General features: G+C 43.5%; 1 long non-coding RNA gene across 1 annotated transcript; it reads left to right on the top strand.

Moving 5' to 3' along the window:
• The first annotated feature begins 23,823 nt into the window (after positions 1 to 23,823).
• Positions 23,824 to 96,009, top strand: LOC137517707 (uncharacterized). The gene is made up of 4 exons (XR_011020629.1): positions 23,824 to 23,932; positions 24,480 to 24,536; positions 95,585 to 95,708; positions 95,833 to 96,009. It is a non-coding gene; the product is annotated as an uncharacterized lncRNA (long non-coding RNA).
• The last annotated feature ends 48,170 nt before the right edge of the window (positions 96,010 to 144,179 follow it).

The raw sequence follows: 144,179 nt of genomic DNA, 5'->3' as shown, positions 1-144,179 counted from the left end.
TTAGTTATAGATAAACCCCTTTATCTTGTCTTTTGTGACTCTCTTTCAACTGGCAGAGTCCCAGTGGATTGGCGTTCAGCCCACGTTTCCCCATTATTTAAGAAGGGCAAAAAAATCAGATACAGAAATTATAGACCTGTAAGCTTAACATCAGTTGTATGCAAACTATTTGAGGGGTTACTAAGAGATACTATACATGACTTCATAGTAGAAAATAATCTTATTTCTCAGCATCAACAAGGGTTTACTAAAGACAGGTCCTGTTTGACTAACATGCTCAGCTTTTATGAGGTAGTAGTGAACGCTTATATGGATATTGGGAATGCTGTAGATGTGATATACTTGGACTTTGCAAAGGCCTTCGACACTGTTCCATACAAAAGTCTGGTGCAAAAGTTGAGGATGCAAGGACTGGGGAAGAGTCTGTGTGCTTGGATAGGGAACTGGCTAATGGACAGAAAACAAAGAGTTGTGGTCAATGGATTATACTCAAAATGGGTGACTGTTAGCAGTGGGGTCCCACAGGGGTCTGTACTGTGCCCAGTGCTCTTCAATTTATTTATTAAGGACCTAGTAGATGCAGTAGTAAGCAATGTTGCTGTTTTTACAGATGATAAAAAATTGTGCAGAATCATCAACTCTCAGAAAGATAGGGAGATATTTCAACAGGATCTGGATAGGATAGCTATATGGGCACATAAATGGCAGATGAAATTCAATGTTGAAAAATGTAAAGTCCTGCATTTGGTTGTACCAATGTTCTAGCACCATACAAAATAAATGGGATACAGTTGGGGACATTAAACTTGGAGAAGGACTTAGGAGTACTCATCGACAACAAGTTAAATGGGACCCAAACCAAACATTTTTTTAATTCAAAATATTTAGTTGCACCACTCTGACACATACAAATATAAATAAACACTCCTTCAAGCCTATGAGCATTTCAGCGCATGTTTTTTACCCTTCTCTTTTCATAATTAGGGTTATAGAGGTGGCAGCCATTAGCAATTCCTCCCTGCTGGACACCATCTACTCCATCAGTTTGCCGTATTCTGTCCTGGCAATATGAAAGGAAGGGAGGGGTTCCTCCAATAAATGTAAAATATTTTATATTTGTCATCATGCAGCTGAAAAAAGGCTGCTATTTATTATTATAAGTTAGAAAATAGATTTTATTTCTGAAATCTTGTATTTTTAATTTGGGTCCACTTTAAATAATCGTACTCAATGCAAAGCCGCTGCAGCTAAAGCTAACAAAATTTTGGGATGCATTAAAAGGGAAATAAAAACTTGATATGCTAGCATAATATTGCCCCTGTTTAACTCTCTAGTAAGGCCACATCTGGAATATGGAATTCAGTTCTTTGCACCACATTACAGGAAATATATTGCAGTTTTAGAGCAGGTGCAGAGACAAGCAACAAAATTGATACGCGGGATGGGAGGTCTCACTTACCAAGAAAGGTTAGATAAACTGGGTTTATTTAGTCTACAGAAAAGACACCTTAGAGGGGATCTAATAAACATGTATAAATACATCAGAGGGCAATATAAAAGCTTGGCGGATGAGCTTTTTGTCCCTAGGCCTTCTCAAAGAACTAGAGGACATGATCTGCGCATGGAGGAAAAACGTTTTAGCCATTTATTTAGGAAAGGGTTCTTTACAGTAAGAGTGATTAAGATGTGGAATGCATTGCCACAGGAAGTAGTTATGGCAAATTCTATACCTGCATTTAAAGGGGGTTTCCTTGCATTGAAAGACATCCATGGCTACAATTACTTTGTAATGCCCAATGATGTTGATCCAGGGATTTTACCTGATTGCCATCTAGAGTCGGGAAGGAATTTTTCCCATTTGGGGCTAATTGGGTTTTTCGCCTTCCTCTGGATCAACAGGGATGTGTGAGGGAGCAGGCTGGTGTTGTACTTTGTTTTCTGGTTGAACTCGATGGTATGTCTTTTTTCAACCCAAATAACTATGTAACTATGTAACTATGTTTGTATGGTTAATTCCCCATAGATATATGGTCCTTTACCACAACCTTGTCACGTTGCATACGTTGCCTCCATAAGTTCAACAATGGGGCGTGGTAAGGTTCTTAGAAAAAGGGATAAGCATCAACCATATAAGTGTAATTTTATCATATTGGTCACGCCTATCTACCCTCTGTGATTGGTTATAACCTATAATCTACTGTACCATATTGGGTTCCTCACGGGGATTGGAGTAGGCGTTAACAGTTATCAATCAATGACCATGATGCTATTGTGACAGTTATTAGATAATTGGATAAGTAATATTTATTCTGTCATATTATTCACTATTCTAAGTGAAACTTTTTGCAGTCTTGAACAAGGTAGCACCATGTATTGTATTTACAGTACTTGATAGTGTCAGTAATCTCTGATACTTATTATCACAATGCTGGGTGTATGGTTTCATTATTCCAACAATAAATGTGCAGTTTTTGAGCAGCATATACTGGTTCTTGCTTTCTTTTTCTTTAGTGTATATTGTATTGTTCACCAGTGCTGGTACCTGCACTATAAACCACACACTTAATATTCAATCAAATAATTGTCTAGTCTGATTTAAAGCAAACCTTTACTCAAGCCTGCATAAGAGCTACCATGATGCATCTGTTGTCAACAATTTGAGCAAATTGCATTTTCTTCCATTCTTGTGTCACCTAAGCCTGTGAGCAGAATGAGTCATGGAGAATCAGTTTCTGTTCATTACTTTGTTTATACAAGGTACACAGAAATCTCTCCTGGTCATTACAATGTAAACTTGAATTGATCATAAAAATACATTTGCTCTTTGCATTAGCACAGGAGCTTTACCAGTGAGATAATGTATATCTATTCAGTGCACTGTCTTATTTGAAACCATTTTCTTCTATAACATGGTTTATTCCAATAAAATACATAATGAAAGGGAATTTATACCAGAAGATCAGCAAAAGCTCGGTATACAGAGGCGCCAGAGTAGAGTAAAACGTTTTAAAAAACGTTTTAAAAGCAGAGGGGGATGTTAGGGTGGACTTACCTCCCTCTTACAAAAAAGAAAACTCACTTGAGTCTCGATAAAACAGAATTGACAAATAATTTATTCAACTCCACAAATGCAAAGCGTTTCGCGGGCGTGCCCCCGCTTCCTCAGGCAAAAATGGGAGCACAACTCAGTGGGTCAAGCAGTAGGTTTGAGCGCCTCTGTCAGCTTTTGCTGATCTTCTAGTCCACCCTGGGTAGAGGGGTGCATCCCCATCTACTATCTACAGAGAGCGACTTCTTAATCTGAGTGGGGTCAGGTCCTAATGCTCCCCACCTGCATTTAAAGTGGTTGCCTATGGGTAACCCGTGTTTGTGAGTATATACACATAAAATTGTATTGAACTTCATTTTACCTGACAATACTGCACCATATTGGGCTCTCGATTCTCTTCTTGTTTTGAATTATACCAGAAGAAACATGAACAGTAAACAATGCCAGCTAGTGATGCTTTCTTGAATCAAATAGCTAAAATTATTAGGTATAGTAGAGTGAGACTTTGATCCAGATTGGAAGTTTTACCTTTCTGTCTTTTCTTCCATCTTTCTTCCATCAGGGCAGAGAGATGCTGGAGGGGTTAAACTTTATGCCCTTTTAATGTACACCTGAAGTGAGAGGGATATGGAGGCTGCCATATTTATTTATATTTTTAATAATACAAAATGCCTGGCTGTCCCACTGATCCTCTGCCTCTAATATGTTTTAACCATAGACCCTGAACAAGCATGCAGATGAGATGTGTCTGACTAAAGTCTGACTGGATTAGCTGCAGGTTTCAGGTGAGTAATTCAGACACTACCGATGTCTGAAAGACCACCAGGACAAAAGGAAACTGGTTTTGTCCAAAAGGAAATAAATATGGCAACCTCCATAGACCTCAATATACTGCGAGTATCCTTTAAATCAAGATAACTTTTGCAATGAAACACACAGACAATCTGGGATTATTCCTGTTAGGTTAAGATATCATATCATGATTTTTGTCTGAATAAAAAAAAGTAAAAAAAAAATATAGTAACAACCAGAAGCACACACAAGCGGAATAGGAATAGACAAAATAAATGTAACATATAAGATCATGCTCACAAAGCTAAGAGACTAATCAACATTTAAGTGTAGGACGCATTATTCATTATTCAGACAAGAAAGGAAGAGGAATTGGGATTCAATAGAAACTTGGCTTCCCAAATGCATTTACGTCAATCCAGTGCCAATCATTGAAAAAGGATAGCGGATTAGGAGCACGATAACGGTGACAACAGCACAGCTGTGTAACAGCACAAGTAAATTGCTTTCTTGCTGCTTTATACGAGAATTATTTATGCTGTATTTCTGTCAGCATGATGGCATATTGTTAATAACATGGAGGAAGCAGTAACACAGTATGATACAATAACAGTAGAGGAGTGGTGCAAGTGCCACAGCACAGCAAAATGTTTTCAGGACCCTGAGCTCATATACTTAGTTTATACCACATCGATAGCAAGAACAGGCCACCCTGCTGTGTTGTTGAGGCTCCTGCTATCAAACAATGTAGGTTAATTTGCTTTGGTAGGTTTTATATGCTAAGAAATATTGTGGTTTCTTGAGTTCTGCACATTTTGTTTTTCCTTTTTTTTTTTTTTCTTTTTGTTACAAGGTGACATGGATAGATTTAGACAATAAAGTATGTTACTTGTTCAAACAATTCTGTTGCTTGACTTATTACGACTCATCATTTGGTGGTGAACTGAATATAAGGACCGAAGGAAGCATATTTAAAGAGAATCTGTACTCTAAAATTCTTACAAAAAAAGGCATACCATTCTATTCTTTATGTTCTCCTGGGCCCCTCTATGCTGTTTTTGCCTCTCCCTGCTGCAGTCCTGGTTTGTAATTGCCATTTTATCCAGTGTTTACAAACAAGAAACATAGCTCAGTGTGTGAGGGCCCATTTCCACTATCGCGAATTTGTATTCGCATGCAAATTCGCATAGCAATACAAGTGAATGGGACTGTTTCCACTTGTCAGGATTCCTTTGCGTTTTTCTGTGCAGAAAAAATTCGCATGGCAGAGCCATCAGAATTCGCATACCGCATACCGCTATGCGAATTGCATACAATGCATTTAATAGGAAATTTGCATGCGGTTTGGGTATGCGAATTTTCATGCGAATTCGCATAGAAACAATGGAAAATCACACCAGAACTGCCATGGTTAAATTCGCATACATCGTCATTCATGCGAATTCGCATCAACATTCGTATAGACCCGCATGCGAAATTCGCATCCGCATGCAAATTTTTACCGCGGCGATTCGCACCGCACAAGTGGAAATGCAGCCTGAGTCATACAGAGTGTACAGGGGGCCTGGAGAGGGTGTGTATAGCTTCTATCCAATCACAAGCAGCACAGCACATTCCAGCCTGACTGCCTCAGCCCGACAGAGCCAACAGAGGAGAGAAGATTAGATCATATAACAGAGATAATACAGCCACTGTGCAACCAGAAAAGGCTGCAGTAAGACAGAGCACATTAGAAAAGGTATAGGAACTAATAGGATAGAAGAAATAAGGATGAACATTTTGTTACAGAGTCTCTTTAACTGCAGGATAATTAGGAATGTTCCATTGTGAAGCGAAGTAGCTAAAGAAAAAAATTAAGTATACTTTGGTTAGAGGATTATAATAAAAGTTTCCTTTATAACGTTATACATTTTAGTAACCATGCATCTGGCTGGTGTCGCTCCTTCAAGCGGACCTGAGCTCAAAACTTCCTCTCTGCTCTAAAAGATAAGAAACAGCATAATAACCGTTACAGAAAAATATTTATTTGTTGCAGCCCACACAACTCCTGCAACCAATCTGCAGTGTGTCTATTTCATGATTTCATGACAACATCCTATGTTTACAAATTAGATGAGGCTGTCAAGGCTGCCACAATTTCTGTGATGGCAAAGTTGAGAGTTTAAATTACTTGAAGCTGAGTGGAAATTAGACAGGCTCTTCTCTCTAAACACAAACAGGGAGGATTAGTCTGTGATTTCCTTGTGTCCTGGTGTCCTGTGCATGAGTTGAGGTCCACTTTAAAGCGGTTTTTAACTCTGATAGAATATTCAATAAAAATGTGTTTTCCTACTTTTTATAACTCATACAGTTATCACATCTGCTTTTGTGCACAACTATAATTATTCATTTAGAAATTATAAGTTCCCAAAGTTCAATTTATTTACTTTGAAAGCTGCCTGTGCATTTTATACATAACTGTTTTTATTCATCTTGTATTGAAGGCAGTAATGCTTTCTGAGTGTCTGTCTGTGTTCCGGAGAGTCTGCACAATCAGAGAATGTGTCACATTCTTCACTTGACACTATTAAGTAAATACAAGATAACATTATCTCCAGTTCGGATGCGTCCAGCTTTCTATGCACTGAGCTTGTAACTCCTGCGTTTAACTAATTGAATGCTGTTCTAGTAAAAAAAAAATGGTGGTAGTATATAATATGCGGTAAATAATATTTTAGAGCAAAGAAGAAATGCTGGGTCTCATTCCGCTTTAACACCTCTAGGACCAAACAGCTATGCCCCATTTGGAGCTTTAGCAAAGAACCTTTTGGGGTGAATTAATGACACAATATTTTCCTCAGATTTGCAGGAACATACATAGTCAGAAGGTCATTTTTAACTGTCCCCATAAAAGGGTCAGTTAGGGCATTTTCTCTCTTTTTTGGCACTTTACTTTGTAGTCTCTAGTAACACTCCACTTAACAACTGCTCAGGCCAAGTCAGGGGCGTACCTAGAAATCACTGGGTCCCCCTGAAAAACTTTGGATGGAGCCCTATACACAAGACCCTGCTGAATACTGAATAGGGACTGTCTACAAATCTTTGTTTGCAAAACTTTGTATGATTGGTTATCAGTGGTTTAGCAGATGCAGTCATTAGAACAATTGTGTAGAGAGCAGAAAGTTTTTTCTCTAATTGCCCTTAGTTGCCATTCTCTTAGGATGGTGCCCTCTTTGTCTTCTGGCCCCCCTGCAGCTGTATCCCTTGCAGGGTCTATTGTTATGCCCCTGGGCCAGGTTATAATCCCTTGGACACTTTAAAGTCATTATCACTTGAATTCCTCTCTGTGATTCAACATCCGGTCCAGTTTAGGATTCAGTCGTTAGTTTTAAGAATCATTTTGTAACTTAAGGTGAGAATCCTTATTTTATGAATTGTCTAAGGTAAATTGTTTAGTGAATAGAGATGGCCTGAACGGTTCACCTTGGAACTGTTCCTGGCGAACTTCCGTGGCTCGCGATCGCGGCGAACCGGTAACTTTTCCGAAAGTTCGGTTCGCCCCCATAGTGCATCATGAGGGTCAACGTTGACCCTCTGCATCACAGTCAGCAGGCGCATTGTAGCCAATTAGGCTACACTCCCTCCTGGAGCCCCACCCCCCTTATAAAAGGCAGGCAGCGTTAGGCATTGGATTCACTCGTGTGCCTGCAGTAATGAGTGAAGGGATAGCTGCTGCAGACTCTCACAGGGAAAGTTTAGTTAGGCTCTGGTAGGCTTGTTAGCTTGCTTCTGGCTGATTGTTATTGCTAAAAAGGCAATATTTATTAGAAAGTGAATTTTCCCTTTTAAGTAATCAAACAGTGTTAAGTCATGTATCACCAAAGTGACATTGTAGAAAAATCTGCATATTACATAAACCAAGCTTTCAGTCTCACAGCTGTAGATTGTAACTGGAAGATTAACATTGTGCTTGTACATGATGGGAAATTACTTTTTACCTCAGGAGTTGGCAACGCCTCACTGTGTGACTGCTGACTATCACTCTCCTGTGAAGCCATAAGGGAAGGCTCGCGTTATGCCATTCTATACTGTTGAAACAGACACATGGCCACTCTCTCTGCGGTGTTCATGTTAATCTACTGACATAAGCAATTACTACGTCCATTTTACCTTGAGGAGTTAATAATGAGAAAAGCCATGACCAACATGATCACTGTTCTCTTGCAAATGATTGCAGGTGGGAGGGCTGCTGGTACTCACACACAAGATGATTGACAACCAATCCTGTTTAAACTGGTCGATTCAAGATGCACACAGTTATGTCTATAGGCATCTTTTGGTCTTTGCTTTCCTGCACCAAAAAATAATTGGAGAATGGCTTGTTTAGCAGAGACCTACATATTACAATGCGATATTGGCGCTGTTACATTTTAACTTGTCACATTTAATCATTGCCTTACCTCCGTAGAGCTAATTAGGGCCCTTGGGACACTCTGTGTAGGTTCCTTAGTTGTATTTGACTATTGATAATCATTATTTTGTCTGTTGTGTGTCTTGTATTCATTATTTATTCCTAGATAAGTCCTGAAACCTTCTTTCGGCAGCACAGTCTGGACCGCTGGATGCTGTTGGAGACTCTGTAAAACCTTGTTGTTCTAGAACTATGGTTGGTAATTAGAATATTCCATAGAATAAGTTTGAGATTGCTCTGAGAAAATATTCTATCAAGTTCAAAAACAAATGGAGACTCTCGGTTTTAGCATATTCATTAACAAAAGTGAACATTTTTCTTCCACAAATGCTGCCTGTCAGTAAGTTCAGGAATGCTGGAGTAGAATGCTATGGTAAAATAATAAGTTCATTCATTATCTAAATCTAGCTATAGCTTGACAGCTAATCCGCTGTTTGACCTGCTGTCACACCTGTGAAAGTTAAAGTACGCCTTACAAAGGCAACTAGGTCAGAATTATTAATAATTTCTCAAATGTTTTTCATCTGCCATTACTAAAGATAACATCTAAAATGCAAATTCTGACATTTTTCAAACGGTGTTTAATTCAATTAGGATAATTATTTATTGATGTAGGTTTAGATGTCCAAGTACACATAGGTAGCGAGAGACACAAAGATGGAATATATGACTGCAGCATGCAAGCTCTGTATTTTATAGTACCGTATATGGTTATACGCTTATACTTTACATTAGGGCCAGGTCACTCGTGAGTTTTACAGTGAAAAGGAAATGTTTGGCAACCTCTATCAGTACTGAAGTACAGGACAGTAAACTACAGCATCAAACCTGCACATGCACATGTGGCTGTTTAGAAAAGCACACAATCTTTGATCCCTGTGATTTTTGACTTTTAGAGCAAAAACTAAAAGTGTGTCACCCTGTTTTCTGAATACTTGATTTTAAGAAACAGTCTGCGCTGAAAGATTTGTATATTGGTCTCTAAGATGTATTGGGACATACATCTATGTGGATGACGGGAGTCACACGTAAAAGTGTATGATACAGCAGGGGGCGGGAGCAGGGCTTCCAGGAGACAGTGGCAGTACTGATGGCAGTGTGGGTCTTGCTATACTAAGTATAACAAGCCCCAGAGCATCTTTAAAACTCTCTCCAGTGCTCTGTATTGATCTTTTAACAGACCAATGGGAATCCTTCCTGAGAGGCTTGCCCACTTTCCTCCTGGGCACTGGAGGTGGGGATGAGCACCTTGTCCATGGATTGGACAAGGGTTCTGGGAGAGAAGAGGAGGCGTTGCAACCCCTCTCTTCCCACGTGGTCCTGGCTCCATATTCTGGCTATACCAGCCTGCATGGGTGACAAAGGGTCAAAAAAGCTTTGGAGGGGGGAACCCATATCATTTTTTTATTTAACTGTTAATAGTGCAAACAATAAGTATGTTTGCCGGGGATCCTTATACAGCAATATTGCGGCTGTAAAGCGATCCCTGGCCAAAGCATTGCCAGTTCTACTGGGTTTTGAGGTGCTCATTACACACTGGGTGTGTAACCTGGCAACCTCTGGCGTTTCTGCGGGTGTGTCTTTTCACACGTGCGGGAATGCTGGGTTTTATTGCTGCTCCTGGTCTTTTGGCACGCACAGCATTGTGCGGTGCATGCATGTACGTAAAAGGTTGCATGCATGCACGTAAATAGTTGCATGCACGCGTGGCGCATGTTGCGCACAGCACGCAGGCGCATGCGTTATTGTTGGCACCCAGTACTGTATTTAAACAGCACTGCCCTCAACCACAGTGCTGTTAGTTCTTACAGCTTGCCCATCGGTTAGCGTATCAAGCAACTATCTTGATCCTGATTCCTGGTATTGACCCTTGGCTTGTAACTCTGACCATTCCTGATTGCTGCCCGTCCTGACCTTTGGCTTGTTCCTCATTACGTCTTTCTGCTGCCTGCCCTGACCTTCGGCCTGCCTTCTGACCTTCCTGCTGCTCCGCCTGCCCTGACCTCCAGCTCCATCCACGACTATGAGTTTACTTAGTGTTCCTGGCTCTCCACATCGTGGCGTTTCCTGTTCTCCCTGGTTACCAGTGGGGCAAACCCAGGGGTCATGACCTGGTGGCCACAGGCAGCAAAGTAGTCTCCTGGCTGCCCACTAGGGGTAGGGGCCCATCATCCCTTGTGGGGTGCACTGGTGAAGACCCTGTGGTTCACTTAGACTCCACGCCCTGGGGAAGCCCACACCTACCACCTGTGACTGGGTCAACAAGGTTCTGACCGTGCAAACGCAACACTGGGTACTGACCACATGGAAACCCCGACATGAAATTCACTTATTTTTCTTTTGATATATGCAAATTTACACTACCAATAGGTAGACACGATGTAAATTTAGCTATTATAACCTTAAAATCAAGCATGTTTCTAGCATGTTTGGCGGCATTACTATTAACCTTTAAACTCGCTGTATTGACTTGAATGTTAACAGCAAACGCGAACATTTGCGTAATAAACATTTGAATAACTAACATTTGCGGTAAACAAAAATAGTGAACGTTCACGGCAAACTGTCTGCAGTCATTAACTGCAGGCCACCACTACCGAAGCAAGTTATTTTGGCGCGTAGCGCTGAGCACCGAGACTGGGAGCCCCATAGCAGCAATGTAATGCTGCGTGGTGCGCATAGCGGTAATTTGGGTCCCTGAATTACATCTCCCTCCGAGTTGTGACAACTCGGAGGGGGAATAGTATTTAACACTGCCAGAGAGTTTTGCGGCAGCAGGGAGAGTCATCATTCAGCTCGCCCTATGCCATAACATTATGTACTCCATCGCTACATACAGTCTGTAGAATACCTTTAGAAACGTATGGGAAGGTGAGCATTCCACAATATATTTACAGTAGTTTATCTCATATAAGTGGCATTAATCAGCATGCTCTTCAATGCATGTACAAATTTTCATAACGCAAGTCCATTGCGCCAGAAGTACTGTAAGGGTCCTTTCACACTGTGCTGGTTGCATTACAACACAATATGAATGCAACGGTACCAAAAAGCAGCACTGCATATTACACGTGCGGTGTGATTATACCATGAAGTACATGGAAGAATACTTTACAATGAAAGTATGCTTCACGGCAACTCTAAACTCACACGTTACCTGGTTACCGTACAGCATGGTGTGTGTTACTGTGTTGGAACCCACCGCGCTGCAAACAATGTGAAAGCCCCACATAAATATCATTACAACGTGTTGCAATGATATTGTCTGTTGCAATGCAACACAATGGACTTAGTGGGAAAGATGCCTAAGGAATGTATTCGCAGCAGATGATGGTGAATTTGCATACAATTCAACTTAGAAATAAAGTCCCCACCTGGACAGATTATTCTCCATTGTGATATTAACATTTATTAATAACATTTGAGCCTCGCTCAGCTTATGCTTGGAGCAAACATTGAACACTTACTATCTGATTTATATGTACATTATATAAAACCCTAGAATGCAGTAGTGATTTACAGGATACATTAATCGTCATTAGGAGTAATTTGAAGATTCCTCTTAAAGTTAAATAACGTATCATGATAATTTATAGTTCGCAAAGCACATTTTTTTGTAAATCCAAATTAAAATGTCCTGGTTAGTAATGGACCAATCATGTGAAAGGCTGGGCAATGGTAATATTTCTAAATAAGCACAAAATAAGAAGAAAATGAATGTGCCTTTCCATAGATGTTCTTTTAAGCAAGAAGATAATCTGATTGCTGTTACAATACTGTGTACAGCCTAGGCTATAAGATTTCAGATATCATGTATGTAAGGCAAAAAGGAATAATTCCCCCTATACTGTCTATACTATAATGCCATTCATTCAAACAGTCCATGGTGAGAGATCCCCAAGTAAGCAATGTAGCTCCAAGTGCTGCATCCCTGTATTCTTTGTTGTAAATAAAGGATGCTCATATGTGTGAGAGCTGATTAGCTTCCCATTACAGACTAGGCCTAGTGTTTGGTGCATATATTCAGTCTTGTTTGAGAACTTTTTTTAAAACAAGATTTGTTTCAAACAAATTATTTTAAATAATACTGCACCATGAATCAGGTAATTTGAGCACCTATGGCGCTTTGGAAGTTTGGGCACCTATGACGCTGCGGACTAACTGCAGCTAAAAATATCTGGCGTGGATATCTCTGGGGATTGTGGCAGAGGGAACGTAAGGGTTAGGTATTGTTCGGGGGAGTGGTTAGCGTTATGATGCCCATACACAGTACAATAAAAATGTTTACGTTTATTTGACCGAAACGCTCAAATCAAATGAAAGTCGAAAAGATTATTTTCTTTTCGATCATGAAAAATGAATGATTATACCGATTTTTGTTTGTTTTTTATACAAATACAATTGGACATGTTGGAAAAATCTTTAGATTCGATCTGATGAAATCATCAAACGAAATGATCTAATTGAAAAAAATGAACAACTTGTACCATGTATGGGCACCATTAGGCATTTTGTGGTGGGAATTGCAGTGGGGTGGCCTGTTAGGGCTAGGCATTGGTTGAGGATCAGTTGGAGTTAAGCATTTAGTGATAGGGGATCAGTTAGGGTTAGGCATCAGTAGAGAGTAGGTTAGAGTCAGGCATAAATATCAACAAATTTTATGGCAGAGGTATTGGTTAGGGTCAGGCATCAGTAGAGGTAGGGATCATGAGAGCACAGGGTTAGTAAAATATCAGTATTATTTTGCTATCAAAATTAAGTAGTGGAATATTGGTAATTTTACCGATATTCCACTATCGGCTTTCTCCCCAAATCACCGCGGTAACATTTTTGAATGTGCCTGTAATGATCCGTTCAGCTGTCGGCACAGACAGACAGCTGTTTGACCATTCCTTAAGTCTGAAGGCTGCAGGTCTCTGGAAAAGAGACCTGTCTTTTCTTTGCAAGTTTCAGACCTGCTCTGCTGCTGAGGAATTTGCATACATTTGTTATGCAAATCCCCTAGCTGCCTCCTTTGAAGGCTGGCAGTATAAAAGCCATGTTCTCCCAGAATCCTTTGCTGGTCATCCTTCATGGTTTGTTTCTGATGAACTCTCCTAGAGTATCAGCCCTGTTTGTTTGCTAAAGTTTATCTTAGAGTAATTCAAGGGATTGCACTAGGCAGCTCCTCTAGTGCAGTCAGCTTGCATTATCTGTTTTGCCTGTGTTGTCTCTCTGCTGCGATTGTCCTGTCACCAGCGGTGGTCAACAGGAAATCGTTCTGTCTGTCTGGGGGTGCTAACCAGAGCAGCGGTTGCTACTGGTAGCCCCTTCTGTTCATCTGTCTGGATCGCACTTGCTCTAGTGGTAGTGGCAGTGCCTCCTTCTGTATTCTGCCTCAGGGGTGCTAATCAGAGCAGCAGTTACTACTGGTAGCCCCATCTGTTTGTCTGTCTGGATCGCACTCGCTCTGGCGGTAAGAGCAGTGGATCCTGCTAAGCCTATTCTTGTACTCGGATCACACTTGCTCTGGTGGAAAAGAGCAGTGGATCCTGCTAGTTCTGTTTCTGTACTTGGATCACACTTGCTCTGGTGGAAAAGAGCAGTGGATCCTGCTAGCTCTGTTTCTGCACTTGGATCACACTTGCTCTGGTGGAAAAGAGCAGTGGATCTTGCTAGCTCTGTTTCGGTACTTGGTTCACACTCGCTCTGGCGGAAAGAGAAGTGGATCCTTCCTGTCCTATCCCTGAACCCGTATCGCACTCGCTCTGGCGGAAGAGCGGTGGATCCTATCTACCCTGTTCCTGTTCTCTGTTCGTCTGTCTGTCTTGTACGAACGCTTGCTGTAGGCTCTGTGAGGTAACTGTTTAGCAAGCGTTCGTGTTCTCTATTTCATGTTTGTCTGTCCTTGGTTAGTTAGGGTGGCACGCTTGTCTCTGTTGCGCTTATCGTGCGGAGACCGCGCCGTAAACGCGTTCGCTGAATTAGTGCGGTGTTCGCGTTTAGCTAGCGTTTGTTATTTTCTTTACCTTCTCATTGTTGTTTGCTGTGCCTTTGCTACTCTCGTGTTCTGTTCTGATCAGCCTTGTGTCACTTCTGGCAATCGTCTCTCTCTTGCGATTGCGTTCCCGCTTTGTTTCTGCGAATGTGTGTTCACCGTCGCTGGGTGGCGACTAGTTTGGGGAACACACATTTAGTCTGTCTCTGTGCTCTCTTTCTTGGAGGGCTATCGTGCCCTACTTTGCATTATCCGTACAATTCCCATCTGGCATCTGTAGCCGTGCAGAGGCTGTGCTCGTCTGCACTCCACAGCTCCATCTGCTGGTGGGAATTGCCCTCTGCTGGCGCATTGCACCTAACCTGGGTTCTCCAAATTACACGTTTGTGGAGGATTTCCGCTGTGTCAGCGCGCATCTTGTGCGCTGACCACGGAAACTATTTCGCAAACGTTACAGTACCCTATAGCTGTCATAATGGAGTTCTACAGTATATATTTTCCTCCAGAAAACAATAGCTGTTCTCATTTAATTAATTAAGGAGACTGGGCATTGCTGACCTGACAACTTGCTGTCTTTCTGTGCGCACTGTCGCACGATATGGGCTGTACATGCTAAGGGTCCCTGTTGAAAGGACCGTCGAAGTAAGTTATTGTATACAAATTTGTTTTATGGGTTGGAACAAATTCTGTTGCTTTTAACAAGAGAAGGATTGACTTATATTTGTGCTTTCTGTCTCTGGTGGTGATGGTCACCTGCGTTTGTTTACTCTGAGCACTGTGGTGACCTACAGAGCACTAAGGAGATTGCCAAAGCGCTGTGGTTTTTGTACAAGTTGAATGATACCAGATTGGAAAGTGGTTACCGGAAGCAGCTGGCAAACAGTTTTGACTATTTGAAGAAGCGCTTGTATTATTTTTACTAAAATCACGGGTTACTTCCCTCTTCATCAGGCAGTATATGGAGCTTGTAAAGATCCAGACTAGGTATGAGCACCTCCGTCACCTGGTCTGGATCTTTACAAGCTCCATATACTGCCTGATGAAGTGGGATGTAACCCATGAAATGCATTGCTATCACTCTGGAGAATATTTGAATAAAGATATTTTTTTAGTAAATAACTGATCATGTGTCCACTTGTGGTAGGTAAGTCCACCACTACCTCTCCCCTTTTAAATGTTTTTAAAGGATTTTATCTTTCTCTGGCGCCTCCGTTTGTTTATTCTGAGCATCCATCCTTGGTGGAGGGGTGTTACCCCGTTTTTCTACTTCTACGGAGAGCGACATTTCTAACCTGAGTGGGGTCGGGTCTAATCTCCCCACCTGCCTACTGAATGGTTACCAGAGGTAACCCACCTTTGTGTGTATATTCTCATATATTTGCTCTTTTGACCAATTGGTTTAACATACTGCACTATTGGGGCTCTCAATATACTTTGTTTTTCAAAAACTGTTACTGGCATTTTGCAGTTACATTAACAGAAAGTGCAGGGAGAAAAGACCTAAACCTCGCAGATGAACGTTAAAGGGTCCTGGACACACTTTTGGCTACCTATACTCTGGGCGGCTACCCAGACTGGGGGGGGGGGAGGGCACCTTGGCTACCTATTCTGTAGGGCTAATTATTTTGTAGGTGGGAGCACCTTTAGCTATTATTATGGGAGATGGGATGACTGAAATGGGAGGGGGGGGATTGAAAAAAGGCCACAAATCACCTGCCGCTTGCAAGGCCACAAAAACCTTAGCAGCACCCCAGATGTTGGGAAATGGAAATACTGATTATGTGGTGGGGCTGTGGTAATGGTTGATTCTGTGTTGACGTCTTTCAGTCTTCACATTTTCTAAATTGAAAGGTCATGTATTATAGAACTGATTTTATATATATTATAAAAACAATGTATTATGGGACTGATTTTATACATATATTATGAAAAAATAATGCTGACAGAAGTCACAGCATTACGCTGCACTGACCTTTCCATACTTACAGCTAAGGTAAGTGTTTTGTTTTTTTTGTTCCACATTTTAAATGTTAAACAGCATCTTTTCCTGGAGATTAACATTATTGTAAAACCGAAAGCAAAAACATTACAAAGGGTTGGGATCGCACAGCTGGAAAAAGTCGTACAGCTTTACTGCACAACGGAATCCAAACATATTTTAGTCCTAACATAAAGGTGTATCTTTACAGTGCATGTTCTGTAACCATTCCGAATGGTTGCGTAATGTAAGTGCTAAATGTCTACTCCTGTCACAGACAGTTTGCAGCTTTTTAATAGGTTTTCATTAACAGAATACTAAAGTTGTTAAAAGCCAAAAAGATGTGTAAATTAACCTTGCCCCAAAGGAAAAATATTTGAGAAAATGAATATATTACTTATTCCACGACAGTCAAGTGTGCAGTAAGTTCCAGAATCTGACTACTACCAGCTAATTGGGCCTGCAAAAGTCTTAACTCTGTACTTACCATTGACTTTCTAATGCCCCTGACCGGATTCTACTGCTTTAAAAAAATGCATTCTTTAGTAAGGAAAATAAAATTATTCTTAACTTCTGTATAACAAGTTTGCCAGGATTTTCCACTGATTCTCTTTCTGGGTGAGAACTGGAAATGATGTAAAGCAGGTGGAACAAAGATGCATTACACAAAGATGCACTGTGTATCCTTAGTTGTATCCCTGTACATGTAGGGATTAAGCTAACTGGAATTGTTGAGCATTTTTGGATTAGTGGTCTTCTTAGAATGGATCACAGCATGCTTAAAGTAAATCTGAACTAAACCTACCTTGATCTTATCTTTGCCATGCTCTACATATCTAAATAACATTGTTTTACTAATGCACAGTGTCTCCTCACTTTGCTGACCAGAGCGTCAGAATGCATTTGTCTGTGTGTCATATGGGCTGACATTTTACCCAATTCACATTTTGAAAGTGACAATACCTGCAGTTGATACTTTTTATCTGGCTCTAATTAGTTCATTTCTTCTTCTATGCATCTCTGAGATATCTCTGTTCAGGGCAGTTTCTAGGCTAAATTGCCTAGGAACTGTGAGGGTGTAAAAATAGCTCCCCCATGAAGCCAGTTATAGGTGCCTGCAGTATAGGTAGCCAGGAAAAGGTGCACCCCCAGTATAGGTAGCTAGGCATAGGTGTTTCCAGTATAGGTAGCAAGGAATAGATGCACTCAGTATAGGTAGCAAGGAATAGGTGCTCCCAGTATAGGTAGCCAGGTATAGGTGCTCCCAGTATAGGTAACTAGGCATAGGTGTTCCCAGTATAGGTAGCTAGGCATAGGTGTTTCCAGTATAGGTAGTGAGGAATAGGTCCAGCCAATATAGGTAGGGAGGAATATGTGCTCCCAGTATAGGTAGCTAGGCATAGGTGCACCCAGTATAGCCAGGCATAGTTGCTCCCAGTATAGGTATCTAGTACACTGGTAAAAAGAGTGGCACTCGTAGCTGGGGGAATAGGTATCTAGGCAGCAGCGGGAGAGAGCATGCATAGCGTTTAACAACTCACCTTCAGTGTTTCATGCTTCCTCAATCTTCTTCCTCCCGTCTTGTCGCGATGTTGGTAAAAGCGCCCCCCCCCATCATGACATTTGGGTTACGTTATCACAGGGGCACTGTTATCAACGCGACAGATGCCTGGGAGGAAGGAGATTGAGGAAGCATGGATCGCGATAGGTGAGTTAAATGCTATGCCTGCTCTCCCCTGCCACTGTGCCCCCTGCCCACTCTCCCCCGCCGCTCCGCTACGGTGCCCAGGGTGGTCACCCGGGTTGCCCAGCCCTGGAAAAAGGCCTAGCTCAGTTTATATTAGGCAATGCAGGGAGCTAAATCTACTCTCAAATACGCTGAAATTGACAAGTCAGAAAGTGAGTATATCTCAGGAATGACACATCACTGACATTAAGTAAAAGTATAGTATAATCCTTATTCAATACAGAACATATGGATACCTTTATTTTATTTTATTTTTTTCATTCATCTTTCCATAGAAAAAAACGGCAGACAAATACATAATGGGCCAGATCCAAATCACTTTTTATCCAAAGTTTTCTCCCAGGTGATATTGTCACATTATAAATAAAATGCTTTTAGTACTTGTTCAATTGCAGAGTCAAAAATAATTCTAAGCAGAAGATGAAATATTATTATTATTATTTATTGTATTTATAAAGCGCCAACATATTACGCAGTGCGGATATTATCTACAAGGAGAAAACTTTGCAAATAGTGAATTGGATCAGGCCCAATGTGTCTGTACAGAAAAAAGGCCACCAAAAATTATACGTTTAAGTGATCATTAATGAAGGTGTGTACTGGATCTTAACACTTTCCAATCCAATTACTGGATCACCCATGCCCCCTAGCCCCAGCACTTCCTTTTTTCCAGTGTGCGGGAGGGGAAATGAGGGTGATCCAGAGATGGTACAGCGGCAGGGATCCAGAGGGTCCCTACCTCCTTGCACTAGAGCGAGGAGGCAATTCAGTATCAGGGGGCTCATGTGCTGTTGTTTTGCCCTCCTTGCAGTTGTGCCAGCTTCATTTGTAATTACACACAACACTGAGGTGCTGGAGGCGGATAAAAGTGTCAGACATTGTTTGGCACTGGGATCCACATAGGGTGACAAAGTCTCTTACTAGAGGGATTACTGGAGGCTGCCATATTTATTTCCTTTTAAACAATGCCAATTGCCTGGCAGTCCTGCTGGTCTATTTGGCTGCAGAAGAGTCTGAATCACACCAGAAACAAGCATGCCGCTAATCTTGTCAGGTCTGACGATATTGTCAGAAATACTTGATATGCTTGCTCAGGGTCTATGGCTAAAAGTATTAGAGGTGGGGGATCAGCAGGATAGCCAGTCAAATGGTATTGCTGAAAAGGAAATAAATATAACTGTCTCCATACCCCTCTCACTTCAGTTGTCCTTTAAATGTGTCCACAAATCTGGCACACAAATCAAGAACCCCACACTGAAATCTCCATGGTAACAGCATCCTCAATGTTCTTGGTGAGCACCAGTGCCAAAACCAACCATAAAAAAAACAACCTGTTTCACTGGAGTTGGCTCTGCATGAACTGCATTGCACCACCATTGGAATTTAACAGTTGGTTAGGGTTTATGTATTAATTCTATAAGGTAGGTGTATAAAAAAATGTTTACATTCTTTTAAAACTTGTAGCTTTTTCTTGATGCTATTGGTTTATTTAAGCAAAATAAATACATTAAAGTCAGTACAGCTCTAATATTATAAGAATAAATCATTTTTATATTGTTTTCCTGCTGCCTCTACAAGAAAATAAGATATTTTTGTGTTACTGCGCGGGCTACACTTGTATTATCTTTATATGTTTGGAATTATAGATTTATCTTCTTCATTTTCTTATATGTGGGTTGATTCATTCAGTTGTTAGGTGCTTTTATGACACCTATGTAACTTCAATTTTATTTCTTGCGGTGTATGATATAGACAACATCGGGGAAGAGACGAGAATTCTAAAAGATTACAGCAAAAAGGAAAGACAGAAAGGGAAAATGGTCAATATAGGAAACAAGTTCTTAGCTACCTTTCTTAAATAATTTTGTTACAGTTATCAGAAAATAAATAAGACTATATAGAGAGCAATACTTGTTAGGTACTTATTGAAACTTTCCAAATGTACATTTATTATATATGTTACGGCCAGAACCCGAAGTTTGGCCAGAACTAGAAGTGGCCGGCCACTTCGGGTTCTGGCCGGCCAATGCGCGAACTGGCCGCTGCGCTGCGGCCAATGTGAGAAATGAAACAATTCCTGTAAGGTTAATGTGATGTTGTGGCCGCAGCGCAGCGGGCAAAATGTATCACACATCTTTACTTTATTCAATGGCATTAAGCCGCCCGGCTTTTTCCTCTGCCTCTCTCTCCTCCTCCCCCCGCCTCTCTCTCCTCCCCCCCGCCTCTCTCTCTCCTTCTCTTATGGGCACAGCCGGGCGGGGACACGCGTGTCCCTCCGGAGTCGTTCGTCGCGGCAGGGGAATCCTGCCGTTCTTGCAGAGCGGGTGCTGGCAGAAGCAATGTCTGCAGCCTCCCCGCTCTGCTCTCCTGCCGCAAGGAACGACTCTCCTGGACACGCGTGTCCCCGCCCGGCTGCCCATAAGAGAAGGGGAGAGAGAGGCGGGGGGAGGAGAGAGAGGCAGAGGAAAAAGCCGGGCGGCTTAATGCCATTGAATAAAGTAAAGATGTGTGATACATTTTGCCCGCTGCGCTGCGGCCACAACATCACATTAACCTTACAGGAATTGTTTCATTTCTCACATTGGCCGCAGCGCAGCGGCCAGTTCGCGCATTGGCCGGCCAGAACCCGAAGTGGCCGGCCACTTCTAGTTCTGGCCAAACTTCGGGTTCTGGCCGTAACATATACATTTCCTATTACAGGCTTTAAAGGAATAATTCCAGTTCTGCAATGCACAGTATAATACTATACTAGTATAAAGGTACATGCCAATATTCTTATCCATTAGACCTTCGAATGAGCAGGTACACATGAATGGCCTTTGTCATGTAAATTCCTTGTGCAATGGTAATGCTCCCCCTTGCCTAACAGAGTGCAGAAGCAACTGCTGCAAACCTTCCCCCACCAGGTATATAGAGTGAACAATCCTTGCGAAATGACTATTTTATTGCCATAAGAATTTACAGCTGTAGCCCCGGGTATAGTTTGGTGCATAGTTGTGGTGCCATCTGTGATATGACTAGGTTACTGAGCCCCTGCTCCTCTAAGAGAGAGGACCTTTACCTTTAACTAGGCAGAGTGCTTTGACTGAAACAGGATTTTTTCAAAGCAAAAACATTCTCAAATGAAAATGACATTGTGGGCATGTGATAAAAGGTACTAGCCAAAAACATTACGTCCTGCATAATGTAGACTGTGTAAGAGTCGGTTCACATTTGTTTTAAAAACGTATCCGTGCCTCCGTTTTTTGGCCCGGACCAAAACCAAAGCCATGGATACCAATGTTAAAAATAGCGGCCGTCTTTACACACTTCAAAAATGGATCCCTGGGCGATCCGGGGGATCCGTTTTGAAAAACTGAATGGAGAGTCCACATTTGTGGGGACTTCATGGACCCCCACAGACCCCGGATGCACAGAGGGGTACTGAAAGGCAATGCAAAAACTGATCTCCCTCTACACAGAGAACTTTGCACACAGAAACGGAGGGAGATCCGGGTTGCCTACAGCCCGGAAAGATGTGCGCAGCAGTCGACAAGGAGATCCTTGGGGGGGGGGGGTCCCAGCACTGGAATCCCCCGAGTATCTCCTTGTCAGCCGCTTGTTAGCATGCACACATGCGAAGTACCAGCTCTCTGCTCGGACTCTGGCAGAAATAGCCCAGCCAGATTGGGTCCGCTCTACTGCGCAGGTATGAGCTGTACTTGTACGTGTACAATTGTAAATATTATTGCCACTTTGTGTCTGGGGGAGCCAGCATGGGCTCTAGATGGCTGAGCAGGATGGTGGAAGCTTCTTTAGGATCCAGAGGCTTCCTCCTCCCTAGGTAAGTATCCCCTGGGCTCTTTTTTTTGTTACAGTGTCTCTTTAAAGAGAAACCGTGACCAAAGATTGAACTTCATCCCAGTCAGTAGCTGATACCCCCTTTCCCATGAGAAATATTTTCCTTTTCTCATCAGGGGGCTCTGCATGGCTGATATTGTGTTGAAACCCCTCCCACAGTGTGATGTGAGGACCATGGTGCTGACATCACACTGTGGAAGCCTTCTTGCCTTGTGGAAAATAACAGATGTTTCCATATGTCAAAAAAGCAAGCAACATATCCTTCCACTGACATCACCTGCCAGCAGTAAAAATGTCACCATATGGGAAATGTCAGAATGTTAATATGGGAGAGGAAAGATTTTACAATGGGCAAACACTAACTAAATCATTTATACATAATTATTGTAAAAATTAAGCACTTTTGTCTATTACACTATTTTCACTGGAGATGCTCTTTAACCTCTTGACGACCAGCTAACGCCGATTGGCGTAAACTGGTCGTCTGCGGGTTACCATGGAAACGGCCGCTCGATGTCAGTTCACGGAGGGTGTCTCCGTGAACAGCCGGAGAGCCGCCGCTCGCGGCTCGCCGGCAATATGTAAACAGGCGGGGAAGAAATCCCCGCTGTTTACATCATACGGCGCTGCTGCGCAGCAGCGCCGTAAGGCAGATCGGCGATCCCCGGCCTCTGATTGGCCGGGGATCGCCGCATTCTCATTCGCCGGCATCTGTTGTAGGCGGCGCAGGACGGATCTCCGTCCTGCGCTGCCCATAGGAGGAAGGGAAACGCCGGAGGGGGACGGAGGCGGAAAATATCTGCGGAGGGGGGCTTTGAGGAGCCCCCCCCGTCGAACGAACAGAGCCGGCGGCGATCAGACCCCCCCAGCAGGACATCCCCCTAGTGGGGAAAAAAGGGGGGTAGTCTGATCGCCCTGGCTCACTCCTGATCGGTGCTGCGGGCTGGAGAGCCCAAGCAGCATCGATCATTGCAGGAAGCCCTGGTCGGCAAGTGGTTAAGTTGCTCATGTGTAGCAAAACGAATGGAAAAGAATGTGATCATTTTGATCAGGATATCAATGTGTAAAGCTGGCCATACACTAGGCCGATTCCCCGCCGATCGACAGCAGATTCGATCACTGGGATCGAATCTGCTGTCACATCGTTCACGCTACATGCTAAATGTCGATCTATTTCGTCCCGAAATAGATTGATCCCGTCAATCGATCCGTGCAGGAAATTACCGTCGATCGCCCGCGGGTAGGGAGCACGTTGCTAGCGGCGTTCGAGTGCCCGACGACCGACGCAATACAGTTGCAATACATTACCAGCTCCGCCGGCGCGACTCCCCAGGCCTCCGTTGTCTTCTCTGTTCTGGTCTGGTCTCTGGGTCCGGCATGCTTCACGTCTTCCTGTCCCGGCAGGAAGTTTAAACAGTAGAGGGCGTTCTAGTGTTTAAGTGAAGCATGCCGGACCCGGAGACCAGACCAGAGCGGAGAAGACAGCGGAGACCTGGGGAGTCGCGCCGGCGGAGCAGGTAATGTATGCGGGGGGGGGGGGGGGGAAGCGGTGGCAGCAGCACCACCACCAGAGATTATAAATGGTGTCAGGCTGAAATCGATTCACAATCTGTTTGCAGTAAAGGCAGCCATACGATCCCTCTCTGATCAGATTCGATCAGAGAGGGATCTATCTGTTGGTCGAATCTGATGGCAAATCGACCAGTTTATGGCTACCTTTATTCCCTGATTCGTTATGATTACTCCTATTTTACTCAATACAGGAAACAAAAATGATGTGATCATGAGCCGCAAATCAGAACCTTACAAATGTATCACTTGAAGAAACTGAAAACTTCCCTATGAGTTTTTATACATGTGAGAAATTAATTTCTACATCCCTTCAAAGGAAATCTTCTATCTTTGCAAGCATACAGCAACTTGATGACACCAGTAACCTGCACTAAAAGAGTTGCTATGGTAGCACATACCTCCTGCAACAGCTACATGCCTCCTGCAACAGCCTGCAAGTTATTGCCATACAAAACCACTTCTGATATTTAAAACTCAGGGCCATTCAGTAAAATTTTTTCAGTGACATCTTTGATGGGGCAAAATAGGTAATTTTAGTAACCAAGGTTTTTTTGCTACAGAAACTAGTGCTTGTACATACATCGATTTTCCCATTGGATTCCCTGCAGAGTGGATCACACCTTTAAATGTTCAATCATACAAGGCAAAAAATTGAGGTCAATCACGGATCTATTTGCATAAATCTATTGTGTGTCTGATGCCTACTGCAGCACGTGGCAACATAGCAAAGGAATGTGAACCAAGAATCAAATACTTCCATAGGTGCATCAAACAACAGGAACATCTTGCATTATAACAAAATATGTTCATGGATTCATACATATTAAACACATAACACAATAAAAACATTTTTAAAAATGTTGTTCACGTTGTATTGGTAGAGCCAGTACAGTACCAACAAGAAAACAGTAGTAAGGTCATGACTCATGCCTTTAGAGAACTCGAATATTTTTATATGAATAGATATAGTTTTTGTATTTTTTGCTGTTATGATATTGTATATTCACACCATCACCTTTGAAGGAATTCTGCTTCATACTGCATCTAATGTGTTCCTGTTTGTTCTCTGTTCAGAAAGAAGAGGCAGTCAACAAACGACTTCATCTTCTGTCTGTCATCACCTTATGCACTGTGAGTATAATAAAGGTATGGGAGATCTAATAGCAATGGTTTGGCATTACATAAGAGAGTGAGGAGTCACCGGAGTATGTACCTGTTAAGAGCTTCAATCTGTATCCCTCCTGATTTTTATCTAAAATATGCAAGTGACAGTTAAACGGCAAAGGTGAAATGTGGGCACCTGCTGTTGGAAGAAACTTGGGCGCCGGGAGAGGGACACACAGGGGGCAGAGGAGGTGGACACACAGGGTCCGAGGAGATGGAAACAGAAGACAGAGGAGATGCACACATGGGGGGAGGGGGGCAGAGGGGACAGACACACAGGGGCAGAGGCGACGCAAACAGGGGGGCAGAGGAGATGGACATACAGGGGAGCAGAGGAGATGGACACACAGGGTCAGAGGAGATGGACACAGGAGGCAGAGGAGACAGATACGGGGGACAGAGGAGATGCACACAAGGGGGCAGAGGAGATGGACACACAAGGTCAGAGGAGATGTACACAGGGCGCAGAGGAGACAGACACACGGGGGTCAGAGGAGATGGACACACGGGATCAAAGGAGAGGGACACAGGAGGCAGAGGAGACAGACACACGGGGGTCAGAGGAGATGCACACGGGGGGCAGAGGAGATGCACACGGGGGGCAGGGCCGTATCTCTTAAGAGGCACCCGTGGGCCGGTGCCATGGGCGGCCCCTCAGGGGGGGGCGGCCTCCTATATGGTGTGTTATTTAATGTATTTAAAATTTTTCCTCTGGTCCCCTGGAGTGGACCTCTGGATTATTATTTTTTTTTTAAGGGAGGGGGGGAGGGGGGGGGGGGTTGGGGGCGAGTCTGGTCCAGCCCAGGGTAGCTGCAGCTGGCACCTGCCCTCCCCATCCATGCCTGGCAGTGGTTTAGTCCCGACCTCCTCTTCAGCGGGGCTGAGCCTGTGAGTGTGTGACAGAGCAAACCACTGGCCAATGAACTGCAGGCGGGCAGGGTCGGAAGTGCGACCTGAAGCTGCATAATTCATTTCCTGACAGCTTAGCAGGCAGCTCGTCTAAAATGACTCTGCAAGGGTCCCTGTCTTGCCTGATGTCTGCAGCTTTTCTGCGCAGCGTCAGGTTTTCTCCCTCAATCCCAGCCTCCTGCCTCATCAAGCTCAAGGGAAGAGGGACACTGGCTGCACAAACATCACGGGCACTCTCCATGGTAAGACGACACCTCCTCTCAACTTAATTTGCCTTATCTGCCTGTCACATGTCAGCCCTGATCACACAGTCCAGCATCTCTCTGTCTCTAGTGTGTAACCCTTTCACTGCTGGTGTAAGCTGATTTAGCTAGCTGCAGCACTGATACTACTACCTAAACTGGGGACACCTATATACCTACTATCTAACTGGGGACACCTATATACCTACTATCTAACTGGGGACACCTATATACCTACTATCTAACTGGGGACACCTATATACCTACTATCTAACTGGGGACACCTATATACCTACTATCTAACTGGGGACACCTATATACCTATTACCTAAACTGGGGACACCTATATACCTACTATCTAACTGGGGACACCTATATACCTAGCTACTATCTAACTGGGGACACCTATATACCTACTATCTAACTGGGGACACCTATATACCTACTATCTAACTGGGGACACCTATATACCTACTATCTAACTGGGGACACCTATATACCTACTATCTAACTGGGGACTGCTATATACCTACTATCTAACTGTGGACTGCTATATACCTACTATCTAACTGTGGACTGCTATATACCTACTATCTAACTGGGGACACCTATATACCTACTACCTAAACTGGGGACACCTATATACCTACCTACTATCTAACTGGGGACACCTATATACCTACTACCTAAACTGGGGACACCTATATACCTACCTACTATCTAACTGGGGACACCTATATACCTACTGTCTAACTGGGGACACCTATATACCTACTACCTAAACTGGAGACACCTATATACTACTATCTAACTGGGGACACCTATATACCTAGCTACTATCTAACTGGGGACACCTATATACCTACTACCTATACCTAAACTGGGGACACCTAAATACCTACTGTCTAACTGGGGACACCTATATACCTACTGTCTAACTGGGGACACCTATATACCTACTATCTAACTGGGGACACCTATATACCTACCTACTATCTAACTGGGGACACCTATATACCTACCTACTATCTAACTGGGGACACCTATATACCTACCTACTATCTAACTGGGGACACCTATATACCTACTATCTAACTGGGGACACCTATATACCTACTACCTAAACTGGGGACACCTATATACCTACCTACTATCTAACTGGGGACACCTATATACCTACTATCTAACTGGGGACACCTATGTACCTACTATCTAACTGGGGACACCTATGTACCTACTGTCTAACTGGGGACACCTATGTACCTACTGTCTAACTGGGGACACCTATGTACCTACTGTCTAACTGGGGACACCTATGTACCTACTGTCTAACTGGGGACACCTATGTACCTACTGTCTAACTGGGGACACCTATGTACCTACTGTCTAACTGGGGACACCTATGTACCTACTGTCTAACTGGGGACACCTATGTACCTACTGTCTAACTGGGGACACCTATGTACCTACTGTCTAACTGGGGACACCTATGTACCTACTGTCTAACTGGGGACACCTATGTACCTACTGTCTAACTGGGGACACCTATATACCTACCTACTATCTAACTGGGGACACCTATATACCTACCTACTATCTAACTGGGGACACCTATATACCTACCTACTATCTAACTGGGGACACCTATATACCTACCTACTATCTAACTGGGGACACCTATATACCTACCTACTATCTAACTGGGGACACCTATATACCTACCTACTATCTAACTGGGGACACCTACCTACCTACTATCTAACTGGGGACACCTATATACCTACTATCTAACTGGGGACACCTATATACCTACTACCTAAACTGGGGACACCTATATACCTACCTACTATCTAACTGGGGACACCTATATACCTACTATCTAACTGGGGACACCTATGTACCTACTATCTAACTGGGGACACCTATGTACCTACTATCTAACTGGGGACACCTATGTACCTACTGTCTAACTGGGGACACCTATGTACCTACTGTCTAACTGGGGACACCTATGTACCTACTGTCTAACTGGGGACACCTATGTACCTACTGTCTAACTGGGGACACCTATGTACCTACTGTCTAACTGGGGACACCTATGTACCTACTGTCTAACTGGGGACACCTATGTACCTACTGTCTAACTGGGGACACCTATGTACCTACTGTCTAACTGGGGACACCTATGTACCTACTGTCTAACTGGGGACACCTATGTACCTACTGTCTAACTGGGGACACCTATGTACCTACTATCTAACTGGGGACACCTATATACCTAGCTACTATCTAACTGGGGACACCTATAAACCTACTACCTAAACTGGGGACATTTTCTGCTGAAAAACTGCCCACGTTGTGATTATTCTCTGCTGAAATGTTGCACTCATTGGGATTATTCGCTAGTGAAATGTTGCACTCACTGCGATTATTCTCTGGTGAAATGTTGCCCTCACTGCGATTATTCTCTGGTGAAATGTTGCCCTCATTGCGATTATTCTCTGGTGAAATGTTGCCCTCATTGCGATTATTCTCTGGTGAAATGTTGCCCTCATTGCGATTATTCTCTGGTGAAATGTTGCCCTCATTGCGATTATTCTCTGGTGAAATGTTGCCCTCATTGCGATTATTCTCTGCTGAAATGTTGCCCTCATTGCGATTATTCTCTGCTGAAATGTTGCCCTCATTGCGATTATTCTCTGCTGAAATGTTGCCCTCATTGCGATTATTCTCTGCTGAAATGTTGCCCTCATTGCGATTATTCTCTGCTGAAATGTTGCCCTCATTGCGATTATTCTCTGGTGAAATGTTGCCCTCATTGCGGTTATTCTCTGCTGAAATGTTGCCCACATTGCGATTATTTTATGGTGAAACATTGCCGCATTACGATTATTTTATAGTGAAACGCTGCCCCATTACGATTATTTGGCACCTATGGGGGGGACCCCATCCAAATTTTTGCAAGGGGGCCCAGCAGGGGCGTAACTAGAAGTCACTGGGCCCCCCTGCGAAACTTTGGATGGGGCCCCCCTACCCCCTTCACTTTCTGCACAGGTAACCGGAGAACCAATGTTAATCAATTGGCTAGTGCACACTTGAATGTGTTTTCCCCATGCAGATCAGAACAGACCGCAGCAAACCACTGCACGCATTTTCTCGATCAATTACATTAGCTCCTGTGATAAAAATTGCATGTTTTCACACATACAGACACACATGGTGTGCAGAAAACACGTACAGAAAACGGACATACAGTGTGCTCCCAGCCTCAGCTTATTACACTCACGCTGTCCATCTCTGATGGAGCAGAACTGGCTCTGCAGACTCCTCCAGCATCACTACAGTACAGAACACTTGGGGAGGGGTAGAGGTTGGTGGCTGGGCGCTGTACACAAGAGCCTGCCATATACTGAATAGGGACTGTCTACAAATCCTTGTACGATTCTTTATCAGTATCTGAGCAGATGCAGTCATTAGAACAATTCCCTGGCTACCTATACTGCGGCCACCTATTTCTGGCTACACCTATCCCTGGCTACCTATACTGCGGCCACCTATTTCTGGCTACACCTATCCCTGGCTACCTGTACTGCGGCCACCTATTTCTGGCTAAACCTATCCCTGGCTACCTATACTGTGGCAACCTACTACTGGCTACACCTATCCCTGGCTACCTATACTGCGGCCACCTACTACTGGCTACACCTATCCCTGGCTACCTATACTGTGGCCACCTACTACTGGCTACATCTATCCCTGGCTACCTATGCTGCGGCCACCTACTACTGGCTACACCTATCCCTGGCTACCTATACTGCGGCCACCTACTACTGGCTACACCTATCCCTGGCTACCTATGCTGCGGCCACCTACTACTGGCTACATCTATCCCTGGCTACCTGTACTGCGGCCACCTATTTCTGGCTAAACCTATCCCTGGCTACCTATACTGTGGCAACCTACTACTGGCTACACCTATCCCTGGCTACCTATACTGCGGCCACCTACTACTGGCTACATCTATCCCTGGCTACCTATGCTGCGGCCACCTACTACTGGCTACACCTATCCCTGGCTACCTATACTGCGGCCACCTACTACTGGCTACACCTATCCCTGGCTACCTATACAGCGGCCACCTATTTCTGGCTACACCTATCCCTGGCTACCTATACTGCGACCACCTACTACTGGCTTCATCTATCCCTGGCTACCTATACAGCGGCCACCTACTACTGGCTACACCTATCCCTGGCTACCTATGCTGCGGCCACCTACTACTGGCTACACCTATCCCTGGCTACCTATACAGAGGCCACCTATTTCTGGCTACACCTATCCCTGGCTACCTATACTGCGACCACCTACTACTGGCTTCATCTATCCCTGGCTACCTATACAGCGGCCACCTATTTCTGGCCACACCTATCCCTGGCTACCTATACAGCGGCCACCAACTACTGGCTACATCTATTCCTGGCTACCTATACAGCGGCCACCAACTACTGGCTACATCTATTCCTGGCTACCTATACAGCGGCCACCTATTTCTGGCCACACTTATCCCTGGCTTCACCTATCCCTAGCTACCTATGCTGCGACCACCTATTACTAGCTACACCTATCACGCCATCAGGACTTTTGCAGGAATAGGGTGAGCCTTTTTACAGTTCCCGAGGGAGTGGGGCACCCCACACTGGGGTGGAGGGGCACAAAATGTAATGGAAGGAGGTGGGGCCCTGGTCCAAAAAATTGCATAATACCGTATACCGTCATACTGTGGTATTTTTTTTGACGGTTATCATACCGTGGAATTTCATACCGTTGCAACCCTAGTCACTTTACTCATACCCGGGGAGAAAACATGGCCTTTGACTTTGGGCTGCACTCTTACTAGGAAGTTTTAATTGGTCACACCCACTGTATGTTATGGACACGCCCACTGTATTATGTGACCACGCCCATTTCGCCCTCGGGGGGGGGCGCCATAGGTTTGGGGTGCCTAGGGGAGCCCAAACCCTAAATACAGCCCTGACGGGGGGCAGAGGAGATGGACACAGGAGGAAGAGGAGACAGGTACACTGGGGGCAGAGGAGACGGACACACAGGGTCAGAGGAGATGGACACAGTAGGCAGAGGAGACGCACACAGGGGGGCAGAGGAGGACACAATTGGACAATAAGTCGCACTGACTTTCCCCCCTCCCTTTAGGCCCCTTTTACACTTAATCAGTTGCTCTCAGTAATAACTGAAAGAAAACTGATTTTCAAAGTAATTCCCATGTTTTCCTATGGCACCTTTCACACTTAACGCGTTTTAACTGAAATCTTTTCACTATGCACTGCTATGGAAAAAACTCGAACTAACGTGCACCAATGCGTACTAATGCACACTAATGCGCACTAACGCACACCAACACTGATTAAGTGTAAATGGGCCCTTAGGGGAAGAAAAAGTATGTTTTATAGTCCGCAAAAATACGGTAAACACAAAAAGCCGTTCATTTGTAAGATAATACATTTCAAAGCGATCATTTACGAAATTATAATTCTTAAAACAAATTTCAACATTTTCACACAGTTAAAATGATCATTTCCATTTCAAAACAATTGTCAAAATGTTAAAACAGTCAAAATGATAATTTACAAAAAATTATAATTGTCAAAACAAATCTAAAAATTATATTTAACAAACCACTAATTCTCAAAACAAAAAAATTGCCACTATTTATTAATGGTCGCCGAAATCATCCAGTTTCGCGCCCAATAGCCGATATTTAACATTAGAGAATAGTGCCGTCCGATTTGTCCACTTCTCATATGCGCCTGATTTTCCTGCCTCTGAAACCACTTTCTTGTGCACTGCTCAATGCCCCTTCCATAGCAACTAACACATTGCTAGTCTGCAAGCTAGTAATGCATTTGTATGGAACTCAACCACAGACTGCCGCCCCATGGCTGTCTTGTCAGGTGGCAGAAACTGAAGGTGTATAGTTAGTTTTAGCTGTCTCAGTCTTAACTGGACTAATATATAAATCCTGGACTTATTTTGAGGAAATTCTTACTTAAAATGAGTTTAAATTACATAATGACTACTAAATGAGTAACATTTTAGCACCCTTCACTATGGGCTGCTGTTGCCACCTATGAACCGATCATTCAAAGCCAGTTTTTCAGGATCCCTTACGAACTCTAACTTGAATATCCTCCAATAAATCAGGCTATAGTATGGAACATAGTGGGCCATAAATCTTGTGAGTAGGATGGCACATTATGCTGAATTACTGTACTCCTTGTTTGATGTTATTATTGAACTAAGGAAATGTGATGTATTTCTACAGCCTGCTTGCTATGCTGTTCTTCCAAATGTCCTTGGCTGCATATATTAATAGTAATTATTTTCACTATTTTGATCCTTGCTAACAGATTTTGGCAATCACAGGCCTAGCTATTTTATGTGTAGAAAGCATTTAATGACCCATCTGTCTACAGAATGGCTGATTTGTTTGCAGACCCCCAAGTTACCTTGTAGTTAGCATTATACTTTATGATGGTTTTTCCTTTCTATCTCATTCCATAATCCATTTAGCTTCCTTTCTAATATCTTGACTATGCGAGAACATTTTTCTATGGCAATAAAGTTTTATTGAATTGATTCAAAGGAGCTATTGAGTGCAATGCAAGCTTAAAAAAAAAAGAGTTTTGGAAGATTAAACTACTCCTACATTCAATTTACAACATCACATCATTGGTGTGTGTGTGTGTGTGTGCGTGCGTGCGTGCGTGCGTGCGTGCGTGCGTGCGTGTGTGTGTGTGTGTGTGTGTGAGTGCGTGCGTGCGTGTGTGTGTGTGTGTGTGTGTGTGTGCATTGCATGTGTGCGCGCAGATTTTTTTTTTTTTCAATTTTCTTGCTGTCCTTTTATTACAGATAGTATAGAGCCTAGGTTCTCAACATGCGGTACGTGTACCCCAGGGGGTACTTCTGATGGTTCCAGGGGGTACTCGGGCTTGATATACTTAACCAAGAATAACAAATTTAGAGTTTTAGAAAAAGGTAAAGCTTATTTAAACAACACCAAATTAGTGTTTTAGCTAATTAAAAGCAATAGTAAATGCTTGGAAATTGTTTAGAATTAATTATCATGTAATACTATTAAATATAATTAAATATATATTTATCAAGGGGTACTTGTGATAATGTTTACTATGCTAGGGGGTCCTTGGTGAGTTCAGGGTTTTAAAAGGGGTACTTACCAATAAAATGTTTAGAAACACTGGTATAGAGAGCATTTGCTGCAGTTAATAACGAAAGCCATTTTGATTCACTCGATGGTATTGAGTACAGAGAGAATGATGCTTAGATTTTCATTTCAGAAAATATATGCAGCACTGTGCTGTCTGTTACTTACAGTAACAACATTTTCCTTATATCAAAGGCTCAAATGCAAGCTGCTTAGCAAAGTTGGCAACATCCCAAAATATTTGTGCCCTGTTTTCCTTTGAGCTGAAATCTCAATATTGCTATATGGATTGTACTTTCCTGAGTAAATTCTAAATAGACCAATTGACAGTAGGTATAACTACAGTCCTGCACTCCCAGACTTAAAAAAGAACCTGTGACCAAGAATTGAACTTCCCAATCAGTAGCCGATACCCCCTTTTACATGAGAAATCTATTCCTCATCAGGGGGCTCTGCATGGCTGATATTTTGATGAAACCCCTCCCACAGGAAACTGTGAGGACCATGGTCCTGGCAGTTTCCCGTCTGTGAACTTTGTTGCTTTGTGGGAAATAGCTGTTTACAACTCTTTCTAACTGTTTCCAACTGCCAAAAAAACAAGCAGCAGCTACTTCCTGTGAAATCACCTGCCAGCGGGAAAAATGTCACCATGTGATAAATGTCAGAATGTACATCAGGGAGAGGGAAGGTTTTACAATGGTGAAACACTGACTATTGTAAGACATTTATGCATATGGTCAACCACTCAAATAATTCCCAGGGTTATTGGTGGTTAGTTATCTGGGAAGTATGATGTGAACACAGACAAAAACTTAAATGTGTTCTTTTGGGGTCAAAAGCTGTGTTTCCCAAACTGTTGTCCAGGACCACTGAAGTTGCACAAGCCATCAGATATTCTCCAAATGGTCAAAAATACTCATTAGACGTTCCCAACATATCAGTATTTGATTTACTCTTATCTGAATTACGAGACCATTAATGCTCTGACCACTCGGGTCACACTTTAACCTGGTCTCCAAATTTCGAATGTGCTCCGTTTTCCCAACACTTCCTCCTTCACAGCCTGAAGTACTGCTGTGTCAAAGGAAGTATTGAAAGGATTGGAGAGCAGCATGAAGTGCCGTGGCAGGAGGCAGTCATACAGGTAAATTAACTGGCTTTTTTGCAGCCCTCTCTTCGAACACAAGCAGCTCACTCATCCCTATTTAAGAGTTATAAGTTTGGTGTCTCTGACCAGTTTTGATGCAAACTAAATTATCAGCAGTGGACTCAAAATTGCCAGCCAAGTCCAGACTTTTCCCTTGTGCATAGCCAACTGTGCAAAGCCAGACACCCAATTGAAAATATCTGTGCTTCATGGCGTTGTCACCACACTCAGCTTCTAAATGCCTATAAATAGTCACAGCATCATTGCTCCCCTTCCACAGGAACCATGCTGTCCACCTTCATCCTGGATAAATGCTTTCCTGGCTTTAGGTAAGTGCCTAGATCAGGGGTCTGCAACCTTTAAGAATGAAAGAGCCACTTGGACCCGTTTCCGAAAAGAGAAAAAAAACTGGGAGCCGCAAAACCATTATAAAACAGATATGTCCCCAATATGCACAAATCGTTAGCAGATATGTCCCCAATATGCACAAATCGTTAGCAGATATGACCCCAATATGCACAAATCGTTAGCAGATATGTCCCCAATATGCAGATATAACCCCAATAAGCACAAATCGTTAGCAGATATGTCCCCAATATGCACAAATTGTTATCAGATATGTCCCCAATATGCACAAATCGTTAGCAGATATGTCCCCAATATGCAGATATAACCCCAATAAGCACAAATCGTTAGCAGATATGTCCCCAATATGCACAAATCGTTATCAGATATGTCCCCAATATGCACAAATCGTTAGCAGATATGTCCCCAATATGCAGATATAACCCCAATAAGCACAAATCGTTAGCAGATATGTCCCCAATATGCACAAATCGTTATCAGATATGTCCCCAATATGCACAAATCGTTAGCAGATATGTCCCCAATATGCAGATATAACCCCAATAAGCACAAATCGTTAGCAGATATGTCCCCAATATGCACAAATCGTTAGCAGATATGTCCCCAATATGCACAAATCGTTATCAGATATGTCCCCAATATGCACAAATCGTTAGCAGATATGTCCCCAATATGCAGATATAACCCCAATATGCACAAATCGTTAGCAGATATGTCCCCAATATGCAGATATAACCCCAATAAGCACAAATCGTTAGCAGATATGTCCCCAATATGCACAAATCGTTATCAGATATGTCCCCAATATGCACAAATCGTTAGCAGATATGTCCCCAATATACAGATATAACCCCAATAAGCACAAATCGTTAGCAGATATGTCCCCAATATGCACAAATCGTTATCAGATATGTCCCCAATATGCACAAATCGTTAGCAGATATGTCCCCAATATGCAGATATAACCCCAATATGCACAAATCGTTAGCAGATATGTCCCCAATATGCAGATATAACCCCAATATGCACAAATCGTTAGCAGATATGTCCCCAATATGCAGATATAACCCCAATAAGCACAAATCGTTAGCAGATATGTCCCCAATATGCACAAATCGTTATCAGATATGTCCCCAATATGCACAAATCGTTAGCAGATATGTCCCCAATATACAGATATAACCCCAATAAGCACAAATCGTTAGCAGATATGTCCCCAATATGCACAAATCGTTAGCAGATATGTCCCCAATATGCAGATATGTCCCCAATATGCACAAATCGTTATCAGATATGTCCCCAATATGCACAAATCGTTAGCAGCTATGTCCCCAATATGCAGAAATGACCCCCAATATGCACAAATCGTTATCAGATATGTCCCCAATATGCACAAATCGTTAGCAGATATGTCCCCAATATGCACAAATCGTTATCAGATATGTCCCCAATATGCACAAATCGTTAGCAGATATGTCCCCAATATGCAGAAATGACCCCCAATATGCACAAATCGTTAGCAGATATGACCCCAATATGCACAAATCCTTCAGCAGAAATGACCCCAATATGCACAAATCCTTCAGCAGAAATGACCCCAATATGCACAAATCATTAGCAAATATGACCCCAATATGCACAAATCCTTCAGCAGAAATGACCCCAATATGCACAAATCATTAGCAAATATGACCCCAATATGCACAAATCCTTCAGCAGAAATGACCCCAATATGCACAAATCCTTCAGCAGAAATGACCCCAATATGCACAAATCCTTCAGCAGATCTGAAAAGAAAACCCCATTTACTCACCTAGTAAGAAGACCTCCTGTCACGATCTCCTCCTGTCCCGACCTCCGGTCCCGACCTCCTTGTGGCGCGCAACTCCGTCGGCTCCTCTTCCTTCCCGACGTCACGTCCTGCCTGCACTACACTGCAGGGCTACGGGAAAATGGCCGCCCGAAGCCCTGCACTGGTCTGGCGGCCTCTCTGATAGGCTGCCGGCCAGCGGCAGCACACGTGACGTCACACGCGCAAACGTCACACGCGCGCCGCAACCACTGACACCCTCTACCGGTGTAGTGTCAGAATGGGCAGCCCTGCAGCACCGGAGCCGGGACTGAGCCGCGGCAAAGGGGATAAAGAGCCGCTTGCGGCTCCGGAGCCGCGGGTTGCCGACCCCTGGCCTAGATGGTGTTTTAGTTGGCCCAATGCTTGCTGATATCACCCACAGAAGAAAACACCCCCATTGATTATTTATTACCACAAACATTACTACTCTGACAAAGATATGGTCAAGTCGCCATACCAGGCTCAGTCATTTTTGTACAACCATTTTACTAAGCCACCTGCTAAGCTCATACTAATATACTAATACAACTAACGTTGGCAGTGTTATTATTAACTTTATTTTTTTCCATCTCCAAACAGTTTTGCAAGAAACCTTGTATGTGCCGTTCCATAAATTTGAGCATGTTATAACATAATCGTTCTAGCACAGCGCATCACCTACTGAGATTATACAGCACTGCAGAAGATGTACATAGGTGCTATATAAATCAATAATAACAACTGTAGAAATTGATAACACACAAGCGAAGATTGAAGAAGAGAAGAAATTAGTTTTAGACGGTCTCGGGAAGAGATAATACTGGAGAAAAACAAGACACCATAGTTTAGATAAAGAAACCAGTCACCAATCATGAATACAGAGGTTAGAAAAAGCAGCGCTATTCCTCATGTGCATTCATAACAAGGAAAATAAAATCTATTCAGTTTGTATGAAAGCAAAGTACAAAAAAGTCACAATTTAACATGACGGGCCTGTAACTAATATAAATATATAAAACGACATAAAAACCTTTTATCTCAGCCTTGCCACGCACGCCACTTTGTACTTTCTTCCCGTAATATTTATTTTAAATTCTAAAAAGAGCGTTGTGCTTATTCTTGTGTGACCTTGATCTCGGCTGTTGGTTAGGAAATGCAATCTATGAAGTTGACAAAACAAACTGCACATTTCATTGTACTTAGAAGATAAGGAGAGTGAGTTATTGGTGAAGTGCATATGAGCCATAAGAAAAGGTCACTATCTCTGAAAGAGTCTGTACGATATTTTAGGAAGACTGTTAATCACATCTTTACAGCTCAGTTTTAATAAAGCAACATAAAACAAGTTGTGTTTACCGTATAAAGTGTTTTTTTGCTGGCACCAGGCCAGCGAATGTTCTTATTTTATCGGTATTCAGTGGATATAAAGAAACGGTTGGATAGTGCAGGACGCCAGTGGGGTGCTTGCAGAATCAGACACTGCGGCACCAATGCTAGCCATACTTAGTCATAAGAACATCAAAAGGAATGCTTTAATCTGTTAATGCATGTTAGATTAAGGACAGTTAGCTCTTTATGTAGAATTAGGAAGCTGGAATTCCCATGATGCAGTGCTATACCTACTCTCTTAGAGCTATCCTTACAGGAAACATACACATACACCATTATGGCTTGGCGTATTGTTCCTCCTCTGTTTCGCATCCTGGGGATCAGTTAAGGAACAACTTGGCATGGTTGTTTAGCAATAACTAGCATTTACAATACAGTAAGAGGCAACAGAATCCTACATGATGGTTTCATGAAAGACAGCAGACTGTAGTGGAGCATTAAATGATCATTTGACAGCAGCAGGGGGATGTTAGATACGTTTTGTCACAGAAACATTGCTTTTGTCTTCTCCTATTATGGCATGACAGCAGTCGAGACAGACAGAGAACAATTCCACCAGAATGAAAAGATGTATGTGTTTGCAAGGATCGCTATAGAATACTCTGAAGGGTATGATTTACTATAGGAGATGTACAATTAAGAGCTTGTTTACAGCAAATATCTGGTCATGTACAGAGGCTTCTATCTTTTCCAAATCCCCTACTAGACTAGAGGTTTCAAGTAGACCTGAACTATTGCACAGGACAGAAGGAAAACATAGAAATGCACCCGGTATGTATTTAGAGAGTTTAGCCTGTCTAATTCCCCCCTCATCTGTGTTTAATCGCAAGTTGTAATTTGATCTCTCCCCTGTGGCAGCTGACTGCCACGGCAGATAAGCTCATTTGAAAGCACAGGATGTTAACAATATGCCTGTTTCCATGAAAGCAGGAAGTAGATGCACTGCAGATTTATTGTAGGATTTGTATCAGCTGTAACAAATAATGTTTTTCTTTACAGGTTATTATGTTGTTGCTTGTCTTTTAGAGCAGAGAGGATGTTCTGAGTTCAGGTCTGCTTTAAGGTGGCCATACATCTAGTGATTTGACTGTATGATCAGCCATTCAAGTCTATGATTTTATCGAATCGAGAGAGAATCGAGTGTATTCCATTATACCCACTCAATGAACAATGGCCGATATCTTGTCAAATCAACCAGCTTAGTCGATCGAGCAGGACGGAAGTTATCGGTCGATTGCACAGGAATCGGCTACTGCTCACATGTCATTTGATCAAGTGAACTGATTTTTGCATTCAGACCATAGAGGCACAAAACTGGTCAGATCGATTAGTGAGCGAAGATGAATCGCATAGGATCATGGGTGTAACAATAGGGGATGCAGCCCCTGCTCATGCGGGGGGCTGCTCAGGGCTGTTTTGGGGGCTGGAGGAGTTGCAGCATGAGGGGAGAGCTTGGTAGCACCTCGCCTCAGGCTCTCCCCTCCAGCATAGAATGGTGCATATGCAGGCGGCAGATCAAATTACAACTAGTGATTAGACACAAATGAGGGGGAATTACACAGGCTAAACTCTTTAAAGCAGTAGGATTAAGGTGGTCATACACTGGTCGATTTGCCATCAGATTCGACCAACAGATACATCTCTCTCTGATCGAATCTAGGGAAGTTTTCAGTTTCTTCAAGTGATACATTTGTAAGGTTCTGATTTGCGGCTCATGATCACATCATTTTTGTTTCCTGTATTGAGTAAAATAGGAGTAATCATAACGAATCAGGGAATAAAGGTAGCCATAAACTGGTCGATTTGCCATCAGATTCGACCAACAGATAGATCCCTCTCTGATCGAATCTGATCAGAGAGGGATCGTATGGCCACCTTTACTGCAAACAGATTGTGAATCGATTCCAGCCTGAAACCGATTACAATCTGTGGAGCTGCCGCTGCTGCCGACATTGATTTCAGTGAATGTTATATAGTAAATGAAGAGAATTCTGTTCCTGGTGGGGGCCATGTCTTTTGCCCATAGTTAAGGCTAACTCGTGATGTCATTTCTGCCCTTTACTTTTTTTCTTTTCTCCTCCAATCGCTGAGTCACCTCAGCCTTGCTTGTAAACACAAGTGAGCAGGGATCAGGTTTCAGATAAGCAGCTGGCAGGGAAATAAAGGGAAGAGGAGGAATGTTATAGATAAAAAGACCCCCCAGCATGCAACTGTTTGGCACTGACTACTAAAGGGCCAGGGCTCCTTAAGTATGTGATAACTTCAAATCATAACAGCAGAAAAAGTTTTGAAAGTTCTGAATGCAGGATTAGCATCTTTATCACTTAATACACTCAGACCAGTTGCTGTTGAAATTTAATTTTTATAGTGACACTCCCACTTTAAATACATACATTTCTGTTATGTTTTCCTTGTGTCCTGTGCAAGAGTTCAGGTCCACTTTAAAGTGCACTGAAGTAAGATGAAAAGGGGGGGGGAAGGAGGTTACATATGTGGAGACTCCAGACTCATCGCACTCTCGCCGCCCTTCTCCAACTCTTCTGTAACTGGCCCTAGAAAGTCCACCAGTTTGGGCCAGTCGGCACAGGTGCAGTGTGGCCATGCAAGCTCCACTGTCATGCTCCAATAACCAGGACGCTCACGGGTATGTGAGTGCGACATGGGAGCGTGCGCAGCGGGGCCATGCATGCACAGTACGCCCCAGATCAGAGGATTTTCCAGGGGCCAATTAAAGAAGAAGGTGCCAAGTAAGTTATTCTTTGATGTTTATTGTATGACTGTTATGATGGGTGGAGACAGAGATGAGATGGAAATAATTCTAGCTTGCATGCAAATGTAATGCAAATTGCAGGTCGTTTGAAATTGGGCCAATCAAATCTACTTCCTGTTATTTCAATACAAGTATTTGAATCTTTTTGACCATGTCTAATGAGTAGATCCATGTCTGAGGCTGGACAGGCTCCAGCCCCTGGGTGCACAGCTTCAATGGTGCAGGGAGTGGGACCAAAATCCATTCTCCCTCTCTCTCTCTGGCCCCCCTCCTGCAGTGTATGTCAGCACTTGCTCCCTCCACCCCACCACTGCGCAAGCTCCTCCCACTGCAACATTACAGAGCACAGTGGGGAGAATTACAAAAGCAGCCAGCAGCACACTCACTCATCTCCTCCCAGTTCCTTGCACTGTGGGCCCCATCTATTTTCTCTGTAATGTTGATGAGTAAGTGTACTGCTGCCTGCAATCCTTCCACACTACTCCATAATGCTGGGGGGAAGGGGGGGGGGGTGGACATCTGACTACAATACTGGGGGAGAGGGCGGGGGACACATCTAACTACAATACAGAGGGAGAGGGAGGAGGAAATCTGACTACAATACAAGCGGAGGGTGGGAGGGGAGCACATCTGACTATTATACTGGGGTGGGGGCTGCCTAATACTGTATGGGAGCACATATGGCTATTGTATGGGGGGGGCTGCCTAATGATTTATAGGAGCAGATCTGGCTATTGTACTGGGAAGGGAGAAGGGGCGTAACTAAAAATCACTGCCCCCCACCCGTGAAACTTTGGATGGGACCGCCGCACTTTCTGCACAGGTAAGCTGAGAACCAATGTTATTCAGTGGGCTAGTGCACACTTGAATGTGTTTTCCCCATGCAGATAAAAACAGACAGCAGTGGAGCACTGCAGGCATTTTCTCTACCAATTACATTAGCTTCTGTGATAAAACGTGTATGTTTTTCCACATACAAACAAGCATGGTGTGCAGAAAATGCATACAGAAAACCGCTCGGGAAAAATGCTTAGAAAATCACTTAGCACAAAAACGAATCGCCCACCCAAGTGCCGGGAGTCGAAAAAAAAAAGACGCATCAAAACCACCCAACGGCCACGCAAACGGAACACAATGTGAACAAGGCCTGAGAGTACCTCTTGCTACTTATGCTAAGGTACACCTGCAGCTACCTATGATGGGCAATGGAATAAAGGGAGAGGTGACAGCTGGAACAGCCAGCACACTTGTGTTGCTGTTTGGCGGGAGTTTGTAGGTTCATGGAGGGTGAAGTCTAAAGTGCCAGGACATCTGTGCCTATAGGCTCCTGTGAGGTAAATACGGCCTGAGTACCCTTAGGCTACTTCCACATTAGGACGTTGCAGTTTGATGTGACGTTAAAGTCGCACCACAAACGAACAACGGAACGTGGCCAAAAAGTCGCAACGCAGCGTTACAAAAGCATACAGCATATACAGTAGAAAATACAGGCAATGGAGAGTATGTTACCAAGTCATACTGAGCATGTGCAAACAGTCTGACGCAGCTAAAACCGTGTATAACGCACAGCATCCAGCACTTTCATTTAACGTGCAGCGATAGACTCCAACGCAACATCTGCACTGTGAACAGGCCATTGATTTTCCATTGCTGTGAGTTATTCTGCGTTATGTGTTGTTTTAACGTGCGACTTTAACATCGCACTGTGAAAGAGGCCTTAGTATTACGTGTTTTCTTGTGAAAGCTGTGTTTTCTTGTGAAAGCTCCAGTTCTGTAGCTTTTTTATGTGCATGCAACAGACAGTGGCGTAGCAATAGGGGTTGCAGCGGTCTCAACCGCATCAGGGCCTTTAGGCCAGAGGGCCTCAACTTCAGTATTAGCTCTTTATTGGTCCTGTGCTGGTAATAATCATCTTCTATAGATGCGTTGAATAGTGGTAATCATTAACAAGCTGTTCCCCATCCCCGTCTTGCACCTCTGGCACTGTGGTTGTCCTTGGCAAGTTTTGGTGCACCGTATCAATTGTTATGTGTGAGTGTTTGGGGGGCCCCATGTAAAACTCACACCAGGGCCCATTGCTCCTTAGCTACGCCACCGGCAATAGAATATTATTATCATATCATAACAAGTCTTGTAAAAAGTAAATTATGCTTTTTGAAAATATGTTCAAAGCATTCATATATTTACTAAAAGTACTGTACAGTATTAGATGGCAAGCACTAGGAATGAGATAACTTCATGAAAAATGTATCCAGTATGAGCAGAAAACACTTCTAAAGTTTGCAGGGATTGTACAGTGATCCTCATACAGCCAATTATGAGCTGCACAGCCATTACTTTCCAAACAAGTCAAGACACCGAACATTTATATTGTACTTTTCTCCTGGCGGGCTCAGAGTGCCAGAGCAGCAGCCACTTAAGGTGCCCCCTTGCAGGTGACCAGGGTCATTGCCCAAAGACTCCTTATTGTTTTACACACTGGCTTGAGCTAGAATTTGAACCCTTGTCAAAGGCTCAAATCCCACATCAAAGGCAACAGCCATACCAGTACCCTATCCAGCTGACCACTTAACGATCGCCTAACGCTGATGGCATAGGCAGGTCGAAGTGGTGTTTCCATGGAAACGGCCGCTCGTTCGAGCAGCCGTTCCATGTAAGTTCATGGAGGGTGTCTCCGTGAACAGCCTGCGAGCCTCCGATCACGACTCGCAAGCTAAATGTAAACACGCGGGGAAGAAATCCCCTGTGTTTACATCATACGGCGCTGCTGCGCAGCAGCGCCGTAAAGGAGATCGGCAATCCCTGGCCTCTGATTGGCCGGGGATCGCCGGAATCTGATAGGCTAAAGCCTATCAGGGGAGGTTCAGGATGGACCTCTGTCCTGTGCCGCCCATAGCCAGATGGAGAGGCAGGGAAGGAGAGGGAGGCGGAAAATCGCTGTGGAGGGGGGCTTTGAGGAGCCCCCCCCCCCCCCCCCCCCGCTCGGCCACACAGAGCTGCAGCGATCAGACCCCCCAGCAGGACATCCCCCTAGTGGAGAAAAAAAGGGGGAAGTCTGGTCGCCCTGCAGCAAACCTGATCTGTGCTGTGGGCTGGAGAGCCCACGCAGCACAGATCAGGGAAAAAGAGCCTGGTTCTTAAGTGGGTGTATAAGTCAAATACTAAATGAATACATCTTTTGAAAAAATAACTCACAACAAAACAAATAGAAGTGGTTTGATCAGCATGACGTAGATTTCAAAGTGTTGATTTAGCCTCCAAATTCCACAAGCAGTGAGCATCTGTAGGAAGTGCTAGGAAAACAAGTCCACTCCATGGAGCCTCTACCTTGCAACCTACACAATTTGAAGGTAAAATATGTCAGACGATATCTCTCTGGCATGGATGGATATAGGAGATATTCAATTCTGACATTTATCACTGGTGGCTAAATCTTTAGTTCTGCCAGGAGATCTGTATAGAATGTTCGTTTACTGAGAGTTCTATGCACAGAGGGAGATATTGCTTGCTTGACAGTTGGAAAAAGCCATTATTTCCCACAATGCAACGAGGTTCACAGACAGCAAACTGTCAGGACCATGGTCATAAGATTCCACTGTGGGAAGGTTTTCACTACATTGGCCTCAATTTACTAAGCTTATCTCCTGTCTTTAATAATGTTTCTAGAGCAGGGGTCAGGAACCTTTTTGTCTGATAGAGCCATAAACGCCACATATTTTAAAATGTAATTCCGTGAGAGCCATAAAATATGTTTCAAACTGAGACAGTAGGGCTCACGTCCCTTTTGCCATGGTGATGTGTATACAGTTGATCCGCCAGGCAGCGGAAGTGTCAGACACGTCTTCAGCTTCTGTTGGGTTTCAGCAACATCAGCAATTTCCCCGAGATATATACAGGAGAAATACTGACTAACAACTTGTACAATTAGCTAGCTGACTTGGGGGTTGATTCACTTTGTAGGAAGAGATCCCCACATTTTGGCCCAATAGGCTGCCTGTCAAGTGACAGAGTGGGACAATTGGAGCAGCTGTTCGTTTTGGGGTAGCATGAGTAAGTTAGTAGTGCATGCTACAGCAGTAGCGTGCACTACTTTGAAAATTATACTTGCGCTGCCACACTAAGCTGCGCTGCTTTGAGTTGTGTAGCTTAGTGAATCAACCTCTACTGTTTTGTATGTGAGCCAGATGTAGCCATCAAAAGAGCCACATATGGCTCCCGAGCCATAGGTTCCCTACCCCTGTTCTAGAGTTATCATCATGGTGATAAGGCATGTAGTATTCAGGAAACATTTTACCTCAGGCAAACCTAAAGTTAACGCTTCTGTCTTTAAGTTAAGGTGAGATCTCTAAAGTTAACTCGTCTGTCTTTAAGTTAAGGTGAGATCTCTAAAGTTAACTCTCTTCAATCCCTAAAATAACTTCAGAATTCTGAAAATAACTAGAGAGCAGGTAACTTAACTACAGAGGAGGTAATTTAACTACAGAGGAAGTAACTTAAAGTGAACCTAAAGCCTGGGGAAAAAAAATGAGATTAACTCACATGGGGCTTCCCTCGGCCCCCTGCAGCCGATCGGTGCCCTCGCAGCCCCGCTCTGACGCTCCAGGACCCGCCAGCGAACACTTCCGGTTTGGCCGTCACCGGCCGACAGGCATGGGAACGCGAGTGATTGTTCGCGTTCCCAGCCTGTATATCGCCCCCTCTGCTGCTATTGCGGCCTCCTGGTGAAGATTTCTCATGGGAAAAGGGATATCAGCTACTGATTGTGATGAAGTTCAGTCCTTGGTTAAAGTTCTGAGGACCTCTCCAGTCTCCTGCTGTGGCATCCCCAATTTGTTACAAGTGTCAGCACAGTCAATGACAATCCTACACATCCAAATAGTAACTATTGGAACTTTGCATCTAGATTGTAAGCTCTAGATTTTGAGCTTGCAAGGGCAAGGACTGCCTTCTATTGTTTCTTATTTTGCTGCAATTTTCCATATGATCGTGTAACAATTTTAGTGATATCTCAATCCACACACTATGTATGTATTTGTACTTGTATTACTGAATGTCATGACTGTACAGTGTCTTCTCATGTATATATGTTCCCCAAGATTTATATTCTACTATGTACAGCGCTATGGAAGATGTTGACGCTATAAAAATAAATAATAATAACCTGTCTTGAAGTGAACAGACGTCATTTTCATCAAAGTCTAACTACACATTTGATGGTGGCACCTTGAGGCCACGAGTAGTGAACATCTCATTCATGCTGAGTGGACAATCATGGTCTCCACGCTATCTCCATATTATTGTGATACTGCCTATAGCTTGGCTGAATTGCTGAGCTGGTGTGTCTGTGACTGGGACTGGCTCAGACAGACAATCATTTAAACATGGAAGGGATGCTTCTTTATAACTTGTCTACAATTGTACACTGCAATTGTCATGCTAGTCACAGGTTAGTTTGTGTCCGCACTATCTAGAAATCTGCCTGGATGTCTATATCCAGATGTCAGTCTTATCTGACAACAAGCATAAAGAGAACTGATTTGGAACAGCAACCATTTAAGGGGCTCTTTACTGATACAGACAGAGGACTGCAGCCTCTGTGGGTCCTTGTGCATTGCAGCCTACCTACCAATTCTATTATTGATCGTATGTGTGTATTTATATGTGTGTGTGGGGGGGGGGGGGGGGGGGGGATTGTATTGTTTGACATTTTATGTCAAACAAGTCTGGTCATTTGTATGCATATACTTTCTGCATGTGATTATTTGTACATATGTATATATTGCATGCACCCAATAGCCAATTATTTCCGTTAGTTTTTAATAATATTCACACATTGGCAGAGTTAATGCAATTTGTGTTCATTATACCAATTGATGTATGTTGTAAGGTCAATTCAGACATCAGGTTCCAATAGGAATTTTGTCATTTTAAACGTATTCATAGGCTACGCTCGCAGTGGGGCGTTGCGGCATGAGTTAACAGAAGCATCATACCGTGGAAAATCATTGTGCTACTGTAAAATGGGCATATTAACAGTGAAAATGAAGCATACTTTTCATCTACTGTATGCTTTACTGTATATTGTGCAATGGTTGTACAATGTGCTGTGCGACTTTTCCATTCCAAATCTAATTCTCACGAATGTTCTGCCGTCTTTCCCTATTTTCCAAATCCTCATGCGCAGAGTAAAGACCTTTTAAATCATTTCGTATAATGCGTTGCTCATCCTCCATGTCACCTTAAAATAGCATCTAACTTAGTCTCCAGGGCGTCAGTGCGATTGCCAATATCAGTAATTTCTGCCTTTAATTGCATTCAAAATTAGAGTTTAGACATAGTCATGCATCAACTGGCAGTGTTTTTGCAGAGCTGCATCTAAAACCGCAGCTGTGACAGGCTCAGAGGGAGAGAAAGTACCTGTTGCAGCTGTAAGCCCTGGAGCTGTCTTGAGGGACGATCAGTACCATCTTGAGAGGGCGGAGGGCAGAGGGACCTGTCCATCGCTCTTGCAGTTGTCCCCGACTTGTGTCCAGCCTTGGAAGCCATCTCCCCTGGTGCCCAGCATTAGAGTTTAGACATAGTCATTCATCAACTGGCAGTGTTTTTGCAGAGCTGCATCTAAAACTGCAGCTGTGACAGGCTCAGAGGGAGAGAAAGTACCTGTTGCAGCTGTAAGCCCTGGAGCTGTCTCCAGGAGGGAGATTGGAGGTGAACTATGCTGCAGCTGCTCCTAGATCTTTGTGTGACCCGTGGTAGCGGTAGTGTAGCAGGAGCTCTCGGTTTAGGCGGCCTTCTTGGTGGAGCCCGCGCGTGTGCCTCCCAATAAATCTAATACTAACTATCCCCTTAATAAAGCTTAAACGTAAGCTTTTGACATTTGCTTGTTGGTTCCTTAAAGTGTACCTGAGCCAAAGCTCGGGTACAAAATCCCATAATCCCCTTAAGAAGGGGGAAGCCTCTGGATCCTAATGAGGTTTACCTCGCTGGTGGCCCATTGCCGAGCATAGACTCTCCAAAGATTACCGACAAGGGCTTGTTGGTATTGTGATTGTAGCCGTACTCTTTTTCAAGAACGAGTGTGGCCATACAACACCTGCGTGAGTACGGCCGTGCCTACACAGTAAGCTGGAACCGCTTGTGCATGAGTGGCTCCAGTTTACTGTGCAGGCACAGCCATGCTCAAGTGGCTGCAGCATCGCCGCACTTGTGCAAGAAGAGGAGCACAGCCACAATCAGCTGGTGAGTCTGTGAGCAGCAATGGAGACCAGAGGAGTGGGAGGGAAGCTTTAAAGTAGGGATGGGACGAATCCACAATTTCTTCGAATCCGAATCCGGATCCGAATCTAAAAAGGTTCTCGAATATCTCGAACCTTTCGAATCCCGAATCTAACGAATCCTGCACATAAAAATTGTGCGATCCGTGGTATAGTTGCCCGCAGTATAGGTACCCAGGCATAGGTAGCGAGGTAAAGGTGCCTTCAGTATAGCTAGCTAGGTATGGGTGCCTTCAATATTGGTAGCTTTCAGTATAGGTAGCAAGGTATAGGGGCCTTCAGTATAGGTAGCAGGGTTTATGGGCCTTCAGTATAGGTAGCAGGGTATATGGGCCTTCAGTATAGGTAGCAGGGTATATGGGCCTTCAGTATAGGTAGCAGGGTATATGGGCCTTCAGTATAGGTAGCAGGGTATATGGGCCTTCAGTATCGGTAGCAGGGTACATGTGCCTTCAGTATCGGTAGCAAGGTATAGGGGCCTTCAGTATTGGTAGGTAACTAGGTATAGGGGCCTTCAGTATAGGTAGCAGGGTATATGTGCCTTCAGTATAGGTAGCAGGGTATATGTGCCTTCAGTATAGGTAGGTAGCTAGGTATAGGGGCCTTCAGTATAGGTAGTAAGGTACATGTGCCTTCAGTGTAAGTAGGTAGGTAGGTAGGTAAAGGGACCTTCAGTATAGGTAGCAGGGTATAGGGCCTTAAGTATAGGTAGGTATGTAGGTAGGTAGGTATAGGGGCCTTTAGGTAGGTAGGTAGGTAAAGGGACCTTCAGTATAGGTAGCAGGGTATAGGACCTTAAGTATAGGTAAGTATGTAGGTAGGCAGGTATAGGTGCCTTTAGGTAGGTAGGTACGTATAGGGGGCCTGTAGGTAGGTAGGTAGGTAGGTATTGAGGCCTGTAGGTAGGTATAGTGGCCTGTAGGTAGGTATAGGGGCCATTAGGTAGGTAGGTAGGTACGTATAGGGGGCCTTTAGGTAGGTATAGGGGGCCTTTAGGTAGGTGGGTATAGCGGCCTGTAGGTAGGTAGGTAGGTAGGTATAGCAGCCTGTAGGTAGGTAAGGATAGTGGCCGGTAGGTAGGTAGGTATAGTGGCCTGTAGGTAGGTAGGTAGGTAGGTATAGCAGCCTGTAGGTAGGTAGGTATAGCAGCCTGTAGGTAGGTAAGGATAGTGGCCGGTAGGTAGGTAGGTAGGTATAGTGGCCTGTAGGTAGGTATAGTTGCCTGTAGGTAGGTATAGTGTCCGGTAGGTAGGTAGGTATAGGTGCCTTTAGGTAGGTAGGTATGTATAGGGGGCCTGTAGGTAGGTGGGTAGGTAGGTAGGTAGGTATAGTGGCCTGTAGGTAGGTAGGTATAGGGGCCTTTAGGTAGGTAGGTATAGGGGCCTTTAGGTAGGTATAGGGGCCTTTAGGTAGGTATAGGGGCCTTTAGGTAGGCAGGTAGGTGCGTATAGGGGGCCTTTAGGTAGGTATAGGGGCCTGTAGGTAGGTAGGTATAGCGGCCTGTAGGTAGGTAGGGATAGTGTTAGGTCGGTAGGTAGGTAGGTAGATAGAACCCCCCCACGGCCCCCTCCGTCCCCGTGCCTCCTCCGTCCCCCGTGCCTCCTCCGCTCACCCCTGCATAATCTACTCACCTTTCCTGTGGAGCGCAGAGCGGCAGACCTCTTCGTTACTTCCCTGTTCCCTCTAGTGGCCGGACCGGCTCTTACTAATGACGTCATTGTAAGAGCCGGTCACTAGGGGGAACCAGGAAGTCGGCGAGAGGTCTGCCGCTCTGCGCTCCGCTATGGATAGGTGAGTGGATGCGGGCAGGGGGGGCGAGCGGAGGAGGCGCGGGGGGGTCGAAGGAGGACGAGTGCAAGCGGCGGATGCGCGGCGATGCGGCGTCGGGATTCGGTGGATTCGTATAGTGGAAAATGGCGTCGGGATTCGAATCCACGAATCTCGAATATTTCCTAATATTCGAGGGATTCGTGGATTCGCCGGATTCGTCGTCCCACCCCTACTTTAAAGGCTTCAGCATCACTGATAAGAAACTCAATTCTCAACCCTTATAAGGAGATGGGTGAAGAGGTGGAGGGGATTCAATTTGTCAGCAGCTTTTTAGCAGCATTCTGTATTAACTTCAGGTGTTGCAGGTCTTGTTTAGAGAGCATTGCAATAATCCAGCTGTGATGTGATAAAGGTGTAAACTAGGGTTGGAAGATCATCTGGAGGGATGAGATGCTTAATTTTTGCAATGTTGCTTAGGTCAAAAAAGGAATTAATTTGAGTCCTCAAGTTTATTATCTCCATCAGCTATTTAGGTCTGAGCTTCCTACCCTCATTAGTTCTGCTTGAGACTGGATCTGCTTTGCTGGCAAGTGCTGACTTCTGATAACAAGAACCTCACTTTTGTTAGCATGTAGTTTTAATCAGTTGTCATGCATCCAATCCTGAATACTCCACTAAGCACAGGTTTATTATTTGAGTATAGTCTACCACATAAGGGGCTTGATTCACTAAACCGTGATAACTCATATCACGGCCGCGATCGTGCGCAAACGCAAAAATGCACGTGAAAACGGCCTTGATATGAGTTATCACGGTTTAGTGAATAAAGCCCAAGGTTTGAATGATAAATATAGCTGGGTGTCATCTGCATTGCAATGATAGTTTTCCACATGGTATCTTGTATATTGTCAACAACAAAGGGGGTAGTATCAAACCCCGGGGATCAATGTATTTCAGGGGTACAGGGTTGTTCAGGAAAACCCTAAATATACCCTTTGTGTTCTGCCAGCAGAAGTTGAGGAGTTGAGCCACTAGAGGACTAAACTATCAATGCCAAAGTACACCTGCAGCCTTTTATGATTAGCTGTTTCAAAAGCCACAGATCATGCAGAATCATTCAGGATTGAACACTCCCATCTGTTTGTAGATCTGGAATAAGGCCTGGGATCCACTATGGACTCTTTGTGGGAAATTGATCCCTGATCACAATACTGTAAGTGGAACTGCTCCCTTTGAGTTCCACTGTTGCAGTGCTTTGCCATTCACGAGCAATCAGCAATTGGTTACGGATTGTGAGCCTAAGGCTGTTTTGAAGTGGTGACGCATCTTGGTGGGGAGTCGGGACTAGGGAGTCAAAGATGTATTTTTTCCTGAGAGCCTTGCTTTAAGTTGGCACTTGGCAATAGATAGTTCTTTGAGTAACTCTCTACAGAAAGTGAAGGATGGAGACAGATCTGTAGCTGCTCATAGCACCTAGATCTAGGTGAAGCTGTTAGCACCAGCACAAAATCATCTAGTGTTAAGCTTAATGTATTTTTCAGTTTTATGTCTACAATACCATCCATGATATAAGATTTACGTGTCTGCCAAAATACGAAATAATAAAGAAAAAGCTCATTAGCAAGTTATCGATACTAAAGTTTTTACAGGGAAATGATTATACCCGAAAGAACCATGCAGAATTCTAAAGATATCATTAGACCCATTGCTTGGCACAAGTGCATCCAATGTGCACACAAACTACTGACATTCTTGTAGCTACTGAATTCCTTGAACTGCTTAAAAATGAAGAGGGTAGAGTACACAGCTCCTAAGGAATGATAGCTTGAATAATTAATAAAGCTATTGAATTCATAAGAACACCCACAGTGAACAGTATCCGTTTCAGTAGTGTCCTCTGTTCAGCTATTTAGTGTCCTTGAGCCTTGCAAACAGCATGGTGACATACATTCCCATGTTTAGATAACAAAAAAAAGTCTGAGCATCACTCATATCAAAGATGTAGATAATCTGACAATGACATAATATGTAAAGTGGTATGAAAACTAGGAATCAGCATGGTGTTGGTAATGTTAGCAGAAAAAGCATTTGCCAGCTGGGCATATAACTAAGGACAGTGTAAACAGTTAAATAATTGTAGCTAGCAGCATGTGTGCTCAGTATGGGTCAATTACCATTCAGCAGTTTACAGTCTTCTGAAACACAGCAAGACTTTGGTATACATGAGACACTAACAAAACTTCAGACAGCTCACAAAGAATTCTACCTGGCTTAGGCAGGTATCCAAACAGATGGTGCTACTAATTGAAGGGAAATGCTGGTAATATATTTGAGCATTCCATAAATGGATATAGGTGGATTCATGGTACAAACATGGCTTTCAAAGACTGCAAGTTGTTATAGTGCATTTTTGCTCTGAAAGGTAAGTATTTGTGAAGGATAGCGGTGACTCCACTAGAACAGCAAGAAACAAGTTATAGCAATCTCCTATTAGAGATGGCCCAAAGCTCCAATTTTCGGTTCGCGAACCGAGTTCGCGAACTTCCGCAATAGTTTGGTTTGTGTGAACTTTCGCAAACCGCAATAGACTTCAATGGGGAGGTGAACTTTGAAAACTAGAAAAATTTATGCTGGCCCCAAAAGTGATAGAAAAGATGTTTCAAGGGGTCTAACACCTGGAGGGGGCATGGCGGAGTGGGATACACGCCAAAAGTCCCGGGGAAAAATCTGGATTTGACGCAAAGCAGCGTTTTAAGGGCCGAAATCACATTGGGCTTGATTCATAAAAGCATGATAACTCAGTTATCACGCCTAAAAACTCAGTTATAATGCCTAAAAGCTTTGCACGTGCAAACTAGGGTGCTAAGTAGTTTGCACCCTAGTTTGCATGTGCAAACTAGGTGCAAACTAGGGTGCCAACTACTTAGCACCCTAGTTTGCACATGCAAAGCTTTTAGGCGTGATAACAACCTTATTATCTTGGGTGTGCCCCCCCCGACAGTGCTGCTCAAATCCAGAACCGGAAGACATCCGGATAGTTCTATCCGGATATCTCCCAGTAAACCTGTGCGGGCTGGGCGGTCAATCTTACCTGTCTGATGTCTTCTTCGGTCGTCCCTCGGCACCTCCCACGATGCGCTCCAAGTGTCGGTCACGTGATTACAAACACTTCCTCCTTCCGGGTTGAAGGAAGAAGTGTTTGTAATCACATGACGCGCGTGGAGCGCATCGTGGGAGGCGCCGAGGGACGACCGAAGAAGACGTCAGACAGGTAAAATTGACCCCGCCCAGCCCGCACAAGTTTACTGGGAGATATCCAGATAGTAACTATCCGGGTATCTCCCGGTTCCGGATTTGAGCAACACTACCCCCTGAGACACTCATAAAGCCGGCGGTCATTGCTTCATTGTGATACCCAAGCCCCTTCACCGTGGCGAGGTAATGATCACGAAGGGGAATTGGCACATGTACATGCATTGTTTTGTTGTTGCAGCTGCCGAGCAGCCAGAAAAATTAGGCAGGCATGTACACGGACCAGAAAAATGAGTATAGCCTTAAAAATTCAGTGATCCACCTGGAGTCCTAGACCCTGTTGGTGGTGGCGGAGAAGGCAGTCAAGCAGCCTGCGGGGAGAGGTGCTGTGTGGGAAGCGACTTAGTCTTGGGGCAGGCAGTCACACGGCGTGCAGGCAGAGATGCTGTGTGTGGGGACTGACTTAGTCTTGGGGCGGGCAGTAGGCCTCCGGGATCCATGTCTCATTCATTTTGATAAAGGTCAGATGCTGAACACTTTTGTGACTTAGGCGACTTCTCTTCTCAGTGACAATGCCTCCAGCTGCGCTGAAGGTCCTTTCTGATAGGACGCTTGAGGCAGGGCAAGACAGAAGTTGGATGGCAAATTGGGACAGCTCTGGCCACAGGTCAAGCCTGCACACCCAGTAGTCCAAGGGTTCATCGCTGCTCACAGTGTCTACATCCACACTTAAGGCCAGGTAGTTGGCTACCTGCCTGTCCAGGTGTTGGTGGAGGGTGGATCCGGAAGCGCTAAGGCAAGGCGTTGGACTAAAGAATGTTCGCATGTCCGACATCACCATGAGATCGCTGGAGAATCCTGTCCTTGCCTGCGTGGACATGGGAGAAGGATTACTGGCAGTGGTACCTTTATTCCATTGTGCTGTGACATCACCCTTAAACACACTGTAAAGCATAGTTGCCAGCTTGTTCTGCATGTGCTGCATCCTTTCTGCCTTCAGGTGAGTTGGTAACATGTCCGCCACTTTGTGCCTATACCGAGGGTCTAGTATTGTGGCCACCCAGTACAGCTCATTTCCCTTGAGTTCTTTTATACGGGGGTCCCTCAACAGGCTGGACAGCATGAAAGACGCCATCTGCACAAAGTTGGATGCTGATGTACTATCCATCTCCTCTTGCTCTTCCTCAGTGACGTCAAGTAAGTCCTCCTCCTCCCCACAGCCACGGACAATACCACGGGAACGTTGAGCAGCACAAGCCCCCTGCAGCGCCTGCTGCGGTTGTTCTTCTGCCGCCGCCTACTCCTTCTCCTCCAAAGAAACACCTTCCTCATCATCCGAGTCTGACTCCTCTACCCCACACGACTCTTCCTCCTCCTCTCCCCTCTGTGCTGCCGCAGGTGTTGAGGAAACATCTGGTTCTGCTGAAAATTGCTCCCACAACTGTTCCTTCCATAACTGATCCTCTTCACACTCCTCCACAGCTTGATCCACCACTCTACGCATGGCACGCTCCAGGAAGTAAGCGTACGGAATCATGTCACTGATGGTGCCTTCACTGCAACTCACCAGGTTGGTCACCTCCTCAAACAACCGCATGAGCCTGCATGCATTTCGCATCAGATTCCAGTTGTTGGGCCAAAACATCCCCATCTCCCCAGATTGTGTCCTTTTACTGTAATTGTACAGGTACTGGGTGACGGCTTTCTCCTGTTGTAGCAGGCGAGAGAAGATAAGGAGGGTCAAATTCCAGCGAGTCGGGCTATCGCAAATGAGGCATCTCACCGTCAACTTTTTTCTCAGCTGAATCTCTGCAAAGTGTGCCATGGCCGTGACCGCCTGAAATGCCCACACAACTTCCTGGCCTGCTTCAGGACGTCCTCTAAGCCTGGGTACTTTGACACATATCTTTGAATGACTAGATTCAGCACATGTGCCATGCAGGGTACATGTGTCAGGTTTCCCAAATTCCAAGCCGAAATGAGATTGCAGCCGTTGTCACACACTACGTTGCCGATCTCCAGCTGGTGCGGTGTCAGCCACTGATCCACCTGTTTGTTAAGACTGAGCAGTCAGGAGAGCTGGTCCAGTGTGACTCTCCGCTTTGAGGCAAGACATGTCTAAGATGGCGTGACACCGTCGTACCTGGCATGCAGCATAGGCCCTGGGGAGCTGGGGCTGTGTAGCCAGAGAGGAGATCGCAGCACCAGTAGAGTTAACCTAACACTCAGCCAAAGAGGAGGAGGAGGATGACAGGGAAGAGGATGTAGCAGGAGGAGAGGAGGTGGCAGGAGGCTTGCCTGCAAGCCGTGGAGGTGTCACAAGTTGGTCCGCTGCACAGCCACGTACTCCCTGCTTGCCATTGGTCACCAGGTTGACCCAATGGGCTGTGTAAGTAATGTACCTGCCCTGACCGTGATTGGCAGACCAGGCATCTGTGGTCAGGTGGACCCTTGACCCAACGCTGTGTGCCAGAGATGACACCACTTGCCTCTCAACTTCACGGTACAGTTTGGGTATCGCCTTTTTAGAGAAATAATTGCAGCCTGGCATCTTCCACTGCGGTGTCCCAATGGCCACAAATTTACGGAAGGCCTCAGAGTCCACCAGCTGGCATGGTAACAGCTGGCGAGCTAACAGTTCCGCCAAGCCAGCTGTCAGACGCCGGGCAAGGGGGTGACTGGCAGAAATTGGCTTCTTCCACTCAAAGATTTCCTTCACAGACACCTGGCTGCTGTGGGCAGAAAAGCAAGAACCGCTCAAGGTCAGAGGCGGAGTGGAGGAGGGTGGCTGTAAAGGTGCAAGGGAGAAAGCAGCTGAAGATGATGCACCTAAAGGAGGAAGAGTAGAAGGAGGGTAGCTTTTCTTTTGTGCGCTGCTTTTGCTCAGGTGCTCTTCCCATTGCAGTTTGTGCCTTTTCTCCATGTGCCTTCGTAAGGCACTTGTCCTTATGTGGGTGTTGGCCTTTCCACGGCTCAATTTTTGGAGGCAGAGAGAACAGATGGCATTGCTCCGATCTGAGGCAGACACATTAAAACATTTCCAAACCGCTGAGCCCCCCTGGAGTGATGGCACTATGGTGGCATCAGCAGTTGACGTTGAAGGGCATGTTGGCTGGCTGTACATTGGTGGCGATACATGGCGCCAGACACTGCCACCAGCTGTTTCTGATGACGAGCTCCCCCTGCTTCTTTCAGAAACTCATCTCCTTCTACTCCTCTCTGACTCCCCCTCTGACCTGTCCCCTGTTCATCTCCTCTATTGGGAACATACGTGGCATCTGTATCATCGTCATCATCATGATCATCCTGCCCAGCTCCGCTTGCCTCAGACACCTCCAAAACTGAACCAACAGCAGGTACTTCATCATCCCCCTCCGCACACGTTACGTCCATAGTGCCGCCTAACTCAGACATATAAGGTGGTGTAACTTCCTTAGCACCTTCATCTGGTTGTAACAATAATGGCTGTGCATCAGTGATTTCCCCACCAAATAACTCCTGCGAACTGTCAAATGTAGTGGATGCTGTACTTGGAGTAGCGCTGGTGGCTGCGGAAGATGAGGTGTTATGTGTTAAATAGTCAACCACATCCTGACTCCTGACAATCTTGGGAGTTGATCGGATGTGCCTTCTTCTGAGCATTGTACTTTGGGCCAGGGCCACACGAAATCACATCACCACAACCTCGCACTGACCTGCCGGGTGGCCTTCCTCTGGGTCTGCCTCTACCTCTGCCTCTACCTGTTTTGTTCGTTTTGTCCACATCGGGGAGGGGGATGTAGTAAAAGGTATGCACTGACTTGAGTAATACAATGTGCAGTCACACAGGTGCTGTTAACAGGTATGCACGGAGTGGTATATCACACTGCGAGCACTCACGTAGGTGGGCGGGTGCACTGAAGGGAACAACAGGTAGGTATATGCAGTGATGGGTATTACAATGTGTACCTGTCACACACAGACAGGTACCGGACAGTCACAGTGACACTGCGTGTACTCACATAGGTGGGTGGGTGCACAGTGAACAACAGGTAGGTATATGCAGTGGGTATTACAATGTGCACCTGTCACACACTGACAGGTACCGGACAGGCAGGGTGACACTGCGTGCACTCACATAGGTGGGTGGGTGCACAGTGAACAACAGGTAGGTATATGCAGTGGGTATTACAATGTGCACGTGTCACACACAGACAGGTACTGGACAGGCACAGTGACACTGCGTACACTTATGTAGGTGGGTGAGTGCACAGTGAACAACAGGTAGGTATATGCAGTTGAAATCATAATGTATACCTGTCACACACAGACCAGTACCGGACAGGCACAGTGACACTGCGTGTGCTCACATAGGTGGGTGGGTGCACAGTGAACAACAGGTAGGTATATGCAGTGGGTATTACAATGTGCACCTGTCACACACAGACAGGTGCCGGACAGGCACAGTGACACTGTGTGCACTCACGTAGGTGGGTGAGTGCACAGTGAACAACAGGTAGGTATATGCAGTGGATATTATAATGTACACCTGTCACACACAGACCGGTACCGGACAGGCACAGTGACACTGCGTGTGCTCACGTAGGTGGGTGGGTGCACAGTGAACAACAGGTAGGTATATGCAGTGGGTATTACAATGTGCACCTGTCACACACAGACAAGTGCCGGACAGGCACAGTGACACTGCGTGTGCTCACGTAGGTGGGTGGGTGCACAGTGAACAACAGGTAGGTATATGCAGTGGGTATTACAATGTGCACCTGTCAAACACAGACAGGTACCGGACAGGCACAGTGACAAGGCGTGCACTCACGTAGGTGGGTGGGTGCACAGTGAACAATAGGTAGGTATATGCAGTGGGTATTACGATGTGCACCTGTCACATACACAGGTAGTAGTCACTGAATGTGCTGGGCCTGCCAGTGGCATACACAGTAGGAATTAGCAAGGCTGTCTATGCAACACAAGTGTCAGTGGGACACACAGAAAAAAAAATAGATCACAATAACAAGAATAGCTCTCAAAAGAGCCGTTGTGGGGTACTTTTTTAGCAATAAGAATCAGCAAGGAGCAAGCTAACAAGCCTACAAGAGCCTTACTAAGCTTTCCCTATGTGAGTCTGCACAACAGCTCTCCCTTCTCTAATTAATGCAGGCACACGAGTGAGTGAAAAGCCTGACACTGCCTGCCTTTTATAAGGGAGGTTGGGGCTCCAGGAGGGAGTGTAGCCTAATTGGCTACAATGTGCCTGCTGACTGTGATGTAGAGGGTCAAAGTTGACCCTCATGATGCACTATGGGGCGAACCGAACTTCCGGAAAAGTTCGCGGTTCTCCACAATCACGAACCCCGGAAGTTCGCCGGAAACCGCAACATCTCCAAGATCCGGCCTTTCCTGACCCCAGACACTACCAAACTCCTTGTCCATGCCCTCATCATCTCCCACCTGGACTACTGCAACTCCCTCTTGTCAGGCCTTCCTCAAAACCTCATCGCCCCCCTAAAATCCATCATGAACGCAGCAGCCAGACTCATCTACTCCTCCCACCGCTCTGTCTCCACAACTCCCCTACGCAAATCCCTTCATTGGCTTCCAATTCACTTCAGAATCAGCTTCAAGATCCTATGTTTGGCATACAAATCCTTACACAAGTCCTGCCCAACCTACATCTCTGACCTGGTCAGCAGATATACACCTGGCCGCCCACTTCGCTCCTCCAACGACCTCCTCTTAACCACCCCACGCATCTCGCACTCCCATGCCAGACTGCAGGACTTCACTAGAGCTGCCCCTATCCTGTGGAACTCTCTCCCGCTGCCCATCAGGCTCGCTCCCACCTTCAACACCTTCAAAAAAGCACTCAAAACTCACTTCTTCAAGGAGGCCTACATCAACTCAACACTACCCTAATCCTTTCTGCCAATAACTTCTTGATGCACCCCCTCCTTTTGTGTCACCAGCCCCTCCCTCTAGATTGTAAGCCTTTAGCAGGGCCCTCTTCCCTTGTGTATCATACTTGACTATGTGCACTTTACCCAGAATTTGGAACTGGTAATTTTTTACCACTACCATTCCAGTTTATGATCTGGCATTGTACTATTATCTGCATTGTGTTGCGTATCTTATTGCTATTACCTGTATTGTTGTATCTATGGTCTGTTACCTGTATTGTTCTGTCAACCCTGTTATGATTGTCTGTAATCCTATTTATTGTACAGCGCTGCGTAATATGTTGGCGCTATATAAATCTAATAAATAATAATAATAACCGTTCGCCAGCGAACTATTTGGGCCATCTCTATCACCTATGTAGAGATAAGAGGGCAGACTCAACAATTGATTCTGTGTTGTTACACACGACTTTACCAACACTGAGGTTATATTGGTTCAGCCACTCATTGGCCTGTGTCTTCAGTTTGGACAGCAGTGCAGGTCCAGTATGGCTTGTGGCTTTTTGATTCCAGGCACAACATCTGCAACACAGCATGACACCAGAGTACCTGCATAGTGGATCGCACACTGGGGAGCTTAGGGGGCTCATCGGAAGAGGAGGACTCAGCCGAGGAAGAGACTGCAGAGGAAGGATTGGGAGTAAGAGGAGAAGAAGTGGCTGGCCTGCATGCAAGATGTGGCTGTGTCACAGACTCCACTCGACAGCCACACAGTCCTTCTTTCCTCACTGTCACCACTCTTTTTACCCAGTGGGCAGTGAAGACCAGGGGCCATATGCACTTCACTTTTTCTTCTGGGTTTTCTCCTAGGTGATATTTTAAAATAAAATGCCCTTTAAGCCACCAGAAAGCAAGAAAATACTCAAAATAATTTTGATAGTGCTTTTTCACCTACTTTTTGGTACTATTTTTAGTTGAAAAGTGCTGGAAAGTTATTTTAAATCAAAGATGAAAAATTATCTCCTATGAGAAAACATATGCAATATTCATTACCCTAACAGCGCCGTTTCTGACAAGCATCCTTTTCAGAGGGTAGTGGGTCCTTTGGGCTGAGATCATGGCAGGGTGCAATCACAGGATGATGCACCACCACGACCCCTAGTACCACTATGCTTTGGCCTGCCTCTGCCTGGCCATGTTTGTTATAGTAAGTAACCAGCCAAAATGTAGTGTAAACATCTAATTTTTTGGGACACATGGAGATCACCTACAACACACAGTATGGTCACACAGATGTTGATGTGGCACGGTAACAGTACACATTGATCACACAATAGGCAGTGACCAGCCAAGGGGTATTGTAACAAATTGTTGTTTTTTTTTTGGGGGGGGGGGGGCACACAGTAGCAAAGAGAAGAAAAGAATCCTGCTAAATTGTCTGCACAACCAATATTATCAACAAAAAGCCATATTTTTGGGTATTAAATGGGTCAATTGCATATACAAAAACACAATTTAATATTTAATTACAATTGTTGCGATAAAAAACAAACAAACTATTGGTCTCTCCTCTATTATCTAAGATGTGGGGGGAAACCAGTACCTCTTAGTGCACATGACAGGTGCCACTACTCTGGACCCCCAAACCAGCATGAAACACAATAGGGGAGTGCAGGCAAGCCCTGGAGCTGCCACCACCAGGAACTCGCCCCCACCACTCCCTAAATCTGCCTAATCTCTGCAAGGACAATCAAAATTGGGTCTGTATAATCCAATGATGTAATCCGATTTTGGCCCTATAGTGATATATCAATTCCTAAATTGAAGTGCAAAACACAATAGTGATAAGCAAAAAAGCCAGCGTGCAAAAAGAGTGAGAAATATGAGAGATCACTGCAATGGTATAAATAAAGAAAGTACATCTGACAGGCCAGCATACATATGCCGGACAAATTAGGCTGCACAAAGAAAGTGCAATAGTGGCTCATACCCAGGAAGGAATAGCTGTAGCCCCCTGCAGAGCAGAGTATGGGTTTGGTTGGAGGGAGGCAGGGATGTATTTGCATTGTTGTGTTTTAGCTTGCATGCCTGAGATATTGCAGTTGTGTATTGGGAGCACAGATATGTTAGTATAGTACATAACACACAGTAGGATCACACAGATGCTGATGTGACATGGATGGTAGTAGTACACATTGATCACACAGCAGGCAGTAACCAGTCAAGGGGCATTGTAACAAATGTAATGGTTTTTTTTTGGCACATGGAAATAACCTATAACAGAAAGTACAGTCATGCAGATGTTGATGTGACACGGTAACGGTACATCCTGATCACAGTAGGCAGCGACCAGCGAAGGTACCGTCATACTCACAAATGTCTTTGTCACACTGATTTAAATGTTTTATTTTTGGCACACTGAGGTCACCTATGACACAGTATGGTTGGTCATATGGGTGTTGCTGTGACACTCTATGGGGTTAACACAGCAAGCCTTTTCACAAATGTCAGACACACATGACACTGTATATGTGGGTGTTGTGTTGCTATGCTACAACACACCACACCACAAAAAAAGCAACAAATAAGGGTAGGGTCAATGTCACTGTCAGTCCTCACAAGGACTTTTGTGTCAGGATGAATCCAGAAAAGGATTATTGGGGGGGGGGGGGGTCCCTAGCTGGTGAACTGCAATTAGCAGAGCAGCTAGGAAGCAACTATACAGCACAATATCACACAAACAGCCTATCTCACTGTCCCTCTATCTGCAGCAGCAGCACCTCTCCCTATACTGACTAATGCAAAATGAAAATGGACACCAGGATAAGGCCTTTTATGGCAGGGAGGAGTGGCCCAGGTGGTGATCACAGATACGCAAATTACTCAGAGTTGATGCAAATTTGTATGTAAATATATGGAGCTTGAAAATGGACCAATCAATTTAAACCTGGGTTTAAATTGTTTAAGTAGTACAATTAGCGCTAGGTAAAAGAGTTAGTGAGCTGCACGTTATATGGGGGAATCCCTTCAACCCCCAAAAAATTCTAAAAGACTGTCAATTCAATAATAACATGCGCTAAAAAGAGTACATATAGAAGTACTTCACTATTTATTCAATTGTTAAAATCATAAAATACACACCTTCAATTTCAAATAATCCACCATATATAGTTCAACTCTCATTCAACCACTCACATACAACATAGAGGGCCCCTCTATTCAATCCTTTTTCACCAGTATTAAAGACTTCTCTAAAATCACGAGAAAGGACTAATGTTCCTTTATAGGGCTTTCTTCCCTTAATCCAATCAGAATAGTTTCCTTAGGATTCCTTCTATAACGGGAATCGCACTGTTGCCAATGTTCCTGATTAGTTACAGTTCCGTCAATTTAGACTCACGTGTCCCTTAGGATGGGGCATTAGCAGCCGCTTTTCACAGCGATATGTTCCTGTAGCAGGACTCCCCCGCTCTGACCTCTTTACGTGCTCCCACACTCTGCCCGCTGCCTCTCTGTCTCACCGGCGTCTTCCGGCGGCATACGAAGGTTCAGACTGCAAGACTCAAACCTCGCTCGCCGCACTTCCGCTCAGATGATCAGCTGATCCGGCCAGCGTCTCTTTTTGGGTGACGTCACCACACAGCTTCTGGATCTTTGTTTACAAGTGGCTGCTGCGCGCTTCCACAGCCACCTAAGTCCAGAGCTTTTTAGCAGATGTCTTTATAGCAGAAAAAACAACCTCTACGCGTTTCAGCCAATGCGTTGGCCCTCATCAGGAGGAATTGGTAATGCACAGGAGGCCAGTGAATTCTCTTGTCTTTATAGTCCAGGGTCGCCATTTTACTCTATCTCTTGACTCCGCCCTTATGCAAATACATAATTAGATCCTTTCCTCTTAAAGCAACGTTCTTCAGTATTCCTTCATTTTGACATTGGTGAATATAATGCACAGCACATCTTTGTTACCTCACTCACCAAACAAGATTCTTCCCCACCACATCAATCACCCACCTCCATAAAATTTGTTTATTAAAATTCACTCCTTTAGAATTACTTAAAAAAGGCAAAAAACTCCATTTCACTATTGAGGCCCTTAGGTGCCAATGTGTCCAACTGATAAATCCACATAGATTCTTTTTGTGACATCTTGCTTATATAGTCACCACCCCTTTTAGCTGGGTGGACGACCTCCAAACCATAAAATATAGTCCCCTTTAAAAGGCCTCTATGTTTCTCTTTATAGTGTTTGGACAGTGGGTGTCCCTCATTTTTCTTTTTTATATTATTAAAGTGTTCCCCGATCCTCCTCTGTAGAGATCTTTTTGTCCTCCCCACGTATCTTTTTTGACAGGGACATTGGATACAATAGATCACACCACTAGTTGTGCATGTGATCGAGTCTTTGATCTTATACATCGTTGAGTCTGGTGCCTGAATCTCCACTATCCTCCCTGGATTGCTTGTTCTCCTACAGTTGAGGCAAAAACCACACCTCATAAACCCCCCTCTCTCACGTTCTTGTGCTGTGTTTATCCCATATTTGCATTCATTAGCTGCTGTGGCTATGGATAATCCAATATTTGGTGCTTTCTTAAAAATTAATTTAGGCCTCTCAGGTAGCAACTCCCCCAGGGTTTTGTCTTCCTTCAATACATCCCAGTGCTTACGAATTATCCCCGCTATTTTGTTTGATTGTGTGGTATGCTGAAACAACATACTGAAGTTGTTCGCATCCCACTCTGTTTTATTATGATTTTTATTCATGGATAATAATTCCTCTCGGGGCTTCAATCCCACTACTCTCCTGGATTCCTCCACCTGCCTTAGCGGGTATCCTTTCTCCAAGAAGCAGCCCACGAGCCTATCCGCCTCCATCTCATACTCCTCCACCTCCGTACAGTTACGACGTAGCCTCGTGAACTGCCCCCCCGGGGATATTGTCCAACCATCGAGGAAGATGACAACTGGTATATAAAATATAGCTGTTGACATCAACTGTCTTCTGAAATGTCCTTGTCTTTATAGATTGATCCTCAACATATAGTTCCAGATCCAAAAAATCCACACTGCTAGTACTCACACTTGCAGTGAACTTAATCCCCCAGTCATTCTTACCCATATGCTCAATATATCTTTCCAGAGATGCCGCATCTCCCCTCCAGACTAACAATACGTCGTCAATAAAACGACGCCAGAGGACCAGGTTCGCACCGCCACCTCGCTCCCCAAAAACATATTCCTCTTCCCAATGGGACATAAACAAATTAGCGTAGGCCGGTGCGAACCGGGTCCCCATGGCCGTACCACCTTTCTGCAAGTACCACCTCCCCCCATATTCGAAATAATTATGTTCCAGAATGAATTTAATGGATTTGAGGATGAAGCATCTCTGTTCCTCACTTAACATCTCATCTTTTTCTAGATAAAATCCGACTGCTTCCAGTCCCCTCTCATGTTTGATTATTGTATACAAAGAGGATACATCCATAGTACACAGTACCCAATTCTCTTCCCACTGCAAACCCTCTAGTATATTCAGGATGTGTTTTGTATCTTCTATATAGGCCTTGGTGTTCTTTACATATTTTTGTAGAAAGGAATCCACGTACCTCGAAAGGTTTGCAGTTAGTGATCCCACCCCCGATATGATTGGCCTACCGGGCGGATTTCTTATATCCTTATGAACCTTTGGCAGGTGGTAAAACAGTGGCCGTCTTGGGAATTTTACATCCAAGAACTCGTACTCATTCTGGTTGAGAATCCCTTGTAGTGATCCTTCCTCCAGTAAATTCTTAAGTTCCTCCGCAAATCTAATCGTTGGGTCAATACTCAAGACGTAGTAGGTCTCTGAGTCACCCAACAGGCGTAATGCCTCATTTTGATATGCCAAGGAATCCTGTATCACAATACCACCCCCCTTATCTGCTGGGCGTATTGTTATTTCTGGATCTTTCCGAAGTTCACGTAAGGCTTTCCTCTCACCACAGGATAAATTGTCATATCCAAACCTACTGACCTTCATACGTCTAATATCTTTCTCCACTAAATTTTCAAAAGCAGTCATCGCTTCACTGTATTCAGTCTGTGGGAAGAAGGTTGAGGGATTTCTCAGTGTGGTGTGTATGGAGGATGATTGGATGTTATCCCTTTGTATAGGGTTCTTCAAAAAATATTTCCTTAGACACATCTTTCTCATGAATTTCTTCACACTTATATATGTGTCAAATTTATTAATTCTATTATTGGGAGCAAATTTAAGGCCTTTTGCTAGAAGGCGAGTTTCCTCTTTTTTAAGAGTACGTTTACTCAGATTGAACACCCCACCCCCCGCATTGTCAACCTCTTCATTCCCTATTTCTTCTTTACGTTTCTTCCCACCCCCCCTGCACCCCCTTTTTCGTTTGCCACTCGTGGTGTCCGTAAAAAATATTGACTAATTGAATTCCTTGGTTCTTCCACTATTATATTACTTCTATTTCTATTATTACTCCTCATATTACTAATTCTATTCTTCTGTCCTTGATTGGGTGTTTGGTTCGGTATTGATATGTGTCTCAAATTCCTTCTAAAGGCCTCCTGTCCCTTTAATGGCGGGCCTCTTGGTGTCCTATTTTTAGTGGCTGAACCCCTCTCCAGATTTATGGCTTCCCTTGGATTCCTATCCAATGGGGAGTATCTGTTAAATGTCGGGATATTAAATCTACCGGGACTAGGTGTGGTTCGTTTACCCCTACTGAATCCCCTACTATTTCTTCTAGGACTTCTACTGCCTGATCTAGATCTATTGACTCCACTTACTCTTACATTATTAGCTAGTCCTCCATTCCCCACACCAAGAATTCCCTCGATGTTATCCTTTGGAACCAGAGGGTGGGCCGTGGGTCTAGCTTCTCTTTCATCATCCTCACTGGACTCATCTGTATGCTCTTCCTCACTGATAGTTTCAAAACTCCACAATGTGGAGCATCTAGCACCCTCTTCATCACTCTCTAACCCTTCCCCTATCTCATCTATAGTCTCCAATGTCCCCATCATACTGTCACAGTGAGATTTTTTTTTTTCCACCTCCACACTTTCTTCTACCATCATTCTTAATTGCTCATCTCCTTCCATAGGGACCGAGTCTCTGGCAAATTTCCTTAATTTCTTACCCACTATCTCCTTTTCCAGTGACTCTAGTCTGTTACAAATACTCACCTCCATATTTTGGTACTGCTCCAACAACCTAAAGGGGGCTAATTTTTCTTGTACCTCTTTAATATTTTCCCCTAGATTCTCTGACTGTGCCTTTCTTGCATCAATAATAAATTGCATTGTCTCCATTGAGAATACGTGAAACATGTAGTCCCACTTTGCCAGTGTTTCACCATCTGCCAGATCCTCAGACAGAACCTTAGTCACCGCCAGGCCAACCGGGGCTATTTCCCACTGCAAATACTTTTCCAAGGATGCCACCTCCCATATATTCTTTGTTTCCTTCACCAATAATTTTTCCAACTCCTTTAGATGGTATATTATATCACCTTTACTTTCCTGAGGACTGTTCTGTTCTTTAAAAAATTCCCTAATCCGTTCCCCACGATGATTCCTAAACTTCCACAAATCACCTCCTGCTGCCATATTGTATAGGGAATTAATGTAAACAAATTCTTTAAGTAGTACAATTAGCGCTAGGTAAAAGAGTTAGTGAGCTGCACGTTATATGGGGGAATCCCTTCAACCCCCAAAAAATTCTAAAAGACTGTCAATTCAATAATAACATGCGCTAAAAAGAGTACATATAGAAGTACTTCACTATTTATTCAATTGTTAAAATCATAAAATACACACCTTCAATTTCAAATAATCCACCATATATAGTTCAACTCTCATTCAACCACTCACATACAACATAGAGGGCCCCTCTATTCAATCCTTTTTCACCAGTATTAAAGACTTCTCTAAAATCACGAGAAAGGACTAATGTTCCTTTATAGGGCTTTCTTCCCTTAATCCAATCAGAATAGTTTCCTTAGGATTCCTTCTATAACGGGAATCGCACTGTTGCCAATGTTCCTGATTAGTTACAGTTCCGTCAATTTAGACTCACGTGTCCCTTAGGATGGGGGATTAGCAGCCGCTTTTCACAGCGATATGTTCCTGTAGCAGGACTCCCCCGCTCTGACCTCTTTACGTGCTCCCACACTCTGCCCGCTGCCTCTCTGTCTCACCGGCGTCTTCCGGCGGCATACGAAGGCTCAGACTGCAAGACTCAAACCTCGCTCGCCGCACTTCCGCTCAGATGATCAGCTGATCCGGCCAGCGTCTCTTTTTGGGTGACGTCACCACACAGCTTCTGGATCTTTGTTTACAAGTGGCTGCTGCGCGCTTCCACAGCCACCTAAGTCCAGAGCTTTTTAGCAGATGTCTTTATAGCAGAAAAAACAACCTCTACGCGTTTCAGCCAATGCGTTGGCCCTCATCAGGAGGAATTGGTAATGCACAGGAGGCCAGTGAATTCTCTTGTCTTTATAGTCCAGGGTCGCCATTTTACTCTATCTCTTGACTCCGCCCTAATGCAAATACATAATTAGATCCTTTCCTCTTAAAGCAACGTTCTTCAGTATTCCTTCATTTTGACATTGGTGAATATAATGCACAGCACATCTTTGTTACCTCACTCACCAAACAAGATTCTTCCCCACCACATCAATCACCCACCTCCATAAAATTTGTTTATTAAAATTCACTCCTTTAGAATTACTTAAAAAAGGCAAAAAACTCCATTTCACTATTGAGGCCCTTAGGTGCCAATGTGTCCAACTGATAAATCCACATAGATTCTTTTTGTGACATCTTGCTTATATAGTCACCACCCCTTTTAGCTGGGTGGACGACCTCCAAACCATAAAATATAGTCCCCTTTAAAAGGCCTCTATGTTTCTCTTTATAGTGTTTGGACAGTGGGTGTCCCTCATTTTTCTTTTTTATATTATTAAAGTGTTCCCCGATCCTCCTCTGTAGAGATCTTTTTGTCCTCCCCACGTATCTTTTTTGACAGGGACATTGGATACAATAGATCACACCACTAGTTGTGCATGTGATCGAGTCTTTGATCTTATACATCGTTGAGTCTGGTGCCTGAATCTCCACTATCCTCCCTGGATTGCTTGTTCTCCTACAGTTGAGGCAAAAACCACACCTCATAAACCCCCCTCTCTCACGTTCTTGTGCTGTGTTTATCCCATATTTGCATTCATTAGCTGCTGTGGCTATGGATAATCCAATATTTGGTGCTTTCTTAAAAATTAATTTAGGCCTCTCAGGTAGCAACTCCCCCAGGGTTTTGTCTTCCTTCAATACATCCCAGTGCTTACGAATTATCCCCGCTATTTTGTTTGATTGTGTGGTATGCTGAAACAACATACTGAAGTTGTTCGCATCCCACTCTGTTTTATTATGATTTTTATTCATGGATAATAATTCCTCTCGGGGCTTCAATCCCACTACTCTCCTGGATTCCTCCACCTGCCTTAGCGGGTATCCTTTCTCCAAGAAGCAGCCCACGAGCCTATCCGCCTCCATCTCATACTCCTCCACCTCCGTACAGTTACGACGTAGCCTCGTGAACTGCCCCCCGGGGATATTGTCCAACCATCGAGGAAGATGACAACTGGTATATAAAATATAGCTGTTGACATCAACTGTCTTCTGAAATGTCCTTGTCTTTATAGATTGATCCTCAACATATAGTTCCAGATCCAAAAAATCCACACTGCTAGTACTCACACTTGCAGTGAACTTAATCCCCCAGTCATTCTTACCCATATGCTCAATATATCTTTCCAGAGATGCCGCATCTCCCCTCCAGACTAACAATACGTCGTCAATAAAACGACGCCAGAGGACCAGGTTCGCACCGCCACCTCGCTCCCCAAAAACATATTCCTCTTCCCAATGGGACATAAACAAATTAGCGTAGGCCGGTGCGAACCGGGTCCCCATGGCCGTACCCCCTTTCTGCAAGTACCACCTCCCCCCATATTCGAAATAATTATGTTCCAGAATGAATTTAATGGATTTGAGGATGAAGCATCTCTGTTCCTCACTTAACATCTCATCTTTTTCTAGATAAAATCCGACTGCTTCCAGTCCCCTCTCATGTTTGATTATTGTATACAAAGAGGATACATCCATAGTACACAGTACCCAATTCTCTTCCCACTGCAAACCCTCTAGTATATTCAGGATGTGTTTTGTATCTTCTATATAGGCCTTGGTGTTCTTTACATATTTTTGTAGAAAGTAATCCACGTACCTCGAAAGGTTTGCAGTTAGTGATCCCACCCCCGATATGATTGGCCTACCGGGCGGATTTCTTATATCCTTATGAACCTTTGGCAGGTGGTAAAACAGTGGCCGTCTTGGGAATTTTACATCCAAGAACTCGTACTCATTCTGGTTGAGAATCCCTTGTAGTGATCCTTCCTCCAGTAAATTCTTAAGTTCCTCCGCAAATCTAATCGTTGGGTCAATACTCAAGACGTAGTAGGTCTCTGAGTCACCCAACAGGCGTGTAATATGAGGAGTAATAATAGAAATAGAAGTAATATAATAGTGGAAGAACCAAGGAATTCAATTAGTCAATATTTTTTACGGACACCACGAGTGGCAAACGAAAAAGGGGGTGCAGGGGGGGTGGGAAGAAACGTAAAGAAGAAATAGGGAATGAAGAGGTTGACAATGCGGGGGGTGGGGTGTTCAATCTGAGTAAACGTACTCTTAAAAAAGAGGAAACTCGCCTTCTAGCAAAAGGCCTTAAATTTGCTCCCAATAATAGAATTAATAAATTTGACACATATATAAGTGTGAAGAAATTCATGAGAAAGATGTGTCTAAGGAAATATTTTTTGAAGAACCCTATACAAAGGGATAACATCCAATCATCCTCCATACACACCACACTGAGAAATCCCTCAACCTTCTTCCCACAGACTGAATACAGTGAAGCGATGACTGCTTTTGAAAATTTAGTGGAGAAAGATATTAGACGTATGAAGGTCAGTAGGTTTGGATATGACAATTTATCCTGTGGTGAGAGGAAAGCCTTACGTGAACTTCGGAAAGATCCAGAAATAACAATACGCCCAGCAGATAAGGGGGGTGGTATTGTGATACAGGATTCCTTGGCATATCAAAATGAGGCATTACGCCTGTTGGGTGACTCAGAGACCTACTACGTCTTGAGTATTGACCCAACGATTAGATTTGCGGAGGAACTTAAGAATTTACTGGAGGAAGGATCACTACAAGGGATTCTCAACCAGAATGAGTACGAGTTCTTGGATGTAAAATTCCCAAGACGGCCACTGTTTTACCACCTGCCAAAGGTTCATAAGGATATAAGAAATCCGCCCGGTAGGCCAATCATATCGGGGGTGGGATCACTAACTGCAAACCTTTCGAGGTACGTGGATTCCTTTCTACAAAAATATGTAAAGAACACCAAGGCCTATATAGAAGATACAAAACACATCCTGAATATACTAGAGGGTTTGCAGTGGGAAGAGAATTGGGTACTGTGTACTATGGATGTATCCTCTTTGTATACAATAATCAAACATGAGAGGGGACTGGAAGCAGTCGGATTTTATCTAGAAAAAGATGAGATGTTAAGTGAGGAACAGAGATGCTTCATCCTCAAATCCATTAAATTCATTCTGGAACATAATTATTTCGAATATGGGGGGAGGTGGTACTTGCAGAAAGGGGGTACGGCCATGGGGACCCGGTTCGCACCGGCCTACGCTAATTTGTTTATGTCCCATTGGGAAGAGGAATATGTTTTTGGGGAGCGAGGTGGCGGTGCGAACCTGGTCCTCTGGCGTCGTTTTATTGACGACGTATTGTTAGTCTGGAGGGGAGATGCGGCATCTCTGGAAAGATATATTGAGCATATGGGTAAGAATGACTGGGGGATTAAGTTCACTGCAAGTGTGAGTACTAGCAGTGTGGATTTTTTGGATCTGGAACTATATGTTGAGGATCAATCTATAAAGACAAGGACATTTCAGAAGACAGTTGATGTCAACAGCTATATTTTATATACCAGTTGTCATCTTCCTCGATGGTTGGACAGTATCCCCGGGGGGCAGTTCACGAGGCTACGTCGTAACTGTACGGAGGTGGAGGAGTATGAGATGGAGGCGGATAGGCTCGTGGGCTGCTTCTTGGAGAAAGGATACCCGCTAAGGCAGGTGGAGGAATCCAGGAGAGTAGTGGGATTGAAGCCCCGAGAGGAATTATTATCCATGAATAAAAATCATAATAAAACAGAGTGGGATGCGAACAACTTCAGTATGTTGTTTCAGCATACCACACAATCAAACAAAATAGCGGGGATAATTCGTAAGCACTGGGATGTATTGAAGGAAGACAAAACCCTGGGGGAGTTGCTACCTGAGAGGCCTAAATTAATTTTTAAGAAAGCACCAAATATTGGATTATCCATAGCCACAGCAGCTAATGAATGCAAATATGGGATAAACACAGCACAAGAACGTGAGAGAGGGGGGTTTATGAGGTGTGGTTTTTGCCTCAACTGTAGGAGAACAAGCAATCCAGGGAGGATAGTGGAGATTCAGGCACCAGACTCAACGATGTATAAGATCAAAGACTCGATCACATGCACAACTAGTGGTGTGATCTATTGTATCCAATGTCCCTGTCAAAAAAGATACGTGGGGAGGACAAAAAGATCTCTACAGAGGAGGATCGGGGAACACTTTAATAATATAAAAAAGAAAAATGAGGGACACCCACTGTCCAAACACTATAAAGAGAAACATAGAGGCCTTTTAAAGGGGACTATATTTTATGGTTTGGAGGTCGTCCACCCAGCTAAAAGGGGTGGTGACTATATAAGCAAGATGTCACAAAAAGAATCTATGTGGATTTATCAGTTGGACACATTGGCACCTAAGGGCCTCAATAGTGAAATGGAGTTTTTTGCCTTTTTTAAGTAATTCTAAAGGAGTGAATTTTAATAAACAAATTTTATGGAGGTGGGTGATTGATGTGGTGGGGAAGAATCTTGTTTGGTGAGTGAGGTAACAAAGATGTGCTGTGCATTATATTCACCAATGTCAAAATGAAGGAATACTGAAGAACGTTGCTTTAAGAGGAAAGGATCTAATTATGTATTTGCATAAGGGCGGAGTCAAGAGATAGAGTAAAATGGCGACCCTGGACTATAAAGACAAGAGAATTCACTGGCCTCCTGTGCATTACCAATTCCTCCTGATGAGGGCCAACGCATTGGCTGAAACGCGTAGAGGTTGTTTTTTCTGCTATAAAGACATCTGCTAAAAAGCTCTGGACTTAGGTGGCTGTGGAAGCGCGCAGCAGCCACTTGTAAACAAAGATCCAGAAGCTGTGTGGTGACGTCACCCAAAAAGAGACGCTGGCCGGATCAGCTGATCATCTGAGCGGAAGTGCGGCGAGCGAGGTTTGAGTCTTGCAGTCTGAACCTTCGTATGCCGCCGGAAGACGCCGGTGAGACAGAGAGGCAGCGGGCAGAGTGTGGGAGCACGTAAAGAGGTCAGAGCGGGGGAGTCCTGCTACAGGAACATATCGCTGTGAAAAGCGGCTGCTAATCCCCCATCCTAAGGGACACGTGAGTCTAAATTGACGGAACTGTAACTAATCAGGAACATTGGCAACAGTGCGATTCCCGTTATAGAAGGAATCCTAAGGAAACTATTCTGATTGGATTAAGGGAAGAAAGCCCTATAAAGGAACATTAGTCCTTTCTCGTGATTTTAGAGAAGTCTTTAATACTGGTGAAAAAGGATTGAATAGAGGGGCCCTCTATGTTGTATGTGAGTGGTTGAATGAGAGTTGAACTATATATGGTGGATTATTTGAAATTGAAGGTGTGTATTTTATGATTTTAACAATTGAATAAATAGTGAAGTACTTCTATATGTACTCTTTTTAGCGCATGTTATTATTGAATTGACTGGGTTTAAATTGATTGGTCCATTTTCAAATTGCATACATTTGCATAACAATTTGCATAATTTCATAAGTATTTGCATCTCATTGATCATCCCTACTGAAGAGTCAAAATAATAGCCTTAATAGGTATGTAAAGGCAAGGCCGGCGCTACCATTAAGGCAAAGGAGGCAGCTGCCCCAGGGCCCCAGAGCTTGTAGGGGCCCCCAGTGGCTACAAGAGGAAAAAAAAATTTTTCAAATCGGCCTTATAGTTTTTGAGAAAATCGATTTTAAAGTTTCAAAGGAAAAAAAAACACATTTAAAAACATGTCGACTTTAATGGTTAATAGCAAATCCACCTTAAATGCTAGAAACCCTAAATTTGCAGGATATGTTAAGGAGATCATTAGGAATAAGAGGAAAATTTTTTTTTCAAAAAGACCTTATAGTTTTTGAGAAAATCGATTCTAAAGTTTAGAAGGAAAAAAGTATAGTTTTAAATGCGGTAAATGTAACTTTTAGTAGCAAACCTAACGGTAGTGTAATTTTACATGCACCAAACGAAAGCGCAATAAATTTCCTGACGGGGTTTCCAAGGGGTCTATACGCAGCCGCAGCGCTTTGGCCAGGGATCGCTATACAGCCGCAATATGTCTGTACGAAGATCCCTGGCATTTTTTCCTCTTTTCCCAATTTTTTTTTATGTTTAGAGTGTGGGAATTTTTTTTTTAAAAAAATTATGTGGGGTCCCCCCTCCTGAAACTTTTTAACCCCTTGTCCCCCATGCAGGCTGGGATAGCCAGAATGTGGAGCTCTGACTGATTGGGACTTCACACCCTGACTATACCAGCTGCAAAAAAGGTCCGCTAATGCCGATTTTTGTTCCGGGGTATATGTTGGGGGGCCCCCCAGGTTTATTTTGCCCTGGGGCCCCATTGTTGCTTAAACCGGCCCTGTGTAAAGGCTCACCAATGTAAACCATTAGCTAGAAATATTAGTATGACTTTCACAACAGTGCACAATAAGGGTATAAGAGGCGCCCTGGTGTAATAAAAGCATCTAAAAGCAGTTTAAACATGGGAAATAAATTTGAGGTAGCTTACCTCAGTGACAAAAAAATCTTTGTATTTTACAAAGGTTTTTATTAGTAGCACAGGCAACGCGTTTCGCGGGTCAGAGCCTGCTTCCTCAGGCCAATCACAGTGCCTACATCAGTAAAAAAAGGCTCCTTAGCATACCAGAATCTTACAATATACATATATATACATATATACAACATAACGTTATTATCACGTGAATTGCATATTTACATACATTTTTATAGTTAATATGCAATTCATGTGATAATAATGTTATGTTGTATATATGTATATGTCACTGAGGTAAGCTACCTCAAATTTATTTCCCATTTTTAAACTGCTTTTAGATGCTTTTAGTACACCAGGGCGCCTCTTATACCCTTATTGTGCAATCATACCCCCTTACCTCACCCTTCTGAGGGGTGGGTACAGACCACACGTGGCTTCGACCACGGCAGATATCTGTCCCCTTTCTTTTACCAAGGAGAGCGACTGCATCCAGGTCCCTAGGGACCACCCCGAGTGGAGTCGGGTTTGTTGTCTCCACCTGCTTCCTGTGGTCGGTTGCCCCTCTGCAACCCACCTTTGTGAGTAGTGTCTTACTTTTATTACGTTCCATTGTTTTTGACATACTACACCATTGGGCTCCCACTTTTGTCTCCTGTATCTTTTCAATAGAGGGTGTTTTTGACACCCACATCCCACTACGTTCACAACAGTGCAGAAAATCTATTTGTGAGTAAATTGCCTATTTGAATAAGGCAATGAAGGCATATGTCAATATCATCTTTAAAGCCATGTTAGAAACCTCTTTTGAATATAATATGACATTTTAATTAAAATCTTTTTCACCTAAGGAATCATAATAACGTCTGAGAAGAACTAAAGAAATGGAAGGGTTTTTTTCTTTCCCATGGAAATAAAGACCTTGGATACTGTACATCAATTTTTGTACCTTCATCTGGATAAATGTCCTTTAATTTTAGTGTTAAGCCAGTTTCTGAAAAAAAAAAAATTCCTGATTATCAGCTAAGAATGGATCAAATGAAGTATAATTAAGATCTTTTGTCATTTTATTTCTGTGAGCATGAACCCTTAATATTTATCTTTTATTCCACTCTTACTTCATTAAACTTTTTTTTAAAAGGGGCTCAGAACAAAAAAAGGTTATAAGTTCAGGATAAAACAGTATATTCATAAACTTCTATGTCTAATTGCAAAGAGAAACTCTGAGATATATTTCTTAGTACTGTTCACAAAGTGTTCCATTTATTTTTAGCATTAAACTAAGCACTGAAGAGGGCAAGTGTGTTTCCAACTTTACTCATTAAAACTCTGAATAAAACATCCCTCTATATAATATTCTTTTTAATTACCAGATGGTATTAACTAGCCCACAAAGCATATATTAAGGCATATTTCAAATAAATGTGCCCTCATATGCAACTTGAAGTTGAACAGATATGCTTATCTTATGCTTACATATGTTCTCACTGTAACTTCTTTCTCATAACTGATTTCTGCTGCCTGATTTTTTTTACTTATGTGGCAGCGGCCATCTTGCTGATGATGTCAGAACTAAGCACAGAACAGGGGTATATGCTACATCATGGCGGTATATAACATCATGGAAGCTCAGTGTTCCTGGTGTGACAGAATAAAATATTTTGTATAGCATATGGTCAGCTGAAATTGACAGTTGTCAAATGAGAAATAATATAATACAGGTAGTCCCTGACTTACGAATGCTCAACTTATTCTGTGTTTCCATGGGAACAAGTGAAAAAATAAAATTTCAAATTGGACTTGTAGTTTTTGAGGAAACTGATTTTAAAAAATTCAAAGAAAAAATGGCTTTTAAACTTGTATAACCATGTAGAGAGGGCAGAGGTGACACAGAGGAGGACACATGAGGCACAAGGGGGCACAGAGGAGGTACAGGAGACAGAGATGGCACAGAGTTCCGACTTAAGAACAGATTCAGGTTAAGAACGAACCTACAGTCCCTATCTCGTTCGTTAACCGGGGACTATCTGTACTAGTAAAAAGGCCCGCCCATTAAAAAACAGGCTAGGCCACAGTCGCTCGCCCATCCCTTATCGCTGTCCGAAGTATATGCACACAGGGAGATATTGCTTGCTTGGCAGTTGGAAAAAAGCTGTTATTTCCCACAATGCAATGAGGTTCACAGACAGCAAACTGTCAGGTCTTGAAGCACGGACACTGGGACCTAGGAGGATGCAGGGACACGGGGGTTTTATTATATAGGACTAGCAAACTGGTGGGCACCATGCAGATCAGAGAATAACTGATATTTGGGAAGGGTATATTTATAATCTGAAAAATTAGATGAGGTTTTGATATGATTTTAGTTGAGTTGGAAAGGTTGGGGGAAACAGACTCTGGATACTGCAGGATAGGTAGGCTGATAAAGAATGTGTGTGATGGTGTGTTACAGTGTGCCATGATTGCAGCCATTATACTGTATATTAGGCAATGCTTAGTGCTGGGAGAGCAGGTGGGTGGAATATGTGGTCTTTTAGGGTGTTCAGTTACAGTGAAGTGGGCATGTGTGCAGGGCCAGTTTAAGGGGCCCTGCGGCCTTGGGGCAAACTATAGCTTTGGGGCCCCCAGCGCAAAGCTTCCCCCCCCCCCCCGCTATTACCCCTCTGCTCCCCGGGGCCTTCAAGCAGCCATAAATACCTATTAGTCCCGGCGGGTGAGCGGACGGGCAGCAGCTGTACTCTGAGACACGCTGTTTCCCTCCCACTCTTACCCGGCGCGTCATTTGTAAACTTGCACAGCAGCTGCCCACCCGCTCACCCGCCAATACTTATAGTTAATTATGGCTGCCATTATAGCTGCAGGGCCCCGGGAAGTGGGGGGAGGAGCAGGCAGAATTGAGCAGGGTCGGCGCTGCGGGGGCCTCAACAGAGGACCTCTACGGTAGCGCCGGTAGCGCCGGTAGCGCCGGTCCTGCATGTGTGGGTGGAGTGATGGGTGGAATATCTACTGCAATACTCCAAGGTAAATTGGGCTCTGGCTGATGTAAATAGTTAAAATATTAGTAATGTAATATTACCAATATTGTACTATAGACTTACTAACCTTCCCTCCCATTGCCTAACACTAACCTCTCCTCCTAATGCCTAACACTAACCTACCCTCCTAATGCCCAACACTAACCTACCCTCCCAATACCTAACACTAACCTCTCCTCCTAATGCCTAATACTAACCTACCCTCCTAATGCCCAACACTAACCTACCCTCCAAATGTCTAACATTAACCTCCCCTCCCAATGGCTAATACTAACCTCCCCTCCCAATGCTTAATACTAACCTCCCCTCCCAATGCCTAATATTAACCTCCCCTCCCAATGCTAATACTAACCTCTCCTCCCAATGCTAATACTAACCTCCCTTCCTAATGCCTAACACTAACCTCCCATCCCAATTCCTTACACTAACCTCCCCTCCTAATGCCTTACACTAACCTCCCATCCCAATGCCTTACACTAACCTCCCCTACTAATACCTAACACTAACCTCCCCTCCCAATGCCTAACACTAACCTCCCCTCCTAATGCCTAATACTAACCTCCCCTACCAATGCCTAACACTTACCTCCCCTCCTAATGCCTTACACTAACCTCCCCTCCTAATGCCTTACACTAACCTTAAAAAAACCACCACACTGCCAAAAAAATGCCACCACAACACAAATTGAAATTACTAGCCGTTCAGCCACAATTAGCCTATTGACTATTGTAAGTACTATGATAGCCTATTACTAGCTGATTGGCTAGCTCATAATGGGTGCAATGTGCAACTTACCCCCCTTCCCCAGTGCCTGAATTAGCATCTATTAGACACATGCCAAACCTTTACTCAAATAAGGAGATGGTGTGTGCAAGGGCGTATCTGGGTAACATAGCACCTATGGCAAACACTGAAATTGCGCCCCCCCCCCCCTTCCTCAGTCGGAGCCCCCTTTCCCTCTAAAAACTGTATTCTTTCTCGCATACATGTGTTGTGTGTTTAACCTCAGCAATATCCTGGGCCTACTTTTTTAAAGATAGCTCTCGTTAATCACTCTCTGTCCTCTTTTCTAACACTAAGCCAAGTGCGCCCTACATGCATAAGTTAAGTAGATCAGATTAACTCTTATCTGGGGAACATGGCTGAGATCTGAATGACAGAGAGGCATGTCAGGACAATGCCGCACAGGGGCAGGTATGGCGGCACAGCACAGGGCAGACATGGAGCCCATGGTGCTGTGGCACTCGTGGCACAAGCCATGCCAGCACCCCTCTAGATACGCCTCTGGGTGTGTGTAGGTGCATAGTGTTTTTGTTATGAGTGTGCAGATGATGTGAGTGCGTAGGTGGTGGAGTGTGCTCCAGGGAAATTCCTTCCTTGGATATGCCGTTTCCTTTCTCCAGCCACTGTTAGGTGATGGCCCCTTTTGACATATGCTGTCTCTGACCAGAATCGCAAAGTCCACTTTGGTTTTTAGAAAAGTATCTTAGATATCATAGATAAAACAAATCAAGGCCCAGTTTGATTTCTTCTCTTATTGATAGATTTCTGGTCTGGGCATCAGAGTGCACAATCATAGATAGATATGTAGATATAACACTGTACTCTGAATTAGTGTTTCAGCAGGGTAAACAATGTTAACTAGTCCGTTCTTTGTACAACAAAATGAGCCTTTCACCACTTAAATGATTACATGAATACATGCAGTAGACCCAGTTTGGTAAAAATCCACGTGTCAAATTGTGGCAGTCATAGCCGGCCTTTGACCTGTGCGACCAGAGCGGTCACTCAGGGTGCCGGCTTCAAAGTGGGTGCCTAATAGCTGGTTACCTATGCTGAGAGCACCTACACCTGATTTCCTATACTGGGGGCACCTATAGCTGGTTACCTTTACTGAGGGCACCAACACATGGCTACCTATACTGGAGGCACCTATAGCTGGTTACCTTTACTGAGGGCACCAACACATGGCTACCTATACTGGAGGCACCTACGCCTGGCTACCTATGGGGGAGATGGAGACTATACTGGGGGCACCTATGGTTGGCAGCTATATTGAGGGCACCTACACATGAGATCGGGGGGCTTTTTTTTTTTTGGGGGGGGGGTGCACATTGTCGGTGCTGTGCTATCATTCTAAATGGGGGGGGGGTGGCTAGCTGTCCCACTGATTGTTTTTAATAATATTCCTGAAAGGTTCTAGCATTCATTTTTAAGTGTATTCAGGATAATTCACTCTTTCCATCCATTTGTGGTTGTTAATCGTTTTTTTCCTGTTATACATATGTGATGTGTCACAGAGATCTGAACATTTGGCGTGATGTGTCACGACGTCAAAAAGGTTGCTAACCACTGTCCTAGGAGATATCTCAGGAGAAAAGGTGAATTGCATATGGGCCTGTGTGTGTGAGTGAGTGTTTGTGCGCACGCGGGAAGAGGATGAAGGGGGGGGGGACACACAAAAATCAGGTTTCGCTCAGGGCGCTGTGAAACCTAAGGCCGGCCCTGGTGGCAGTGACCTCCTGCAGAAATGAAATTCAGGGCTCTGGCAACTGCAAACAAAACTACTGAACAACCGGTCATCTGCTTTACCGAAGAGGATATTTTTATTTGTACAATTACAAAAAAAATTAACCTTTTTAACACAAAAAATAATTACTTCATACTATAGCTGTGCTCTGATTAGATTATTTTTTTATTTCAATCGAGGTAATCATGATCTACATGATTTTTTTTTTGTTATTACAGTAGATGTTAATTAAAAATAATTGGCTAAACACTTTCCCATGCAGGGGCGTAGGAATAGGCCCTGCAGCCCCTGCGCCCGCGGGGGGGCCCGGCCCCCCCCTGGGGCCCGCTTGGGGCCGTTTTGTGGGTGCTGGAGGGGTGGCAGCATGAGGGGAAAGCCTTGCCCACAGTCGGCGGGGAGAGGGGTAGTTCCCCCCTCTCCCTCACCTCGGGGCTCTCCCCTCTGTGCTCCCCTCCAGCTCTTTAGTGTGTGGGGCTGTGGGCAGCGGGCAGCGAGCGGCGGGCAGATACATACCTGCTTCCGTGCGTTCCATCGACGACTTCTCCCTCTAGCGGCTGACGTCACTTCCGGAAGTGACGTCAGCCGCTAGAGGGAGAAGTCTCCGATGGAACGCACGGAAGCAGGTATGTATCTGCCCGCCGCTCGCTGCCCGCTGCCCACAGCCCCACACACTAAAGAGCTGGAGGGGAGCACAGAGGGGAGAGCCCCGAGGTGAGGGAGAGGGGGGAACTACCCCTCTCCCCGCCGACTGTGGGCAAGGCTTTCCCCTCATGCTGCCACCCCTCCAGCACCCACAAAACGGCCGCGAGCGGGCCCCGGGGGGGGGGGGCCCGCTCAGAAAATCTGCAGGGGGGCCCGGTGGGGCCTAGTTACGCCCCTGTTCCCATGCCCCATACTGCAGTATGATAACTGGTTCTCATTAACTGAATGTGTTGACTTATTTCTTTACTATTGATATTCAAGCTGAGATGTCAGATTTAATACCAGCTTATAATATTCCCTTCCTCTTCCAGGCACACAAGATCAAAATGTTCTAAACACAGAACTCTGCTCTAAAATATAAGCAACAGCATAATAACCTTTAAAGAAAAAACATTTCTTTGTTATAGCTCATACAAATCGAGTAATACATCTGCAGTGTGTCTACTTTCTGCTGTCATTGAGGCAGACATATAGTTAACATACTGTGTTTACAAACTAGTTGCTCTGCCAATACCAGATACCAGATACATTAGAAGTTATTTAGTTAACACCAGCTAACAGAGGAGCTTTTGTACACATTAAGAGCAGGGTCACACTTTGCAGAATCACATGAGTTTTATAGTGTGTTATATCGGGACAACTCATGTGATTCTGTTGTTACACTGCCCTAAAACAAACTCAAAATCTAAACTAAATGCCTAAACAGTACCAGGAAATTATTTGTGCATGAAGCTTTACATGCATTATGTTAGCTTCTGTGGTAGTTGTATCTTATCTGCACTTTACACTTGGCACAAAGTATGTTAAACCATTCCAGCGGATCTGGAGGTGTGTTTAGCTTCTAAGGGTACAATGGTTAATTTACATATATTCAGCAGTGATGCACTGGGAGACATCTCAGAGCTCACTCCAACCTGAAATATCGCAAATTCTTTCTGTTTTAAGAAAACAAACTTTTGCTTTCCATAGCATTTTAGTAAGGATGCTTTTAGGACCATTGTAGCCCCTTACACACCCCAACGAGTTCTGGTTCACCATGAGCTTGCTGGTTAGTCTGTACAACTAAAGACGGTAGATTGTTTTTACTGTTAATACAGAGTACTTTTTATGTCCCTATCACTGGAATTTCAGGGTTTTGTATTCTTTGTTTTTTATTCTTTTGCCTTCATTCGTTTTACTTGAATTTTATGAACATCTAGGTCAACTTAAAAATACTCTAAACTGATAAAGACTTGCTCAAAGGATTAATATTATATTACTATGTTAAAAAGAACAGTAGTCTAACTTAAAAAATAAAACCACATAATAATACTAATTATTAATAATAATAATAATAATACATTAAACTAATACCACAAATACAGTGTGGTATGAAATGAGCAGCTGTGAAAATCACCATATGCAGCAAATCGCATCTGATCCACATTCATTGCAATGATGAGTGAATAGTTTGGTTTTGCTCACTGAGACTGATTTACTAGGGTTTTAGAGCAGTGGGGAGCCTGTATGATCTAAAGCTAGAGGATATTCATTTAACAACTGCCTGCAATAAAGTAACAAATGTTTGCAAAAGGCATTCATGGCATAACTATGAACAAGGTGACCAATCAGAGACTTTGTTTAACACTGAACACTCACTACTAGTGTTAAAAGCATGTAAAAGTATTCCAAAGGCCAAATGGATATATTATGGCTGGAATCAGGATATTTGCGCTAATGCAAAATATTGGCTACTGGGCACCAAAAGAATCAGCCTGATAAATAGCAAACGTAAGGCTCATCCAAGCAAATTTTGTTTTGAGAAATAGTGTTCGTTTTGACAATTATCATTTTGCAAATTATCAGTTACATTTTTTTATCAGTTTGAAATTCGTTTTGAGAATTATGTTGTAATTTTCAAAATTCGTTTTGAGAATTATCATTTTGTAAATAATAGTTTTGAAATGTATTGTCTTAGAAATGTATTGCTTTTTGTATTTACATTATAGCACCACCGGGGGTCTTAGGGTTAGGCATCGGTAGAGGAAGTGAGTGTAGGGTTGGGTTTAGTTGTAGTAAAATATTGATAATATTTACCAATGTTTTACTGTGCTTATTACGGCTGTAAAATATATTTTCATTTTCATTTTTCTAGACAAAATGTAACCCTTTGTAATAATATTATTTTAGTGTATTTTGTATTCCATGATCTCAGATAAAGATGAAGAAACAATAAAAAAATTATTATAGAAAATAGTTTTACAATTTTGGCTATACCCCCACCCCCCTTTTTCCTGAATCTCTTATTTGATGTATGCATTATGACTACCAGGGGTGCTTGTATACCCCTTTTTAAAATCCGAATTGATTCGGATCCGGATACCCAGATATCCGGATCCGAATCGGATATCTGAATCTGAACTTTTGAGTATCTGAGTAGAATCGGATATCCGAACCTCAATTTCCAGTCGGATTCAGATACCCGGATAGAAAACCGGAACTGGCCTTTAAAATGCCTCCAAAACGTTTTAGAAGGTAAAAAATCTCTCTCTCTCTCCTGAAATTTGCCTTGAAAACCTTTTGCTCGGATACTAGAATGAAAAATCCGACCAAGATTTCGGATTTCAAATAGAAATCAGAAATTAACACGGATAGTGCTATTTGGATTTGCACAGCTATCCGGAAACCAATCCAAAGTTCGGATAGGGCTAAAAAGTTTGGATTATCTAGGTAGTTCGGATACCCGAATATTGGATGAGCACCACTGATGACTACCCTCAAATGGTGCTTTGATGAGGGGACAGTGCTACTGATCTTTGCGAGCATATTTACCCATATAAATTAAATCACTAAAGGATCAGTAGTCATATACAGTGGAAGGAAGACAATGATTCATTACTAAGTATTCAAGTCATTCTAACAAAGAATGCTTAAAGGACATCTGAGCTGAAGGGGGAAGATTAGATTTACTGACCTTGGGATTGTTCCAGCCCCTAGCAGGCTATCAGGTCCCTTGTGGCTCCGCTGCCCACCATGGTGCTTCTTTTTCCCCAAAAGATCATCAATAACTGCTGTGGTCGCAGGATATTACACATGCGCAGGAGGCCTCTCACGATTGCGCTTCTGTGGCTGGGTGTGTTCTGCACTTGCACAGTTTAAGTCTTTGTGAACTGTGCAAGTGCAGAATTCTCCCAGCCATGGAAACATGATCCAGAGAGGCGCGTGAACGCATGTGCAGTAGCCCACGACCACAGTTGTGGTCAGAGACCTTTCCAATGGACTATTTGTATATGTGTCTTATTTAAAATAACCCAATTTGCCAGATCAGCCATTTTGCTTAAATTACACAAGTATTACAAGCAGTATAGTGGTGTAGTAGTTAGCGCTCTCCCCATGCTGCGCTGGGTCCCCGGTTCAAATCTTAACCAGGTCAACATCTGCAAGGAGTTTGTATACTCTTCCCGTGTCTGCGTGGGTTTCCTCTGGACAGTCCTGTTTCCTCCCACATCCCAAAAACAAGCTAATTGGCTTCCCCCTAAATTGGCCCTATACTACACAATACATACATAGACATATGACTATGGTAGGGACGAGATTGTGAGCCCCTCTGAGGGACAGTTACTGACAAGACAATATATACTCTATACAGCGTTGTGCAATATGTCGGCATTGTATAAATACTCAAATAAATAAGTATTTAAAAATAGTATGGGTAATGCCATGCGTCAACTATACCAGAATATAGGATTAGCAATAATTGTTCATTGTCTTTCATGAACATGCAGGGTATTACTGTGTGTTAAGCTGTGTACACATACTAGATATTCCTCAAAGCAGCTAGGACAGCCATACTATCCCAGGAAAAAAAACATATATAAGTAGATAAATACTTGTTCTATTTACATATGTATTGTACTGTTCATGTTTTGATTTCAGTGATTTTTATATAGTAAATAAAGAGGAAACTGTTCCTGGCATTTTTCCCTTTTTGCTTCTTCTGACTGAAGCCAATCCTGATGTCATTTCCTCTCTTACTCTTTTTTTCTACTAGGAACTGCACTGTCATATCTAGCTTGCTTTGTAAACACTAGTGAGCACACCATAGATTATATTTCAGCAGCTTTTCCCTTCTCAGCTTTGTGTCACAATGAACTGCCCTCAGCCAATCAGTGAGGAGCAGAAATGTGGGAGGGCAGATGACAAGCTTCCATCTCATTGGCAATGTACCAAATAGAGCTAGACTGACTGAATGTACCTTTTATTTCACACGTATTCACTACCCTTCACCTCTCCTCGCCATAGAACATTACATACTGCTTGGCTGTATAGGACTTGCTCCCAAAACTGTTGCCCTAATGATCAATGAACACCTCACTCTGTACTACTTCCGGGTCGCTATGACCCGCAGTAGTACGGCTGCGCTTGCCTGGCGGTGCACGTCCTTGATCGTGCGCCTGTTGCCGGGCACTTTCTGCTCATGTGCGTGATGTCATGAGTGACGTCACGCTCATGCGCAGAGAGTACCCGGCAACAGGCGCGCGATCAAGGATGCGCACCGCTGGGCCAGCGCAGCCATACTACTACGGGTCATAGCGATCTGGAAGTAGTACATTTTAAGCTGTATTGCCAAAGACAGCTGAATCAAGCTATGTACACATATTCACTTTCTGTCCCTCCAAAATGATTGACCAGTAAAATGTCTTCAGAACAAGCATTGCTCAGCTTTAGCCAGACAGCCCTATCTTTTCTTTGCAGAGGGAGGAGGCAACAAGCAGCAGATGAGCAAGTGGCGCCCCACATGGGAAGAAAAGTATAAAACAAATTTGTCCATTTGGATAATGATTAATCGCTAAACAGCATTGGGGGACTGCTGTACACATGCTAGATTTTTTATGCAAGATGATCACAAATGATAATCCAAAAGAAATATTTTTGGTTTTTTTCAAGAAAAAAAATTCTATAACAAAACCATGGTCTAAACCCAATTACCTCAGTACTAACACTGTGCAGATAGATTTACTCTTTTTTATACTAAGGGTTTAAACATTTAGGCTGGTTTCACACCAGGACGTTGTGTTTTAGGGGACGTTATGGTCGCATAACGTGCCCCTAACGCAACGCCTGGTGCTCTCTGCTGTGGACGTCAGAGTGAGCCGCGTTGTGCAGCTCAGTCTGGCGTCCGTGATACCGTGATGCGTACTCTTGGACGCATGCGGCATCACGTGGTCCCGCCCGGCCAATCGCCGCACAGAGCGGCCGCTCCAGGAAGTAAACACTGCACGTCACTGAGTGCAGTGAATATTAATTAGCCATGTGCCCGGCCGCTCTCCGCTCCTCTCTAACGTTACTGAGCATGTGCAAGCAGTCTAACGCGGCTCTGCCGCTTATAAAGTACTGCATGCAGTACGTTGTCTTATGGCGCAGCGTTACTAAGTAACGCAACGTGGGCACTGTGAACAGCCCATTAATTTTTCATTGCTGTGCGGTGGGGTGCGTTACAGGCTGCTCTAACGTGCGCCTGTAACGTACCACTGTGAAACCAGCCTTAAAGCACAACTATCTTACAACTATCTCTAGCTATATTAATTAATTTAGAGGACATTGTTTAAATTAACTAAAATTTGATGCAAATAATGTCCACTTCTTTAAATTTAGCTTTACAAGAACAAGCCTTTTAAACATAAGAGAATTTGTGTACAATTTTGCAAATTCACACTCGCCCTACGTCGAATGCAGGTCAATGGCATCACATTTCAGTTGCGTTGTTGTGCGAGTTTTGCATGGAAATTTTTAGCAAAAAAAATATTTATGCTTTTTTTTTGCACAAGACACGCAAATTGCATACAATGCAAGTCAGTGGAATGCCAATTTTCTGCGAGTTAGTTACTTACAAATTTGGAATGCAAAAATTTGCATAAAGACGTTAACTAAAAGAATTGTAGGCAGCAAATCACAAAGAGCAGCATCATAAATATGAAAGAACGCAGAGAAATGAAGGCAAAAGTTGCAAAGTTTATGTGTATTTCCAGAAGGATAAAAAACTTTGCACGCCTTTTTCCATTTGCAAATTTTCACATTATTCTTTTTTAATGCAAATTTTCACATGCTACTAACTTAACTGATAGGCATTGCATGGGAAACGGATGCGGCATCCGAAAAAATGCAGCATGCTGTCCCTTTTTTCCCCGCACTTCAGCACAATCGTAATATTCCATTATATGGAAACTGTTCCATACCCTTGCATTGCTGTGCATTCTTCCAGTTGTGGAAAAACACAAGGATTCTCATGATGTGGAAATACAGCCTCAATTAAACTGTAATCTCCGTTCTGTGCATGATCCAGATATGCTTTTCCTAGTTGGAATAGTTTTTAGTATTTTGCATGGGGAGTACATCTGTAAGGTCATCTGCCTATGAAACCTCTAATCACTTTAACTATAGAAGGTAACAACCAATTTAAGTGCAGAGTGATATATAATGATGTACTCAGTAAGCCCACTGAGACCATTTATGGAGAACAACATTGATGTTTTCTCTATCCATTTTAGTTTTTACTGGTTACTTAATTGGGTACTGAAAACTGCATTTAATGAGAAACAAGGATATCTTTGGGAATAATCCAAAGCTTAGAAGACCTCCACAGTTGCAAGTGGCACTTTATTTTATATCTCCTAAGCATTGCATTGTAAAGATGGAAGATGGACATCACCAGTCAAGGTTGTCCTCACTATTAATGCCGTCAAGGCAACAGAGCTCAATAATGGTTGCTTTCAGCAGTAACCAGCCTCCATCAAGACAAAAGGTTAGGAAAAAAACAACAAAAGCATCTATGATGATGAAGCGGAGAGAAGGGACCATTACTTACTATGGTGCTGTGTCAGAAGATGGTAGCACAGTAAATTATATGTAGAATCAGGGATGAGCAGAAACTACGCCTGTGCGAATTTACGCATTGTAGTTCGCTTCTACGCATCGTAGTTCGTAGGTGAAATTTCAAAACTACACTTACGAATTTACGCATAGCGAAGTACCGCTACGCGTAGCTGACGCCCACTATGCATAGTTAACATGTGTATTGCGTAGTGAACTACGAATGCATTACTCGCGGCTAATTTTCCGCATTCGATTGTGTGCTTACAAATTTACGCATTGGAAAAGGGAATGTACGCATAGAAGAGTTCCCTGTATAAGCATTTAAAAGATAAATTCATGCGTAACATTTTCTGCATACGGGCATAAGCATCCGCATACACTACGCTTCGCACTACGCGTAATTGCGTATTTTAACGTGTAGTCTACGAAATGCATACGAAGTGAATATTTGATTTCGAAGCCGTAGTTTGGTGAAGCTTAATTGCGTAAAACTACGCGTAGTTCCAGCGTAGAGAAGTTGGCTGACTACGACCATACCTGTGTAGAATGAAATTCAAAACGCTGGGGAGGCCCCAAAATGTAAGACAAATGTGTTATGTACACATGTGTATTATTTAGTATTTTAGAGACTTCTAGTATAGTCAGTTGGCAGTTACATTCAAAGAAAATTAAAGTAATTAAGTAAGTTGTTTTTGGTGTCAAAACTCAAATATGTAGAATCTGGTATCCTGTAGTTATTATTATTATTATTATTTAAATAGCAGTGACATCTTCAGCAGTGCTGTACGGAGCATATTGGCCTCAATTCAATAAGATCATGCTGGAGATAATAAGGCAAGAGAAAACTTACCACCACACATCAATCTTGCCTTATTAAGTTTTCACAGTGAGAGAGTTATCTTATCACTTCAATCCTTAAAGAAAACCAGAACTAAAAATTTAAAGTAAAAATAAACATACACGAGTCATACTTACCACCTGTGTAGTCTACTCCTCAATATCTTTCTCCTCTCCTGCGTCCTGTTTGTCCACTGTGATCAAGGGAATTATCTGTCCTCCATTTTGAAAATGGCCATTACCCCATAACAGCTTTCTGGTCAGCACACTGTTAAACTGTAACATTGCCCACTTGAGCCATAGGGAAACATGGACATTACCTAGCACATCAGTTGTCCTCTCAGCTATAACTGACAGCAACTGATACATAACTGACAGCAACTGATATATTTCAGTTCTGACAAAATGTTGTCAGAACTGGAAGGGTGCCCCATGCACGAATTTGAAGAAGTCCCCCCAAACCAGGTGGGCTCTGCTTTCCATAAATTATACCAGCCTCCATAGTTGTGGGTTGTTGCGTGGCAGCAACAGTCATGATTCTGAGAGCTTGTGAATAATAGCTTGCTCCTGCCTTCTACACCTAGCTGGATTTGTGCATGTTTCCGACCAAGAACCACTGTCACCAACAACCTCCCATGTCCTACTCCTATCCTGTGCTCCCCTATCCTGTGTGTTCCCCAGTTCTCTGTTGTGCCCCATTGTTTACCCCTGCAGAAGAATAGTGCTCGCAGAACGGGTCTGTAATCACAGTGGTTCAATTTTGTGGCAGTTTAACTGCCTGAGTGTGCAAGCCCGCCCCTTACTTCCTGGTGCCCTAGGCCATGGCCTTTGTGACCTTGCCTCAAATCTGACCACGCCTCCCCTTGCTACACCAAAGGTGGATTGGATGACATATCCCCCAGCTCCTTTCTGGCTACCAAACGGAGAACCATGGCATGATGAGGTAGCTCAAAAACACCAGAACTTATTTAACAGAATCCTGATGATATTTGGTTTAACCAGAATAAAATCTAAACTGCCAAAGTATAAGTTATATTCCCCTTGGCTTGAATCAGAACAGCAGTACTACTGGAGAGCATTAGTAAATGAAAATGAGTGTGTGTAGAAAGGGGAAATGTATGGGGGCAGGGAGGGGGGATGTGTGTTCCTAATAATTTAATTTATTTAACTGCATGCTTATACATTATAAACATTATGTATGGGCATTTTAAAGCATATTAACAATATCTTAATAGTAGACCTAATGGTTTGAAGCTATGGGATACAATAACCCATTAGAGAGCATTAACATGCCACAGCACAATTAGGCAGTTAATGCACATTCATGGTTTAATAATAGACAACAGATATTCATGCTGCGGTCCCTAGATTGTGAACCACACTTCTACTGAGATTTGAATCTCTTGTTAGCAAAAGGTTTAACCCAGTGTTGACTAGTGCATCATCTAAAATACAGGGATTTCAGATAAAAGACATGTACACAGGGGTTAAAGGATCATTATAGCAAAAACGTTTCCTATCACTCTTACAGTCAGTCATGTAATGGCAACAAAAAAAAAAGAAAAAATCTTTAGCATAAATTGAATTAATAAAATAAAAGTGCTCCAAAATAACACTTTTTGATATCTGACAGTTTTTCATCTGTTAACAAGACTGCTGATCAGAACAGGAATATCTTTGCTTGATCTCTATCACTTAAAAGACCTCTGTCACGAAAAACCTAAAGTTTAACTTACATAGAAAACACATACAAATAAGAAGTATGTTTCTTCCAGAGTAAAATGAGTCATACATTACCTTTCTCCTATGTTGCTGTTACTTACCGTAAGTAATAGAAATCTGACAGGTTTCGGGCTAGTCTACCTCTCCAATGAGGATTCTCAGCATGGCCTTTATTCTTAATAAAGACACTCCTTGAAAAATATTTATACTGGCTAGCCTTCCTGCTCACTGTACACTTTTTGGCAGTTGGACGGAGCAACTGCCATTATCTAAGTGCTTTTGAAAATAAAGAAATCCCTATGAGCCCCCCATGAGGAGATGGGCTAGTCCAAAACCTGTTGGTTCTGTCAGATTTCTACTACCTACTGTACGTTAAAAGCAACATTGGAGAAAAGTAATTCATGGTTCATTTTACTCTGGAAGGCTCATTTTACTCTGATACTTCTTATTTGTATGTGTTTACATATGTTTTAAATTTTAAGATTTTTGTGACAGTAGTCCTTTAAAGGGAAGGTCCAGGCAAAATAAAAAAATGAGTTTCACTTACCTGGATAAGGGTAGGAGGCGCCCAAGGTATAGATAATATCACTATATATAGGTAAGAACTTCTTACCTTATTCCAGTCAGATTTCAAATAATGAACGTTTCTCAAAAAGGTAATTAAATTTTAATATGCACATACATTTTTACGCCTTACTGGTTCAATGCGTAAAAATTTACGCATTAAACCAGTAACGCGTAAAATGTATGGGTTAATGTTCCTGCACTGGCGGGAATGCGTAAAAATGTACGCAATTCGGCCCGCCGACCTCCAAGGTCGGCAAGCTGCCTGCGGGGGACTGGAGCAGCAGTGAGTGACTACGAGGGCACAGGATGGCTGCATGGGGCTGGTAGAAGCCCCAGGTAAGTGAAACTAATTTTTTTATTTTGCTTAGACCTTCCCTTTAAGACTTGGAGCTGCAGTTACATAGTTATATAGTTATTTTGGTTGAAAAAAAGACATACGTCCATCGAGTTCAACCAGTATAAAGTACAACACCAGCCTGCTCCCTCACATATCCCTGTTGATCCAGAGGAAGGCGAAAAAAACCTTACAAAGCATGGTCCAATTAGCCCCTAAAGGGAAAAATTCCTTCCCGACTCCAGATGGCAATCAGATAAAATCCCTGGATCAACATCATTAGGCATTACCTAGTAATTGTAGCCATGGATGTCTTTTAACGCAAGGAAAGCATCTAAGCCCCCTTTAAATGCAGGTTTAGAGTTTGCCATAACGACTTCCTGTGGCAATGCATTCCACATCTTAATCACTCTTACTGTAAAGAACCCTTTCCTAAATAAATGGCTAAAACGTTTTTCCTCCATGCGCAGATCATGTCCTCTAGTCCTTTGAGAAGGCCTAACTGATAGTTCAGAAGCTGCATGCAGAGAAGTAGTCAGTGTTAAATAAAAACCTTACCAAGTGAAAGAGACTTACAGATATATTCTCTAAATAATGGGAAAATAAATTAAAAAAATACGTAAATGTATTAAAAAAAACACACACAAATAAAAAAATAATAAGCAAACAGGGCAGCAGTGATCAGAGGCCACCAACAGAAAGCAAAAGAAAAGGAGGGGGGGGAATCACTTGTGTGCTGAGTTGTTGAGCCCTGCAGCGAGCTCTTAAAGCTGCAGTGGCCGGAATTGTAGAAAAAAAAAATAGTCTGGTCACTAGGGGGGTTTAAGCCTACAGTCTTCAAGAGGTTAAAGGGAATCTGAAGTAAAAATAAACTTATGATATAATGAATTGTATGTATAGTACAGCTAAGAAATAGAACATTAGTAGCAAAGAGCAGAGTCTCATATTATTTCCAGTACAGGAAGAGTTAAGAAACTTCAGTTATCTTTGCTTTTTCTTGCTACAGTGCTATTTTCTGAAGCACTTACACATCAAAGAAACAGTGAAAGACAACTTCAGATAAGATTTTACTGCAGAGTAGTTCAAAAGGTCATTAGCTCTGCTCTGTTTCATAATTTGAAATACAGAATGTGGTTTGTAAACTGCAAATATTAGAGAAGAATATTTGCAACAATGTTCTATTCATTATCCGTACTACACATACAACTCATTAGGTTTTGAATGCTTTTTTTTGCTTCAGTGTCACTTTAAGGAATAAAAGTGGCAGCCTCCATATTCCTTTCAGGCCACTTAACATTTTGCACTTTTAAAGGAATAAGATTTAAAATCGTATTCCTAAATCAGTCCTTATAGTAATAGTAATATAACAAAATAGTAATAGTAATGTAATACTGTATAACAAAAGTAATTTTACTAGGTAATGCTAAATACATGTCAGATTAGATTACAATACATTTAACAGTGGTAGCCACATGCTCTTCTGGTTTGTTGATATATTCAAAATGCAGCATTTTAAAACATTAGGATAAAGTACTTTGACAGTTCTCATATTTTTAGCTTGTCACTGTTTATTAATTTGCCCTAAGGCCATCATGATGATAAGGAATGAAGACTGCAGAGGTGTTAATCACAACTTAATTGAAGAAATGTAATGAGATTTCACAAACACAAACATAAAAATCATCCGATTTATATTTGTTATACATGTCCATGTCCTTCCATAACACAATAAATACTGTTTATTCCCAGAGAACTTTGTCTGCTTTGGGTTGACAACCTAAGAAAACAAATTGTGATGTAGGATTTTTTTTTCATTCATCAGCCTAAAAGCTGTGCATGTGAGGATACAGAAAGCCTAATACTATTTGCCAACCCATTGCATTATTTCTGTGGAACTTTTGTTGACCCTTGTTTTCTTTTTGATGTTATGTTCTAATCTATACCATGGATCCCCAAACCTTTTCGGTCAAGGGCCAGGTCAACATACTTCAGACTGCTGAGGGGCCGGAAGATACATCAAATTATGTTGATAAGGAGAACTCCCAGCGGCAGCCATTGAGTCATGCGACGCCCGAAGAATGCCTTTGTGCACCAGACAGTGAAGCATAATAAGGTGACAACCTGCCGTCCAGTTGGACAGCAGTGTTACCTGATGCAGAATTGGATTGGAAGCCAGCAAATTACTGCTCACTGGCTTCTACAGAATGTGGATGGGTGGTTCCAGCACTGCTATTCTATATGCGGGCCACTGAATTTTAAAGGTGCAGTCGGCCACATCTATAAATTATACATTTGGGGGCCAGTAAAAAAGCCTCAGGGGGCCACCATCAGCCCCCGGGCTGTAGTTTGAGGACCACTGTTCTTTACCTCTAATGATGTAGAACTTCTATGAGGAAGGAGCACTGCATCCTTAGAGGTGGTAACCAATTCAGCAACTGTATTATTTTGTACAGTCATATGTAATAATACAATTATTACGTTGATAAAAAAATTATCTTTTTTTTTACCTTCGGTTGATGGACTTGTGCAGCAGCCACAAGATGTTTTTTTTTTTTTGGGGGGGGGGTTGTGAATGACAACCTATATAATCTGGTGTTTACTGTGAATTATTCTTAGGTTTCCAATATTTATTTTGATTCTTGTTTATTATTTGGCTCTCTCATAGAAAGCTGTAATTTCTACCTGCCCATTTTGAAAGGATTGTGGAGGTGAAACATTGTTAATGGCTTTTAGTTACCCTTTGCATTCAGTTTAAGCAGATCCAGAAGTAGAATAGAGTGTATGTAGATTCTTTGCAACGGGAATTCAACATGGTGTCTAAGAGATTCATTTAAAGGGGATATCCTGGCTAGGCAGGGCTGAGCCTGGCGGAGCAGGCAAAGTGTATAGTAGATGACAGAGAATTCTTAGTGGCAATAATAAGCAGAACAAAATGCCGGCGTGGTCACTTTTGCCACTATATACAGTAGACAATGCAATGAAGTTGCGGTAGCCAAGTACATGCCTTAAAGAGACACTGAAGTGAAAAAAAATGATGATATGATTTGTATGTGAAGTACAGCTAAGAAATAAAACATTAGGAGCAGAGACATAAGTCTAATATTGTTTCCAGTACAGGAAGAGTTAAGAAACTCCAGTTGTTATCGATGTAAAAGAGTCATTGAGCTCCACGAATTTTAAAGTCACAGAGAGCTCTGTCTTCTGAAGCTTGTTATCTCAATTGTCAGTCACTGTATCTTATTTTTCTCTGCAGAGAAGGGGTTCAAAAGTTCAGTAGGCTGCTCTGTAAAATCATTTACAATGCTCAGTACTGTGTAAACTGCAAATATTAGAGAGTGATGCAATGTTATAAAAAAAAAACACTATATAACAGAAAATAAAAATGAGAATATTTTCTTTGCTACTAACGTTCTAGTAAGTATTCGTACTACACAACCAATTCATTATATCATAATTTATTTTATTTTTTTTTTGCTTCATGCTGACAATACAATCTTAATGCTCTTATTCAGGATTGTGGTTTTTTTTTTACTGCTTTCTAATACTAGTAACAGATTTCTTTTTTTCTGGGGGGAGGGGGGCTCATCCATGTTTTTTTTTTGTTGTTGTTTTTTTGCTGTGGGGGGAGGGTTATCCATTTATATCTATCTTCAGTTATTCAAGATTATGGCTCCATTCCATATTTTATGCACTATATATTTCCTTTATATTGCTGGTTGGTGGATTTTGTCATTCTGAAAGTATGTAAACATGTTTGCTATTTATGAGGATGCGGTGCTACGAGTATTGGCCAGTTCAGGGATTGAAACATGTAAACCAGCATTCTTCATTAGATACTTACTTCAGTAAAGTATTTGGAACATTGGAGAGCCTGGTTTGCTGTTGCATGTTCACTAAGATTAGTTATGACCAGAACTGCAAATGGTATTGTGGTGGGGCGTGTGGAGCTGAAGTAGTTAATTTGAGCATCAGAGGTGTCCTGTAATGTGGGTGCCATCATAGGTGCCTATAACCATAATTAGTGCCAGAGAGAGACACCAGATAAAAAATATCCCCACTGGGGCTGCCCGCCAAGCAAACTTTTTTCATTGGTGAAGGCGTCTGGGTTAGGCATTGCCAGGGGGTGTCCTTAGAGATAGTAATTGCCGGGGGTCAGTGTCCTTAACCTATTTTGGTTCCTGGATGTAGAAACTACATCCAGGAATCATGCGCGCTGCCGCGCGCTCCCGCGGTTGATCGCGCGCGTGCACGCGCACTCCCGGCCGCGGATTCGGTAGCCACGGAATCAATGTATCGGGCTATGGTGCCCGATCACTGATTCCTCTCCCCCGCTGAAAAAGTGACAGCTTCTTTCGGAAGCTGTGCTTTTTCTGGCTGTTCCCTCCCCGATGCGTCACTCTAAGCGCGTGTTACGCTTAGAGTGACGTCATGTAAACAAACTCATGGCCGCCATCTTGTGGCCAAAAAGTAATACTACAACTTAAAGTAAACAAAAATACAAATTAACACACATTTACATTATAAATCTATTGTTTACCTCCCACCCTCCCAAAACTACCCAAATAAAATGTTTACTATAAAAAACAAAAACCATTACAATAAAAAAAAACATGTAAATATTTACCTAAGGGTCTAAACTTTTTAAATATCAATGTAAAGATGAAATATTTCTATATTTTTTTTTTTTTTAAACTTGTAAATAGTGATTTTTAACGGTGTAATAACCGGGACATATGGGCAAATACAATACGTGAGTTTTAATTATGGAGGCATGTATTATTTTAAAACTATAATGGCTGAAAACTGAGAAATAATGAATTTTTCCATTTTTTTCTTATTCTTCCTGTTAAAATGCATTTACAGTAAAGTGGCTCTTAGCAAAATGTACCCCCCAAAGAAAGCCTAATTGGTGGCGGAAAAAACAAGATATAGATCAGTTCATTGTAATAAGTAGTGATAAAGTTATAGGCGAATTAATGGGAGGTGAACATTTCTCACGTGAAAACGACGGAACGCGAATGGGTTTAGGCATCGTTGGGTGAACCTGTACGTTGTGGGGCAGTGTATTCTTATGGTATTTTTGACCCGATAATTTACGAAATACTTAGCAATCAAAATAGGGTCTAAGGTAAAGATATAATGGAAGTTTAGATCTGCTTTAACAGCCTTTGTCTCTTCTTTAATTTTTTGGAATCGGTTTGCCTGTTCTAACACTAATAGCTCTACATCCAGAGAAGACTGCTCATTTGAGACTTATGATACATATATTTTTTCTGACATCTTCCCTTTGTAGACTTGTGAAGAAATACAGCAGTCATAACCTTCAATAGGAGTTGCAGTTATGCGCAGCACAGTGTCTCCAGCTCTCAGTGTAGTAATTGAAATACAGAAATATTAGTGATAATACATAATAGAAGGTAGGTATGGCAGTGACAGCTCTAACTCTTAATGGCAGAATGTGTGCAATTTATATATTTATTGTCGCCATAACTATATTATTAGATACATATTTCACAAAAGCATCATTGTGTCTCACCACAGATCTTAAGAATTATAAGTCTGCAGAGCAGCTCTTCTGAGTGACAGAATCAGATTGGGAGGAATTTATTCAGTTCAATGGTAATCCTAGTGACCAGATGCCCACAATAACGCTGTGCTCTATGACCAAAATCATTTATAAAGGTCTGTGACTGACAGCCTGTTCTTGTTCTAATTCCACTTCCCAAACCAAATAAAGAATGGAATCCTCTGTTATTCCTTAAAGAAATATCATTTATATATGTACATAAATGACTACACCCCTGTAATATAACTTATGGATCAATATTGATAAGATATAGAATGTTCTGTTGAAGGCTTTTTAATAAGGTAAAGATTCTAAAAAATATATATACAGTAAATATTCAGAAATGTTTTAATTAAAATACATTACTGTCTTTATTTGTGCTAACTCGTGACTACTCAGCACTGGAGATGAGACTCCGCCTAACTTTTATTTCTTTTGCAGTATTTTGGGCACCGCTAAAATTCCATATAGCATACCTATTAAAGCGGACTCAAACTTTTGCGCAGCACACAATGAAAAGTCTTTACTACCCATAAAGTTGCTGAAGAAATTCATTGCTCTGAGTTCTGTGTTTGTTTAGCCAAATCAAAGTCTCTAACTTGTCCTTATCAGCAGCTGCGAATAGACTGCAGGCAGCTCTCCTCATACAATAAACACAAAGGCTTAACCCTTTTAGTGCTGCCTGAAACGTGAAATCAGGTTAAAATTTCAGGAATGTATTTAAAATTTCCATAAATTGTCATGAAGAAATTTATTTCCCTAAAGGTTATCATGCTGTGGCTAAATTTTCAGAGCAGAGAGTAAGCTCTGAGTTTAGTTACACTTTAAGGAGAGTTGAGCCGCGGTGCAAATCTGAGTGTGGAAAAGAGCAACTTTGTATTTGCACTGCAAAGAAACATTTATCTTTACTCTTGGTAGACATTTATATACAACACAGAATAAGATTGGAAAGTGCTGTGGGGAACATTGATAATTCATTTACCCACTAACTGGTCATAGATGAGGTGGTGTTAGGCTGTTTTGTCAACTTAAAGCAAATCTGTGCTGTAAATATACTGATCAGATAAAGAGTTGTATTTATATAGTACTACTCCTAAATAAAATTCCACCATCTTTTTTTATTTTAAAGCAAAACCTAAAGTGAAAATAAACTTATGGGATAATGAATTGGATGTGTAGTACAGCTAAGAAATAGAACATTAGTAGCAAAGAAAAGAGTCTCATATTGTTTTCCAGTATAGAAAGATTTAAAAGAAAAACTTCAGTTATTGATTCAAAAGAGCTTCTCGGAGCTATTCGACAGTCAAACAGTCCTGTCTTCTGGAGCACTTAAATGCCCAAGAAACAGTGAGAGACAGCTTGAAATAAGGTTTCACTGCAGGAAAGCTCAAAAGGTCATTATTTCTGTTTTGTTTTATAGCTTAAAAGACAGAGTGTTGTTTTAAAACTGCAACTGTGACAGTATGCATTGTTATAAAAAAAAGATATGTAACTGAAAATAAAAATAAGAGACTCTTGTCTTTGCTACTAATGTTCTATTCATTATTCATACTACATATACTATTCATTGCATCATACTTTTTTTGCTTCAGGTTTGCTTTAACCACTTCAGCCTTCAGTCATTTCCACTTTATGCATCCGAGCAATGTTCACCTCCCATTCATTAGCCTATAACTTTATCACTACGTATCACAATGAACTGATCTATATCTTGTTTTTTCCGCCACCAATTAGGCTTTCTTTGGGGGGTACATTTTGCTAAGAGCCACTTTACTGTAAATGCATTTGAACAGGAAGAATAAGAAAAAAATGTCTAAGTTTTCAGCCATTATAGTTTTAAAATAATACATGCCTCCATAATTAAAACTCACGTATTGTATTTGCCCATTTGTCCTGGTTATTACACCATTTAAATTATGTCCCTATAACAATGTATGGCGACAATATTTTATTTGGAAATAAAGGGGCATTTTTTCAGTTTTGCATCCATCACTATTTACAAGCTTATAGTAAAAAAAAAAAAAATAGAAATATTTCATCTTTAAATTGATATTTAAAAAGTTTAGACCCTTAGGTAAATATTTACGTGTTTTTTGTTTTTATTATTTGTTTACCAGCTGTTTGTAACAATTTGTGTCAGGCATCGGGGGAGGGGGAGGCAGAGCTGAACATGTAGCTAGGTTACACTTCTCTGTCGCTATTCACAGAGGAATTATTTACTGTTTGTTTCTGCCCTGCCTGCTTTCTCAGAGATCATATGAGAGCAGCTAAGGGATTTTTATATACAGAGAAGGATCTGAAAAGAAGGACTTGTATTTTTTCCTTACTTGGATGCTTCTGAATGAGATCTCCTTGGCTGTAAACTGTTTACTGAAAGGCCCGTTTCCACTATCGCGAATCGGCATACGTTTTCTGCACGCATAACCAATACAAGTTAATTAGCCTGTTTCCACTTGTCAGGGAAACAGAGCATTTTTCTGTGCAGGAAAAATCTACACAGCAGAGCCATCAGAATTCACACACTGCAAGGTGGTGTGCGATTCGCATACAATGTAATTAATAGGAAATTTGCATGCGTTTTCTCTATGCGAATTTCCCATGCAAATTCACATACATTTTTGCATAAAATCAATGTAAAAGGACACAGGCACTGACATAGTTAAATACTCATACTTACTAACATACGCGAAAACATATGCGAATTTGCGGTAAAATTCGCGTACGGATTATCATCCGCATGCAAATTCATTTTTGCATTTTCCGCAGCGAATTTGCAGCCCACAAGTGGAAACGTGCCCTTAGACTGCAGGAACACACAGAGCTGCAGCTGATGCTTATGTACACACATTCGAAGCTATATTTCTGCTTCCTATCATTCTGAACACATTTTACTCACAGTATTACAGCCAGTGCAGATTGTTTCTGTATGATGGATGTGCTGGACACAGTCCTCCATAGTAATGCCCACAGTGAAAACTGTCCTCTGTAAATGTCATATTTTCTTCACATAAAAATGTAAAGATGAAAAAAATTGCCTTTGTATTGCTATTTGCTAGTTATTACTGGAAACATATGGCATTTAGAATTTTAGTTAAAGCGGTTTAACACCCAGCATTACAACTTTGCTTTAAAAGATTGCTTACAGCTTACAAACTATTATGCCAGATTTTTTTTTAAGCAGAAATTCACTGAATGGGTTAAACATGACATTTTAGTGTTGGATTTAACTAGGAATCCGCATCCGTTCTTATCTGTAGTTACAAAATGTATCTTTATTTGTAATACAAATAGACCTTTGAAAAGCCTGCCGGGGAAGCCCTCTTTGTTCTCTCAGAGCAGTGTTTGTTTGTTACATTGTAGATAGATACATTTGTAACTAAACAAGCAAGCACGAGGAGCATTTCTAGCTAAATGCAGCACTAAAATGTCATGTTTAATCCATTCAGTGAATTTCTGCTAAAAAAAAAATCTGGCATAATAGTTTATAAGCTGTAAGCAATCTTTTAAAGCAAAGTTGAAATGCTGGGTGTTAGACCACTTTAACTTTGATAGTTTAAATGTTAGTTTGTTGTGTAAAATGTTGATTTTGCAGCTAAAAATTCCGATTTGTAAGTCTGATCGCATGACCACCAGAAGCATCTGAGTACAGAAAGTAATGTTCAGACGTGGTGGGCGGGACTGCTGCCAGTGTTTGGATTGCATCATCTGACTTCTAAGACTGCAAAAGGACAGGCACATAGTCAATATCTAATAGGAGATTCCAGTGTATAGCAATGACAGACTGGTGCAGCAATTGCCACTGCCTGGGCTTCTAAACATATGCTTTACAAGTGATTTATTTCACGTCAGTGAATCAGGGACATTCTGCACAAATTAATTCTGCAACCAAGTCTCTGCACAAATCTAGGAAAACAGTGTTCTGTGTAATGTTTTAAGAAATCCCCAAGTATGGTCACTATTTTGTTTTAAAACCAATGTATTTTAGACCCCATGGAGTTTGATCTTATTATAAAATTGTTATTTTACGCTTTACAACTTTTAATGAGTTCTGTGAAAGAACACACACAGTAAAATGAATCAATACGTCAGAGGAATCATTTTTACTGCAAATGCACATTGAAAATAAATGTGATTTATTGATCAAAACAAGCAAAACAAATTAAAAATACCCATAAAAACTCTTTTGTGTGATGCCTGAACAGCACAAAAAGCATTAAACTTTTTTTGTAGTTGCTTCCGTATTATCAAATTCATAAGGGAAGAATGAACGCATTCTGATCTTCCAATTCTGAAAAAGTAAAATATTTCATTTATATTATATAGATGATCTTGGACACATCTGATCTTGAATTGGTACACTCTGTTATCAGCAACAGCATTTTCCAGCTGCATTTTATTCTGTCATTTCTGTTTTGTATATGATCTCTGTGCCTAGGGTATAGCCTAGTGGTGAGAAGCAGTAGATAGAAGCTAGCTAGCACAAATCCATGTTGTACATCAGATGGAATAAAAAGGGGTAAAAGAAACATTTTTGTGTAATTATTTCGTGAAACAAAGGCTAGCTGCTGATTTTGCCACTCTGAAAATACATGTATGCTCTATATGCATTATTTGCTGTGTTCGTAATGAAAGAGATAGCTAAGTGTTCATATTTTCTTGCTTGCAGTATCCGGACTTCACGATTTCTTTTACATTATTTATGTGCTCTTTCTCTGTGCTTAAGGTGTAGCCTAGTGGTGAAAAATAGCTTGCAGGAGTAAGCAGAACCAAGTTCAGCGTAGCATTTAAACTGCTTGGCCTGAAGTAGATCCCTTGCATGTTCAGCACAATGACAGTGTTAAAATAACAAATTAAAGAGGAGACTGAAAATGCAAAAAGGCATATTCACCATTTAAAGTGGAACTCTACTTAAAACAAAAAAATGTCATATACTCATATTAGTGTTCTGCAAGACTTTTGTTAATGTTATTAAAAAGTATCTGTTTCAAGACTTGAATTTCAAAAATTGTCCGAGGTTGAAATTGTATTTCTTTGCAAGCCTTGATATAATCTATTTGTTGTGTACAGTCTGCTTAGAAACTCCCAATCTTAAAGAGAACCTAAGGTCGGTTTGAAGAATGTGATATGAATACAGAGGCTGGATCTGCCTATACAGCCCAGCCTCTGTTGGTATTCCAAAACCCCCTAATGTCCCCCTGCACTCTGAAATCAGACATAGATCACAGCCGCGCTGTGCGGCTGTGTTTACATCTGTAGTGTCAGTCTAGGCTGCTCCCCCGCCTCCTGCAGAGCTCCCTTCCCTCTAATCAGCGAGGAGGGAAGGGAGGCAGGCGGGGACCGGAGTTCTGCAAGAGGTGGGGAGAGCAGCAGACTGACACTATAGAGAAAAACACAGCCGCTGCGACACGCTGTGTGTCGACAGCACGGCTGTGATTTATCAGGGAGTGCAGAGTGCAGGGGGACCTTAGGGGGGTTTGGAATACCAACAGAGGCTGGGCTGTATAGGCAGATCCAGCCTCACTATGCAGATCACATTGTTCAAACCCAGCTCGGGTTCTCTTTAAAGCGGAATGAAACCCAGCAATTCTTCTTTGCTCTAAAACATTATTTCCACCATTATATACTACCAGCATTTTTTTTTTTTATACTAGAACAGCATTCGAAGGGTTAAACACAGGACAGAAAAGCTCAATTCTGGGAAAGCTGGACACATCCGAACTCTCTTGAACACCGACAGACATATATATTTATATACATATACATGATCTTCTTAAAAAATTAGCATATTGTGATAAAGTTCATTATTTTCTGTAATGTACTGATAAACATTAGACTTTCATATATTTTAGATTCATTACACACAACTGAAGTAGTTCAAGCCTTTTATTGTTTTTCTTATTGATGATTTTGGCATACAGCTCATGAAAACCCAAATTTCCTATCTCAAAAAATTAGCATATTTCATCCGACCAATAAAAGAAAAGTGTTTTTAAAACAAAAAAAGTCAACCTTCAAATAATTATGTTCAGTTATGCACTCAATACTTGGTCGGGAATCCTTTTGCAGAAATGACTGCTTCAATGCGGCGTGGCATGGAGGCAATCAGCCTGTGGCACTGCTCAGGTGTTATGGAGGCCTAGGATGCTTCTATAGCGGCCTTAAGCTCATCCAGAGTGTTGGGTCTTGCGTCTCTCAACTTTCTCTTCACAATATCCCACAGATTCTTTATGGGGTTTAGGTCAGGAGAGTTGGCAGGCCAATTGAGCACAGTAATTCCATGGTCAGTAAACCATTTACCAGTGGTTTTGGCACTGTGAGTAGGTGCCAGGTCGTGCTGAAAAATGAAATCTTCATCTCCATAAAGCTTTTCAGCATAATTATTTGAAGGTTGACTTTTTTTGTTTTAACAACACTTTTCTTTTATTGGTCGGATGAAATATGCTAATTTTTTGAGATAGGAAATTTGGGTTTTCATGAGCTGTATGCCAAAATCATCAATAAGAAAAACAATAAAAGGCTTGAACTACTTCAGTTGTGTGTAATGAATCTAAAATATATGAAAGTCTAATGTTTATCAGTACATTACAGAAAATAATGAACTTTATTACAATATGCTAATTTTTTGAGAAGATCCTGTATATTTCAAGATAAAAAAAAACAGTTATGAATAAAATGCAAAGGCAGCTCTCAGAGCAAAAAAGTGTACTTTGGAAACTCGTAATTTCTAAATGAATAATAATACTTATACACAAAAGCAAATATGATAACTGTATGGCATATAAGAAGTAGGAAAACATGTTTTTATTGAATATTATGTCAGGATTTTATACCGCTTTAAAGTGGTATGAAACTCTGACATAATATTCAATAAAAATGTGTTTTTCTACTTTGTATTATTCATACAGTTATCATATTTGCTTTTGTGCACAAATAATATTGTCTGTTTACAAATTACACATTTCCAAAGTGTAGTTTTTCTTGCCCTGAAAATGATATATTAAAATTTTCTATTGAGTTGTTCTGAGCTTTGTGTTTGCCTGAAGCAGAGACAGCTTCTCACCTGTCTCTTTAATTGTTACGGACAAAGATACTGTTACTGTAACATTTGCGGAATTGTTTTCGTGGTCAGCGCACAAGATGCGCACTGACACAACGAAAACCCTCCACACGCGTATAATTAGGTGAACACCGCACTCAATCGCAACAGCAAATGCGTTTACAGCGCGATCTCCGCACGTTAAGCGCAACAGAGACAAGCACGCCTAACTAACCAATGACAGACAAACACGAAACAAAGAACGCGAGCGCTTGCTTAACGGTTACCTCATCAAGCCTACAGCAAGCATTAGTATCAGACAAGACAGACAAACAGAAAACAGGAATACGAGAGGAAAGATCCACTGCTCTTTCCGTCAGAGCGAGTGCGCTCTGAGTTCAGGAACAGGCTAGGGAAGATCCACTGCTCTTTCCGCCAGAGCGAGTGCGATCCGGGTACAGGGACAAGAAAGCAGATCAGAAGGATCCACAGCCGCTACTGCTAGGGGCTAGTGCGATCCAAGCACGACAGACAGATGAGATAGCAGGGAGCAACTGCTGCTCCAGCTATACTCCAAGAACAAAGATCAGAAGGATCCACAGCCACTACCGCTAGAGGCTAGTGCGGTCCAAACACGACAGACAGATGAGATAGCAGGGAGCAACCGCTGCTCCAGCTTACACTCCAAGAACAAAGATCAGAAGGATCCACAGCCGCTACCGCTAGGGGCTAGTGCGATCCAAACAAGACAGACAGATTAACAGAAGGGGCTACTAGTAGCGACCGCTGCTCTGGTTAGCACCCCAGAAAGACAGAATGATTTCCTGACAACCACCGTTGGTGACAGGACAATCGCAACAGAGAGGCAATACAGACAAAACAGATAGCAAGCTAACTGCACTAGGGAAGCTGCCTAGTGCAGTCCCAAGAATTATTCTAAGATAACTTTAACAAACAATAGCAGGGCTGACACTCTAGGAGTGTTTCAACAAACCATGAAGGAATGACCAGCAAAGAACTCTGGGAAACATAGCTCTTTACACTGCCAGCCCACTAAGGAGTTAGCTGGGTGATTTGCATAACCAATGTATGCAAATCCCTCAGCAGCAGAACAGATCAGAAACTTGCAAAGGAAAGACAGGTCTCTCTTCCAGAGACCTGCAGCCCACAGACTAGAGGAATGGTCAAACAGCTGTCTGCCTGTGCAGCCAGCTGAGCGGATCATTACAGTTACCTCCATTGGATGCAGATTTGAAGCTGAATAGCAGAACAACGTGCTTTGTTTAACCATTTCAGTGATGTTCTGCTAAAAAAAAATGTCTGAGGTAGTAGTCTTAAAGCTGTGAGGAATCTTTAAGAGCACAGTAGAAATGCTGACTTTCAGACCACTTTAAAGGACAACCGAGGTGAGATGTGACATAAGGAGATAGACATGTGTATGTACAGTGCATAGCACACAAATAACTAGGTTGTGTTTGTTTTTTTTTCTTTTTCTGCCTGAAAGAGTTATGGCCCATACTCACGAGGGACTTTTGTCGCCTCAACACGCGGCGCGCGCGTGTTGCGGCGACAGGTCGCCCGTGAGTATGGGCCGTTGCACGCGCGCGCACCCCGAACTGTCGCCCGTCGCTCTTGTCGCCATGCGATTGAAAGTTTCAATCGCATGGCAACAGTCGCCGCCGCACCTCCGCCGCAACTGTCGCTAGTCCGCGTGAGTACGCGGACTAGCGACAGCAACCTCTATAGAGGTAAATGGAGCTTCCGGCGGGGGGAGAAGGAACGTCGGCGACAGCTTCCGTCTCGCCGCTGGTCCCTCTTCCGCGTGTGTACGCGGAGGGACCTGGAGAGAAGCTGTCGCCGGCCTGTCGCTAGCACGCTCACGTGTGCTGGCGACAGGCCACTTCTGCAGCCCGTGAGTACGGGCCATTAGACATCATGAATGCAAGTGACAGTTTCTGCCCAGGTCGGGATTGGGGTCGGACTATAGCATAACCCTCACTGATAATTACAGCCATAAAACTCTTTCCTGTCAGTAAATGGCTTCTGAGAGCAGGAAAGAGATAAAAAGGGTCACTAATTCATAAATTTGAGCTCTAGCATACATCAATGAATGTGTAATTGACACATGATACAGTAAAAACTTAAAAACTAGATTTAAATATAAAATAAAACTGTAGGATATCTAAAAAGACATTTTTAGGAGAAGGGGGATATATACAATTGTTTTTCTCATTAGTTTATTTTCACCTCGGATGTCCTTTAACCTCCTTGGCGGTAACCCCGAACGTAGTCGGGGTAAGCCGCGCAGGAGGTTTTCTCCGGTCCTGCTCGCCCGATTTGTTTAATTTTTTTTTCCTGCACGCAGCTAGCACTTTGCTAGCTGCGTCAGCACACTGATCGCCGCCACCCCACGCTCGATCGCTGCTATCCGTCGCGCCGGGCGGTCCCCCCCAGACTCCGTGCGCTGCCTGGCTAATCAATGCCAGGCAGCGCTGAGGGGTGGATCGGGACTCCCAATGACGTCCCGACGTCGGTGACGTCATCCCGCCCCGTCGACGGGGGAAGCCCTCCAGGAAATCCCGTTCTTTGAACAGGATTTCCTGATCGGAGATCGCCGAAGGCGATCGAAGCGGGCGGGGGGATGCCGCTGAGCAGCGGCTATCATGTAGCGAGCCCTGGGCTCGCTACATGATTTAAAAAAACACACAAAAAAACTGCTGCGCTGCCTCCTGGTGGAATTTTTTAGACCGCCAGGAGGGTTAAAGGAAATCTAAACTGAAATTGAAAAGAGCAGTTTAACTTACCCTTGAGCTTCTTCCAGCTCCATGCAGGCCTTCGCTATCAATCTACAATCCTCTGATCAGCTGCAGCACCCTTCTCACGGCTGTATGTGCGGCCTCGGGCTGCATGGCTCCTGATCGCACTCCTGTGCACGGGAGCATTCTGAGCTTGCGCAGTACGTAAAAATTGCTACTGTGCACGCACAGACTTCTACTCCCTGCCATGAGACCTCAGATCAGAAGACAGTAGCCCGCAACTGGCCAGCTTTTAGAGGTGCGCTGCAACTGACGGAAGGGTTGCAGAATGACAGCGAGGGCCCATAAGGACTGCAGGGGCTGGAAGAAGCCACATTAAATTTAAACTTCTATTTTTAATTTTCACTTTATTTTTTCCTTCGAAGAGGAACTTTAACCAAGGATTGACCTTCATTCCAATCAATGGCTGATACCCCCTTTCCCATGAAAAAATGTTTACCTTTTCTCAAATAGATCGTCAGGGGGTCTGTATGGCTGATATTGTGGTGAAACCCGTTCCACAGTGTGATGTCATGACCAAGGTCCTGACAGTTTGCCATCTGTTAACCTCATTGCATTGTGGAAAATAAAGGCTTCTTTCAACTGCCAAGCAAGTAATATCTCCCTCTGTGCTTAGAACTCTCAGTAACAAACATTTCATACAGATCACCTGGCAGAACTGAAGATGTCACCGACAGTGACACATTTCAGAACGTAACTCAGAGAAAAGAAAAGATTTTACAATGTGCAAAAACTGAGCACATTTATAAATTAATATGGTAAACAACAAACAATTTAATTCATTATGTTATTTTCATGAAAGGTCCTCTTTAATGCATGAGTAATAGCTGCACAGAGTAGAAGCGTGTTACTCATTTTCCAAACTTGGGCTAATCTATTGACTGTAAGAAAACTTTGACCATCCCATACCACGTTTTCAGTTAGTAATTGTACAAAAAAAAAAAAAAAAAGGAAAATAAAATCTTATTATACTTGTTATACTTGCACATTTTCCATGTTAAAAAAGCTAAAATAAGGCCATCTAGTTCTAAACTGAATATACTGCCCCTTTTTTTCAGCAGCAGAAAAGTTTCCCTTGAAATTCATCCAGAGGAATATGGTGGCGCGTGCATGAAAAAGGACATGTGAAAATGTGGGCACCCAATTTCCGCTATTCTCACAGAGAACCCTACCTTACTGATGCCTTACCTTACCTTACCCCCCTCCCCCCCCCCCCCCCCCCCACACACACACACACACATACACACACACACACCTCCTGTGGGCACCCATATTTTACCTTTTTTAGAATGGATTTATGGCAATGCCCATGTTTCTGCTGGTAGCAGGGGCACACATTTCATGCTTTCATGGTAGCTGCCATATTTATTTTCTTTTAGACAATGCCAGTAACCTGATCTTTTGACTCCTGTATTGTTGTGATAACACACCTAAAACAAGCATGTGGCCCGTGTGGTCAAACCACAGAGCCAGTCCTAGGCAGAGGCTCTAGCTTCTAGGTGCACAGCTTTGAGGGCGCAGAGAGGGGGGAGGCATAGAGGAGACATCACTTCCGCTTAGATCCCAGTGAGGAGATTGAGTCTGGTGCTATAATTCTGGCCTGCTACAGCTGTGTTCCTATGCAAGATCTTCCACTTTACCATGTGGAGGACTCATCAATACTACCACGCATGGGCGTAGGGCCCGCGGTCGCAGGGGTCGCCGTGGCGACCGGGCCCGCCTCCTAAAGAGGCAAGGGAGGGGCCCGGGGGCCTGGACCCCCCAGGTGTTGAAATCTGGATCCCGGAGGCAGAGCAGGATCCTGCAGCGGAGCAGCCAGTTTCTCCCGGAGGCAGAGCAGGGCTACGGCAAGATGGCTGCCGAAGCCCTGAACTAGAGACTACTTGTGTCTCCAGTACAGGGCTTCGGGTGCCATCTTGCCGTAGCCCTGCACTCTGCCTGTCAGCGTGGGAGAAACTGGCTGCTCCGCTGCAGGATCGTTTCTAGAGGAGCTGCACGAGGGAGGCTGGTTGCATGTCGGGGAGCTCACGTCAGAATGCCCCCACATTGCGTTAATTTTCTGGTGAATGCCCCCACATTGCGTTTATTTTCTGGTGAAAGCTCCCACATTGTGTTTATTTTCTGGTGAAAGCTCCCACATTGCGTTTATTTTCCGGTGAAAGCTCCCACATTGCGTTTATTTTCTGGTGAATGCTCCCACATTGCGTTTATTTTCTGGTGAATGCTGCGCACATAACGATTATTTTCCGGTGAATGCTGCGCAAATAACAATTTTCTGGTGAATGCTGCGCACATAACAATTATTTTCTGGTGAATGCTGCGCACATAACGATTTTCTGGTAAATGCTGCGCACATAATAATTATTATCGGGTGAATGCTGTGCACATAACGATTATTTTCCTTCAGACTGGCATCTTGCTACTAATTGCCCTATTTCCTCTGGGTGCTGCGTATGTTTGCAAATTGAACGTGGCAGCCATGCTGCTGGAAAGCGGAATTGATATAGCCATGCCATGCACAGCTATTGGGATTTGGATATGTGTGTGCTTCGGGTGTTGCGAGGGGGGGGCTGTTGTTGCCGGGAGGGGGGGGGGCCCACATCCAGATTCCGCACCGGGGCCCAGAGGTTTCTAGCTATGCCACTGCTACCACGGCATGGGCTGCCACACACCCCATCGTCCATATTTACTTCTGCGTAAAGGCTCTCACTCACCCTTGCTCCATTATAGATGTATATGCAGTGTTTGACTCAGTGATGCTCGACTGTCCACTCTAAGGAACAGACAAGCTGGGGGCCTCATGATCTACATATTCAAGCTATAAACAAGGAAGATATGCATGGCACAGAGTGTGAAAGTGATATAGCGTACTTCCAATACACTACAAGAGAAGCCAGAAGAGGAAGCCATACCTTCTAGGCAGACTTTGAATCTCATACAGTGTCTGACAAAAGTGAGTACACCTCTCATATGTATAATTGTTTCACTATATATTTTCATGGGACAACACTGAAGATGTGACACTTTGATACAATGTGAAATAGTCAATGTACAGTGTGTATAACAGTGTAAATGTGCTGTCCCATCAAAATAAATCAACACACAGCCATTAATGTCTAAACCATAGGAAACAAAAAGGCACACACCCCTAAGTAAAGAAAAACAAAAGTTTGCTTTCCTAAAACAGAAAGAATTTGTGACAATTCAGGTTAGAGTGAGCTTGAAATGTCTCCCAGAGCAACACTACTGAATATATGCAAATTAACCATTGTACCCTTAGAAGCTAAACACACCTCCAGAACCGCTGGAATGCAATGATGTGTCAGCTTGTTAATTTGTACAGAGCCATAATAATCCAACATGCATACAGACTATATTCAGCAGTGTTGCTCTGGGAGACATCTCAAGCTCACTCCAACCTGAATTATCGCAAATTCTTTCTGTTTTAGGAAAGCAAACTTTTGTTTTTCTTAACATCTTAGTAAGGGGGCTTTTAGGACCATTGTAGTCCCTTACACACTCCAATGAGTTGTGGGTCACCATGAGCTTGCTGGTTAGTCTGTACCCCTAAATAAAGAATGTCAAAATCTTGCCCAACTAGACATTATTCCTCCCTGGGGTCATGTTACCTGTTAGTGTTACAAGGTCTCAGGTGTGGCTGGGGAGCAGATGATGAGTTAGATTTGATGTTATCACTCCCATACCGGTCACTGCAAGTTAAACATGGCACATCATGGAAGAAAAGTCTCTAGGTTCACAAAAAATTGTGTAAATGTTCATGTATTTTGTAATACAGGTTAATTCTTGCCCCTGATAAGGAAGAAAACATTGTAAAGAAAAACATGGGTTTGGTGACATCAGATCTCTGAAGATATTAGGTAATCTTTCCCTTGTAAGACAACAACAGTGTGAAATAAATTAACGTAGGAAGTTTGGTTGCCATGAGACGCAATGGACTTGGCTTTGTGACATGAAGAAATCGCAGCAGTATTAAACTCTGATGCCAAAGATCTAGCCTGTAACCTACTATCATAAACAGAAATATTTCAAAACTTACTGTGCTCATTACTGTGCATTGTCACCTATCAGTGAAGACAAATGGTAACACATTTGACCCATGAAACCACATTCAGCAATGAATAATAATAATCCCAGCTTAAGGTACTCATATTGTTTTGAAATATACTGGAAGTGACAACTAAATACACACACACACTAGCTGTTCAGGCTTGTTTCTTAGCTATGGAAAGTTTGTTATGGTTTTATACAGTACAATTAATAAAACTTGTCCAACTGGCAGTATTGCAAATTATATATGGTTATGCATTTTAATCACTGCTTTACCATAAAGTTACACATATTAAATATATAAAAACAGTGGAGATCCCCATGAGTTTCTGCCAATTTTAGACTATTTTGATTAACCAGTATTGGTTGGAAGAAATATGGTTATGGTTAACAAAATATGATGACATACACGGGGTACAGAAATCAATCATCCTCTTAAAAATATTTACAATTTATTGCTCTGAAGCCTTAAATGAAGAAACTCAGAAAAAAATATTGTCCCAGCTGCATTACTCCGTATGACTTACAACAACCAAGTGAAATACATAATAGCAACAGTTCTGAAAAAAATAAAAATACAAAAACAAAATAATTAAGATGGATAAAGGATTATTTGTCCTCTAAAAAAACAAAAAAAAACAAAGAGCAGAATAAAGTCTATAATTAAGACATAAAAAACCAAAATCAGCAGCACCACTCTTGAAGAAATAGCTCTTTATTCATACATTTAATAAAAATCACATGTCAGTAAAAATGGGCTTGGCCAAAAGCTACTCCCAACCAATAAGAGCTGTAGGAAATCATCCCACGCCAACCGGAAGTAAAAAAACGCCTAAAAATGATGAATAGACGCAAAAAAACGTACTCTTAAAATAACGCGAGTGCACACACTAGAATCCAAAATGGCAGGAGAAGATTGACCAAACCAACAAAAAGCCCAAAAAACAAAAAACCAAGGAATCTGCTGAGTGATCGCTCAAAATAATAAAGATACTATCAAATTCAATATATAAAATACAAAAAGTCATAGAGGGTAAGGTAAAACAGGCAATATACACATTAAGATATGGTGTGCAATCTTGCGCTAGTCAGACACAGCATCGGTAATCCATTAATACAAAGACTAGCAGCTCCTCTACCCCGACTGAAGGGTGTAACTATAGCAACAAGAAAAAGTAAAAGGAGCGCGCCGTAGTGTATTAAAACTTTTACTAAAAAATATGCAAAGATTAAAAACACTTACTAGACAATGGTGAAAACAGGCATATCTTGGGTGAAAAACACAAACGTGACCCTGGAAGGCGACCTGTTCCTCCTCTGTGGCCAGCAGTGGGGGTTGCCCTGGATGGAAGTGGACAATCGGTGCCTCTCCAGTGGGTGCAGTAACCTCATAATGCGTTTCGGCGTATCCAGGCCTTTGTCAAGCAAATATACACATTAAAGTTAAATAATGCCATGTGTGCAGCCACCCCAACCCTTACAATAAAGAGCAGCACCAACCCACCTCCAACAGGCACATCAAGCACATCAAATCAAATACAAAAAGATAAATCATATTCCCAGTTTAAGACACCCCTATCTAGAGTCCCCAACCGCCTAATCCACCCAGCCTCACGTTTGAGCAGACGTTTTTTAGTTCCGGTTGGTGTGAGGTGATTCTCTTTTTGGTTGGGAGTTGCTTTTGGCCAAGCCTACCCCCCTTCTACCAGTAGTTACCTCCCCTTGGTGATGTCATTTGTGATGTCAGAGGGAGTTCTATTTTTATCTGCACTTCCCCATCAGGTCCTCCTTACTATAGGAACCTGCTAATTGGTCGCTCTTTTCGATCGTATGCCTGATTGGTCAGTTTGCATCTGTATATAAAGTGGATTGTATAAAGTGGAGTGTTTATCTACCATGTCATTATGAGCTTGCAGCTTGACAAAGAAGCATTCGAAACAGCAGGCTGTAGCTGCGTCTAAGCCCATTTTTACTGACATGTGATTTTTATTACGTGTCTGAATAAAGAGCAATTTCTTCAAGAGTGGTGCTGCTGATCTTGTTTTTTTGGATTGGTGACCCTTGGGCATCAGGGTCATATCAGCTCTAGCACACTCCATTGGAGTGCTTGGTCTAACACTGTGTATAAGTAAGACGTGGACAATATTTGGTATTGCTAGGACACGTCCTTACCCCTGGGCCCCTTCAAACTGCATGGAAAACTGGAGAAAACTGGTGAAAGTAGCCACCAAGAGGCGTGGTAAACACCCCTAAAACAGTTACAGGAAAGACTAATCCCTATTTGCATACAGAGGCAAATGAGCCCTCACTGTCTTGTATGGAGTGACTGTAAGAAAACATCCATTCCTGAAGAGAAGCAGAGCTTTACCAAAATTTGCTTTGAAGATTGCTTGGCTAAATGAAAACAAAAAGGCCTTATGGCTAGATTAGACCAACATTGAACTATTTGACATTACCAAACATCAAACCTAGAAGAAAGCCAGTACAGCTCACCATCCAAACACCATACTGGATGGATATTGTAGCATCCTGTTGCCAAGGATGTTTCTCCACAGCATGATCTGGGACACTAGTTAAGAATCTTCAGATAAATCTTTTACCCTCTTACAGAAAGTTTTTAATGGGAACAAGGTTTATCTTACAACATCACAATGTCCTGAAGTACACATCAAAATTGACCATGTAATGGCTGAAGGAGAAAATGGTGAGTGTCTTTGTGTGGCCTAGTTAGAACCCAGATTTAATCTATGGAATGACATGAAGATTGCAGTCTACCAATGGTCACCATCCATTTGACTGTTGACTGTAAAGAAGAGTGGGGGGAATGTAACACAGATAAAGTACTTACACAGGGAGTGCAGTGTGTCTTTATGCGTTTTAGTGATATTTTTTTCTTCTGAACTATTGCACCTTTATTTCATGAGGCTAAATGTGAGGAAAAGCAGAGCCGCCGCCACGAGGGGCAACGTGGCGGCGGTCTCCGCTTCACAGCCGGCGGGTTCCGTCACACGTACGGATCCGCTGGCACAGAGCAGGGGGGACACCACCGCTGGCAGTATCTCCCGGCAGACTTCGGAGCGCGCTCGCGCGTGGACCCCGGACCTGGTCTCTCTGCTGCACAAAGGCAGAGGGTCACACGCGCGCGCGCAAGGAGGCAGGATTTCTACCTCCTACGTAGGAGGGTCAGCTGACTCCAGGAGGTGTTCTAATTGGCTGGGCGGCTGGGTGGCGCTGCAGATGCGCTCCCAGCATATAAGGAGCTAGTGCTCAGTTGCTCCTTGTCTGCTGTCGTGAATATACACTCTGTGTTAGCGCTCAGACCTTAGTGCAGTTCCCTGGTGTTGATACTAAGGATTTCACACCTTAGCTTAGGATTATTGTTGTATATTGATCTGTGTTTTGACCTTTGCTATCCCTGACTACTCTATCTCTTGCTGATCTTGTACCTTTGCCTATCTGATTCTTGTTGCCGACCTCTGCCTGTCTAACGATTACTCTCTGCCTTCCGCTCCTGTACTGCCGCCGCCATCTGTTGCCGAACCCTTGCCTGTCTGACCTTTCTCCCTTCAGTGGAACGTTTCCCACTGGAGGGTTATCTCTGAGGCTTGCCTCTCCGAGACGCCTGCCCCAAGCAGACGATTACTGCTGGGGGTCGAGATTCCTCACTCAGCCTGGTTAGAGGCAGAGATGTCACGAACCTTCGATTTTCGGTTCGCGAACCTCCGCGAAAGGTTCGGTTCGCGAAAAAGTTTGCAAACTTTGAAAGTTTTAAAAAAATCTACTGGCTAGAAAAATGATAGAAAACATGTTTCAAGACCTCTAATACCTGGAGGCACACCTGATTGAGTGAAATACACATCACTGCTGGAGGACCCACCCTCCCTCCTTCCTCCAAGCAAGGTCCTTTATACCATTTGACTCAGTTGTTTGCCTACACTAAATAGTTATGGGACAGCTGCTACACACTCTGCTAGGGACTAGGAGATTTTAATTAGCCTCTTGTGGGTCTCCTCCCTCCTACCAGAGGGAGAAGGGTCTCTTCTGCCAGGGAATTATACTATTTTAAAAATCAGTATACATCATACCATGGCTGGGAATCGAACCCAGCTCTCATTGTGTGGTGGCCAAGCCACCCTAACCACTGTACCACTACAGTAGTAAGTGAAGCTGGCCTAAAATTTACGATTTATGCTCAATGCAATAGAAACATGTTGCTTACAGGGAACCTTAACTGAGAGTGATATGGATGTTTCCTGTAAACAATACCAGTTGCCTGGCAGTCCAGCTGATCTTTGTGACTGCAATAGTGGCTGAATCACACCCTGAAACAAGCATGCAGCTAATCCAGTCTGACTTCAGTCAGAGCACCTGATCTGCATGCTTGTTCAGGGGCTGTGGCTAAAAGTATTAGAGACACAGGAACAGCAGGCGATCCAGGCAACTGGTATTATTTTAAAAGGAAAAATCCATATCCTTCTCCGTTTAGGTTCCCTTTAAGGATTTGTAGCATAAAAGCCAACTCACATTGGCTGGGATTTGAACCTGGGTCTCACTGTGTGGTGGGCATGCACCCTAACCACTGTACCAACTGAAGCTGGCCTAAAAATTACCATTTATGCTCAATGCAATAGAAACAGGTTGCTTACAGGGAACCTTAACTGAGAGTGATATGGATGTTTCCTGTAAACAATACCAGTTGCCTGGCAGTCCAGCTGATCTTTGTGACTGCAATAGTGGCTGAATCACACCCTGAAACAAGCATGCAGCTAATCCAGTCTGACTTCAGTCAGAGCACCTGATCTGCATGCTTGTTCAGGGACTGTGGCTAAAAGTATTAGAGACACCGGATCAGCAGGCGATTCAGGCAACTGGTATTATTTTAAAAGGAAAAATCCATATCCTTCTCCATTTAGGTTCCCTTTAAGGATTTGTAGCATAAAAGCCACCTCACATTGGTTGGGATTTGAACCTGGGTCTCACTGTGTGGTGGGCATGCACCCTAACCACTGTACCAACTGAAGCCGGCCAAAAAATTACCATTTATGCTTAATACAAGAGAAAAAGTAGACAAGACAAATAACATTTATATCACACTTTTCTCCTGGTGGACTCAAAGCACCAGAGCTGCAGCCACTAGGGCATGCTCTATAGGCAGTAGCAGTGTTAGGAAGAGAGAGAGATATGAATCTACCTGGCTATCTGGGGTTCTCTTTGGACAACTGTTAAACACAAAAGAGAAGGCCATGTCTGGCTACATATCTGTCAGCAGTGGCTGCGTGGTGTAATGGTTAAGGGCTCTGCTTTTGACACAGGAGACAAGAGTTCAAATCTCAGCTCTGTCTGTTCAGTAAGCCAGCACCTATTCAGTAGGAGACCTTAGGCAAGTCTTCCTAACACTGCTACTGCCTATAGAGCATGCCCTAGTGGCTGCAGCTCTGGTGCTTTGAGTCCGCCAGGAGAAAAGTGTGATATAAATGTTATTTGTCTTGTCTACTTTTTCTCTTGCATTGAGCATAAATGGTAATTTTTAGGCCAGCTTCAGTTGGTACAGTGGTTAGGGTGCATGCCCACCACACAGTGAGACCCAGGTTCAAACCCCAGCCAATGTGAGTTGGCTTTTATGCTACAAATCCTTAAAGGGAACCTAAACGGAGAAGGATATGGATTTTTCCTTTTAAAATAATACCAGTTGCCTGGATCGCCTGCTGATCCTGTGTCTCTAATACTTTTAGCCACAGCCCCTGAACAAGCATGCAGATCAGGTGCTCTGACTGAAGTCAGACTGGATTAGCTGCATGCTTGTTTCAGGGTGTGATTCAGCCACTATTGCAATCACAAAGATCAGCTGGACTGCCAGGCAACTGGTATTGTTTACAGGAAACATCCATATCACTCTCAGTTAAGGTTCCCTGTAAGCAACATGTTTCTATTGCATTGAGCATAAATGGTAATTTTTAGGCCAGCTTCAGTTGGTACAGTGGTTAGGGTGCATGCCCACCACACAGTGAGACCCAGGTTCAAATCCCAACCAATGTGAGTTGGCTTTTATGCTACAAATCCTTAAAGGGAACTTAAACGGAGAAGGATATGGATTTTTCCTTTTAAAATAATACCAGTTGCCTGAATCGCCTGCTGATCCTGTGTCTCTAATACTTTTAGCCACAGCCCCTGAACAAGCATGCAGATCAGGTGCTCTGACTGAAGTCAGACTGGATTAGCTGCATGCTTGTTTCAGGGTGTGATTCAGCCACTATTGCAGTCACAAAGATCAGCTGGACTGCCAGGCAACTGGTATTGTTTACAGGAAACATCCATATCACTCTCAGTTAAGGTTCCCTGTAAGCAACCTGTTTCTATTGCATTGAGCATAAATGGTAATTTTTAGGCCAGCTTCACTTACTGCTGTAGTGGTACAGTGGTTAGGGTGGCTTGGCCACCACACAGTAAGAGCTGGGTTCGATTCCCAGCCATGGTATGATGTATACTGGTTTTTAAAATAGTATAATTCCCTGGCAGAAGAGACCCTCCTCCCTCCGGTAGGAGGGAGGAGACCCACAAGAGGCTAATTAAAATCTCCCTAGCAGAGTGTGTAGCAGCTGTCCCATAACTAATTAGTGTAGGCAGTCAAATGGTATAAAGGACCTTGCTTGAGGGTGGGCGGGCCTCCAGCAGTGAGAGAAGTGTGTTTGACAATAACATGTCTGCTGACAGTGATATGGAGGGTCAAAGTTTTGCTCAATAGAGCATTATGGGGCGAATCGAACTTCCGCAAAAGTTCGCCTGATGCAGGCGAACGCGAACCCCCAAAGTTCGCCTGGAACCGTTCGCAGGCGAACCGTTCGCGACATCTCTAGTTAGAGGATCTCACTCACGGGGGTTCCCATTCAGAGGTAACCACACCTCTGAGGAATTGCCGTGTGGTGGATATTTCCACACTTCCGTGATATTTCTGTCTTTATTGTGTTCTTTTGCTGGTGTCCAGAGGTTAGCAATATATCAGATTATCGGTGATACTGCAGATCATCAATAATCGGGTAAATATATGCATTCTTGGTGATACTGCAGATCGACAATAATCAGATTCTCTCTGCGTGCTGACACCGATCCTGACACTAAACAAGAATATTTTAATGTTTTGAAGGGTGTGATTCTTTTTAAGCCTTCTGTAAAATTGCAAACTTTGCGCAAGAATTAAGTACTCTACTACCCCACTGATTGATGGAATCAATTCTTGGCACAGCTCCTTTTTAAAAGCTCTTAAAAGAGGAACTGCATGTTAATTAATTACTTAAGTACTTTACTGACTCTGACCATTTTCAATGGTATAAGTTTTTGTGGTGCTGTTCGGTTTCAGGGCAAATACTAAACTGGCAAAAGTCTCAATACACTGGTTCAGGCTAATATTCCGGGTGCCCTGCTACAGTGTTGCGTAAACTGTTGAAAGTAGTTTAAAGTACATTGAAAACAACCAAAAACATATGTCCAAATACAGAGTTATCAAAAAAGTAAATGATTATTTCACATGTTCCAGTATACATGACTTAAACAAATTTGACTTACAAACAACCTCAAAGAACATAAACTGTTTGTAAGTAGAGATGGCCCAAATTGTTCACTTGGCTAATAGTTCATGGCAGACAACAAAGCAAAACATATGGCCCAATACGTTAACCCCCTAATGGTTATAATGGAGCCAAAAATTGATCCCTCACCCCAGAGTCAGCAGACACATGGCAGCCAATCAGCTATCCTTCCCACCTGGACCGCCTCCCCCCACCTATCAGAAAGCCAGCACAGCAGCCATTTTACACTCTGCCTGTGGCTCCTGTGAATTAGACTAGGGACAGAGCTGTACTGCTATTAGGGAAAGTGTTAGTTCTGTTAAGCCTGTGTTCTGTGTCCCCAGTGGAGCTTCTTGCTGCTACAGTACCAATTTACTATGTATATAACCCCAAGGGCCCTTCTAAAGGCTGTGTTTTGATCTTGTGACATTGCTGTTCAGTGTGTCCACACAGTTAATTTTAACTGTTGCAGACAGGTGTATTCAGTGCTTAGTGCTACAGTAGTCCACCCTTCTTAGGGCTGTTTTTCTTTTTCTTGTTATTTTTATTATAGGACTGTTATATTGCAATTCTGCGTGTTCAGTGCAACCATTAGCTGTTGGACACAGGTCTGCTGGTCCTAGTAGTGCACTGACTTGATAAATCAATCGCCCTTGTAAGGGCTGTTTTTCTTTTTTTTGCTAATGTTATATTGCAATTCTGTGTGACCAGTGCACATGTTAGGTGTTGGAGACAGTTCTGCTGGTCCTAGTAGTGCACCAACCATAACCCAATCATCATTCACCACCACTACTGGCATCTAGTATCCACTACTGCCCCCTGTATAAGGCCTCAGTGCAGAATCAATGTTTTTTTGGTCACTTAACTGTCATTGTACTACCTCAGCCCGGCCAAAGTGGCTGGAAAACCGTGATTGCCTGCACTCCCGCAAACATGCGCACAAGCACGGCGGCCACTACACACCACTACACAAAGATTGCCACCGAGAGGACTAACATTTATGTCCTAGAGGTGTCAACTAGCAAAAACAATGATTACCTGATGTTATCACTAAAGCTCTTTGCGGTTGTTTGCAGTGCGTTAAACGCAGCGTTTCATCTGTCAGTGTACACCAGGCCTAACCCTTACACCACATTATCACCTTGTACGCACGCCGGACATTTTAAAGTGTTTAATTGCAAAAATGTAGGAATGTACTGTGATTTCTGTCCTTTAGAGATTAAAACACAATTCTGCATCAACTACATAATTTTTGGTGGGACTTGTCATGGATCTCCCTCCAGCATGCCACAGACCAGGTGTTAGGCCTCTTGAAACAACTTTCCAATTACTTTTGTGGCCAGAGACAGTCCCTATAGCTATAGGTTTTAAAATTTGCCTGCCCATTGAAGTCTATGACGGTTCTTCTGTTCTCGAACTTTTGCGGAAAATTTCATGGACTGTCTGTACTGGCGTAAGGGCTTGTTCACACTAAACAACTGTGTGTGTGTGTGTGTGTGTGCGTGCGTGCGTGCGTGCGTGCGTGCGTGTGTGTGTGTGTGTGTGTGTGTGTATCCACTAAGGGCGCAATTCACTAACCAGTGCTAACTGAGTTAGCACGTCTTAGGGCTTTGGACGTGCAAACTATAGGTGCTAAGTAGTTTGCACGTCCAAAGCAGTTAGTGATCGCGCGCAAACCATAGCGCAGCGTGGTGCTATGGTTTGTGCACGCAAAACTTTACGTGCACGGGAACATACCGCAGGAAAACCCGCTTTTCCCTCCAACGCCGGTTATCTACTATATCCTCTATCAGTCTCAGTAACATGGAAGAATGACACTTTAAAATTTAATCACGCAAACACACACTTAAAGGATACCAGAACTAGAGATGTCTCGAACCTCCGATTTTGGGTTCGTGAACCTCAAACGCGAACTTCCGCAAAAGTTTGTGTTCGCGCGAACCATGCAAACCGCAATAGACTTCAATGGGCAAGTGAGCTTTGAAAAATACAAACACTGTTTCTGGCCACAAAAGTAATGGAAGAGATGTTTCAAGGGGTCTAACACCTGGAGGGGGTCAGTGACTACAAGAGGAAAACATTTTTTTTTCAAAAAGACCTTATAGTTTTTGAGAAAATAGATTTTAAAATTCTCCTTCTGACCGTGGGAAAATTAAACGCCCGCCGACTTTAGCGGTTAATAGCAAAGCCCCCTTAAAAGCTAGAAACACCAAATTTGCTGGGAATGTGGGAGCGGGAACAAGAGGAACATTTTTTTTTTCAAAAACACCTTACACTTTTAGTAGTAGTAGTTCATAGCAAAGGCCCCTTACATCCTAGCAACACCAAATTTACAGAATATGTTAAAAAGATAGTGGGAAACAATATTTAAAAAAAATTAAATTTTTTTCGTTTTTTAGTTTCATTTTTTGGGGAAATTTCCCCCCAAAAAATGATGTGGGGTCCCCCCTTCCGAGCTATCTCTATCCCCTTGTCCCCCATGCAGGCTGGGATAGCAAGAATGCGGAGCCCCGGCCGCGTAGGGCTTCGCACCCTGAGCTATACCGGCCCGCATGGTCCATGGTATGGTGGGGCTACGGGGGAGAGGGGTGGCCAAGCCTTTCCCTCTCCCCCCGAGCCCTTGTCCAATCCATGGACAAGGGGCTCCTCCCCACCTCCGTGCCCCAGGAGGAGGTGGGGGCGACGACTCCCTGGGGGGTTCATGCTGGCATCTGGGACTGTGTCCCCTTTAAGAAGGAGACCCCAGATGCCAACCCTCCTCCCAGGAGAAATGAGTATAGGGGTACAAAGTACCCCTTACCCATTTCCACAAAGGGTTAAATGAAATAAAAACACAACAAAAAAAGTGCTTTAATGTTCTTAATTAACCAGAAGGGAAGGGAGTAAAAAGTACATAGTGGCCGCTCCTCCTGGTTCCCTCCATCTGCAATTGTTCTTGCAGCATACAAGCCAGTGTGCTGGCGACTTTGCTGACCTTTGCCCTGGACATACTGTGCCACGTGTGCTAAACAATCTAAAACTAAACATGCCCAATACTATTTACATTGTTTAGCCATTGCTACTGAAAAACAGAGTGCCCAATATTGAAAATAAATCCCTGTTTCCAAAATCATGCACTCCTCCAAACTCACTCCCAGTGCTTGCATCCAGCACGTCTCCACTTAGCATGTGATGCTTGCTTTAGTAGAGCGCACATGCAGCAAAGAGGAAACGGAGGTGTCAGTGTGCTTCTGAGCCTGTAACTATGCGTCGGCCAGAAGCAAAGAGGGAAGGACATACACACCGGCATGTATACTGCAAGAAAGGCAGCAGACAGAGGGGACCAGGAGGAGCGGCCAGCAGGGGCAAACCCAGGATTTTCAAGGGAGGGATTCCTGAAAGGTCTCTTTTGGCAAGCCGCACACTACCGCACATGCGTTTGCCCACAAAATACACATGATGCACAGCATTTCCCCACAAAATGCACACAATGGGCAGTGTTTCCCTACAAAATACACATGATGCAGTAGTGTTCCGCCAAAATATATATAACGTGGCAGTGATTAAGTATCCAGATAACCCCCCTTTATTATGAATAACGAAATTACCCTTTAGTACAGCTGTCCAGATGACTCCCCATTTATCGCACAGGTAGCCAAATGTTACCCCCCCCCCCATTTACAGTATAGGTAGCTAGATGACCCCCCAGTTAGGATAGGTAACCACATGATCCCCATTTATCGTATATAGCCATATGACTCCCCGTTCAGTACATATATCCAGATTCCCCCTTGTATTTTGCCAAATCCCCCTTGTATATAGCCAATGTATATAGCCAGATACCCCTTGTAAAGAGCCAGGGTATATAGTCAGATCCCCCTTGTATATAGTCAGGGTATATAGTCAGATACCCCTTGTATATAACCAGGGTATATAGCCAGATCCCCCTTGTATATAGCCAATGTATATAGCAAGATCCCCCGTGTATATAGTCAGATTGGCAGCAGGGGGGGGAGGAGAGCTCAGCTAATGATGCTTTTTAGTTTTTTTTTTCTTTTTACCAGACTGCCGGGAACCATGGGGGAAGGTGTTCCATATAGGCTTTGTGGGGGAAGGGGGAGAGAGCGGAACTACTGCAATCTTACATTAAAAGAGCTCCATTCCCCCCTCTTTAATTGAATCAGGCCAGCAGGGTTTTTTTTTTACATTCCTGTGCACAGTGCTCAGAACTATGTATCACTTGTGCACTGCAGAAGGCATTTGAAAAGCTGCGGAGGAGAAGGAGACGGATCTGGAGCAGCAGTGGCAGCACATTGCCACGCAAACAGAGTGCTGCTGCTGTGTGAGAGTCAGCCAGGAGAGAAGACCAGTGCAAGCTGTGTGGAGAAGAAAGCAGAAGAGCATCAGATGGGAGGGGGAGAGGAGGAGTGAAGACAAGCCTCTAATGGAACGGACAGGGAAAAGAGACTCAGGAGAGACATAAATCATGTCATGGACTTCTGATTACCTCACTGTTGTGGAGAAGTATATCACCTCCCAGCTATTCCCTGGGAAGGGTTCAGTGAGTTTTGCAGGAAATGCTTTACAGATCCATTTCATTTCAACTCTGGCTAACTGCTTAATATAGTGTATGTTTTTTCCTCATTTGCCAATTTCTTTACAATTAAAGGAAGCCTACAGTAAAACAAAGGTGTGCAGTTTAACTTACTTGGGGCTTCTTCCAGCCCCTGCAGTCCTTCTGGTCCCTGGCCGCATCTTGGATCAGCAGCCGTGCCTTTCTGAAATCTGCATATGCGGACCCGGCAGCATCCTCCTCAATTGCTCTTCTATAGCCAGGAGCGTTTGGCATAGTTGCATTTTTTATGAGCTGCACAAGTCCAAAAGCGACTGAGGAGGTGCATGGCTCGAGGCCTCGCATGCAAATTTCAAAGGGCACAGCTGCAGATTGGAGCAGAGCGGAACGATGGTGAGGGATAGATATGGCCCGAACCTCCGATTTTTGGTTCGTGACCTGGGTTTGCGAACTTCCGCAAAAGTTTGGTTCGCGCAAACCTCCGCAAACCGCAATAGACTTTAATGGGGAGGTGAACTTTGAAAACTAGAAGCACTTATGCTGGCCACAAAAGTGATGGAAAAGATGTTTCAAGGGGTCTAACATCCTCCATCCACTCCTCCTACTTGCATGGAGGAGTGGGATAGACGCCAAAAGTCTCGGGGAAAAATCTGGATTTGATGCAAAGCAGCGTTTTAAGGGCAGAAATCACATTGAATGCTAAATTGCAGGCCAAAAGTGCTTTAAAACATCTTGCATGTGTATACATCAATCAGGGAGTGTAATTAGAGTACTGCTTCACACTGACACACCAAACTCACTGTGTAACGCACAGCAAACAGCTGTTTGTGTTGTGACGGCCGTGCTGGACTGATGCGCACCATGGCGAGAGTGCAGGCGATAGCAGTTTTCAAGCTCATATGGTCGCCAAGCTGAGGTAGAACAATGACAGAACAACAGTGACTGTCCAGCTGACCAAATTTGGTCTGTCCACAATGAAGCAACGACCTTATTATCTTGGGTGTGCCCCCCCCCCCCAGACACTCATACAGCCGGCGGTCATTGCTTCATTGTGATACGCAAGCCCCTTCACCGCAGCAAGGTAATGATCACGAAGGGGAATGGGCACATGTACATGCCTTTTGTTTTGTTGTTGCAGCTGCCGTGCAGCCAGAAAAATTAGGCAGGCATGTACACACACCAGAAAAAGTAGTATAGCAGCCGCTGCTAGCAGTGGCCTTAAAAATTCAGGAATCCACCTGGAGTCCTGGACCCTGTTGGTGGTGGTGGAGAAGGCAGTCACACGGCGTGCAGGCAGAGATGTTGTGTGTGGGGACTGACTTGGGGCAGGCAGTAGCCCTCTAGGATCCATGCCTCATTCATTTTGATAAAGGTGAGGTACTGAACACTTTTGAGACTTAGGCGACTTCTCTTCTCAGTGACAATGCCTCCAGCTGTGCTATAGGTCCTTTCTGATAGGACGCTTGAGGCAGGGCAAGACAGAAATTGGATGGCAAATTGGGACAGCTCTGGCCACAGGTCAAGCCTGCGCACCCAGTAGTCCAAGGGTTCAACGCTGCTCACAGTGTCTACATCCACACTTAAGGCCAGGTAGTCGGCTACCTGCCGGTCCAGGCGTTGGTGGAGGGTGGATCCGGAAGGGCTAAGGTGAGGTGTTTGACTAAATAATGTCTGCATGTCCGACATCACCATGAGATCGCTGGAGCGTCCTGTTCTTGCCTGCGTGGACATGGGCAGGGGCGTAGCAATAGGGGTTGCAGAGGTAGCGACCACATCGGGGCCCTTGGGCCAGAGGGGCCCCATGAGGCCTTTCCTCAACCAAAGCATTAGCTGTTTATTGGTCCTGTGGTGGTAATAATCACCTCTATAGATGCTTTGAATCGTAGTAATCATTAACAAACTGTTCCCCATCCGATTCTTGCACCTCTAATACTATGTATGACGAAGGCAGGTTTTGTTGCGCCGTATCAAGTGTTATATATAGAGTGCTAGGAGGGGCCCCATGTAAAACTCGCACCGGGGCCCATAGCTCCAAAGCTACGCCACTGGACATGGGAGAAGGATTACTGGCAGTGGTACGTTTATTGCATTGTGCTGTGACATCACCCTTAAACACATTGTAAAGCATAGTTGCCAGCTTGTTCTGCAAGTGCTGCATCCTTTCTGCTTTCAGGTGAGTTGGTAACATGTCCGCCACTTTGTGCCTATACCGAGCTTCTAGTTGCGTGGCCACCCAGTACAGCTCATTCCCCTTGAGTTTTTTTTATATGGGGGTCCCTCAACAGGCTGCACAAAGTTGGATCCAGACGTACTCTCCATCTCCTCTTGCTCTTCCTCAGTGACGTCAGGTAAGTTCTCCTCCTCCCCCCAGCCACGAACACTACCACGGAAAAGTTGAGCAGCACAAGCCCCCTGCAATGCCTGCTGTGGTTGTTCTTCTGCCGCCGCCTCCTCTTCCTCCAAAGAAACACCTTCCTCATCATCCGAGTCTGACTCTTCTTCCCCACATGACTCTTCTTCGTCTTCCTCCTCCCCCTCTGTGCAACCGCAGGTGTTAAGGAAAGATCTGGTTCTGATGAGAATTGATCCCCCAACGCTTCTTCCCATAACTGTTCCTGTTCACGCTCCTCCACTGCTTGATCCACTACTCTACGCACGGCACGCTCCAGGAAGTAAGCATACGGGATCAAGTCGCTGATGGTACCTTCACTGCGACTCACCAGGTTGATCACCTCCTCAAACGGCCGCATGAGCCTGCATGCATTTTGCATGAGTGTCCAGTTGTTGCACCAGAACATCCCCATCTCCCCAGCTTGTGTCCTTCTACTGTAGTTGTAGAGGTACTGTGTGACGGCTTTCTCCTGTTCTAGCAGGCGAGAGAACATAAGGAGGGTCGAATTCCAGCGGGCTATTGCAATTCAGGCGTCTCAGCAGCAACATGTTTCTCCACTGAATATCGACAAAGAGTGCCATGGCCATGTAAGACCGCCTGAAATGCCCACACAACTTCCTGGCCTGCTTCAGGACATCCTCTAAGCCTGGGTATTTTGACACAAATCTTTGAATGACTAGATTCAGCATATGTGCCATGCAGGGTATATGTGTCAGCTTTCCCAAATTCAAAGCGGAAATGAGATTGCTGCCATTGTCACACACCACGTTGCCGATCTCCAGCTGGTGCGGGGTCAGCCACTGATGTTCCCCCTGTTTGTTAAGAGCAGCCAGGAGAGCTGCTCCAGTGTGATTCTCCGCTTTGAGGCAAGACATGTCTAAGATGGCGTGACACCATCGTACCTGGCATGCAGCATAGGCCCTGTGGAGCTGGGGCTGTGTAGCTGGAGAGGAGATCGCAGCACCAGTAGAGTTAAACTGCCACTCAGCCAAGCAGGAGGAGGATGTCGACAGTACGAGGATGTAGCAGGAGGAGAGGAGGTGGCAGCAGGCCTGCCTGCAAGCCGTGGAGGTGTCACAAGTTGGTCCGCTGCACAGCCACGAACTCCATGCTTGCCATCGGTCACCAGGTTGACCCAATGGGCTGTGTAAGTAATGTACCTGCCCTGACTGTGCTTGGCAGACCAGGCATCCGTGGTCAGGTGGACCCTTGACCCAACGCTGTGTGTCAGAGATGTTACCACTTGCCTCTCAACTTCACGGTACAGTTCGGGTATCACCTTTTTAGAGAAATAATTGCAGCCTGGTATCTTCCACTGCGGTGTCCCAATGGCCACAAATTTACGGAAGGCCTTAGAGTCCACCAGCTGGTATGGTAACAGCTGGCGAGCTAACAGTTCAGCCAAGCCAGCTGTCAAACACCGGGCAAGGGGGTGACTGACAGAAATTGGCTTCTTCCGCTCAAAGATTTCCTTCACAGACACCTGGCTGCTGTGGGCAGAAGAGCAGGAACAGCTCAAGGTCAGAGGCAGAGTAGAGGAGGGTGGCTGCAATTGTGAAGGTGCAAGGGAGAAAGCGGCTGAAGATGCTGCACCTGAAGGAGGAAGAGGAGAAGGAAGGTGGCTTTTCTTTTGTGTGCTGCTTTTCCTCTGGTGCTCTTCCCATTGCAGTTTGTGCCTTTTCTCCAGGTGCCTTCGTAAGGCAGTTGTCCCTGCATGGGTGTTGGCCTTTCCATGGCTCAATTTTTGGAGGCAGAGAGAACAGATGCCATTGCTCTGATCTACGACAGATACATTAAAACATTTCCCAGCTTCGCTTGCCTCAGACACCTCCAAAACTGCACCAACAGCAGGTACTTCATCATCCTCCTCCTCACACGTTACGTCCATAGTGTCGCCTAATTCAGACATATGAGGTGGTGTAACTTTCTTAGCGCCTTCATCTGGTTGTAACAATGATGGCTGTGCATCAGTGATTTCCCCAACAGATAACTCCTGCGAACTGTCAAATGTAGCGGATGTGGTGCTTGTCGTAGCGCTGGTGGCAGTGGAAGATGAGGTGTTCTGTGTTAAATAGTCAACCACGTCCTGACAATCTTGGGAGTTGATAGGACGTGCCTTCTTCTGAGCTATGTACTTTGGTCCAGGGCCGCACGAAATCACATCAGCACAACCTCGCACAGACCTGCCGGGTGGCCTTCCGCTGGGTCTGCCTCTGCCTCTACTGTTTTGTCCGTTTTGTCCATATCGGGGGGGATGAAGTGAAAGGTATGCACTGACTTGACTAATACAGTGTGCAGTCACACAGGTGCAGTTAACAGGTATGCACGGAGTGGTATATCACACTGCGTGCACTCACGTAGGTAGGTGGGTGCACTGTGAACATCAGGTAGTAGGTATATGCAGTGATGGGTATTATAATGTGCACCTGTCACACACAGACAGGTACCAGGCAGGCACAGTGACACTGCATGCGCTCACGTAGGTAGGTGGGTGCACTGAAGTGAACAACAGGTAGTAGGTATATGCAGTGATGGGTATTATAATGTGCACCTGTCACACACAGACAGGTACTGGACTGGCACAGTGACACTGCGTGTGCTCACGTAGGTAGGTGGGTACACTGAAGTGAACAACAGGTAGTAGGTATATGCAGTGATGGGTATTACAATGTGCACCTGTCACACACACAGGTAGTCACTGAATGTGCTGGGTCTGGCAGTAGCACACACAGTAGGAATTACCAAGGCTGTCTATGCAACACAAGTGTCTGTGGGACACACACACACAAAAAAAATAGATCACAACAACAAGATTAGCTCTCAAAAGAGCTGTTGCGGGGTGCTTTTTAGCAATAAGAATCAGCAAGGAGCAAGATAAGAAGCCTACAAGAGCCCAACTAAGCTTTCCCTATAGGTCTCTGCACAGCAGCTCTCCCTTCTCTAATTACTGCAGGCACATGAATGAGTCCTGATGCTGCAAGTCATTTTTTTTAGCTGACTTAAGTATTCCTTTAAGGCGCAAGAACTTCCATGCCTATAGGCTCCTGAGCTGTAAATCCGGCCCTGTTTTTACCCCCTACCAACTGCAGCTACCATTTTTACCAGAGCCTTTCGGTTCTGGTATCCTTTAAGTGTGCACTAGCCAGTTGAATAACATTGGTTCTCAGTTTACCTGTGCAGAAAGCAAGGGGGGAGGTTCCCATTCAAAGTTTGACAGGGGGGACCAGTGATTTCTAATTACGCCCCTGTTCCACACTGTCAAATGATAAGGATTATACAGCGCTAGAGGAACCAGGAGATGCCAGAGATGCAGAGAGAGTGGTGCTAGAATGCAAGCACATGAGTGTTCCTGTGCATCCTGGATGATGACTGAGCAAATGAATCCCAGCCTCCAACCCACCCTGTCCCTGGCCCACCACATCAGACTTTTAGAACACTTAGGTACTGAAATGATATTGAATGCGTGTGTTCCGGTTCCGAACCCACGTGATGTCGAATTCAACAAATACTAACTTTGAGGACTATATGGATTTTTTTTGTAAATGGTGTACCTTTTGGCAAACAAAACACAGTATTGTTTATTTTTTCAAAAGTACTCCTCAATACATACCCCTGGTTAATAGCTATGTGGTGACAATCTCTTGGGATGGATCTACTTGTGCATCTACTTGTTTCCACGTTTATTATTGATTGTCTTGCTTGCTTATCTTTCAGCTTCAGCAGTTTCTGATTCAATACCATAAGAATACACTCAGTATAGTCTAGTTTGATTCAGAACTGATTCGGTGCTGCCTGTCATTGGATGTGTCCATTATTAAATGGTAAGCCTTGGAATTGTGCGGATCTTCTACATTGTTTTTCTATAAGCCTGGTTTGATTCAGGAAAATTGACCTGCATACTAGTCAGGGTCAGTGATGCAGAAGGAATTAGAGGCATATGATGAGCATGACAGCCAGGCAAATAGAATTTGCTAAAAAGGAATAAATGCAGCTTCCACATTTCTCTAACTACAGCATACCTATAGCCATTCATATATCACTATATCAACCTAATCAGCCCCTGGGGTAAACATTAATAATGTCCCACGAGCATTTGAAAACTGTACTCTGCTTTCTTCTCAACTTTTTGAGATGTTAACATTGACTACATGGCTCTAGCTTAGACCACAGGACAGGAAATTAAGGAATTTCACAAATAGAGATAGCAGTAAAAAATGGGATCTAGAAGACCACCCTAGTGCTAGAGAGGAAACTGGGAGAAAAGGGACAGAAAAGTCACCTAACCACTGTTTTACTGAAAAATGGCATCGCTATATTTATCACAGTATGTACCTATAGTTTGGTGGTCTCTGGTCATAAGAAGGAATGCATTTTGGAAAATGTTACACAGGTGGAGCTGGTAGACTCTAGAAATGCTCTGGATTAAGAGATGTTTTGGAGCTGAAGGTGGCACTAAGGCAGTCTGTCTATAAGATTGGGAAAATGAATATGCCATTTACAGTTAGAGAGATGTCAGGGAACGGTTATAAAGGTGAGAGAGAGAGATAAGTATTGGTTCTGTCTTTTCCAGGAAGAGGTTTAGGTACCTGTCACTGTCAGATACTCTTAATGAGACAGATTAGGAAAGGTCAGGTAAAACTGAATGTTATCTGTGCATGCATAATACTGAATTCCAGATGAGGAAACCAGTTTGTGAAGAGACTATATAAAGAGAGAAATGTACAAGGCCAAAGTCAGAGCCTTGTTAAAGACCTGCAAGAGCAGAGTGTGAGAGGAAGACTCACCATTGGAGCAGATCTGGAATAAATTAGTTAATTAAATAAGAGGAGAAACAAGAAAGGGCAGAGTCATAAATATAGATAGAGTGCAGTATGTGGAGCACAATGGGGTGGTCAACAGCATTAATATATGTTAGAGGTGAGGGCTTAATTATCGATTTATAAAAAAAAATTATAAGGATGAACTTTAAGGGCAGTTTGCAAAAGGATGGCTAAAATATATTCTCATAGGTATATTTTTTAACATGTTTAGGGATGTGATTTGCTGTGGCATGAATTTGCCAGTGGTGATCTTCTATCTCTTAATGCCCAGCAGGACCTTTGACCTTAAGTTAGCTGACCATTGGTGTTCATGTACCACCATGGTCAGATGTAGCAAACTCTATTTCTATTGGTCAGTTGACTTCTTGTCATTACGGGCATTGCGGGATGGAAGTTTGGCACTGGAGAACCCATGCCATGGAAAATTCCATCCCTAATTATGTTCTGTGGTCACAGCAAGATATATTAGGAAGAAAAAGGTCAGTAGAAATATGAGACTATACAATGTAACCAGCATAGTTTTGCAGTTGAGTACATCTAAATAAATAGTGTAAGTAGTGTTGAGTAAAACAACTATCCACTCCAGGTCAGCTCTGTGCACTGCAAGGATTCTAGCATGTATTTTCAGCTTCTTCCTTTGTTTTAGTAGCTGGTGTTTTTTACATGCAGAGAAAAACAAGCACCAGTTACATTGGAGTGTCAGCCTGCTGTAATGACTTGCTCAGTTTTTTTCTCTTTGCAGATACTTAGTCATGTAAGCAGATGGAAGAGTAGGAGTGTTCGGCATGCCGAAGAGTATAAAAAACATTGCAGAACTGCCATAGTTGCAAAGAAGAGAAAATGTAACACCCTGCCTATTTCAGAAATGTATAGCAAGGCTAATTAAAATGGAAAGCTATTTATTGACAACAATAATTACAGATTATTTGTGTAGCACTGATATATGATATTTATAACAACATAACATTTTGAAACCCTTCCAAAACCTCTTTCACATATAAAAGAATTATGTGCCAGACAGTTTATTACTTACCTTGCTTATTGCACAAATTGTAGGTTGTCAAAAGGTTATCTTACTACAGACTTGACTTTCATAAATGTCATGTTTCCCAGCATGACATTTACCGAAGTCATGTTAAAGATGAATGTTACATACGTCATTGCTAGGCTTAAGGTACAAGGAATTTTATAATCAACACTGTTTTAAAAGGAACAAAAATAACTTTAAAAAAATCTGTAGAGGAAAGCAGGGACAGGGAGCAGAAAACACATACATGGGAATGCTGGAGAGACCCTAGTTTTCATCTAACCTGATCACTCCCACTGACTACTTCCACCTAGGAACTACCAAAAGTTATGGCTGAGCAACAAACAAGCAGCCCTAGGCAGTTCTGAGTACTGAATTTCATTGTGATATAGCGACCATTGCTGCACTGTATAAAGTAAGAATTGTTCTTTCTTAGGGAACTTAAATGTTAAATCTGCATTGTTATTTATTAAAGTTTCCATAAAAACAAGTTAAAAAACACATATTTAAAAAGGGCACCTGGAATTGGGCACTGGGTGAAGCTACCAGTAGAATATTGGTAATGCTGCTGATATTCTACTAACACTTTACCTAACCTACCTCTTACACTAACCCTCCCAGCCTATGGCACCAATAATCAGAATCGTGTATTTTGTCAAGGAATTGGGTTTTACACAAAATACATAGTTCAATGTAGAGGATAGACAGAGAGAGTTACACAGAGTGCAGTTGACAGAGCAAAGAAAAACAGCCTAACAAACAGCAGTCAATATTATAAACAGTCACTCAAATATTCCAAAATGGTCTAATCAGTTGGTCCCTGGGCCTGTTTGCTGGTTGACCAAGTCCTATTGGGGGGTGGAAGAATGTGGCGGGAGTTCAGGAGGCTGACAGCTGAGAGGAAGAAGGAGGTCCTGTGTCTAGTGGTACTGGTGGAGATGGCCTCCGGCCCAATGGAAGTGGACTGAAGAAGCAGTGGCCTGGTAGGGAGGGGTCATTTGCAATACTCAACGCTCTAGAGAGCAGTCTGGTGTTGTACAGGAGAACAAGTGAAGGGAGGGGTCTACCAATGATTCCGCCCAAAATATCAGGAGTTAGGGGGCGGTGGTCTTTAGTGTTAGGAATGGGGGGGTCCTTAGAGGTTAAAGTTAGGCACCATGACGGGGTGGGTTAAGGTAAGTCACCACTGGGGGAAGTTAAAATTATACATCCGATATCTCCGGCGCCCTTTTTAACAGGCATATTTTTAAGAAGTACACAGTGGCAGACCCTGATTCTGCTTCAGGCTGAGTATAGGCCTAGGTTTTCAGGCTGATGTATAACATTAGTCAAAACACTACTCTCAGATTGGAGTTACTGAGCACTAGCTCATAAGGAAGCACTCACTACTAGAGATGGCCCGAACCTCCGATTTTCAGTTTGCGAACTTCCGCGAAAGTTTGGTTCATGCAAACTTTCGCGAACCGCAATAGACTTCAATGGGGAGGCGGACTTTGAAAACCAGAAAAAATTATGCTGGCCACAAAAGTGATGGAAAAGATCTTTCAAGGGGTCTAACACCTGGAGGGGGGCATGGCGGATTGGATACATGCTAAAAGTCCGGGGGGAAAATCTGGATTTGACGCAAAGCAGCGTTTTAAGGGCAGAAATCACATTGAATGTTAAATTGCAGGCCTAAAGTGCTTTAAAACATCTTGCATGTGTATACATCAATCAGGGAGTGTAATTAGAGTACTGCTTCACACTGACACACCAAACTCACTGTGTAACGCACCGCAAACAGCTGTTTGCATAATGACGGCCTGTGGACTAGGTGCGCTGAACACAACAGGTAGGTATATGCAGTGATGAGGTGGGTTCATTGAACACAAGAGGTAGGTATATGCAGTGATGAGGTGGGTTCACTGAACACAACAGGTAGGTATATGCAGTGATGAGGTGGGTTCACTTAACACAACAGGTAGGTATATGCAGTGATGAGGTGGGTTCACTGAACACAACAGGTAGGCATATGCAGTGATGAGGTGGGTTGATTGAACACAACAGGTAGGTATATGCAGTGATGAGGTGGGTTCACTTAGCACAACAGATAGGTATATGCAGTGATGAGATGGGTGCACTGAACACAACAGGTAGGTATATGCAGTGATGAGGTGGGTTCACTGAACACAACAGGTAGGTAAATGCAGTGATGAGATGAGTGCACTGAACACAACAGGTAGGTATATGCAGTGATGAGGTGGGTTCACTGAACACAACAGGTAGGTATATGCAGTGACGAGGTGGGTTCACTGAACACAACAGGTAGGTATATGCAGTGATGAGGTGGGTGCACTGAACACAACAGGTAGGTATATGCAGTGATGAGGTGGGTTTACTGAACACAACAGGTAGGTAAATGCAGTGATGAGATGAGTGCACTGAACACAACAGGTAGGTATATGCAGTGATGAGGTGGGTTCACTTAACACAACAGGTAGGTATATGCAGTACTAGGTATTAGAATGTGCACCTGTCACACACACAGGTAGTCACTGAATCTGCTGGGCCTGACTGGCAGTGGCACACACACATTATGAATTAGCAAGGCTGTCTATGCAACACAAGTGTCAGTGGGATACACAGAAAAAAATAGATCACAAGAACAAGATTAGCCCTCAAAAGAGCTGTTGTGGGGTGCTATTTTAGCAATAAGAATCAGCAAGGAGCAAGCTAACAAGCCTACAAGAGCCTAACTAATCTTTCCCTATGAGAGAGTCTGATGCAGCTGTCCCTTCTCTAATTAATGCAGGCACACGAGTGAGTGTAATGGCCGGCAGGGCCTGCCTTTTATAAGGGGGGGAGTGGCTCCAGGAGAGAGTGTAGCCTGATTGGCTACAATGTGCCTGCTGACTGTGATGTAGAGGGTCAAAGTTGACCCTAATGGTGCACTTAGGGGGGCGAACCAAACTTCCGGAAAACTTTGCCTTAGATGGCAAACACGAACCACTGGAAGTTTGCCGGGAACCGTTCGCCGGCGAACCGTTCGGGCCATCTCTACTCACTACTCTCCAGGTACTAAACTCCCATCATGCTTTGCAATTGCAATCTAGCAACTACAATCTATGTGATCAGAGGTCTACAGGTCTGATTAAAGGAACAGCTGAGACATTGGAGGAAACTTGAAGAACTATTTGTTTAAAAATGAATTAGCCAAATAGATCTAACAATGCTGACAACAACAGATGGACATTTCATTTTTATGCTTTGTTTCTGTCTGGACTTGATATTCTACTGCAGTTAACTGCAGCCTGAAAGACCAACTACCCAGAATAAAATATAACGCATGGCTAAACTAGTGGGCTTGAAATATATAAATGAAAAACAAACAAACAAAAAAAAACAGCTGCAGTGTGTTGTAGTGTATTTTCTTTTAATGTTTGCCTTCCTTCTGCACGTTTTGTGATCACTAGTCTCTGTCCTGCATTTAGTCTGCTTCTCAGTTACCACAAGGGGGCAATAATTTGTCAGAAAAGAACAAACTCTTCTGCTATACGATTTTGCAGCTGCCTTCATGCAAGTGTCTGATAATATAGCTAGGTTGAAACACTTCAATCTTGAGACTGTATTAGTTACTAGTCTGTGTAATGCAGCAAAACTCTGCTATCAGTTTATATCAATTCTTCATTTATGCCAAAGCAGGTTGCTCCTTGTTGAGTAGTTTACAATGGAAGTAAATATAAGCAGACTTATCATTTCTAATACTTTGGCAAATAAGCAATGTGCTCAAGCAGTGTTTATCAAGAGTAGAGACGGTCGTTAAAATGCAATTAAGTCGGGCTTGCATGGAACTCACTAGGAATCACTGCAGCACTTACTGCCTTCCGTATGAAGCCCCACCCCCTAACGGAAGAGGTCATAGGTGCTTTTCTAGGGCCAATCAGAGAAGCAACTGTCACCTCTCCTGCTAGGGGGTGGGGCTACGGGCGGAAGCTGGACATCAGGACACACAGTAAAAATAATTAACTTTATTTAAAATTCAAAACGGTTGGTCCCTAAATCGCTGCAAAATCACTTTTCAAAGCAATTTTGCTGCTCTTCTATATGTAACATTGAGCACAAATGCATCCACAAGGCTGCATGTCCTGCAATTGCAATTAACCCTAAGTGCACTAGTGGGTTTGCCACCATTCAAATAAATTAGCAAAGCGTTTTTGGAATTGCTGAATTTGCTGGTGATTCAGAAGTGCTGCCAAAATTGCTCTAGTAGATGCATTAATGCATTAAAAACACATATGGGATAAGGAGGTCGCCAGTGCAGAGTGGTTAACAGCTGTTTCGCCTTTTAGGTCCTGGCGAGCCTTTGAGAAAGGTGAAACAGCTATCGACCTCTCTGCACTGGAAAACTCCCTCATCCCATGTGTGTTTTTCATGCCATTTTTGTACGAAAAAATATTTGGATCAGCAATTTGAATGTGCCCTCCACTTTGTCTCATTGTGGATTTGATTGTTGCTCTGCCTAGGAGGTGGCACTTCTGGTGAACCGCTGGAGGGTTTTGGTGCACCTCACTTCTACTTTGGTGTCATGTTCAACTATGCAATCATCTAATCAGCAATGATTTGTCTATGCTCCCCTGTTGTTCGCTGTTTCCCCAAAATAAATGCCCCACCCGAAATAAAAACTATCCTCTTCTTGAGGTTTATCAGTCACTTCCCAACTAATGCTTGCCCCTTCCAGACTCCTAGCCCTAACCTCCTAACTAGTGTTAGCGCATTCGGCATATTTACAGGTCTTACTACTTATTACCTGTATGGTGTTGTCTGTCACTCTATTATCATTGTCTGTAACCTTATTTATTGTCCAGCACTGCATAATATGCTGGAGCCATATAAATCCAATAAATAATAATACCAAGCAATACATTAGCAATTTGATCAGCCAGTAAAGTGTTTGTGAAGCAACACTGGGCTAAGTTTTTTGTTCCTTTAATTGCATCAGGCCACCTCTCTTACACAGGACCTGATGCAGTTACTTTTGGTAAATGTGACATGCGCAGACAGTAGCGCATATTATGAAATTATTGCAACTTGCATTACAATGGCAATTAGGGTTGCCAGGTCGGCTGATGGAGAAAACCGGACAGGGGGTGGAGTTAGGGGCGGAGTCAGAAGCACACTTTTATGTAGAGTGGGGCTAAGCAATGGGCTTTTTAAAAAATGTTTTTTACAGTATTTATATCGCACTGACATCTTCTGCAGCACATTACAGAGTACATAGCCATGTCACTAACTGTCCTCACCAGTACATGCACATAAGAGACCACTTTTCACCAGTAAATGCACATAATAAGAGACCGCTTTTCACCAGTAAATGCACATAATAAGAGACAGAGCAGGAAACTATTACAAAACTGGAAAACTATGCAAATAATGCAATGCATTTATGGCGTTTTTGCACAGTGAAGTGGTCGATTTCTTGCGGGAAGTTTAAAAAAAAAAAAATTTTTCCCACCAAAATTTTTTATTGAGAACAATAAAGTGGACATACATAGGCATAAAGTTAAAATATAAATCTGCGCATACATGTATGTACACATTTTGAGCAAATATAACAAATATAACAGTATAACAGTATAAATTGCGTTGTACAATAGTATGAATTCAAGTGTAAAGTATAGTAAGCAGCGGGCTCAGGCGAGATTGAATGAGATTGAAAGTCACGCCTGGACTATACGGAGGGGAGATAGAGCGGAGCCAATGCACACAAAGAGCGGAAATACAACCAGAGAATTATGGGTCACTCACTCACCATATCTCCAGACTCCTGACCTTACCTTGCTTCCTTCGCAGATGCAGAATCGCATTGCAAATGACGTGAGTGACGCACGTCATGCGTGCGTTGGCAACGCAGCGTTGGCGTTGCCGTAGCAACGTCGGGAAGCGCGGGCTCGGGGGCGGTACTTAAGCTGGCGTAACTTACGCCGCGTAAGCTGGCTGGCTGTGCCTTTGACTGACAGCCAGGCAGCGAATCAGCGGTCGCGCAGCGCTGGCGGACGGGTGGCGGCAAGTGGCAAAAGGCATAAAACCGGACATCTTAATTGTCCGGTTTAACATGCCTTTTTGGACAGGACACAGCGGCCAAAAACCGGACTGTCCGGTCTAAAACCGGACACCTGGCAACCCTAATGGCAATGTTCAATACCCTTGCGGAGGTAGCATATTGCTTGTTAGCATAGCAATGCATGTTTTACACCGGTTATGTGAATTGTATTCATTGCATAATGTGCAATATTGCCCAGGTGTTATAAACAGTAAAATTGCCTGCACTCTCTGCACACAGCAAATTTACAAACAGTTAGGCTGGGTTCACATTTGCGTTAGCAGTCAGGATTTTCCGGACCGGATCCGGAACGTATACTGTACAAACGGAACGAACGTTTGGCAATCCAATGATAGTCTATGGGTGCGTCCCATACTCGTCCACGCGGACCGATTCCGGACCGGATACGGACTCCGAACACTTTTCCAACTTGCTCTATTTTTCACGTACGTCGGATCCGGCCACCGCACCTGGACCGGATCCTGACTGCACCATCCGCACAGCTGAACCAATGAGAAACGGAAAGGAGGCAACACACTGGCTATAAAAAATCTGGACGTTCTACCCACTTCCTATGCGTTTTCATGGTCCCAGCATTTGAGGAGTGGAGCAGCAGTGACTTGAGGCTGGAGATATTTGGCAGCATGTCAGACGAAGAGGTGAGGCCCTACACACCTGAGGACCTGATTCTACAGATGCAGCAGCTACCTGCCTGGTGCACCCACCATCTCCTGCGAGGAGCACGCCTTCTTCCCACATAGTATAGGTAAAAATCAAAAAGGAGACAATTCCCAGGTAAAATGAGTACAAAAACACTGGATCCATGGTCCAAACTGCAGTCTCAATATCCAAGGATGGTCTCCACATGTCAGGCTGTCTCCAACAATGACCCCAGGGCTTCTGCAGACCTCCCAGACCCCAAAATTTTATATAGTCTGTATCTCTTTAAAAACAGATCCGGATATCAACCTGATCACCTACTGATGAAAAACTGGATGCAAACGGAACGGATCCGGAACGGATCCTGAGTGCAACCGTACGTATCCGGTCCGGATGCGCACGGAATGGATCCGGACATCCGTTCCGTTTTTTGCAAAAACCGCAAGTGTGAACAGGGCCTTAGCACATCAGGACCAGTGATGAGCAAAAAGGCTAATATTCTTTTCACTTTAATTTATGCTAAAATTATGTTAAATTCGATTTTGAATGAAAATGTTTGCAAAAAAAAAAGTATATTTTGTGTTTTCATGAATTTTTGCAGGAAAATACCGGTAAATTACTTTTGTAAAAATATCCTTTTTACGCATTTTCACTATAAAAATATAAATCTTTTTGTGTTTTTGCGATAAAAATATAATTTTTTTGTGTTTTTGCATTAAAAATTATCGATTTAAAGTGGCTCCGAGGTGAACTTTTACACATTGCATAATTGTGTTCCTTTCCTATTGTTTATAGGGCATTTCTCAAGCCAAATACTTTTTTTGTTTTAATACTCTAATTCCCTATAAACTAAAAAGCCACGCCCACCAGTTTTCAGAGAGCCTTGGCAGTAGCAAGGGCTCATGGGAGCTCAGTCTGGGCCGGAGGGGGGGAGTTACTAGCCATTGATTTCAGAGGCAGAGGGGAGGAGGGAGGAGGAGAGGGGATTAGGCTGATGGCTCAAGATACAGATAAGCCTGCCTCTGTGTAAAGTTTACAAACAACATGGCTGCTGTCATTGTATCACAGGAATAAATAATCATATTCTATTAAAACTGTTTGCAGCTAGATTTGCTGTGTAAACCATCTAAACTTTAGATAAGATATATAGACAAGTTGCTTATTATAGTTAGTTTTTCGTCTCGGATCCGCTTTAACCATTTCAGCCGCCCGGACGTGATGCTCCTCTGATATACTTTTTTATCTTCTATTCAAAATAATCTACTAGCACTTTGCAACTGAAAAAGTACCAAAAAGTACAATCAAAACTATTTTTTTTTAAAGATTCTTTATTTAACAAGTTTTTTTTGAAGGAAAACATTATACAACAGATATAAAAATATCACCCATCTAAATGTCACATTGTTTACAGAAAAAAGTGCAAATAAAGAATTTACATAGAAACCCCACAGCGGGTCCCTCAATAACCAGTGCAATAACAATGGAGGTAGGCCCCAGAGTACAGTATCTAAGACAAGAAGGCATATAAACAAAAGACATGTATAGACTTTAAGAGAAGGCAGATACTGCTATCTCCGTTAATTACATGAATACACATAGCTGCACCTATGTGTAGGAAGGTCAGACCTAGGCCTATCTCTGTAGTGCAGAATCTAAGGAGAAGGCGGGGACACCAGGGCCCAGAGGGAACAAACACCCAGCGAGCCCACCTCCACCTGATATCCAACGAAGGTCCGGTGAATATTCGGAGAAAGCAGCAAAGACATCTGTACTCAGTCAGAGATCCCATAGGGAAGGTGTGTTATGAGAATAGAAAAGAGAACAGATTTAAGAAAAAGAGGAAGAAACGAGTGAAGAGAAAGAAGGAGAAAAGAGGAGAAAGAAAGAAGAAAAAGAGAGAAGTGGTCTGGTCCGAGCACCCAGGGCCCTTAGGAGGGAGAGGGAATGTCCCTCCCCCCCCCCCCAGGAGGTCAGCAATATGGGTCTTAAGAATCAACACTATATGATAAAGAGATATGGACGCTATATCAACGCCAGGTGAACTAGAGATTATTGAGCCTGGCTGGGAGTCATTAAGTTTTTATATGTATCGGTCTCTTCAAACTCCCACCATGGAGACCAGGTACGGTTGAATTGTTCAAGTCTGTCATGTAGGGAATGTGTGAGGTCTTCCATATATTTAGTGGATTGGATCTCCCTTAGCCACTCTGCAACGGGGGGGGGGGGGGGGGGGGTTTGAGTTGACTTCCAGTGGCGTGCGATAACCAGTCTAGCAGCGTTAATTAGATGTTTTGAGAGAGATTTTTTGTATTTACTCAATCTTCTCGGGGTGTTGTGCAGCAGGTAATAGGAGGGGTCATCTGATGGTTCTACATCTGTGACTTTAGTAATAATAGACTTCACCGCATTCCAGAATGGTACAATGATTGGGCGGCTCCAAAATATATGAAGCATAGTCCCCTTATGTGCCGAGCAACGCCAGCACAGAGGGCTAAAATTGGGGAACATCCTATGGAGTCTATCCGGGGTGCGGAACCATTGTGTTAGCATCTTGTAACCTGATTCTTGGATGCGCGCTGATATCGAGGATTTCTGGGACAGTATTAGAATCTTTTGCCACTGGGGGTCGGTAAAAGTCTTGCCAAGGGCAGATTCCCACTTGGAGCGCAGTGAAGTAGCCATCCCTGTGTCAGGAAGGAGCATTATATAGATTTGAGAAATTCCATGTGTGACATGTCCCTCCCCGTTGCATAGTTTCTCAAAGGGAGAAAGGGCTCTGGAGAAATTTCTAGGGTTGCCTAAACTGGATAGGAAGTGTGAAAACTGTAGATAAGACCAAATATCTAAAGAAGGGGATTGAAGTCGATCCCTTAGGAAAGACAGTTTGGCCCATTTATTATTTTCCAAAAAATGGTAAGCCCTAATGGGGCTCAAGGTTCTCCAGTGTTTATATGCCCTTTGGCACATGCCAGGAGGAAAATCAGAATTATCCAATAGTGGGATCAGCGGTGAGGGCCGAACAGATAGGTGAGCAATTCTATTCATTTTGTTAAAAATCTTCATAGTGCTCTCAGTCAACGGGGAAGCTTTGACCGAGGGAGGCAATGGCCTAGAGGACCATGGCAGGTGCTGCAGATTAAGAGCCGCTACATCACCCTCCATATCAACCCATTGCTTAAGAGCACTATGGCGATGCCAGTCAATAATTCGTATCAAGGACGAGGCCCCATGGTACAGAGAGAGATCCGGGATCGACATACCTCCCTGATCCTTAGGCAAAATTGTTAATGTATATTTAAGTCTGGAGGGTCTGTTTTTCCAGATGAATTTCTGAAAAAGTTTCCTGAGTTCTTTGAAATATGAGGCAGGTGCAAATATTGGGAGAGCCTGGAAGATGTAGAGGAACCGTGGTAGGATATTCATTTTAATGATATTTGTTCTGCCAAACCAAGAGAATTTTGCTACATCCCATCTTCTCAAATCAGCCCTGACCTTGGAAAGCAGAGGAACATAATTCAGGGTAAAGACATCACTTAGGTTATTGGGTATTTTAGTGCCCAAGTAGGAAATTGCTTGGGGAGACCAGGTAAAAGGGAAATTAGACTCTAATTGTGCTTGTAACTCAGGAGAGAGGCCGACATTTAATGCCTCACATTTGCTATAGTTTATTTTAAAATTAGACAGGGCACTATATTTAGCAAATTCTTGCATAAGATTAGGGAGCGATATATGTGGGTTTTGCTATGTAAAATAGGAGGTCATCTGCATAGGCAGCCAATTTGTGTTCAGCAGACGGAAGGTGAAGTCCACTGATGTCGGGGTTAGCTCGTATGGTGCGCAGCAAGGGCTCCAGGGCCAAAGCGAAGATTAAAGGGGAGAGAGGGCAGCCCTGGCGGGTGCCATTTGTGATAGGAAATGGATCAGACAACTCTCCATTCACCTTAACCCTGGTCGAGGGGGTTCCATAGAGAGCCATAATATGGTCTAGCATATTTTTGGGGAGGCCAATGTATTGTAAAGTAGTTCTGATAAAATCCCAGTGGACACGATCGAAGGCCTTTTCTGCATCTGTAGAAAGGAGCATCATGGGTGAGGCCTTCGATCGTGCCCAGTGTACCGCTAATAGGGTTCTAAGGGTGTTATCCCTGTCTTCCCGAGTGGGTATGAAGCCAACCTGGTCAAAATGGACCAGGCTGGTCATCCAGGGAGAAAGACGGTTAGCTAGGATCTTAGCGTAGAGTTTTAAATCGACATTAAGTAAGGATATGGGCCTGTAATTAGAGCAAGTGGAAGGGTCCTTACCTGCTTTATGAATAACTGTGACGTGAGATAATAGCATATCCCCGGGGAACGGTGTTGGAGAGTCAGGGTCCGCAGTAGAGTTAAGGGCCTTGAGAAGAGAAGGGTGTAGCAAAGACAAGAATTGTTTATAGTAGTCTATTGAAAAATCATCAGGGCCTGGAGCTTTACCTGAGGGGGTCTGAGCAATAGCAACTTTAAGCTCTGATAGGTATATAGGTTCCCCCAGTTCCTCCACAGCTTCCTGGGGAACCCTGGGAAGACCTGACTGCCTGATATATTCCTGTATATTCTGTAGGTTAGCGGGGCTTGTTTGATTTGACCCATGGCCTGGGAGATTATATAGGGATTTATAGAAGTCCCGAAATACCTGAGCAATAGAGGAAGATCTATGATGTTTTGTGGCAGCCACATCGTTTATGTGCGGAATATAATTAGTATTCTGTTGGATCTTAAGGGCTCTAGCAAGGAGGCGACTGCGTTTGTTGCCAAATTCATAGTAATGTCGTTTACAATGGGAAGCAGCATATCTTGCCTTAAAATTAGTGTTGGGCCGAACAGTTCGCCTGGCGAACCTCTATGGGCCTCTTACTACTTCCGGGTCGCAATGACCCGGAGTAGTACGCCTGCGCTGCCCGGCGGAGCGCGTCCTAGATCGCGCTCCTGTTGCCGGGCGAGAGTGCCCGGCAACGGGAGCGCGATCTAGGACGCGCTCCGCCGGGCAGCGCAGGCGTACTACTCCGGGTCATTGCGACCTGGAAGTAGTAAGAGGCCCATAGATTTAGAGATGTTCGCCGGCGAACGGTTCGGGAACCGTTCGCCACATCTCTACTTAAAATATAGTAGGGATTTTAATTTTTCCCACTCATTGGTAAGTGTATCTAGATCTGCCCTAGACATAAAACCCTTATGGAGCATCTTCAATCTATGAATTTCCCCTAGTGCCCTAACGATTGCCTAATTTTTCTCCTTTTTCAGCCTACTTCCCTCTTGTATTAATATGCCATGAATCACGCATTTATGGGCGGCCCATAGGGTCATAGGGGACGTTTCCTCAACATCATTAATTTGAAAATAATTAGTGATAGCGGCGGATACCCTGTTTGCTATATCTTTGTTTTTGAGGAGAGAAGTGTTAAGTCTCCAGGAGAAAGGGCCCCGTTTATATCTCTCCCACCTTAAAGAGAATCTGTATTGTTAAAATCGCTCAAAAGTAAACATACCAGTGCGTTAGGGGACATCTCCTATTACCCTCTGTCACAATTTCGCCGCTCCTCGCCGTATTAAAAGTGGTTAAAAACAGTTTTAAAAAGTTTGTTTGTAAACAAACAAAATGGCCACCAAAACAGGAAGTAGGTCGATGTACAGTATGTCCACACATAGAAAATACATCCATACATAAGCAGGCTGTATACAGCATTCCTTTTGAATCTCAAGAGATCATTTGTGTGTTTCTTTCCCCCATGCACTAAAGTTTTAGGCTGCTCTTTTCTTCTTGCAAACAGCTTTGCCCTTGTTTGTAATTCCTCAGTATGTGAAAGCCCAGCCAGCTCAGAGGACGATTTATCCAGCTGATTAGAGCAGCTTCTCTCTTCTCTCTTATCTAAATAACACACAGGCAGTGTGCATAGAGGGGCCAGAAAGGGTGAGTTCATAGCAGAACCACAACACTGAAGAACTTGGCAGCCTTCCAGACACAGGCCGACAAGTCTGACAGGGGAAAGATACATTGATTTATTACAGAGACTGTCATAGTATAAAGTGCTGCAGTTAGCCAGAACACATTAGAATAGCTTTTGGAACATGTAGGATGATAAAAAACAGGATGCAATTTTTGTTACGGAGTCTCTTTAAGATAAAGCTAACTAAGGTTCACCCTCCCCGTCCATCCCCCACCTCAATCCTTCCGCTCCTCTCCCCTCACGAAAGTGAGAATACAAAGCACTGGTATAACTTTGATAGTGCAAATAGTGTTATTCTGAATTAATAAGCTAACATAACCTGTGAAATAGAAATAACGGTTAAAGCCCTGAGATGAATATCACATAAATCAATGCATATAGATCATTTTCCAAAAGTCAGAGCCCGGGTATGAGTGAAAATCACCAATTATACATCTAAGGGAAAGTAACAGGGGGGAGGGAGAGGCCCCGAGTGTGCTCCAGAGTGGGGGGGAAGACAGAGAAATAAGTCAATGGAGGAGCAAAAATAAGTGACCTCAATAAGTCCAGCACCTTCAACTTCCGATCCCTTGCAGTGCAAAGTAAGTGTTATGTGGAAGATAGATATGAAACCATGAGATAAGAAGGTGGTGTTAGGGAGTCAATGTCCAGAGGTGAGATCGAGCCCAGTGCAGTGAAGAGAAAGCAAAAGGTCCCCGGGGAGAGTCACAACTCACTATAATGTGGGGGTCTTACCAAATGTTGTTCATGCTGAGGGAAAGTGAGGATCCCTGCACAGTTCATGAAGCTGTATCGTTTGTAGAAGAGGCAGAGGTTCTTCGCCGCCTCTCACGAGGTGGTTTAGGCACAAAGATGGCGTCCGGGTCCCATTCAGGTACAGGGACCTGGGCTATATCTAGGGTTGAAAAGAACTCCGAGAGATCCCTGGGATGTCGTAAGGTGGATGAGGCATCACCCAGGCTTGCATGGAGGTAAAACGGGAAGCCCCAGCGATAGGTAGCTCCTGCTTGTTGGAGGGCTGAGATGATCGGCTTCAGGGCACGGCGTTGAGCCAGCGTGGAAGGCGCCAGATCTTGGTAAAAAGTAATAGTCGCCCCATCAAAGTCATACGAGCCTGCGGAGCGTGCTGCAATCATGATCGCGTCCTTGACAGGGAAGTCATGTATCCGGCAAATCACATCACGGGGAGGGTCGGTGCCGCGAGGCATGGGGCGCAGCGCCCGATGTGCCCTATCCATTTTTATGAGCGTATCAGCTGGTCTATTAAGCAAGCCATTGAAAATGGCCTGCAGAGAAGGTTGTAGATCATCCTGCCTTGTAGCTTCCAGA

The sequence above is a fragment of the Hyperolius riggenbachi genome, chromosome 5 (assembly GCF_040937935.1).
Source record: "Hyperolius riggenbachi isolate aHypRig1 chromosome 5, aHypRig1.pri, whole genome shotgun sequence".
Taxonomy (NCBI): Eukaryota; Metazoa; Chordata; class Amphibia; order Anura; family Hyperoliidae; genus Hyperolius; species Hyperolius riggenbachi.
Note: the sequence above shows the minus strand (reverse complement) of the source record. Positions and strands in the feature narration are given on the sequence as shown.